Source organism: Castor canadensis, chromosome 1 (genome assembly GCF_047511655.1).
Source record: "Castor canadensis chromosome 1, mCasCan1.hap1v2, whole genome shotgun sequence".
Taxonomy (NCBI): Eukaryota; Metazoa; Chordata; class Mammalia; order Rodentia; family Castoridae; genus Castor; species Castor canadensis.
This window is the reverse complement of record NC_133386.1, coordinates 205,000,920-205,142,898: the sequence shown is the minus strand read 5'-3', so window position 1 is coordinate 205,142,898 and position 141,979 is coordinate 205,000,920. Positions and strand designations below refer to the sequence as shown.

The following is a 141,979-nucleotide window of genomic DNA, read 5'->3' as shown; positions in this document are numbered from 1 at the left end:
ACAGCCTTAGTGCTAAGGTAGACCTCACACCAGTGAGCTCTGGACTTTGCAGAATCCTTCCCACACACTAAATCTCAGTCTCCATCAGGGTTTCCCACAAGTGCAAGGCCTCCTGGTGACCGCAGGTGTCACAAGTCGCAGGCTGAAGCAAAAAGACTATGGCAGAGCACAAAGAACCCCGGGGTCTCTCAGGCCTGGACTCTAGTCCCAGGCCTAGGTTAGCGACCTTAGCGAGTGCCCTGGACAGCATTTACTCATCCTCCTTCGGGGCACCAAGACCCAAACGTCCTCTGAGCAGGAAACCCCACAGTCAGGATCCCTCTTGGGTGTCACTTCACTCTCCTGGCCAGAGGTGGAGCCGGTGACCTGGAAGGAGCCAATCATTCTCAGGTTCTCTGTGATTGGTCGGTGCTGGTCACATGGCTCGCTCCCTACCAATGAGGTTGTTGCTAGGGAATGCTGGGAAAGGACTCTTTCACTTCCTGGTGGACTCGAGGCTTCCACTGCTGCCGCCATCTTGTGATCCCAGAGCCGGAGCTGCGGAGGGGGACAGGAGCGCGAGAGTGAGGGGGAGCGCGGGCCCAAGGACGAGGTTCGTGAGCCGATAAGCTGTGGCTGAACCCCATTTGAGTTGGGTGTTTGGCCTCTGACGAGGGACCCGGAGACACCCCAGGTCGGGTCGTGGTTGGGGGGGGAAGGGAGGCGCTGCATCCGCCGAGGTGGTGGCGCGGGTCCCAGTGGCCCCGGTCCCCCTGCACCCGCTTGCCGCAGCCCGGTGCCCGATCGCGGCCCGGGGCGATGGCTTTAATTTATTGTAGGAAGCCCTTAAAGGCCTAGGAGCTTTTGGAGAGCGAGTGACAATAGGCATAAAGCCGGCTTTTAACCCGTCTGAATGGGGGCTAGATTTACTGTCTGGGCCAGACGGGATTTTTGTCCCCAAGTCATCTCGGAGTACATTGGCCACTAAAGACCTTAACAGAAGACGAAGGCGGAACAAAGGAAGTAAATTTTAAAAGGAACTCTGTCAAGCAGTTTTAGATGTCCACCAGATAGAAACTCCCAAGGCCCTCGCCCAGGCGACGGTGGGATCGCCGTGGTCGTGGATCAGAGGACGATGCTAATGAAGTGGTTGAAATGCACGTTTGATGGACCCCGCAGAATGGGGCCGATTTCATTCATGCCGGCAGCAAGGTTAAGGAATCAAAGAAGGTGGCCGTCGGCTTGGCTGCTGGGGACAAGGCCCCCATTGTCAGCATGCTTTCCACTACAGAATTTACCAACATGTGCATCGCAGCCTGGCCCGCGGGGCCTGCAGAATTTATGACCAGGAACAAACGTCTTGGAGGGGAAAGAAAACAGCCCCTACCAGCTGGGAAAGATCTGTTGACCAGGGCCGGTGGGGTTGTACTGAGCCATCGGCCCAGCCAGGCTCCACGGCGGGGGGGGGCAGGCGCACCACTGGTGAAGCCAGGGCCCCAGCATGGCAGCTGGAAAGGGGTCTTGCCTTTGGAGAACAGTTAGAGGGGAAGGAGGCTCTAGCTCTGGCATGAGTTCCCCTCACCCCACCGCTTTCAGGGTCTTATTCCTGTCACCCTAAAACAATCCGAGTCTGAGCCACTCTCAGCTGAGTTTGACAGGGAGCGAAGTGGGTGCCTCCATTTGCAGGCAGGAGAGTCTGAGAAACATGAAGACACCCAGCATGATGGGAGGGTCACTGTTGGAGGCTGACGTTTGTGAACTGACTCCTCCAGCCTGAAGATTGGATGGTCTTCCATGGTGGCAGCCGCCAGCCTTGGCACTCACTCCAGGCCCTTAACCCTAGGTCCCACCTGCCAGGCTGGCTACTGGGGCTCCCTATTCTGCCTCACCCATGCATAGCACCCCTTACTGCAGGGAGACCCTCGAGCCTCGTCCTGTCCTTGGCTGAGACCTGACTGTCCTCAGCATGAGGTATCCCACTGTGACACCATGGGCTCTCACAGTTCAGCCTCCGTGCCCCATGATTGTGCCAAGCCTGTGACTTGTCCAGTGCTCTCGTTTCCAGCATCAGCCCAATCCCTCTGCCGAAACTGGTGCTATTCAAAGTGTGGTCCCCAGAGTGGCAGCATCAAGGTGGCAGGAGCTGGTGGGACAGGCACATCCCTGGGCTTACCTCAAGGTGGGGGCTGGGGGAGCAGAGATTGTCCCTATAGGAGCTCAGGTCACACCATAAAGGGAAGGCAGTTTCCTGGAAGAGTAGGTGGGAGGGGACGACTCAGCAGGACTTGGGGTTCAGGGTCTTCCCAGCCTTGTAGTTGGGTGGCTGGAAATGGGGCACCTGGCAGCCCTGGAGACCAGATTCTCCCCAAGGGGAACATTGGGGCTATATCACATCCTAGGACTGCTGGAACAAGTGACACAAGCCAGGCAGCTTAACAACAAGAACAGAGCCTTTCACAGAGCTGGAAGGCAGAAGTCTGAAGTCAAAGTGTGGCACGCAGTCCCCTGTGGAGGCTCTGGAGGGAGAAGTCACCCCAGGCCTCTCTCCAGCTGTCCTGGAACTAGGCAGAAGCAGCCATTTTCAAGGAGAGTGCTATAAGCTAGGACAAGCCCAAGGCAAATGGCAAGACAGATGAGAGCCACACTCGGAGTGTCACCTGTAGCTGAGGCTTCCAGAGCTCTCTCTAGCCAGGGTGGCCTCAGACTCGTGATCCTACCTCAGCCTCCCAAGTGCTGGGATCGTAGGCACGTGCAAATGTGCCCAGTGAGAGCCACACTTAATTGCTGGCATCAGTACTTGTGGTTTTTGGTTGTCCACTGATTTGATAAAAGAATAAAGATACAGACAATAAAATAATTGTTTTAAAACTTTGACTAGTAGAAGTCTTTAATAAAACCTCCCTGAAAAGCCTTGTATGAAAAACAAGCAAAAGAATTGCTGGCTGGCTGTCAGTGATGGAGAGGAGCCACCCCAACTGAGTCTAGAAAAGGAGTGACACCAGGTGACACCATGGCCTCACAAAAATGTCCATGCAGTGACAGATTTCCCTAATCCTTTCCCAGACCAGAGTCCCCATGAGGGCATAGAAATGACTTTTCCATTCGTGAACCCCGCTGCAGCCAAGTGTGAGATGCGCTGAAGGAGTTTCGTAAATACTGAGCAGAAGCAAAGCTGAGCGGTTCAGCTGTGGGCTCTGCAGCCAGACTGTCTGGATTTGAACCCACTCGCCAACGAAGCCCCCTCTCTGGGCTATGGTTTGCTTATCCAGAAAGTGGGTATAAGAATAACATCTGGTTGTGAAGAGATCTAATTCTTTACTACACCTAGAGTGCTAATAACATTAAATAATTTTCTTGACCATCACCACGATTGGCATCACCACGATTGACAGCACCACTGTCAGTACTCCATCATGAAAAAAATAACCCATCATGCACCTTCTCCCTGACCCCACTCACAACCCGAAGTCTTCCCATGGTGAGATCATCACGTGCTGCTCTTTGGTTCCATGAGTCTGGTGGAGCCATTCTTCCATTCATCGAGCAAATGTTCATTGAGCACCTACTTTTCAAAAGATGCCACAGACCGAGGACAGAGCAGTGAACAAAGCCAGCAGCATGTCTGCCTTCAGGGAGCCGATGTGTTAGCTGGGGAAGACAGCACCCAAGTAAACAGACACACATGTCAGCTCTGAGAGCCTGCGGTTCCTGGTGTGCCTCTGCTCCCTCATGGAAACTTACAGATGCAGAAAGGGGAACATGAAAGGTAAAAACTGAGTAAACAGAAGAAATCCACGTCAAGACACAGGCTCACTGAACCTCAGTGAAGTTGAAGAGCTGACTCTGAAAGAGTATTGAAATTGGCAATCCTACAACTTGATAACAGAAAAAGCTCAGACTGCAATGTGAAGAGCTAGATGTGGCATCACAGCAGACCTGCAGATCTGGAAAGGCTGGAAGAAAAGACACGGACCACTCCACACAGTACGCTTGACAACTTGGGTGACGTCCGCTAACTTCTCACAGAACTAGTAAGGATAAGTAATTTGACTAGCCGCGTAACTATTAGGGACAGTGATTCACAGTTTAAAAACTCCCCTCCAAAAATGTCCAGGCCGATATTTTACTGGAGAATTCTGCCAAAGGTTTGTAGAAAAATTAACACAAAATTCTACACAATCTTTCGGAAAATAGAAGAGGATAGAACTGCTACCAACCCATTTTATGACACTATAAAATAAAATTCGTTCTGATAGCAAAACCATACAAATGTGGTGCAAAAAGCAGGGAGGGGAGGAAGAAAATGACAGATCAATGTCCCTCATGATTATGAGACAAAATTCACCAGCAATTCAGGAAATACAAAGCAAACTTTGTGTCATAAGCAAATGAAGTTTATTCCTGGAATACAAGTCTTGTTCAGTATTCAAAAATCATTTGATGAGCTCTAGTACAGTAATAAGCTAAAGAAAAAAATCCCACGATTCTATAATACAGAAAAGGTGTTTGGCGGTATTCTGCATGACTAAAAAGCACAGAGGATCAGAGGGGAACTTAACTTGATAAAGAACATCTATCAAGAACCCACAGCTGCCAGGCATGGTGGTCCATGCCTGTAATCCCAGCACTTGGGAGGCAGAGGCAAGGCTAAAAAGAGCTACATGATCCAGCAATTCAATACTTAGGCCTTGACCCCCGGAGAAACACATGAAGACGTGGGGACACAAAAGCCAGACACAAGTGCTCACAGCTTGAGTAGCTGGGAGCTGGAAGACATGTTCTCCAAAGTTACACAAACCCTGGTGGTCCTACGCTGTGGGATATTGCACAGCAGTAAGCTGGAGAGAGCCCTTGTTACTGCAACTTCCATTTGTATAACATTCTTGAGCCAGGTGTGGCGGCACATGCCTGTAATCCCTGCTACACAGGAGGTAGAGACAGAAGGATGGAGCGTTCAAGGTCAGCAGGCACAAAAGATAGCCCAAGAATAAACAAAAAGAAAAAGAAAGGGTTTGGGGGCAGGGCTCAAGTGATAGATTTGTCAAGCACGTGCAAGAATCTGGTTCAATTCCTGGCACCAAAGGAAGGAAGGAAGAGAGGAAGGGATGCGGAACAGATTAGAAGGGGTTCTGAGGGGTTAGGAGGAGGAAGGGGTTTCAGTGGGAGGGGACAGGTGGAGAGCAGGTGTATCCATGGAAACGCAACACAAGGACCCGTGGCGTGCTCTAAGCTGACTGTGTCCCTGCCGATGTCTGGTTGCGACAATGCCTCACAGCCTTGAAAGCCATGCTCACCAGGGAAACTGAGGAAGGAGTGCCTCAGACCGTCACGTTATTTCTTACAAGTGCCTGCACTCTGCAATCTCAGAATAGTTTTAAGTTTTAAAAGAGCCAAAAACTCATCGGGCGCCAGTGGCTCACGCCTATAATCCTAGCCACTCAGGAGGCAGAGATCAGAAAGATTGCTGTTCAAAGCCAGCCCAGGCAAATAGTTTACAAGACCCTATCTCAAAAAAACCCCTATCACTAAAAAGGGCTGGTGGAGTGACTCAAGGTGAAGGCCTTGAGTTCAAATCCCAGTACCGCAAAAAAAAAAAAAAAAAAAAACTAAGCTGGAGAAATTTTAAAGAGAGAGAGATTAAAAGAGTGAGTCGACCACCCACACCACAGGGAAGATAGGAATCACAGAACCATCGGAAGACATGAATCGGAGTCCACGAACAACCAACAATGGCCTGGGGGGTGAGGGGGCTCAAACAGGCACTTGACGGCAGGGACAGGGTGCTCGAGTGGCTGTTAGGAGCATGGCGGTGTAGGGAGCGATGGGCACCAGCACTGGTCAGGGGACATGACGGAAACCATGTTTGCAGCTTGTCCCACTGAGTGAGCAGGTGGGCGCAGCCAGCACTGGCAAATGGGGCAGCCACATCTCTAAGGCCTGCTCATTGGAGGTGAAAATGTAGTTAAGGCCGGGCATGGTGGTTCACACCTGTAATCCCAACTCTGCAGGAGGTAGAGATCAGAAGGATCAAGGTTTGAGGCCAGCCCAAGCGAAATGTCCAAAGACCCCATCTCAACCAATAAAAAGCTGGGTGCAGCAGTGGATGCCTGTCATCCCAGCTACACAGGAAGTGTAACTCCAGCCTGGCCTGGAGACCCTATCCCAAAAATAACCAAATCAGAAAGAGCTGGAGGCATGGCTCAGGTGGTAGATCACCTGCCTAGCCAGCCCGAGGCCATGAGTTCAAACCCCAGCACCACAAACAGAAATGAAGACGGGGCTGAAAAGTCTCCCCCCATCCCCTCCCCACCTTCCCCGTCCTAGAAATAATACACATGTCCACCAAAGACGGGCCGGGGCGTCACAGAGAACCAGTCGTTCAGACACCCAGGCACAGAGGTGAGGCTCAAAAGACAGACTGCTGTTGAAAGAAGACGACAGCAAAGGTGCACGTCCGCCAAGCTCAAGGACAGGCAGGACCATCTGCTGTAGACCGTGGCTCCACTGAAAGGTCCAATGCCTTGATCCAGGTGGTGGTTGCTTGGGTGTAGACATAAGTGAAAATATCCACTCAGCTGTCTACCTCAGATGTCAGCACATCTTATAAATACATCAAAGTGCAACTCTTATTTACTAACTTATTTTTGGTGGCACTAGGGTTTGAACTCAGGGCCTCACGCTTGCTAGGCAGACACTCTACCACTTGAGCCACTCCACCAGCCCTTTTTGTTTTAGTTATTTTTCAGACAGTGTCTTGCATATTTGCCCAGAGCCAGCCTCAATCAGCAGTCCTCCTCCTACCCATGCCTCCCACAGAGCTGGGATTAAAGCTATGCACCATCATACCCAGCTTGTTTGTTAAGATGAACTTTTGCTAATTTTTTTTGCACAGGCTGGCCTCGAACCACAATCCTCCCAATCTCAGTTTCCTGAGCACCTGAGATTACAGGTGTGAATCATCACACCTGGCCAAAATTCAACTTTTGAAAATAATTTTCAACAGCTTTTCAGCAAATGAATAAGACAGGGAGAGACGGGAAGGGCTGAGCTCTGTGGATAAGGAGAGCACCCCAGGGCAGCACAGGCTGGCCACTAAAGCCGGCACCTGTTTCAGAGCCCAGAGAAAGAAGCTTTCTGCAGGATCCTGCAGGGCGGACATGACAGCCACACTGGCCATCCGTGCAGCCCAGTGCTCAGTTGTAGGGATGCCTGGGCCAGTGTGGGCTTGGCCTGAACTTGTGAGCTCTCTGGCGAGGCAAAGGCAGGGCACAGACGGTGTGGGGGGCCTGGTCCACTAAGGCCTTGGATGGACACTGACAGCGGGAGGAGGTGCAGGGGAAATGCCGGTTCCTGGTGGGAAAATCCAGGTTGGCCCCAGGCTGCACTATTGCTGGCATGGAACAGGCAGCTAATAAATGCCTCCTGTATTCCCAGGCCACAGAGATGCTGGACGGCTCAGCACCATCCCCAGGAGTTGCTTTGTGAATTGACTCACTGACAGATGAGTAGTCAGACTTTGCTGAAGAGCTGACCAAGCACTTTAACAAGTAAGACTCAGTTCAGATCTTCATAGCTGTGTGACCTTGGGCAACCTCTCTGAGCCTCTGTTTCTTCAACTAAAAAATAGGGGTGTTACGAGTACCCAATTCATAAGGTAGGGCAAGTGAGCAAGCCTAAAGCATTCAGAACAGCAGCTGGTCCACCATAGTGTAAGTCACACGGCCTGTGAGTGGTCCAGGCAGGACTCAGCCCTGTCTGTGCCTGACTTCCCAAAGCCAATCCATGGTGCAGTCCACTACAGAGGCCACTGGGCACTGTGGTGACTTGAACTGTAGAGAGTTTGACTTGAGATGTTATCAGGTGTCAGATACTTTCTGGAAAAAAAAGGTATAAAATATCACATTAAGAATGGTTTATTTGGCCTGGTGGAGTGGCTTAAGTGGTAGAGCACCTTCCTAGCAAGTAGGAGCCCCTGAGTTCAAACCCCAGTACTGCCTCCCCAAAAAACAATGTTTATTTTAGGTCAGGTGTGGTGGTGCACACCTATAATCCCAGCACTTGGGAGGCTGTGGCAGGAGGATCCCAAATTTGTGACTATACATAGCAAGATGCTGTTTCAAAACCAGAATGATTTATTTTATATGGCTTGTGCATTAAAATAATAGCATTTTGGATACATTGGGTTAAATATATTATTAAAATGTCACTAATTTAGTGTTCCTTTCTTTTTAATGCAACAATAAGAAAATTTGCCCCATCCAAGCCGCTCTCATCTGTGGTTTGCCGTCCATGTTGGCAGACGCTGGGTCCACAGAGCTCCTTCCCCGACTTTTAGCTCCTGGACCTGTCCCCACCAGCGCCTCTCTCTCCTCCATGAGGACCTGGGTTGGGGATGGCTCCCGTCTCCTCCAAACTCACCCCCTCACCAGCAGCCCCGCTTCTGCTGGTACCGGAGTGTCATCCTGGGAAGGAGGGATGGTGGTGGCAGAAGAACCAGGAATCGGAGACCTCTGGCAGGCAGCGGGGGGACTAAGGACCTCCTTCTGTCCCTTGAGCTGTAGCACACAGCCCTACCGTCAGAGGACGCCTGGCTGGACACCTGGTCCAAGCTGCTCATAGCCAACACTTGGAACTAAGACTCGGCAGGAGAAGCTTGGCGACATCCCAGGGAGGACTGGCGCCAGAACCCAGAGTGCCAGCTGTAACCCAGTGCCAGGCCCATCGGGGGCTGGGGACTAGGATGTGGACCTCCGCTCCCCACGCCTGTCTGTGCTCAGAGCAGCCTGGAACAATTGAGGCAGCTGGAGAGGCCTTAGGGGTGAGGGCTACTAAAGGGCTGGTGACGCAGCTACCTTGCAGAAGGTCGGGACCCCAGCCACATCCCACTTGTGTCCCTGAGAGTCCTTTCTCTTGCAGCCAGACCATGTGGGAGAAAAGGGACACTCCGAGCCAAGCCACTGGCCAAGAACGCAGAGTTGAGGCACCATGCTCCCCAAAGCCAGCTGCAGGCCAAGCTCAGCCGCACCCACCCACCACCCACCACCCCTTCCGGCCTCCCGCCCTTCTCCCTACTGCCTTGTCATCTCCCTCTTGATCCACAGTTCCTGGGTTGTACTCAAGATCGATGTCCTGGGTTCAGATCCCACCTCTAGCCCTAAATAGCTGTGTGAGCTTAGGTAAGTTACTTAACCTCTCTGTGACTGTTTCCCCACTTACAAAATGGTGAAAGTGATGGTGCCTCCCCACCTGTGAGCCTGCTGTGTCAGATGAATTAGCACCTGTTGAAATGAGACAACTCACAGACATCTCCTGATCCTTTTTTTTTTTTTGCAGTATTAGGGCTTGAACTCGGAGTGAGTCTTGAGCCGCTCCACCAGCCCTTTTTTGTGATGGGTTTTGTTTTGAGATAAGGTCTCTATTTGCCTGGGCTGACTTTGAACCATGATCCTCTTGATTTCTGCCTCCTGAGTAGCTAGGATTACAGGCATTCCTGCCTTTATTATTCTTTGGCTCACGCAGGACAGTGTTCACCAGGCCGTGTCGCAGGCACATAAACCCCCATCGCCCCTTGCACACTGGTCATCTCTGCTGTGTAACAAATTGCCCAAAGTCGGCAGCAGAAGACAGCGTGTATGCTCTTGCACGGTGTGGGGCCGGAGCCCAGGACAGGCCCGCTGGGTCTCTGCTCAGGATCTCAGCTGGCCTTGTCAGGGCGTCTGCTGACCACGTTCCCCACCTGACGTCCGGTGAGGGGAAGAATCTGCTTTCGTACCACCCCTGGTGTTGGCAGAGTTCACTCCCTCATGGTTGTGGGACTGATAGTGGTCATCAGCTCGTGCCACCTGCAGTCCCTAAAGGTCACCATGGTTCTCTGCCATGTGGCCTCCCCAGTAAACCCCCAGGGAGATCCTCTGGCACAACCGTCCTGTAGAGTGAAACAGCCCACCACCATGGGCTGCGTCTGACCACACTCCGCTGGTCAGAAGCAAGTCACACGTGCCCCAACCACTCTCAAGGAAAAATGGTTCACAAGGGTGTGGACGCCAGGTGGCGGGTTCTTGGGGGCCACCCTAGAGTCTGCCAACCACACCTCCCTTCATCCTCCTCCTCCTCCCCAGGCCTCACCCAAGTGGGAGTCTCTCTCCAGCACCCCCAGCCCACGAGGAATGCCAAGAGTTCCTCAGTCCCTGCTGTGTGATCTGAGCAGACTCGCTGCCCTCTCTGAGCCTCCCCCTCTGCTTCTGCAAATGGAGGCCTAGCATGGTTAGGAAGGTCTGTTCCTGTCATTGTACCCACCCGGGTTGGGCACCAGCTATGTGCCAGATTTGGAAATCAAGTGGAGAGCTTCAGTGTGAATGGCTATGTCCCCTCCCAGACCCGATCCTCACCCCAAGGTCACGGGTGAGAGGGTGTAGCACTGGGAGGTGAGCAGACTACGCGGGCAGGGCCCTTGTGAATGGGACACTTGCGCTTGTGGGTCCACAGTGAGAAGATCCAGTGTATGAGCTGGGAAGGAGCCCTCGGCAGACACAGACGCCAAGTCTTCTGGCACCTTGACCTTGAACTTGCAGCCTCCAGACTGAAATGGCTGACTGTGGATTATAAACCCTGGGCTCCTGGGCTGGGACAGTCGTGTCAGCCATCCACACTGACTACAGGACTCAGAGTTCCTCGGGCCAACACAGAAGCCAGCAAAGGGCCTTGCAGGGGAGGTAGGAGCGGTCCTGTCCCCACGTTCTCACTTCCCCTGGCTCCTGGCCCCACTGCTCCCAGGGCAGTCCAAATGGCTCGTGTGATGCCAAAGGGCTCCCAGCCCCAGCATGGTGGCTAAGGCTGTGGGGAGAAGGGTTTCTTGGGGACAGTGGTTTTAGCCATCAGGGTCTTGAGAGAACACAGGACTCAGCCCCATTCTGCTACCAACTTGCCCTCCCCATCTGTGCAGAACAGAAGGGCTGGACCCAATGCTGGCGACATCCTCACTGACAGAACTCTTGTTGGCCAGATGTGGACCTGGACCAAGCACCGTGCAGGAGCTCAGTGCTTCCCAGGCCCCTGCTGGGCCCTGGGCCAGAAGACACTGCAGGACTCCATGGGCAAACAGATGGGGACACTCAAGTGGGCTGTTTGGCACAGGCGGCCCAGACAAGGCAGGCTGGCTGGCACCAGGCAGGCCAGCCCTATGGTCAGCCTGGGCAGCAGGGAGCCATCTGCAGGGCTTGGGGCCCAGGCCCCCAACCTGAAGACACCCCTCTACCCTCCCCTTCTGGGGCTCTCTTTCCAGGAATGAGGCCCACGTCCCCGAGCAACCCCACCTAGCCCTGTGGGACCAGGCTGCCAGGCACTGGCAACCCATGAAAGTAGGCAGTGCGGTGCAGGTCTGTGGAGGTGGAGGCCACCCACACACTGGAGCTTCCCAGGGTTGCCCCTGAGAGCAGACAGACCAGGATAGGAGTCAGAGGCACAGACACACAGGCCAACCAGGTCACAGGACCTGGGGTCTAGTCCCAGCCCTCAACTCATCGCTGCATTATTTTGAGTAAGCCTTTCCTCTCCCGGGCCTCCCTTTCTCCATCTGTTAAATGGGTCTGATGCCCGTATTTGCCCTGACAGATGATGTGAGCTCAGCATAAGGAAATGAGATACAGGAGGTCCACGGCTCACAGGAACTGATAAGGGAAATAGAAAAGTCGTAGCTCACACTGGATGTTCAGGAGGCCATGACCCTCCGTTGGGTCTGTCGAGAGTAACCCGCATTCACCTCACCAGGTGCTCCACCCCAAAGGGCAGGCGACCCCACCCCGCCCCATCATGGCTTAGCACATTGTCGGAATGCCAGCATTTTTCCTATTGGAAAGTTTTCATTATCTTTAAATCCATTTCCAGAGTATGAAATCCCAAGTCGTGGTTCTGTGACTCACGAGCCGTCGGCAAGAGAGGCTGTTCGGACTTGAATGAAGGCAGCAGAGCTGTCCAAAGCCCGGGTGGGTTTCTTTAAGCCCTCACAAGGCCTCATTTCATAACCGGTTGACACGCACATAAAGGAGCGACATTTTTCCCAAGGAAATGCCTCACGCAGCCAGGGCAAGGCTAATCTCCCCACAAACGCTTTTGATCCTGCATTGAGCCTGCTGTCAGGCGCCATCCCCTCCTGGCGACCAAGGTGTTTGTTTCTTTGGGTTCCTACCAACAAGCCATGGGTTGCTGACTTTCTTGGCCATTTCCAAGGGCACACCATGTGCCCAGCAGCCCTGGGGACTGAGGCAGGACAGCAGAATCAGGGCGCCTGGCTTCAGAAATGCAGCCTGACTGCTGGAGGCCACTTGCACTCAATCAGGTTAGGAATAGTCACCACCTTGCCCTGCACCGTGAGCTTTCCATGGGCCCAGGTCTGCGTCAAGGACTTGACCTATGAGACCTCATTGCTACTGTGAAAGAACCTCTCAAGCATCCATTCTTCTGTCCGTATTGCAGATGGAAAAACTGAGGCTCCATGAGGAGAACTGACATGCCCCAGGACTAAAAGCCATATCTAAATGGTCTTACTCAGTGAAGAGAGTGAATGACTGAGTGAGTGAGCGAGTAAATGAGCGAGTGAACACAGGGCCTCTGATTGGAATGTGTTGGATTGTATTTTTCTGGTTTGCAATCCGAGTTGCTCTAAACTGGCACAATCTTGAAACCATTTCCATGCACTTTGGGGTCTTCCTGAGCCTCAGAAAAGAGCTTGTGCAGGTGGCACATTTGGGAATTGGGCCGAGTCGGGGACCAGGGGGATGAGACCCACCAGGAGGATGAGGTGGCACTGCTATGGACACTTGGGACGGTGGTGTGCCTCCCAAGTGTCCTCCTGAGATAGCAAGGAGTCTCTACCCACCCACTCCCATTCCCCATAGGCAAAGGCGGCCCTGGAGGGGTCAGCCCTTTCAGACCTCTAGGTCTGTGAGTGAGTCAGAACAACTGTGCCGCTCAAGGCACCACAGCCAAGAATCCCAGAGCTGAGAGGACAGACTGGGGTAGTCGAGAGGAGTCACCGGCAGACACCACATGCAGCCAGATGTCACAAGAGTCGGCTCATGGAAAAGGACTACAGTGAAGGCAGTTGAGATGGTGTGGGACAGAACGCAGTATCCAACACGGGACCCACTGGTACATGAGTTCACTTAGTCATTGTGCACACTAAACCAACTTTCAGAAACAAATGTTCGAAGGGATGGATGGATGGATAGGCAAATTAGTGTGTGGGTGGATGGATGGATGGACTATGGATGGACAGATGGATAGGTGAGTGAATGGGTAGGTGAGTGGGTGGATGGAGTTTAGATGGATGGATGGATGGATGGATGGATGGATGTGTGTGTGGATGCCAAAGGGATGAGTACATGAATGAGTGGGTGGGTGGATGGATGGATGGATTGTAGATCCATGTGGGTGGATGGATGGGCGTGTGGACAGACAGACGGGTGGGTAAGTGAATGAGTGGGTGGGTGGATGGATGGATTGTAGATCCATGTGGGTGGATGGATGGGCGTGTGGATGGACAGACGGGTGGGTACGTGAATGAGTGGGTGGATGGGTGGATTGTAGATCCATGTGGGTGGGTGGATGGGCGTGTGGATGGACAGACGGGTGGGTAAGTGAATGAGTGGGTGGGTGGATGGATGGATTGTAGATCCATGTGGGTGGATGGATGGGCGTGTGGACGGACAGACGGGTGGGTACGTGAATGAGTGGGTGGATGGGTGGATTGTAGATCCATGTGGGTGGGTGGATGGGCGTGTGGATGGACAGACGGGTGGGTAAGTGAATGAGTGGGTGGATGGATGGATTGTAGATCCATGTGGGTGGGTGGATGGGCGTGTGGATGGACAGACGGGTGGGTAAGTGAACGAGTGGGTGGATGGGTGGATGGATGGATTGTAGATCCATGTGGGTGGATGGATGGGCGTGTGGACGGACAGACGGGTGGGTACGTGAATGAGTGGGTGGATGGGTGGATGGATGAATGGGAGGGTGGGAGCCTAGATTCCTTGTGCTGCCAGTAACTCAGCCACCTCTGCACTGGGAATGGTTCCAACAAACAAGATGAGAGCCTGGGCCAGGTTGGAGCTGGAAAACCAGCCAGACACCCTGAGACAAGTCTTTGCGTCAGCTGCAATGGGGAGGCCAGGAGGTGGGAGGTGGCTCCTGGCCAGGACACATATGCTGTCTTCCAGTGGCTCTGTAGGAAAGCCTCCCAGTCCCGCAGCAAGTGAGTCTGCGTGGGAATCCTGGCCACTTCCTTTCAGGCCGACTGAACAGCTCCGGGAGAGCCTTCTGACTTCTCTGAGTCTTGGTTTCATGTAGGCAAGGGTAGTAGGAGTTCCCACCCCGGGTCAACTCTGCTGCACGTGTCCTCCTGGGGAAAGGTGTCACTCTGTGGCAAACCTGGGTGAAGAAACTGGTCCTCAGAATACAGAAAAGTCTCCAGGGTCCCGAGGTCTCACCTCAGGCTAGAATGTCTGGTCACAGTGGCAGAGCTCATACACAAGATATAAGAATCCGGAGCCCCCAGCTGTGGTTCCTGATGTGACACGGGTTGCTCCAAGAGCAGCATGGAATGGAGTCCAGGAAGAGCCAAGGCCTGTGCTAAGACTGATATCTGAGAACACCTTCAGGTGCCAATCTTCTGTGGGTGCAAGTCAGCCATACCACCAACAGCCACGATCCAGGGATGCGCTCAGAGAGTGAGGTGTACTGTCCATCCATTCATGAATGGAATAGGTCAAAGGCATTTGTGGATTCAAGATGTTTTAAGGGAAACAAGATTCAGCCTCCATTAAGGTAGGAAGGCAAGATGCAGGGAAGAAAAGGAGGAAAGAGTGAGTTGGTTGGGTAGGTGGATGACTGGTTAGTTGATTGATTGTCTGTGTGGTTGATCAATGTATAGATGGTTGGTTGGATGGATGGAGGGATGGAGGCAAGGAGACCAGGCAGAAGGCCACCCTGTGTGAGTCCAGTCAATTTCCTATGGCACTCTGCCATATCCAAGAGGGAGAACCCCCTTGGGGCACCAGAGCCCTCTCTGCAGTTGGAGCCAGGGGTCCTCAGACCCCTGGGCCAAGGAGATTGGCACATGGATCATCTCCTGGAGACAGGCCCTGGCTGGGAGACAGGGGTCCCAGTCACACACAGAGCACAGCCACGTCAAATATTTCACTGGAGGCTTCCTCCAGGAGGGGGACAAATGCCCAAAGGCCCCTTTGTCTTAAAACATTAATGTCCAATTTTAAATTGGGTTGGGGGACAGAAGAGGGGAAGTGGGAGAGCCATCACTGAGCAGTATTCATAAGCCACACACTGGGCCCTTCATTGGCCCAAAACTCACCCTTGTGGCTACGTAAAGATGCATTGAAGGCACAGCGTGAACTCACTGATTTTCCTCCAAACCGATTTGAAAAGACTGCTTGCATCTGCCCTGGGGAAAGAATATTTGGCAAACTTTGTTTGAAAAATCTGCTTGTCCCCCAAAAGGTGGCCGTGTGTTTGGTCGGGAGCAGAGGTTGTATGCCGGGGAGGGGCTGGGGTTCTCCTTCCCTACAGTGTGCTGGCCAGAGGACATGGGCTCAGACATCCTTCCTTGTCCCCTGGGTCCTACAGAGAATGTTACACCAGGACCCTTTGCTCTTGGGATGCCTGTATCCAGATAGCTGCAAAATAAAATTAAATTTAAAAAAAAAAACTTGGTGAGGAAAGGATAGTAAGAATTATAGACATTACCTTACTTTGGCAAAGAGGTGAAAATTCTGATTTTCCCCTCCAGAAAAGAGAAATGTCACCCATGAATAAATTGACCCATCTTCATATCTTTAATATACAAAGAGCTCTTATGAATCAATAAGAAAAAAAACAGATGATAATAGAAAAACAAGTGAGAGAACTGGGTACTTCATTAAAAGAGTTAATAAATTGCAGGTAACAAGTGTTTATTTTCACCAATCATCAAAGAAATGCAACTTAAAGCACAGACAACTGAAATAACATTTTGCACTGACCAAATTGACAAAGAGGAGGAAGAATGGTGGTGAGATTTGGAGAGCAGAGGTACCGATGGTGGGACCTGCAGCCAGTGCCCACAGCTCAGCCCTGGCCATGCCCTGGGACCCAGGAATTCGAAGGGGAGCACAGAGGTTTGGCTCTGAGGGCCCCCTCACAGGAGGATGAAACTAGCCTCCTCCTGGGGTTCCCTGCACACGTGTGCCCCTTGGCAGCCCTGGCCCTGCGCGGCCATGAGGACTGGTGAGTGGGAGCCACCGCGGGGAGCAGGCTGGATGAGGTCTGGAAGGAAGTGCAGACCTCGGGGCTGCTGCCCGCCTTGGGAAGCAGTGAGACCTGCGCTGGGAGGTCATGGGCACGCTGCCTCGCCCAAAGCAAACTCACCCTGGAGAGGGCAACAGCTCCACCCTCCAACCCCAGGTCACCCCACCCTAGAACAATGACGCCAGAACCAAACCCCTGAGTGGGGAAACTGAGGCCACATGTTATCTGGCTGTTAACAGAGGGTCCTGCTCCTTCCTCAGGGTGGCCCTGCCTGTCGGTGAGAGTGCTCCACTCACCACGCCAGGAGCTGGGGACACGGCTGGCCCATACATGGGAAATGGCACTGGGTTGGGCCCAGGGACTGGATGAGGACCTGCCCTGTTTAGGGTAGTCAGGGGCCAGCTTCCCCAGGAGGGGAGGGGAGCCCAGGAGGGACAATGTGGGGAGTGAGGCACCAAAGCCCAGGCGTCCAGCTGTCTGAGCAGGACGCTGCTGGGCTGCTGGCCAGTGCTGCGCTCACACTGGGAGCCAGGCGCTCCCTGCACCCTCGTTCCGCAGAACTCATCAGACCATTTTAAAGAGCAAGGGACTGAGGCACAGGCAGCCTTTGCAAGAAGGGGGAGGTGAGGAGGATTGGTGTGACCTCAGAAGGTCTTTTCTCTACCAGACACCCTGCCTTGCTGTCCCTGCCGCCTCCTGGAGTGACCGCCTAGTCTAGCCCGTAGGTCCACAGGCTCGGACAGGCCCTACGTGAGACTGCACCTGGGCCCTTCTCTTCCCCATCACCTTCCAGGGCCAGAGATGGGGCCCCCAGGAGCCCACCCAGACACCAGGCTGACACTGGGGTTCATGTCCAAGCCCCCAAGGTGGGGAGGGCCAAGGGTCACTTGCAAGTAACTCAGAACCTTGCCAGTTCTGTTTGGGCTCTTGACTTTTCCTCCCCCTGAAGTTGAGGAAACTGAGGAAGATGGTGACCCAGGAGGGGTGGGAAGCCCAGCAGGATGGGGTAGAAAAAAAGGACCATGGTGGAAGCAACTGCCCAGTGCCCCATGGGGTCATTGGGCTCCTGGGAACACCGTGGGCATTTAATAATTGCCTGATGACTGAAAGCGCTCCATGCCATGGAAAGAGGGTGCCCCAGACATGTGTGATCACGGATGTCCCCAGCAGGTGACTGGGGAAGGTGTCCATCCTTTGCCCCCACCCCCACGAGGCGAGAGGAGGATCTAGGCCCACATCACAGGTATAAGTCCAATCCACAGGCTGGGACCCAACACCAGCTTCATCCCTGCTTGCACAAAGCACTCAGTACTTGCTTGTTGAATGAGCACGTAATCTGGGGTGCCTGCCCCGCTTCCACACCAGAGAATGGTGGTGTATTCATCTCTGAGTCACCCACCTGAGGTCTGTGACACCATTAGCCTCGGCATGAATCTGTGGAAGAGCATGGTTATTTAAAAAAAAAAAGCCACAGGTGAGTGGTGAACAGAGTGGGACCAGTGGAATATTAGTCGGCCTTGAAAAGGAGGAAATTCTGTTCTACACTACCATATGGGTAGATCTTGATGGCCTCTGCTAAGCGTAATAAGCAAGTACAAAAAAGAACAAATATGGGGTGACCTCTCCTACATGAGTCCCAGTGGTCAGAGTCATAGAGACAAGGAGACAGGGACCACCACTGTTTCATAGGTACAGAGTTTCTTTTGGGACAACGAAGAGGTTTAAGGTTTGATGATAACTGTGGTTACACTGTCTGATGTATTTAATGTCATCAAGCTTACAAATGGTTCAAATGACAAGTATTAGATTATATTTTACCACGATTTAAAACAAAGAATAAAACATCTCTGGGCTCAGGCAGCTCTCCCTCAGGTGGGAGCTATGGGAAAGGCACTGGATCTGTTTCCTGTGTGGGATGCACATCACAGCTGTGCCTCTCTCACAGGATTCTGGGTGGGGAGCTGCCTGTGCCATGTGTCCACACAGGCCATCTTGTCTGATGACCATGGCAGAGCCAGGAAGGGTGGTGGTTAGGACTGTAATCTGGATCTAGGTTCCAGGGCCAAAGGTTGGTCTTGAGCACACCTCTTGGGTTTGTCCCTCCCCTACTGCTGGGCCTCAGTTTCCTAATGGGTTAGATGGAAGGCTTGGCATCTGTCCTGCCACATTCACAGGGAAGGCAGGAGGCACCAGGTGTGGTAAGAAGTTAGGATCAGGGACTGTGCTCACTCTGGGGCTGGTGGCAGGGACCCCCCTGAAGCACATCCACCCTCATCTGCCTGTCCCTCCCTTGGGAGACAGTTATCTGCCCACCCTCTGCTTCCAGGCTCCAGCATCAGATCCAGAAATGCTGTGAGGTTGCAATGGAAGCCCAGAGTTCCAGAAAAGCAGCTTCCCTCCCCCAGGAAGGTGGGCCGGGAAGAGGGGTAAAAGGATGGGCATTTTGAGGATCAAATCCATGGTGGCCAAAAGAAATGGTTTGCTCCTTCATTTGTGCTTTCTGGGTGCTGAAGTGGGGTCAGTTTTTCAGAGACAGTGACCCCCAAAAGGGGGGGAAAGGGAAGGAAGGAAAGAAGGAAGGGAGGGAGGGAGGGAGGGAGGGAGGGAAGGAAGGAAGGGGAAGGGAGGAGGCAAGAAAGGAAGGAAGAGAGAAAGAGAGATGGGGGGGGAGCCTGAGGGAGGGAAGCAGAGAGGCAGGGACAGAGCTGGAGAGACGGGGTGACCAGCCCCAGCCCCAGCGTGCTCGCCTGTTATGAAAACTGTCTTTGCAGCCCTGACAATCAGGCCGGCCCGCGCATCAGTATTCATGACATCTGTCTCCCTGCAAAGCGCCAATGGGGCTCCCCTGCCCAAGCCCGCTGTCCTCTGGGCTGCTCTTTCTTCCCTTCAAAACAGATTGCGGGACAGACGACAGCATTGTTGTGCCCCATTTCCATCTGAAAACTCCCTCCGCGATGGCCACTGGGCGCCCCTATTAAGGCCCGGGCACCGCGGGGCCACGTGGGGTGGCCAAGCCTCTGTGTCCCGCTCCCTGGGGCCTTCCCGTCGGAGGAGGAAAAAGGGCCCGGCAGACAAAGGTGCAGGACATAAATTGAGCCCCGGCTTTTTAAGTTCAAACTGAATTTTCTTTATTTTTCTACAGCTGTCAGGCAGAGGAAGCGGGTAGAAATCCAGTAATGCGTGTTTAATGTATTAAAAAGGGAAGGAAAAAACAAGCACAGCGTCCACTCCGAATGTTCTGTCGGCCGACTTGCATTGTGGACATTATTTCGGGCCAGTGAACTCTGAGCAAGTCAAGTGTGGAGATGGGGACAGGGGCCAGGGACCCCCACCAGCGGCTGTCATATCTCTTGAAAGCTCACTTGTCATAACCGGATAGGGCAGGAGGGGGACAAACGTCTCGCAGAGCCGAGGCCACCGCCAAGTGGGTCCCACTCCTCAGGAGCTGCTGGCCAGGCTGCAGGCCGTATGTCCCTCTGTCCCACCCTGGCCCTAGCCAAGCTTTGCTCTGCTGTCCCCTTCCTGTTCCTTCCTCCTCGGGCCAAGGGGATGCCCATCCTTGAGTCCTCTTGGGCACAGCAAAGCAGGAGCAAGGCCCACGTTGCAGGCCAGGCCAAAGCAGGATGGGGAAACTGAGCCTGGAGGCCCAGTCCTGCTCACCGAGCATGGCCTGGAAGGAGCAGGAGAGGAGACAACCCTGGCTGAGCCCAAGTGTGACCTGAGCTCAGAGTCTCTGGGCCTCCCGTCTTTAGTGAGTGGAGAGGACATGGCTAGCCGTCACTGTTGTCATTACCATTATGGCTGTCACTGTATCATGAGGCACCAGCATGGAGGATTGAGGGAAAAGGGACAGAATAGCCTCGTGCCTTGATGGTGGACACCTCCAGCCTCTGTAGTGTTTTTCTTCCACACCAGATCCAGCACCCACCAGGCCCCCCCAGAGCCACCCCAGAAGGTGGGGGGCTCCCCCACCAAGGTCAAATCTACAGACTGGCCCAGTGCCCCCAGCCACATGGTCAAATGAGTCTCCAGGGCAGAGAGGACATTCGTAAGGGGCAGATCCAGCGCTGGCTCCCTGCGGGGAGCTCTGTCAGCCCACATCCCGCAGATAAGGAGGCCCAGGGGGACCGAACCCGGCCCACCGTCCCTCACTGCTTCCTCTGCAGGTGTCCCTGGAGACTTGGATAAAGCACTTGGTCCTCAGAGGCCAATGCTTCTGCCTGTCACCCATGGAGGCCCCAAGGTCCACTGACCCTCAGGCAGCTAGGGTCAGATGAAGCAGTTCAGCCGCCACTGATGCTGGAAGGGAGAAAAGACCCCAGTGACACCAAGGCCACCCGGAAACCAGGCCACCTTCCTTCCTCCTCACGATCAACCTTAACAGTAACCTCCAGGGCCACAACCAAGTGAACTGTTTCCCCTGTCCCAGACGCCCCCCAACAGCCAGGCTATCAACCTGTGAGACCTTCCCCCAAACCCGTGACAGTCAGCATCCCCCTGCAGCGCCCACGACAGTGCAGATGGTATCGGGCCCTGGAGGACACAGCTTTTCCTCCCTTTCTGGGCTCTGCTGACCTCATACCCCTGCCTGGCACAGACTCGGAGGAACAGAGCTTCTGTGAACCCCAGGGCATTGGATCTTGGGCCTTCCTGCCTTCTTCCCTAGCTCCATTCTCTGGTCTAAGACCCCCAGAGGCCCAGATGCCAGGGCTCAGGCTGGAACAATGGGTCTACAATACCCCAGACCCAGCTCTGCCCAGGACAAATGTATAACCTGGAGAAGTCCTGCCTTCTTCTGGGCCTCAGTTTCACTGTCTGGAAAATGGGCTGCATACCCCCCCCTCCCATGCTGTCTGTGAGGTCACAGTGACTCTAAGTGAGCAACGTGCAAGTCCCTAGAAAATCACTGGATATGACCCAGGTGCAACAGAGAAAGCCCAGAAAGCAGAGACTGGCTGTCCAGGCTCTATGTCTGAGGCATGGCTCGACCCCACTCCATGGCAGCAGCACCTGAATACTGAAGGGTCATTTCTATTTTGTTTTGGGGGGCTCTGAAGGGTTTGACAGTGCTGGGGTCAGAACTCCGGATCTTCCACTTATTAGGCAGATGCTGTACCATTTGACCCCTGCCCTGAGTCTGTTTTTTTTTTTTTTAAGCTTTTGTTTGTTTTTCATATAAGGTCTCAATTTTGCCCATGCCAGCCTTAGACAGCGATCCGCCTACCTTCCCTCTCCAGTAGCTGGGATGACAGGTGTACACCACTATGCCCAGTTTGTTAGTAGAAATGGGGTCTCTATAACATTTTGCCTGGGCTGGCCTGGAACCTCTATCTTCCCCCTGCCTCCCTAGAGCTGAGATTACAAGTGTGAACCACTATACCCAGCCCTAATTACCATTTCGCGGAGGAGGAAAGTGCAGATGGGGGCAGGGGTGAGTGCAGACACCACAAATGGCTTCTCACTTTTCTCTCCCACAGTTTAGGACGTGCCCAAGCACTTAGCTCACTCTGGCAAACGTTCACTAAGATTGTTTGTGAACGAGCAAGGGGCTGACATAGAGGAGAGAGCGCCAGTCACTGGCCCATCCCTCCACCAGGGTGGGAGGCGGGCTCCAGGCCCTTCCACTAATCCGCCTATGCTCTTACAGAATGAATCTCTGAAAATACAATAATTGGGATCACAGCCAAAGAAACATCCACCCAACATGAGGCAACCGTATCAGCCTGCGTGGCTGAGTCACATCCCCAGAGGCGCTGGGCAGAGGGAGGCCAGGGTCTTTGGTGAGCACAGGTGGGAGAGACGCCAGGGCTCCCAAACCAGCAGCTCTGACCTGGGCTTGGGAACTGGTGGAGTCTGTCAGGTAACACGCCTTTGGAGGCTCATGTCCCCATCAAAAGTCAAGGAAACAGTGCCTACTCCAAGCAGGTTATAAAGACCAGGGAATGAACGCTTACAAAAACCCACAGCAGTGTGCAGGACAGAGTACACAGGTGCACACCCCACCCCTAGGCCACCTCAAGAAGGTCCGTCCACTCGAAACTGGGCAGGTCTGGCTGTAGAACCTGCTGGAGGCCGGTCAGCATGCGTTGCTTTTCTGAAAGCCACTGCAGGGGCAAGAGCAGGCCAGGCTGGGGCCTTCAGGACTGAATGGAGCCTCTCCTGTCACATGCTGACCAGTGCCCTGCCTCCAAATCAGACCCCCAGGGAAGCCCCTGGGATCCTGAGACAATAGTGGCACCTGCCAGGCCACACTGTCCCTGGGGAGACCCAGCCAGTGCCAGAGGCCAGGCGCCTGGCATGAGGCCCCTTTTGTTTATCCCCTTCCCTCTCTGGGGTTCTCCATGAAGTGACAGGGCAGCCCCGGGTCACCTCCGGGGCGCTCACAGCTCCTGGGCATCTGTCTCGGGCGGTGGGCAGCAGGAGGAGGATTGGCTGAACCTATTGTTTGGACCTGGAGCTGCCCCCGCCCAATAGGAGAGGGGCCCATTGTTGTGAAGCAATCTGCTGTGCTCCTGCCTCCCATAGTTTCTGAGAAAAAGTGGACATGTCACAGCGCACAGTCAGCTCACCTCAGTCAGATGTGAGGACCATCACTGGCTGCCAGGCTCGGTGGATGGCCTGTTGTCCTTCATCCCTGGCTGGCTGCATCCTTAAAATTCAAAACCCGAATCCCCATCCCTAAACCCTCAGGTCTTCTGTTGGTGGTCTTCCAGCTTGGAGTAGGCAGTTAATAACTTAAATATGTTGTAACCGGGACACCACAAAGACACACCTTCCTTTTCCCACATGACGTAATGCAACATGGTGCTCACCCTCCCTCTCCACCTCGCTCCATCACCCGTGGGAAAGCTGTTGCTGCTGTGCAGCCTTCTGCCAGGTGGAGGGCAAAGGGAGTTTCCTTGTAAGCCTTCAAAATTCCCTGGCAGCAAATGTTGCTAACGATGAGATTAGCCAATCAGGTATGCAAGTTAGCCTTGGGAATCCCCAAACGATGGCAGTCCGGAGATCCCAGCCAAGGCTGGAGGCTTTTGGACACAGACCTAGTCACATTTCACAGCCAGGCCAAAAGTCTGGCAGAGAGAAAAAGCCAAGGTGAGTTCATTCTATTCTCACCTCCAGTGGGCCCCACACCCAAATCATCACAGACCAGAGCCTGGAACCAAAGACCTCCAGAGCTACACATTTATGATGCTGCAAACGTTGATGGCTGGAATCTTAATTAAACACAGAAAGCAAGTTGACTGAGTGCAGAATCTCGTTAGGGGCTTAGAGGAGAACACCTGTACAGCTTGGTTCTTAAGACAGGACTGAGGGCAGCTGTCTACCTGCTGACTGTGGGGCTCCTTTAGAGGCCACATATCCATGCCTTAAGCATGATGGGCCCCTGCCAAGGTCCCCAAGGCTAGAGCCTACTTCCTACCCCACTTAGGAGCAAGTGCAGGAACCACACAGAGCCAATGCTCAGTTGTTACCTTGAAGAAAGGATAGAGAATTGGAGGGGTGGAGGGAGCGGGGGTGAATGGCGGGAGGGGGGATGAAGGATGGAGAGATGCAGGGAGGAGGGGTGGAGGGATGATGGGGAAAGATGGAGGTGGAGGAATGGAGATGGGACAGAGGGATGGAGGGGTGGTCCACGAGCACACACAGGTCATGAATTACTCCCTTGCGCCCTCTTTCAGGATATTCAGAAACACCCATCAATAACTCTCGCCCCCACCTAATCCTCAGCGCCAGGAGGAGCCGGCCACAGTTAGTCCACCATGGCGTTGACCCATTTCTGACTCCTGCCCAGCTTCTCTGTGCACAGAGCAACCCTCGCCGTCAGCCTCACACGTTACCCAACAGACTCTGCAGCCTCCTGTCCCACGGGCGCCTCCTCCCTCGCTGGCCACAGCCCCAGCCTGTCCCTGTCCCGGCTGTTCTGGCCTCCACGAGCCCCTCTGCAGCGGGGCAAGGGTGATGAGTCTTAGCTTTCTGGCGGCAACTCTGTCCTGCTGGCCAGTGACGGTGTGGCACACACCCCTGACCAGGGAGACCCCAGAGGACTGCGAGCTGGGCCTGCCCCCAGGAAAGGCTTTCTCACTGAGAAAAGGTGACACCACAGTGAGCTGTTCCTTCACCCCTCGGACCTTGTGCTGTTGGGAGGAAACAGAAGATGGCTGCTGCCATCTTGCCCCGGGTGGCTGGCCAGATCCCCAAGGCTGTGGAGCATTTGGGCGTCCAGCCTGGAGCTGTCTTCCTCCAGGACTTGCTGTGTTCTCTCTGGTCAGTCTCTGTTTCATGCAGTCATAAGCACACTGAGGGGCCATCGTCTCCATCAACCTTGTCACCCCGGAGGCAATGGGGAAACTGGCTGGCAGAAGCTACTGGCCTTCCCTTGCACTATCTGTGAATGAGATGGGCTGCTCCAGGTCCCCAAGGACAGCCTAGGACTATCTTCCCTGGGAAGACAAGGTGCCAAGGACATCCTTGTAAATACAGCTGGATCTTAATGATATCACAAAACTTGAAAGAAGCCAGCCTCAGAGACAGCCTAGACATTTGGTTTTAGTGACAGAATATTCTGGAAAAGCAGCTGTAGGGCTCATGGTTACAGCGGCTCAGGTGGGAGAGGCAAGAGAACCCTTTGGGGATTACAGATACATCCTGTCCTTCCTGAGGACGGTGACTCTGTGACTACAGGTGTTTGTCAAAATGCATCCAACTGTGCACCTAGCAAGAGTAGATGTTACCACACGTAAATGACACAGTTCACCAGACGTGGTGAGGTGTCCCCTTGGCTCAGCAGGGGGTCTTGGGCCATGGCCAAGAATTCCAGGAACAGCCCTCATCAAGCAATGACACTGAGGCCAGCACACTGTTTGATCAACGGAGCTTTTCAAATAAAATATCGGCAAAGACCCGAAGTATACATGGGACCAAAACAAAGGAGCCCCAAAGCACCCCGAAAAGTTCCGGGGGCCGAGGAAGTTGTGCCTGCTGCTGTGCTAATTGAAAACGCCTCTGCCTGGTTCACGAAGCAGGTCACAGAAGCACTACTGTTGGAAGAGGAGCCCCTGTTCCCAAACCCAGGCATCCCAGGGGTTCAGGTCCCCTGGACACAGGGAGATGGCTGTGCCATGGAAACACCACACAGGGAGGAACAAGGGACCACATCCTTGGGTGCCATCAGCAGGCGCCCAACGCAGAGAGGTGACCACGCACGCAGGCTTCAAGGGTGCAAATGCCGCCCCTCTGGTCCTCACTGGCTGTTCCTAGGCAGGCCACTCCGCTACTCTGGGCGAGGTCCCCTCAAAGGCAGAATGGCAGTGAACGGCACCTACCATACTTGGTTTTGTGACTGTTGATGGAGCAGGAGGAACCAGACATGGTTAAAAGCTCACAGGATGTCCAGACGGCGGCAGCTAGCCTTGTTACTATCCCGTAGCTAGCACTGGGCTGTGGCTTGGAGTGAGCTGGGGGCCACAAGCACACCCCCACCCACACCGTCCCCTCTGGCCCGAGCAGTCCCATCTGGTTTGTATCAGGGGTCCACGTGTGACTGGGATGAAAGACATGCACTGATGCTCAGTGGAGCTGAAACCCTGGTCTCCAAGGCCTCCCGCCGGCCGCCTGGGACTCTGACCACCGCAGCCTCGGGCCTGGAAACAACCCTGATGCTGTCCAGGCGTCAGAATCAAAGCACCTCTGTTGGGCGCACATTTTCCAAGTGCTCGGAGGGTCTGTGAGGTCCTGGGAGGTGGGAGGACGGGAGGTTGTAATTGGCCTCCCCTGGGCCAACACCACCTCTCGTGAAGGGGCAGCTGAGCGAGGGTCCAGTTTCCCAGTCGGGGAAAACCATGTGTTTAATTAAGATCCATAAAAACGTAGCCAGCCAAGCCCAAGAACTATTTCATCTTTCACAGTCAATACGGGCATGTGTCTTACCTGGAAAAAGTGGTTTATACAGAAAGAATTTCCCAAATGGGTTCCATATGCCTGCTGTCACCGCACAGGGCCTTCTGCGGAGGCCAGGCAGGGGCCAGGGCGCGAGCCCCCCTCTCCCCCAACACGCACACACACAGCCTCAGTCCTCACCCTCCGCCAGCTGCGGCTGTTTAGACAGAAGACGTCACGGCAAACGATCGACCGTGAATTCCAAAGATTGTTTCAGCCAGGGGAAATTGCTCCTGGAGCCAGCTCTGTCCCAGGTGAGCCACAGGGACCCACTGAGGTCTCTGAGGCCCTGACCTGAGAGGGCCCCTCATGCCCACTGGTTACCGTGCAGCCAGTCAAAGCCACAAGCACACGTGGGAGCCCAGAGATGGGAGGGGCCCAGGGGATGTCTGGCTGCACCCTCCACGGACCTTACAGACATAACCACCGAGTTCCAGAAATAGGACATGACCCTTCCAAGTTTGCAAATCTAGTAAGCCATAGGAGAGGCAGGGATTCAGGACCTTAGATGAGGGTCATATTGTGGGCAGTAAAGACAGGGAGGGGACAGGGAAAGGGGCTGTCTGAACAGCGCACACAATTGTCACGGGACTGCCAGGGCGCTTCACCCATCACATGACTTGAGCTCCTCCCTCTGCAATATTTTTGCTTATTTACTAACTAATGTCCTCATTAGGGCTCATTTCCAGGGGAGCAGGGACATGTGTCTTGCTCACTGTGGTCTCTACAAGCCTGAGACAGATCTTAGCCTATAATAAATGCCTAGTCCATCATCACCACCACCATCACCACCACCACCACCACCACCACCACCTCCATCTCCATCACCTCATCACCACCACCACCTCCATCATCACCACCACCATCACCACCACCTCCATCATCACCACCACCATCACCACCACCACCACCACCACCACCTCTACCTCCATCACCACCACCATCACCATCATCTCCATCACCACCACCATCATCACCACCACCTCCATCATCACCACCACCATCACCACCACCTCCATCATCACCACCACCATCACCACCACCTCCACCTCCATCACCTCATCATCACCACCACCTCCATCATCACCACCTCCATCACCACCACCACCATCACCACCACCACCATCACCACCACCTCCATCACCACCACCACCATCACCACCACCACCACCACCACCACCTCCATCATCACCACCACCATCACCACCACCTCCATCATCACCACCACCATCACCACCACCACCACCACCACCACCTCTACCTCCATCACCACCACCATCACCATCATCTCCATCACCACCACCATCATCACCACCACCTCCATCATCACCACCACCATCACCACCACCTCCATCATCACCACCACCATCACCACCACCTCCACCTCCATCACCTCATCATCACCACCACCTCCATCATCACCACCTCCATCACCACCACCACCATCACCACCACCACCATCACCACCACCTCCATCACCACCACCACCATCACCACCACCACCACCACCACCACCTCCATCATCACCACCACCATCACCACCACCTCCATCATCACCACCACCATCACCACTACCACCACCACCACCACCTCCATCATCACCACCACCATCACCACCACCTCCATCATCACCACCACCATCACCACCACCTCCATCATCACCACCACCATCACCACCACCTCCATCATCACCACCACCTCCATCATCACCACCTCCATCATCACCACCTCCATCATCACCACCACCTCCATCATCACCACCACCTCCATCATCACCACCACCACCATCACCACCACCTTCTGCCTAGTCCATCATCACCACCACCGTCACCACCACCACCACCACCACCTCCATCACCTCATCATCACCACCACCACCACCTCCACCTCCATCACCACCACCATCATCACCACCACCTCCATCATCACCACCACCATCACCACCACCTCCATCATCACCACCACCATCACCACCACCTCCATCATCACCACCACCATCACCACCACTTCCATCATCACCACCACCACCTCCATCACCACTACCACCATCACCACCACCTTCTGCCTAGTCCATCATCACCACCACCATCACCACCACCACCACCACCACCACCTCCACCTCCATCACCACCACCATCATCACCACCACCCTCACCACCACCATCACCACCACTTCCATCACCACCTCCATCACCACCACCACCTCCATCACCACTACCACCATCACCATCACCACCACCACCACCTCCTCCACCTCCATCACCTCATCATCACCACCACCTCCATCATCACCACCACCATCACCACCACCACAACCACCACCGCCACCACCTCCATCACCTCCATCATAACCATCACCATTACCATCACCACCATTACCACTATCATCACCACTATTACCATCACCACCACCATCACCACCATAACCACCACCTCCATCACTTCAATCATTATCATCACCATCACCACCACCATCATCACTACTGCCATCCCCACCATCACCATCATCATGATCACCGTCACCACCACCATCACCACCATAACCACCACCTCCATCATTATCACCATTATCATCACCACTATCATTGCCACCGCCATCACCATTATCACCACCACCACCATCACCACATCCATCACCTCCATCACCATCACACCACTATCACTGCCACCACCATTACCACCATCACCGTGATACTCTCCACCACTATCATTACCACCATTGCCACCACCATCACCATCACCATCTTCACCATCATCATGATCATAATGATGACAGTAGTTACAGTTATCCCACAGTCAGTACCAACCAGATCCCGTTCAAGGTGCTGGATGTGGATTGAACCCATTCCACCCTCACCCCAGGCCTCACTCTAGAAATGTTACTGCCTCCTCTCCCTAGTGAGAACATTAAAGGGCTTCAGCACCTGCCTGAGTGACGGGGCTCACAGAGCAGAGCTGGAATGTGGCTCTGGGAACAGCCCCCAAGTGACAGAGCAGCACCTCTGAGCACATGGTGGCTCTGCCCTGATGCCTCGTTCACCTCCAGGCACCTGGTAAAGCAACTCTGTCCATTCCTGTGATGCAGAGGAAGAAGCTGGGGCTCAAGAAGTTCCAGCCATTTGCCCAAGGTCACCAAGTTATGTGTCTTCATCGGCCACTTGAGCCCTGATGACATTCCAGCCACTGTGTCAGTGTCATTGGAGTCAGCTGCTCAGAAGGGGCTGAGGAGCTGGGCCTCCTTCTGCCCCTCTGCACCCCACTCCTTCTCTCTGAGCCTCCATTGTGTGGTTTAACTCCAGCCCTGGTGGACCCCTACTTTAGCTGTGAAGCCAGAGGCTCCACCTGCTTGGCAGATAGACCTGTGGGGCTGGGATGAGTCTCCCTATCAGCCATCCACTCCTTCATCCACTCATCATCCCGTTTGCTGGCCACCCTGCCTTCCTGCAGGCTCAGGGGTCACCCAGTGGGACCAGAGTAATGAGGGAATTCCAGCTGAGGTCCCCAGGAAAGCAAAGACTTCAGAATCAGGAGTAAGTACTTGGTGTGTTATCTCCCAGAGATGAACCCCCATCAACACCTAGAAACCCAAACCAAACTGACAGCATTTTCTCCACCTCTGAGCTGCCTCAGTTTCCTCAGCTATATAAAGTGATCAATCCCACCACCGTACAGTGCTTACAGGGCTTGGGGGTCTGTCACTGTGTGGCTTTGGGTGGTGCCTTTAATCTGCCGGTGGCCTCAAGGCCTCCTTCGAGCCTTCGACACAGATCTACAGTGAAGGTGTGTGGCATGGTTTTAAAAGGGGAGCCACTCGGCTGTGTTTCTTCAGGATTTCCGGGCAGCCCGCCAGTTTCTTCCAATTAAACGCCCATTTGGCGGGCTGGTGGCCCCTGGGCTCAAAGAGAGAGATGCCTGCTCCTGCCACTGTCTGGACGTCACTTGGTGGGCAGGAGATTTGTGCGTGGGGGGAGGGGCGCAACTGAAATGTGGGTGAGGCCTCTCACCAGGCCTCAGGAGAGTCCACGTGTCTGCCTGCTCAGGGTTTCATGGAAAGGACGTGCTCTTTGAACAGCTGGGGGTTGAGGGGGTAGGAGGGGACAGGACGGATGATGACCACTAGAGGGCCCAAAGACAGAGTGACCCCTCCAGCTCTGAGGCACTTTGCCCAACACCAGAGGGTACCTTGGCACCATGCTGGCCTTGGGCCATGCCGTGAACCTGACTCAGGAGAGCTCAGAATAGCACACGAGCCAAGAAACCACGCTCTGCCGAACACCCTGCACACAAAGCTCTAGAAGTGCTTTCCAGGGTACACAGCAACCTCTGTCACAAGAGGGGAAACTGAGGCTTGAGGCACATCTGACAGAGAGGAGAAGTGAACCCCAAGGCTCACTTCCCAAGGGGAAGGAACTTCCAGGGCCCCCAGCCTCCACCCAAGCTGCAAGCTATCAGGGAAGCCCCGGAGAGCCACCGGCCAAGCTGTGGAGCAGGCGTGCATGATGCACACACACGTGCACGTCTGCAGACACTTGCACCCACACGCTCAAGGTAGCAAAAACACCCAAGAGCAAAGCCAGGTGCCCAGAAGGGAAATAGAGGAAGATGAAAGGCAGGCGCCTCCCCCTCCGCCTCCAAGAAACTGCCACAGGGCTGGCGGTCTCCTGATGGCTCCCATTTGTGATCACCTGGCCGCCAGAGCCACTGACACCAGAGCCGCGTGGCTGAGAGGACACATCAAGTGGGGGGCCCGTGACCCGGAGGCAGCTATCTTGGCCTACGATCTGATTACCAGATGGACCCTTTCCCACCCCTTAAAAAACAGGAAATCCACGTGAAAGGCCAGACAAATGGCCGTCCCTCCTGCCGACCGCCCATGTGCTGTGATCCGTGAAGGCGCAGCCGGCAATGTGGCCGGCCTCTGCGTATTTATAGCCCAGGATCTCTTATCAGCTCCGCTATCAGAGGCTGAGCCTGCTGGGCTGACCACGCTGGCTATTTCGAGATGCACTCCTCTGAGACATGTCTAACTCTCTAATTCAAGGTGACAGCAATACTATTTCATATCAGGCCCAAAGAGACAGCTTCCTGTTTTGCAAAAGACTTGTGCCTGATTTCAAGGCAAATTACCAAGCATTCAGAAAAGTCGCCCCCACTCAAGGCCAACGGCCCTGCAGGTCCATGCTCAGTCTGGGATTTCACCTCCAAGGCCGTGTCTGTGGGTCAGAAGCTGGTGGAAGGGGGTCTGGCAGACCCGGAGGGACAAGCACAAGGTTGACAAACAGTATGCCACTAAAGCACTGTGTGCCATTGGCTAAATCACTTGCCCTCTCTGTTCCTCAGTTCCTTCACCACCGACTGTTGCCTTCTCCAGGCAGAAGTTTAAGCTTTTTAAGCCTGGCCTCCAGCAACACACCAGTCTCTCCTGAGTCACCCCACACTCCACAGATGCCGGACCATCTTCCTGGTCTCAAAACTAGGTCCCCATGTCGCCTCCAACTGGTCTCTCCCAAAGCTGTTCTGCAGCTCTCCCCCTTGTGGAAGGATGGGAGGCTGTCAGGTCCTCCCCATGCACCCTGTGGCCTCGTTTTTATAAGAGCCTCCAGCATACCATGGGTACTACTCACAGCCCTATTTCACAGATGGGGAGACTAAGGCTCAGAGGAGTTAGGTAAGAAAGTGGGGTGCAACAGCCAGGTGTGGGCTCTGCAGAGATGCTTCTGAGGGTGCCAGAGAGCCCCAGGAGGCAGAGGTGTGGCCAAGAAGTCATCTGAGCCCAAATGAAGCGTGCCCTGCACTAGCAGGAGGTGACTTCCAGCCCAGCAAGCACAACCAGCTCCATGCTGACCATCTGCACCCATCAAACAGGAGTGTCCAGCCTAGGGGCAGATACAGGACCACTTCCCAACAGCAACGGGAGGTGCATTCACCAGTCACGGTGAAGTCAGTCCAGCATGCCAGTCACTCAGGAGCTATCTCCTCCTCCCCAACAAGCCCTAATATCCAGATGGTCACCAAGTCCCCTACCCTTTACTCCTCCCCACCCACAGTGTGCTACGTGACCAATTATTATGGTTTGGGTCTGGACTGTCCCCCAAAGCCATATGTTGAGGGTTGGCCCCGGCATGGGACAATATTGGGAGCTGGAGGAACCTTTGGGAGGTGGGGCCTAATAGGAGAAAGTGAGGTCATTGGGGGCGTGCCCTTGGAGGGGATACTGGAGCCCCGCCCCTTCCTCTCTCTTTTTGCTTCCCAGTTGCCATAAGGAGAGCAGCTTCCTTCCTTGATGCACTGGGCCGCCACAGGCCCAAAGCAACAGCGCCAAGCAGCTACAGACGGAAACCTCTGAAACCCTGAGCCAAAATCAGCCTTTCCCTTATGAAGCTGACCATCTCAGTGCTCTCTCCAGGGAGGGACCCAGACTCACACACCAGTGTCACCATATCTCCTTTCTTCACAGATGAAACAGGCTTAGGAAGATGCCACCTTCCCAATGTCACCTACTGGTCAGGGGAAATTCAACCCAGAGCCCAGCCCCAGGCAGGGCTGTCCTCAGGGAGCAACTCCGTAACACCCCTAACTCCAGTGAGAGTGTCCCTCCCCCCACTTCTATCTGGTTTTCTTCTCAATTAGATTTTCTATGGAAGAAAATGCATGGGTTTTAATTATTCTCTCTTCCAAGTGCCGATTACTGCCATAAACTGCACAGATTCTCGCATCATGGGGTTTTGTTGGGCCTCCTAACAGAGGCCAGGAAGATGGTCACCCTCCCAACACACTGGCCCCACCTCTCTGCCCACAGTGGGCTCTTGGCAGGAAGAAGCCACCTCCCAAGCAGCCTCACCCAGCCAGGGGCAGGTTCCACCTGCAGCTGGCTTGAGTCTAGCCTTTGGGCCCTGGGAGGGCTGCTCCCCAGATAAGGGCTGGGGTAGCCTCCAGCCAAGAAGTGTCCAGTCTCCATCACTGCCACCTGTGCTTCCGTCACGGGCCCTGCCTTCTTTCTACCTGCCCAGGCATCTGGAACTTGGGGTCAGGGAAAGGAAGTCTATGGAGTTTGGGGTCAAGTAGCCCTGGCTCCAAAGTGCCCTAAACCCAAGCTTGGGCACCTACCTCCTTTCCAGCCCCCCACCCCTAACTTGGTCTAGCCAGCACTGATGAGGGAGGTTGCAGACACAGAGGCAAGGGGGCCCCATAGCAGTGATGCCGGCCAGCACTTCTGGGGTTCCTTGTGCACCTTCTTGTTAGTTCACATCCTGCTAGGCAGGTGCCATGGTCTCCTTTTACAGATGGGAACACAGGGGTAAGCAGCCAAGGTTACCCAATAATGGGTGCCAGATCCAGGATTCAACCTAGGCAGTTGGCTTCAGGGCTGGCAGGTTCCTATGACCTGCCACCTGACAACAGTCTTGCCACAGGTGAGGGAGACACCAGCTGTGTCCAGGGAGACAAGTGAAGCCAGATAGGAAACACACACAGATGGGATACGACCCACCTTCTGCTGAGATGGAGTCCTCCATCTCCCATAAACACAAGACCCCCATCTCCAGTCCTTCATGTCACAGGGAAGAGCTGAAGTAGGCACCAGAGGTCCCCTTCCCTCTGGGGAATGTTCCTTCCTAGTGGCACCATCTCTAAGGCCCTGCTGGACACTGTCTTGATCATGGTGACAGTGATGGTGGTGACCATGGCAATGACTATGATGATGAAGGTGATGTTGATGGTAGTGATAGTGAAGGTGATGACAGTTATTACTGGCAACAATAGCAAGGGTTATGATGGTGACAATGGTGGTGGTGATGATGACATCATGAGATAGTGATGGTGACGGTCATGATGGTGCTAATGGTGATAATGATTATGGCAGTGGTGATGTTGGTGATGGTGATGATGGTGGTGCTGGTAGTGGTGATGGTGGTGATGGTAATTGTGGTGATGGGGGTGGTGTTGTTAATGGTATTAGTGATGGTGGTGTTGGTGTTGGTGATGGTAATGTCAGTGATGGTGTTGGTGATGGTGATGGTGGTGGTGGTGGTAGATAGTGGTGATGATAATTGTGGTTATGGTGGTGGGGTTGGTAATGTTGGTGATGGTGGTGTTGGTGTTGGTGATGGTGATGGCAGTGATGGTGTTGGTGTTGGTGTTGGTGATGGTGGTGCTGGTAGTGGTGATGGTGATGATTGTAATTTGGTGATGGTGGTGGTGATGGTGGTGATGGTAGTGGTGATGGTGATAATTGTAATTTGGTGATGGTGGTGGTGATGGTGGTGATGGTAGTGGTGATGGTGATAATGGTAATTGTGGTGATGGTGGTGGTGTTGGTAATGTTGGTGTTGGTGATGGTGTTGGTGTTGGTGATGGTGATGACAGTGATGGTGTTGGTGATGGTGATGGTAGTGTTGATGATGGTGGTAGATGGTGGTGATGGTTATTGTAGTTATGGTGATAGTGTTGGTGTTGGTGATGGTGATGGCAGTGATGGTGATGGTGATGGAGGTGGTGGTGATGGTGGTGGTGGTGGTGGTGGTGATGGTGATGATGGTAATTTGGTGATGGTGGTGGTGATGGTGGTGATGGTGATGGTGATGATTGTAATTTGGTGATGGTGGTGATGGTGGTGGTGGTGGTGGTGCTGGTAGTGGTGATGGCGATGATGGTAATTTGGTGATGGTGGTGGGGTTGTTGATGGTGGTGGTGGTGGTAGATAGTGGTGATGGTAATTGTGGTTATGGTGGTGGGGTTGGTAATGTTGGTGATGGTGATGGCAGTGATGATGTTGGTGATGGTGGTGATGGTGGTGGTGATGTGATGGTGGTGATGGTGGTGCTGGTGATGACATTATTATTATGGCTCCCACTTGGGGCCTGGATCTTGGGCTCTCCCACCTTACAAGACATTTGTCCTATACCAGCCACTCTTTTTCTTGTCATTGTCAACAGCACACAGAGCCTGGGTTTGTTTCCTACTGCTGACATAACAAATTACCACAAACTTGGTGGCTTACATTAACACTCGTGTCACTTTTCAGCCTTGGGGTCAGAAGCGGCCTCTGCTGGCTGAAGTCAAGGTGCTGGCAAGGCTGCCTTGTCCACAGGAACTGGGGCTGGGACCTGGGCAGATTCAACAAAAGCCCAAACTGTTCCCCTCTACAGCCAAACCCTCAAGGAGAAAGACAAGTGGCCTATCTGGACAATGAGCTAAACACTGTCTTCATCGCTGAGGAAGCCGACTTTGGATCATTTGACTCTTACATTAGGAAAGAGACTTTTTCATTCTAAACCACAGACTCAAGCAGAACTACACACTTAGTCAAGGTCGCATGGGGAAAGGAAACTCTGTAACACCCCCTGAACCCTGCCACCACACAGCAGAGGGAGAGTGTGGGGGAGAAGAGCAGGTGGGAAGGGAGGCCTACGGTGCCACCATGTCTGGGAGCTGCCACCTGCCCCTATCTCAGCCTGAACCTGGCCCAGGCAGGACTCTGGAATTTTCCCTGAACATGGCTTTCCCTTCTCAAGGAGAGATGTCCCCATCCCCACTACATTTCAGGGCAAGAGCCTCAGTCCTATCCAGCTGGTGGGAGGTCAGAAGCTGAAGACCCCTCCACTGGCTTTCTCTGTGGGCAGCCGCCAGACGCCAGGGCCCTGTCCGCCACATGTCCCAGCAGGCTGGCAGGAAGCAGCACTCCGCAGGCCCCAAGGAGGAGATGACGGGTGGGGAGGGGGTGCTGCTTTGCCCATCGCCTCCTCCCCCAGGGTTGTGATAAATGGAGAGATAGGCTTCTAATTCCTGGGTGTTGTGGGGGAGGGGGACCCCACCTCCACTAAAGTGTGCCCAGACTCCTTATCAGGCTGTCCCTCCACAAATCATGGCAGACTTACGTCACCCCTTCTGAGGGGCCACTAATCCTAATGGATTTGCCCAAGTGGAGATAAAAGACCTTCTGGGTCCTCCCATAATACAGTAATTCATTTTACAAAGAGATGCAAGGAAAGTGCTGAGGGGGTGGGACGGGTCGGCCGCTCACAGCAGCCTATTTTCCAGGATACAACATCCTAGAATATTCTGCCCAGAAAGGCTGGAATGGCTGGTCTGAGGCTGAAAGGGGGCCCATAGATCTGAGTTCAAAGCCCAGACCTCCCAACCTAGATGCTGTGCTGCTCTGAGTGAATTGTTTGACTACTCTGAGCCTCAATTTGCTCATCTATAAAATGGGGTAGTTATTGGAACCATCTTCCAACACTGCTGTAAGACAAAAGTTGGCCCAATACAAGCCTCAGAGAAAGGGAAATGGTGTCTATTCTTTGGTTACCAGCAAAGGAGATCTGATAGCACCTGGCTGCCAATGGGGGATCCAGAATCAGAGCCCTGTGTTCAAATCCCAGTGCAGCCACTTCCTGGTTGGGAATTGCGGGCAAGTTGCTTCACCTGTTCCTGACTGGTGTTCACTTACTGTGCAGGTGTGGGGAGGCATGGGAACGGCTGATGCTCGCATGTGAAGGATGGGGGGAGGAGAGGCCTTGTTTTTTTTTTTGTTTTTTTTTTTTCATTTTTCTTTTATTATTCATATGTGCATACAAGGATTGGTTCATTTCTCCCCACTGCCCCCACCCCCTCCCTTACCACCCACTCCGCCCCCTCCCGCTCCCCCACCCAATACCCAGCAGAAACTATTTTGCCCTTATCTCTAATTTTGTTGTAGAGAGAGTATAAGCAATAATAGGAAGGAACAAGGGTTTTTGCTGGTTCAGATAAGGATAGCTATACAGGGAGTTGACTCACATTGATTTCCTGTGCGTGGGTGTTACCTTCTAGGTTAATTCTTTTTGATCTAACCTTTTCTCTAGTTCCTGGTCCCCTTTTCCTATTGGCCTCAGTTGCTTTAAGGTATCTGCTTTAGTTTCTCTATGTTAAGGGCAACAAATGCTAGCTAATTTTTTAGGTGTCTTACCTATCCTCACCCCTCCCTTGTGTGCTCTCGCTTTTATCATGTGCTCATAGTCCAATCCCCTTGTTGTGTTTGCCCTTGATCTAATGTCCACATATGAGGGAGAACATACGATTTTTGGTTTTTTGAGCCAGGCTAACCTCACTCAGAATGATGTTCTCCAATTCCATCCATTTACCAGCGAATGATAACATTTCGTTCTTCTTCATGGCTGCATAAAATTCCATTGTGTATAGATACCACATTTTCTTAATCCATTCGTCAATGGTGGGGCATCTTGGCTGTTTCCATAACTTGGCTATTGTGAATAGTGCCGCAATAAACATGGGTGTGCAGGTGCCTCTGGAGTAACAGTCTTTTGGGTATATCCCCAAGAGTGGTATTGCTGGATCAAATGGTAGATCAATGTCTAGCTTTTTAAGTAGCCTCCAAATTTTTTTCCAGAGTGGTTGTACTAGTTTACATTCCCACCAACAGTGTAAGAGGGTTCCTTTTTCCCCACATCCTCGCCAACACCTGTTGTAGGTGGTGTTGCTGATGATGGCTATTCTAACAGGGGTGAGGTGGAATCTTAGCGTGGTTTTAATTTGCATTTCAAGAGAGGCCTTGTTTTGGGTGGACACAGAGGAGAGGGGGATAGGGTCCAGTCCCCAAGAAGACACCAGCATCGCATAGGAGAGCAGAGGCCTTGGGGTGGAGGCTGCTGAGGAGGAGGAATGGGGCCAGGGGCTGAGGGACCTGGCGCTTAGACAGACCAAGGGCTCCGAGGAAATTCACGCGTGGCCAGCAGCACAGCTCAATTCACACAAAATTTCATCTACTTGAATGAGGGAAACAGCTCTATGCCTTGGGAAACCGAGCTTACAAATATGGAAAACACCCCAAAAGGGTAAGGTCCTAGTGTTTGCTTTCTTAGCTCCCTTCTTAGTACCATGTTCTGTGACATGCGCTACTCTGTCACCTCTTAACATGACAGAACTTTTATGATTCTGTTTTCTGCACAGAGCATAGACGGTCCCGTCTCACTCCAGCGTGGGCACTGAAATTGGAGATGATGGATGAGTTACAACGGCTTCTCTCCTGGTTCTGCAGCTTTCATGCCCATCGTGACACAGGAGAGGGATTTCTATATTCTGAAGCACCTGTAAGCATTCCTCCTTTTGGCTTATTTTGGCTTCTTCAGGGATTCTCCCTGCTACCACATGCAATCTTGGAATGATCGATGATTCTGAAAAATGCCCCAAAGCGACGAGAAGTCAAGGCACACACAGGAGGACATACATCGCCACACTGAACTAAACTGCGGTCACTTAGTCAGCTCAGGGCACTGCCTTCCTGGTGCCGTGTTCCTAAGGCTGTTTCACTGCACTGGAGGCCTTCCGTGTCCCCGTTGTCCAGAGCCACTGACGGTGTGACCAGACACATCGCACGCACTGAGGAGCAGGCTGGTACCTCGGGGTGTGAGCGCGGGTCTGCTGTGCACCTGTGCACCGCAAACTCGGGGACTCTCCCAGCTTTCACTCCACTTTGATTCCCATAAAAAAAAAGTGGGGGAGGGAGTGCACGCGAGGTGGTGTGGTGCGTTTAGAACCCCGAACCCTGCATTGCAGAGTCCACATGGTCCTGACTCAAGACTTTTTGACTTTGCAACAATCAAAAGTGATACACATCCAGCAGAAACTGCACTCTGAGTTTTGAATTTTCTCTTTTCCCAGGTTAGGGACATGTAGCCTGGTCCTCTCTCGTGACATAGGGCAGCAGCAGCCACTCCAGCTTTCAGCAGACCCTGCATGAGGGACAAGTGGCCTTCGGTGGAGCACTGTGCAGCTAATCTGGGACATGTAGGAGGTCAGGGTATTCAGTGAGTCTGACTTTTGGTATTTCAGCTTGCAGTGGGGTCTTCTGGGGTGCAGCCTCATCACAGGTCCAGGTACGTCTGTGCCTGAGACTTCCACACTGGCCAGACTTCCTAAGAACCGAGTGTCCCATGCACGGTGTGACACAGCTCGGGGCAGCATGGATTCCATACTAGGTAACTTCTGGCTCCGTATATTCAGCTTCATTTCTCCTGCTTACCCACAACCTCAGGGGCCTGGGGGCCATAAGAGGTGTTCTCATCACAGCCCCTTCATTCTGTGTGACCACACCAGGGGACTTGTCTCAATGGACATAGGAGTATCCCCAGAAGCTACCTGTGCCTGAGGTCAGCAGCAGCCCAACTCTCCATGGAAGTTACCAGAACCCCAAGGATCTCTCCAGACCAATTCCTCCACATCTGGACCCTGTCAAGACCCACACCCCCCACGCAGCCCCAGCTAAGGGGAAAGAGAGAGGGGACAGTGGCTTTCCCTGTCGCCATTCATAGAGCAGACTTCTGCACACCCCTGGGGGACGACCTCCCTAGCCAACTGGGAGGACAGCCTGGCTCCCTGGCTGGCTTAGAGTAGTTGGGGGACCAAGATAAACACCAGTGCTCCCTCCCCCCCACACACACACACACTAAGCCCTTCCCAGTGGAAACCTCTCTCCCCTCACCAAATGGTGGGAAACAGGATAAAAGCTGTTTTTATTACTTTTTAATCATTTTACATCAGAACCATAAATTGCAAAACTCAGGTCAAGGTCTTCTCTGTCCTATCACAGTGTAAAAATCACAGATTCTTCCTCAAGCAAGAAATTGAAGCAAAAACAAAAGTCAAGTCACACATTGGGTAAAACTGAACCAGCCACGGCCTCAGAGTGTCTCCCGGGGGCCTCCTCCCTTCCTGGCTCTTCCCTGGCCAACCTCACCCCTTCCTTCTCCCTCTCCCTCTCCCTCTCCCTGCTGTGGTTGCTTCTCCATGACAATGATTCTTCAAAACGAAGACCAAAATAAAAATGTGTCATAACTGACCTTTCCTCTGCCTCCCAAAAATGCTACAGGTCTGCCTGAAGAGTCTAGCCTGTCCAGCCTGGCTCTGAGCTCTGTGTTGAATGACCGAGTGATGGCTTCATTTAATCAATAATTAATCTGGATGCATCTGAGGTCAACACAGAGAATGACACTGTTTGGGTTAGGATCCAGCACATGGTACGACATCTGAGAAACTGAGCTATGGACCAGAGTCGGCAGCGTCTACCCTCAAAGTGCAAAGAGTTCAAGCCCTTTGACGTTGTGAAGATTGGGCTTTTGAGTTTCCAATGACTGGACTAAAACTTGGTTCAGAAAGGACACCCATCCCTGTCAATGCTACTCTCCATCCTGGGAACAAAAGACGAGTGTAGAGAAGAGCCAGGAGCAACTCAGGCCAAAGCAGCTCTGGAAACAATCAGCAAACATTAAAGAAGCAAATGCATTTGGCGTCATTGCAATTTGGGAGCGAGCGTCCCCTGCGTCCGGGGCCGCTGCAGATAACGCGTCTGCTCACCCAATTAGGTGGATGGAGATGGAAAATCGCTGAAATTCATGGGTGAAAATATTCCATTTCGGAGCCAGCACTGCTTACCGCTGAAAGGGGAAATGGCCTGGCTTATCCACGAATAAAGTCAATTTGGGGAGATTTTGGATATGGTGAAGTGAAAGATAAGAGTGCATGCATTTAGACACGGGGGGTTGCCAGCTGATTCCCACCACAAATGTAGACATTTGAAATAAATCAATGAATGAAAGGTTACAGGACACAGCGGGTGACATCATGCATCCTAGCCTCGCTGGTGATATGTGGTGAGCCCCCGATAATGCAGTCCCAGCCCAGCTGTCGGTCCCTACCCCCACATCAGCCCCGCGCACAGGACAGGGTCAGTGGCCGAGGGTTTGAAGGGAAGTTACCTGCTCTGCCTTAGGAGCCACACATGGCTTGAAACTTGAGATCTCACTTGGAAAAATGGAAGGCCAGAGTAACCACCACTGTGCTGCTGGCCGGCTGACAAGCTGGGTGGCATTTCCGTCACGTTGAAGCAGGAGAGATGGTTGGATGAGTCCATAATGGAGTCATCTCGGGAAGAAATGAGATGGACCCCAAATTGTGTCTCTGTAGGTCGGGCAGCATTCCCCACACAGGGAGCACAGCAAAGGCTGGCCGTGCACCTGCTTCGGTGCTTGTGGGAAACCCTCTGGGCCACGCGTCACAGGGCAGAGAAAGCCAAGATCCCTGAGTGGAGGAGCAGGGACAGAAGTGGAGCTTGGCAGGGGTGGCCACAGGACAGGAGGAAGGTTGTGTCAGCAGAGTAGCAGGAAGGACCCCTGTATGTGGGGGGAGCCAGGGAGCTCTTGCTTGGCAGACAAGACATGGCTGTGGCCTCAGAGCCCAATGTCACCTGTCCATAAAAACTGAGTCACTTACTACACATTACCCATCTGGAAGGTGGACCCTGATTGCCTCCCCAGAACCCCAACTTCAGATACCATCGACGTGAATTTGGAGGACTGCGACATGTGAGTGTGGGGGTAGGGCTTCAACCCATGAATTCACCTGGGACGGAGAGACACTATTCGGTCCTTAGTGGTCCCTAAAATAGTCAGTGTTGTCTTCCTAAAAGCAAGGACATTTTCTTACATAACCGTAGAACACTTACTGCATTCAGGAAATTTACTACTAAAACAATGTTTGTATCTAATGGATAAGCCCCACTCAACATTTTCTGACTATCCCAATAATGTGACATTTTGTTTCAAAACAAGATCAACCAGACACCAACGGCTCACACCTGGAATCCTAGCTACTTGTGATGCTGAGATCAGAAAGATCAAGGTTCAGGGCCAGCCTGGGCCAAAAAGTTTGCAAGACCCCATCTCCATAGAAAAGGCTGGGTGTGGTGCCCATCTGTCATTCCAGCTGTGGCAGTGTGTGGGGGAGGGGAACCTAAAATAGGAGCGTCATGGTCCATCCTAGCCTGGGCAAAAAGCAAGACTATCTCCAAAATAAGCAGAGTTAAAAGGGCTAAAGTCTTGGCTCAAGTGTACAGCACCTGACTAGCAAGCATGAAGCCCCAAGTTCAAACCCCAGTACTGCCAAAAAAACAACAATAGTAAGATGAACCACTGTCCTGAGGAATGCGACAATTGGCGGTTGTTCCTTGATGTGTGTCTGTCCAATGTCTCTTTGCAATCAGGTTTGGCGGGGACAAACACACAGGACTGATGCTGGGCCCCTCTGCTGTACCCTGTCAGGAGAGCAGGACCTCAGTTGTCCCAGTTGCTGACAGAAGTTTTGATCACTTGGAGGGAGAGTATTTCCCCGTGAGTCACTGTTCTTCCCTTTGGAAGTTCTGTGGGGAAATGCTGTGGGCCAGCCATTGGCCATTCTTGCCCCAGTCGTTCTGACCCTGCTTTCCTGACTCTGTGGTCCCTTCGCCCCTGCCAGCTGGCCACCCACTGCCCAGAACCTTCTCCTCCCTCTGCCTATTTAGCTACCCACAAATGCGTCTCAGGGTGGGCTCCAGGGCTGGTGTTGGGCACTGGGTCACAGTCACTCACTGGCTGTTCATCTGGACCAGGGGTGGGGGCCTTCCAGATGGCCCCGTGTCCTCTGATCGCCCACCCCCCAAGACAAGGAGTCTTCACCCCTCACACACCAATGGGCTCAGGGAGTCTGACAGCGCCTTCCAGTGACACCAACGGTTACACATCTGCGGGTTTCGTTAGAGGCTGAAAACTCAACGGCTCCCGTCAGGTTCTCAAGGGGACTGTGACCTCCCCACAACACAAGGAAACTGTGGGCCAGGGACATGGGTGGACCAGCTGTGCTATCTCAGCCACCTCCAGGGCACACTGAGGGCCAAGCTTGCATACAGTGGCGATGTGGGCATCACGTTAGCCCCTGAACACCAGCCTGTGTGGTGGTGAGTGCAGGCTTGACTTGGCTGGATGTCAGTGCCCCTAGGGAAGCAGGACACATGACCTCTGGTGTCCAGTGGGTGTTTTTGGAGGAGACAGCGTGAGTAGGTGGCCTGTCTTCAGTGCAGGCAGCACCGTCCAGTCAGTAAGGGTCCAGATGGAGTAATAAGGACAGGAACAGATTTCTGCTTTCCGTCCTGGAGAGGGTACATTGGGACTTCAGGACACAGCGACCCCCTTGGCTCTAAGGCTCTCAGACTAAGTCATCCCACCAGCATCCTTGGTTCCCAGCCTTCCGACGTGGACCGTGCCTTGGTGCCAGCAGCCCAGGGTCTCCAGCTGCAGATGGCCTGTCATGGGCTGTCCTGTGAGCCCCTTTCCACTAAATCCTCTTCATCCATCAATCTATCTGCCTATCCTTGCCCTGTGTAAATGTCACCCAGCCGTCTGTGTCTATAAATTCGTATCAGTAGAGGCTTAGTTCTGTCCGTTACTGATCTGTCAGTGGGAATATCAACGTACATATACGGTCATGTATTGACTTTGTCTCTCTGGCGAGCCCCTGCTGATACCGTTGACAAGATGGTAGCAGAATGTGGCCTTGCCAGCCTGGGTGGAGCCTCCTCAGTGGGGTCACTGACAGTCACCATCACCCCTGGCACAGCCTGGCTTCTAGCCTGGACTTTTTCACTCCATCCTGGCTGGTTAAAGCCACTGAACGTGTGGCCTCCCCCTCCCCTGGCCAGTGTGTGCACATGACGCTGGTTGATGGTGAAACCTGGTGGGTCTTCTGGTGTGGCAGGGTGAGGCTGGGGCCAACGTGCCTGGTGAAAGCCACGTGGGAAGAAGAAAGGCCGCTCTTCTTTTTGGGGTCCTGCAAGAACTGCTTCTGAGCCTGGGGTGGGCTTGGCTAGCACTAAGAGAGGAAGGATCAAAGGAGGACAGTCAGGGAGGGCGTGGGGAAGAAGCAGCCACCAACACGAGGCCCAGTGACCGACTGCAGCCCAGGAGCTCACAGAGCTGCCTCATTGGTCTGATTCTCCAATCCAAGACCTGGCAGGGGACATGCAGGGCGCTTCCCGAGGGCAGTGGAGAAGAGAGCAGGACAGAAGCCTCTGGAACTGGCTCTCCTGTTTCCCGGGATAAGAAGCTTCCAGGTGTCGGCACCCTCCATGTTCTTACACCCCTGCAGCCCTGGCAATGAGACACCTTGGGAAGGGTAGAGGCCACCAGTGTGCCTTGGGGAAAACCTTGGTCTCTGGGGGCTCTGCAGAGCAGTGGGCTTGAGTAGGAGGGCACTACTGCCCCTTCCCTGCCCAGAGTGCCCAGGGAAGGTGGCAGCCCCTCTGGAAGAGGTGGTGCCCAGAGGCAGGGGAGCCAGCAGACGCTGGGTCCAGAGGCCTTCTGTCCTGCCAGCAGGAATTGCCACCGAGACCCATTGTCTAAGAGTTCTCATGGGCAAAAGCAGACGGCCCTTTTCACAGACATCTGCCAGCCCTTGTCCCAGGCTGGTCTTGGGTTTCCATGGGGAGGTGAAGGCCAGTGTTGGAGGAAGGGGCCACGCAGAGGGGCAGCTCTGCTTACACACGGCACGCTGGGCACTGCTCCCACGGGTTCGGGTGTCTGGTGCGCAGGTGGCCAGGAGGGCTGCACCTCTGCTCACCGGGGGCTAGGGACCACACCTCCCCCTCTGCTCTTCTCCCCTCTGCAGTCTTCCCACCTTCCCCCTCCTCCTTAGTTTTCTCTTCATCCTCCCCTCCACTCCCCTTCCCTTCTTCTCTCCCTCCTTTCTTTCTCCCTTTGCTTCTCCTTTCCCTCCCTCCTCTTCTGTCCCAGCAGATGTCTGGGTACCTTTTCTCTCCCAAACTATGCTTTAACCAGAATTCTGTTAGTAAGACTACATTCACCTCAGTCATAGCTCACAGATCAGAGCAAAGTCAGGCGGATGGTGCTATCAAAAAAGAGAAGGCAATGGATTTTACAAAGCTCTAAATTTGAAAATAAAAATCACAGCCAAAGGGAAAAACTCAATAGGAGACTTGTAAAACAAAGTTGAGAAAAAAAAATTAAAAGAGAAAGAGAGGAAGGCAAGTGAGAAAGAGAGAAGGAAGAAAAGGAGGAGGAGGACAATATCGAGAGGAGAAAGAGAACAAGAAACCACAAATCTGGGAGCCAGTGAGAAGCTCCAATGTCCAAGAAGTGGGGGTGGCAGATTATTCAGGAGAAAAAGTGCAGGAGTGAAATCACTGATGAGCTACTTCACAGAGCTTCCAGTTGGAAGTGTCTTTAAGATGTTGGGGTGTCACTAGAGACACGACACAACTCAGAAGTCAAAGACAAGGCAACATTTACTTCTGCAGAAGGGTGTGCACCTGACGAAGAGCCTGGGAAGCAAGCACACAGGGCGGGAAGTTTGCTCAGGTTTTATCTCTAAGGCAATGCTGCCCCTCCCCTGGATTGGGCAGGTTTCGGGTTCACAGTCTATGCTGTTGCCTAATTGGAAAGGGGAAAGGTCGGGAGGGGGACTTCGAAGACAAAGATGTTTAAATGTTCACGAAAGCATTATCTGTTTTAGGTTATCAGCTCCAGAACCAGGGCATCTGGCAGAAATCTTGCCAGCTGAGGATGACAACTCTTTGTTCTTAATAGAAACTTTTATCAGGTTAAGCAGAGCCCATGAAGCCAGCGTACGGGAAGTGAGTTAGTGAGGTGGTTATTACTGAGTAAATCCTTTGACAGAAAAGACCTGACCAAAGCTGATTCTTACCTTCCCCAGCACTGAAGGGTCCATAAAACCTCCAACATACAGATGCACATAGACTGAGCCCACGCCACCTCACTGGAAAACTTTAGGACACCTGGGACAAGGAGAAGAGTCTGTAAGCCTCCAGAGAGAAGAGCCAGAAGGCACACTGAGGAGGCACCACCAGAACCACACACCGAGAGGCACTATCAGAATGGCTCCTGGTTTTCAGCAGGAGCATCAGAAACAAGAACACTGTGGCAGACTCCCACAGGAAACCCACGGCCAACTGGTCACATTACCACGCAAGCACAAGGGCACAAGTTCTCAAAAACCAGTTGCCACACTGGCTCAGGCAAGCAGGAACAAGAAAGTCCTGAAGTGAGAAAATACCCCAAGGGAGAGAAGTTGAGGTACAGGGGGAAGCTCCCCCAACACAGTGAGGGGGGAAGGAAGTCCCCAGGGCAATAGTGATGTGCTCTACAGAGCACTGCTGGTCCAGGTAACAGCTGTGTGACTCCACTGTCCTTTTCAACTTAGGACAGAGTATGGGGTGAGAGTCTTCCCTTCCCATTGCTTTTCTGACCAAGCTCCAGGTGTCCCCACCATTCGGGAGCACCCATTTCACTCCATGCTCTCCTTCCCATTCCCGGGAGCAGGAAGCTGGCCACCAGGACTGCAGAGCAGGTGATCAAAGGTTCCCAGTGCTCTGGGGCCAAGTTGGCTCCACAGAGAGCCCGGCAGTCAGGAGACCTCTGTTTCCCAGAACTCACTCAAGTCCTTGGCCACCAGCAAGATCCAGAGGATTTTGGCAAACCCAGGATAGCAAACCAGACACTCTCTTCCACTTACCTATATGTTCTACATTTTTCTGGGAGCCTCTGGGTGACTTTTGCCTTGTCCTTACACGACGTGGGTTGTGATTCCCAGTCTAAATAATCTTGTCTGAGCGGTGTGCTAGACATTGGCCAGACGGTCACCAGAACTGTTTGCTTGTATTCCTGGGAGCTCAGGTGACCACATTTCCAGCCTCTCTTGCAGGTGGGCGCAGGTCCATGACTGAGGTCCAGACCCAAGCAAAACGACCTTCTGCACAACCCAGCATGCCCCTCCTCGATAGGCCCCACACAGGGCACCAAGTGAACACTGGGTCAGCCAGATTTTGTGTCAAATAGCCAACACAAGCAGTGTAAGGGGGGAAGGAGTCATCTTAGTTCAGGTTCCAGAGGTTTCGGTCCATCCTGGGAGAGCAGAGATGTTCAACTCATGTCAGCAACAAGCCAAGAAAAGCAGGAGAGGGCCAGGACTCCCAGAAGTGGGTGCCCAGTGACCCACTTCCTCCATCAGGGCCACCTTCCACAGCTCCAGCGCTTCCTACAAGTGTATTCAATCTGTGAACCCACCAACAGCGATTGGTGAACCCAACAAACACTGATTAGGTCAGACCCCTCATGACCTGATCGTCTCTGGAAAGCCCTCACGGACACGCCCAGAGGTGAGCTTTACTAATCTCCTAGGCATCTCTCAATCTGGCCAAGATTAACCATCACACCTATGGTGAGGTTATTTTGCAATCAATAGGTAAGAAATGCTGGATCAGTTTCCCCTACACTACCGATGGCCTGTGTAAAAATAGACCTCCCTGCCACTCTCCAAATTGCCTTCCCCTGGCTTGCCCTGCACGAGGACCTGAGCCCTGTCCCCTGGAGAGTCCCCAAATCATGAGCAGCCTCAGCCCAAATGTAATACCTCACGTCTGCATGTTTCACAGCCCTGACCCCTTGGCCTCGCGGTGCACTGCGACAGCTGGCCTGGGGTAAAGGGATGAGTTCCTCTGTCCTCAGACCACCTGTGCCCACTGGGCAGCTGAAGATGTGGACCAGCCATTGGCCTTCCAGAAGCCTGGGGAGTGTTTGTGAAGAGCCAACAAGAGGCTGTCTGGACCATTTTTGGAAAGATGTCGGCCCCTGTGGGCTGCTCCTTCAGCCTTGGCTCTGGGACCATCCTCAGGGAGGTTGTGTCTGTCTGGCTCTTGTGGTGACCCCTCAAGGGCAATGCCTATGCCTGCACTCACCAGTAATTGCCTAGTGCCCAGTGCTGGCTGGACAGTGGAGGGACAGAATTGAAAATGACCAGTGCAGAGCAGCAAGTCAAGGCCATATCTGTGTAGCAACTGAATTAAAAGCAAGAAGTCCTGACACCTTGAGACTGTCCCACCCTCAGTCCAGTCCCACCCAGAGTGCTGGGCTAGGAGAAGACAGACAGTGTAGGAACCAGTCAGAAACCAGGTCCTGGGGAGTGTGGCTGAAGGAGCAAGGGACATTTAGCCAGGTAAGAGGAGACTTAGTCCACCCGGAAATGATGGCTGAGCACTTACCCTGTGCCCAGCATTGCTCTCCAGCAAGCAAGGAGTGGAAAAGGTAACCCACTGTCCTCAAGCATCTGTGTTCTAGACAGTCCAATAAAGAGAAGGGGGTACTAGACAGCCCAGGGGACAAATCACAAAGAACCTCAGCACGAGCTGTCGGACTGGGGGATCTCAGCTCTCCCTGGGATGCACAGCCGCCCTGATGATCAGTTGTGGCAGTGCAGGACAATGGAGTCATCTCTCCTCTATCAGAACCATGGGACACTCCAGAAGTGCATCTGGGATCCTACCTGGTCAGTCCATGACGTCATGTGCTGTAGAGAGGAGCACGGCACAGCCCATCACTGTGATGGTTACTTTCCTGTGTCAACTTGACTGGGCCACAGGGTACCCAGACGTTTGATCACGTTACTCGGGATGTTGCTGTGAGGGTGTTTTGATTGAGATTAACATTTACACAGGTGGACTTTGAGTAGAGTGCCCTACCTCCTGTGGGTGGGCCTCATCCAATCAGTCAAAGGCCTGAATAGAGCCAAAAGACCTGAAGGAGTGGATTCTCCAGCAGGCAGCCTTCGGACAGAAACTAGCACAGGACTCTCAGCCCCCAGCCACGGGCCCACCCTGCTGGCTGGGAACTTCCCAGCCTGCACAGACTCCCGTCAATTCTCTTTGTTCCTTTTCAGTGGGGGGTGGCATTGGGGTTTGATCTCAGAGCCTCATGCTTGCAAGGCAGGCGCTCTTACCGCTTGAGCCACTCACCAGCCTCATCAATTCCTTATAACAAATCCATCTCTGTAACTATTTGCACTTCCTGTCGGTTCCATTTCTCTGGAAAACCCTGAGCAATCTAATCCCCACAGCCTCCAATGATATCCAGGTGACACCTTTGTGACAAACTTCTTTCACCAGTGAGTGAAGGGAAACTTTGACCACCACTAGGAGCTGATATATTTTCCCTGATGACCACAAGAACACTGAATCACTCCTTCATCCCTGTTCCCAGGGACCAGCAGGAATTTAGGATTTGGCCACAGCAATCCCAGAGAATGCTTGGGAACACGTCTGTCCCTGGACTCACCTTGCTCACTTCTTTTTCCCTTGACTCTGACTTCTCACCTTTAGCTGGATGTCACCCTCCTGTTGCATGCTTTTCCTGTCGAGCACTGGAGCTGGGGAAAGGCAGCCAGTCAGTGCCCTATCAGAGCGTCCTCTCTCTCTCCAGAACTGGCCGACTGGTACATGCTCAGGGGCAGGGAGACACCTTGACAGCTGTCCACGCGCACGGTGAGCACTCGCGGACTCCCCAAGGTCCTGGGGATATGGGGCAGAGGCAGCAGGAAGGATGGCTTCCACAGAATCCAGAGGAACCCTGAGACATCACAGGATTGATGATGGCACCAGTTCAGGGACGGAAGAGCAGTCCACCTCCACAGAAGTCTCCACGGCCACTGGATTCTGACACGCGCTCTGCCTCCCACAGGGGCACCCCATGTCCCCTCCCGCAGATTCTCCTGCCCTGCTATGGTTTGGAGAAGCTGATTCCTCTGCTAATTTCCGTCCCTCTGAGGACAACCAAGAAGAGCTAAAGGTCAAGTTTGTTCCTTGACAGGCAGTACACGCCTTCCAGGAAGCTGATGGAGGGGCAGCAGCTGGGCCAAGGGCAGGGGCCCTGGCCTCAGAAGTCTCGGGGGATGGGGGGGCAGGCATTTGGGGAAAGGAGTCCTGTAGACATCACAGAGTGGGCTGCCTGCCCTCGGCACTTCCAGAGTCCCTGCGTGGGAGGCAGGGCAGCGAGCATCTATTTCTTGAGTGAGCAGCCACAAGTAAAGGCCTGTTGGAAGGGTGTAGCAGTTAGCACGCAGACAGAGCTGTGTAACGAAGAGCCCAGGACAGACGATGGCTTCATCCAGGGTCTGTGAATCTCCCTCACCATCCCGTGCTAGACTTCTCATTTTCCATTCTGGTGATTAAGATCTGCGGGAATCCGAGAACCCAGCATGACCATTTCAAAACTGCATCCTGACGTCTAACTCAATGCTCCCCATCTCCCCACCCATGACCAGCCCTGCCCCATGGCTCAGGTGGCAGCATGGGACCTCTGTCTGTCCTTTGTCCCACCTCTCCCCACTCACTGCTCTGCCTCTGGGGTCTCCCCCTCCACTCTAGGTGTTGAGACCTGCAAGGAGGTATAGACGATGGGTACCTGGATGGGGTGCTGTAGCAAAGACATTAATCCTATGCAGGTCACCTTTGTGGGTTTTTGGGGACCCATCTGCTCATCTTCCTGCATCGCCTGGCTCCTAGCCCTAAGTCAACACCTCATACCTCTCCCCAGCAGCTGCCTGCCGGACAGGTGTCCCCCAAGGTGGCTTAGCTCCACTCCCTCCTGGGTCCCTGCGAACCACATGGAAGTCCCTCTTCCCTGGTGTATTACTCAGGCAAAGCAGCGGCAACAGGACCCCACAGTACAGGGCACACAGAAAGCAGGTCACACCTCTCTTTCATGACGGTCCAGGGCATGAGGGTGGCCTGTGGAGGGTTGGGGCACAGGACCTCGAGGTGGTCTTAGTAGCTCTGTTCCCTCTATGGGCTGTTCCTCCACACTCAGCTCCTCGGCCAGCCTCATCAGCCCTCATCTGCAATGCTGGCTTGTGTCCAGCCCAAGAGAGGGGAGGCGAAGCGGGGGACAGTCCCCCTTTTCAAGGGTGTGGCCTGGAGGTTACACCCTCCCTTCCACTCTGCTGGGAAGGGAGCTGAGTGGACCCTCCAGCTGGGTGGCCTTGTGTTCAGCTAAACCTTGGAGCTCCGTTACTAAAAGGAGGACAGGCAAGGCCCAACCCTCCGGGAAGACTGGAAGTGTCTACCACACTTTGCCGCACTGAAGGGAGTGACACAGGGGCTCCCAGCTCCCCCTTCTTTCTGCCCTGAGGGTGGCTCCAGCCAGCCTCCTGCCTCCTAGATTCCCAAGGGAAGACGGCAGGTACTGGGTGCCACACCCAACAGCCATGTCCTGGAGATTACCAGAGAACCCCCTCCCCAATGTGTGTGACATCCCCACAGAGCTGGGAACCTCAGAAAGATGCCCTAGTGCAGGCTGCCCGGGGGGAGGGCCTGAGGCACCACTGGGCCTCAGTTTTGCCATCATGGCCTCACTTCCCCTTTCCGACACACAGGTGGGGACGGAGGACTAGGGCTGGAGCCCAGGTTGATGGGGACGGCCCCCCGCCATGGGGAAACCCTGCAGATTCCCTGCCCCGCTCTGCCCCTCCTGCTCCTCCAGCACCTCGCCCTGGCTGCTTCCTCCAAGGACTAAGGACCAAGGTTGTCCCCCAGTGCCCCTCAACACTATGGGCCCAGGGCTTCACCCTGACCTCTCAGCACCTCCAGAATCCCTCTGCCCTGCAGCCCTATGGCCTGATCCTGGCCCCTCTCCTCCCTGCTTCTCCTCCCTCTCCTTTCTCTCCCTCCTCCTCCCCTTCCTCCTCTTCCCCCTCTTTCTCCTCTTCCTCCTCCTCCCTGCTTCTCCCTCTCCCCCTCCTCTCCCCAGGGGACAGCAGGCTCTGCGCCTGCTCCCTAGTGCCATCCCAGGGTTCTCCCCTGAACCAGAGCAGGGGAGTCAAATCCTCTCCCTGCAGCTCTCTCAGACCCCCAGCCCTGCCTCTCTCTTCACTGCTATGGTCCAGGCCCCCAACATCTGGCCAGGCTTCTGTCCAGCCCCCTTCAGGGTCCCCACCTCCCAGACACAATTCCTGACACAGATCCAGAAGCACCACTTGCTCAAAATCCCCCTGATAGCTTCCTCTTGCCAGTATTCTAAAGCCCAAACTCCTAGACAAGCCTCAAAGCCCTCACAATTTGAACCCAACCTACCTTAGCCCCTCCTCTATGCACCCGGCTCTGGGACCAGAGGCTCTCAAGCTTTAGGGAGGATAAGCACACATCACAGAGCTGAGCCCGGCCTTGGAAATTCAAAGCCAGAGGTCAGGGCGGCCCAGGACCCTGCCCAAGGGGATCCGAGTCACCCTGCTGACTGCGGCTTAAGTCCTAGACCTGCTGTGAGCCCTGCAGCCTCCAGGCCTCACTCACTCTGCTCCTGCCTTCCCCACCTGCCTGTCAGAGCCCCAGGTCCTCCCACAAGGGACACTGGGTGCCCTTCCCTGGGTGTCCCTAGGCCCCGTCTACAACCTCCAGACGTCTCGGCCTGCACATCTATCATTAACCCACATTGATTCCCACGGTCAGCCTAGTGACAGGCCCAGCCTGGCTGAGCCACCACCACGGGTGCCTGTGAATGGGAAAGAGCCACCACCAGTCCTCACAACAGCTCCCGCCTTCCCTGCCACCAGCACCCTGCTGCTGGGGTCCCCCAGCAGGCGCTGCTGGCTTAAAAAGGAAAGGCACTCGCGCCTCGCCTGCCCCTTTTATTTTTAGAAGGTGACTCATCTCCACCCCAGGCCTGGGGCCCCCGCACGACTGCGATGCGAGGAACCGACTTCCCACTCACACCCCAATAAATCACGTCGTGGGGCCCACACGGCAACCCTCTCACAAGTCACTGCCCCTGCTGACGTTCTGTTTGCCCCACAAGGTTCTCTTCCATCACATTTGCTCCTGGGTGTCTTTTCCTGTGTCACTCTCATAAATGGGGACTTTCTTGCTCTGGTTTTTGTTTGGTTGGTTGGGGTTCTTTTGGAGCAGCACTGGGGTTTGAACTCAGGACCTCAGGCTTGCTAGGCAGGTGCTCTTACCTCTTGAGCCATTTCACCAGCCCCTTTTTTCAAGATACGGTCTCTCAATTTGCCCAGGCTGGCTTTGAACTGCAATCCTCCTGATCTCTGCCTCCTGAGTAGCTAGGATTACAGGTGTGAGTCACTGTACCTGGCTTCTTGCTCTGGTTTGAGTCCCCCAAGGGTTCTTGGGCTGGAAGCTTGGTCCCCCCCTTGTGGCGATGTTGGGGTGGTTGAATCTTTGAGCAGTAGGGCCCATGGGGAGGAAATAAGGTCATGGGTATCCTCCAAAAGTTACCCTCATTCTCAGAGGACTGGCTTAGTCCCGAGAAAGGGTTGTTATCAACGAACAAGCAGCTGTTTCCCCTCTCTCTGGCTCCCCGTCTCACCCCGTGGTCTCTCCCTCGGCACACAACCCCACCACAGTGATGACGGCCTCCTACCATGAGACTCACCAGAGCCAAGCAGGTGACCATCCGTGCTCTTGAACCTCCAGAAATGTGCACTTAATAAACCTCTTTCCTTTATAAAGTCCCCAGCCTGTGGTATTTCATTACAGTGACAGAAAATGGACTGACAGTCCTCCCTGATAGACTGTCATTCCTGGTTCCTGTGTACCAACTTGGAGCTGCCCACTTCACTGACTCCTGTTACTCCTGTTGGCAATTGCTCTCAGCTGATTCTTCGCCATTTCCCAAGAAGATCATCCAGCCAGCTGTAAATAATGACCCTCCTCCATGTTCCTCCTCTTCTCTAACGGTGATTCTGACTTTCGAGCAGTTCAATCCTCCTTGCCTTTCTGGAATCTTCTCCATGCGAGTCTGATGAGTTACTCCTCTAAGGAGCATCTTAATTCAGGAATCTGATATTTTTGCACCAATATTTCTTCCTGTCTTCTCTTTCCACACGGCCGCAGATGGAGGTGGCATCAAGGGCTTTGGAGACGTTCCTTCTTTTAAGTTCTAGAACGTCAAGCGGTGAGAGTGACCCATCGGGCTGGTGGGCTTGGATCCTCCCTTTGTCTCTTTAAAAACAAAGTGGATCACAGCGTCCTGCTGCTGCTGGGACGACAGAGGTGTTTCGACATCTTTTTCAGTCTTTTCTTGTAAATTAGATTTTCTATGTGTAGAAACTGTCAAAATCACTCGTGTACACTGGAGTCGGTTTCCTTTGGTCATTTGCCTTTGCATGTCTTTAGATTTTTTTCCCCATTGACCATTCCACCTTCCCCCACCCAACTCCTCAAAAATCCAGCTCTTAATTTCATTTTTCCTTCTGTTCTTAGCTTTTCTCGTTGCTCTGGTTTTTAAATTATTGAATCATGGGCTTAATTCCTCTGTCTCCAGTCTTTGTTGTTTGTGAACTGAGTGTCTGAGGCTATGACTTTGCCTTCGAGAACTGCATCAGCTGCACCCCGTGGGTCCTGGTCTGCAGTCAGAACACTGTCACTTAAGAACCTCCTCTGGAGCCAGGGGTGGTAGAGCACGTCCATAATCCCAGCACTTAGGAGGCGGAGGCAGGAGGATGGAGAGTTCAAGGCCAGCCTGGGCTACAGAAAGAGAGAGACCCTGCCTAAAAAAAATAAAAATAAACCTTCTGAGCTGGAGATGTAACTCAGTGATAGAGCCCTTGCCTAGCATGCACAAGGCCCTGAGTTCGATCCTCAGTGAAAGATCACTGAGAGAGAGAAGAGTATCATTTGTGATTTAAATTTTCTGGTAGCCACATTAGAAGACTCAGGAGGGCTGGCCGTGGTGGCTCACGCCTGAGTGAGACCCTGAAAAGCAGCTAAAGCAAAAAGGGCTGGGGTCGTGGATCAAGCACCCTGGGCAAGGCCCTGAGTTCAAACCCCAACAACACCAAAAAAAAGTATGTGAAGTTAACTTTACTATTCTATTTAAATCACCATTTTGGGCAGAATCAGAAGGAAACCATCTGAACGTGACTGTGTCTTTCTGTGCCGTCTTCCATCACTGGTGTGCAGTTTACACTCACAGCAGATCTCAGTCTTGACAGCCTCATTTTGAGTGCCCAGTGGCCTCTGTGCCCCCCCCGTTCCTGCCTCCCGACCGCAGGCCCCCCCAGAGTCGGTGCTCACCCTAGTCCATGTCCCTCCGGGCTGGGCGCTCCATGAGCACAGGGTGGGCCACCGCCAAGCCTGTCCATCCATGTTAGTCAGCTCGGCCGCCATGGCTGAGCCCTGCGTCACCCTGGCTGACCTTGATTCTCCCAACAGCTGACCTTGATTCCCTCCTGTCCTGGAGGCTGAGGTCCCCAGTGGAGGTGTCAAAGGCCGGCTCCTCCTGGTGCCATGCATCTTGGCTTCTCAGCCAAGTTGTGTGAACTGTCAGCTTTCCCTCCACCTGGGGCGACCTGGGTTTCTGAGGACATGGGACTTTCTGTTAAAACAAAGGGGGCCGTGCAAACCAGAAGTCACCACCCTGACACCATTGATTCACACTCACGACAACAACGTGGGTTTTCGTCCTTAAAGAGACCAACAGACATCTCCCTGAAGGAGAAGTGAGACCATCCTGACCCAGGTAGAGTGTATGGCGGGGCCAGGAGGCAAAGCCCTCGCCTTGGTCACCCCACAGCCAAGTGTCTAACACGGGCAATGTGACCCTGGTTAATCCAACCAACCCCAAGGACAAAAAAGCAGCATGAAGGGACCCCACCCTCCACAACACCCTCCTGTCAGTCATCTGCGCAGTGTCCCCTGGGTCCCACCCACCATCAAACCCCTCCAGCTGCTCCATCCCAGCCCAGAAGGTCACTGCTCCCGACTCTGTGGTCCTTCTGAGTGTGGCAGGTCCCACAGGAGCAAACCAAGTCCAGGATGCAGCGAGGTGGTGGCTCCAGGCTTAATGGTTCCCTCCACACCCACCACCGGGCACCCTGCTCCCCAGACCAAGCCAGGCGACCCCAAGCCCCTTAATGGTCACCTAAGACTCTGCTCTTGATCAATGCCCCCTGGTCTTTTTGCAATGCACAGTCACCGTCAACTCTGCAAGCTTCGTGTCCCCACAATTTGGCTGCCCTGTCCTCCACGGTGCTCCAGGGAGCCAGAGGCTACCTTTGTCTCTGCCTTCCCTGACAATGTCTGGGCCGGGCTTCTTCTTGGCGTTTTAGCAAGTGGTTCTTTCCCTCTCCGGGTTCCTCCTGAGGTGATCAACCCTCATTGTGACACAGAATCGCTGCAGGATCCCAGCCGGACTCCCGGGTACCCTGCAGGGAGGAGGACTCTGGGTGGAGTGCAGACCCAGCCCTTGCTACAGCCCTCCAGGGTGCTGTGAGTCTGCACCAGGTGGGAACCGCACAGTACAGTGTGCCACTCAGTAAGTCAGTGGCATCCCAGCTCCTGTGAGGGGAAAGGACAGGCAACGGATTTCTGGTCTGCTGTTCTTTTCCAGCACGTCTCAGCCAATGCCTAATCCACAGGCCATCCCCAGACCTTCCCAGGGCTCCGCTTCTGGAAAGCAAGGTGACAATTTCACCACTCTGTCCTTCAGGAGATAGGAGGTAGCTGGTCAGGACCTGGGTGGGTCCCAACAGGGTGTGGTCAGTGTCCTCCCCACCCTCACCCTGGCTCATCCCAGCCTCTCCCTGCAAATGTAATTAAGAAGAGTTGAAGGCAGAATAAGTCTTAGGGCACCCGTCCCCCTCCAGGAGTGCTCATGTGACAGGGAGGAGGCAAAGTCCCTGTGACACCCTACACGGGCCGCCCAGGTGAGTGTGGCTCTGGTCCTCCCTGAGCCCCTCCAAGTCTGTACAGGGCTCATGTGCCTGCCAGCGGATTAAGGGGCTGGCGTGGTGGATCCCAGCAAGAGGACGCTCGGGGACAGGTGAAAGTCCAGGCTGAACGGGCAGCCCCCCACAGAAGAACAGCGCCCTGTCCCCAAGCCCCCTGGGAGAGTTGGGTAGGGGGGATTCTCCATGGGTCCTGGAGACCTAGTCCTTCTTGGGTTTGCAGCGCTGCAGCCGGGCCAGCTTGTGATCGATGTAAGTCCCCAGGCAGGACCACAGCACAAAGCGCACCAGCAGAACGAGGACCAGCAGCACCACGAGTGGGTCAGGGCCCGCGCCAACCCCCAGCCAGGAGGCCATGCCGGGGAGGCTGCCCCAGAGCAAGTGGCCTCCACCGAGCCTCGATCCTCACGGTCACAGCCTCCCAAGCCGGCCAGGCCAGGCCAGCCAGCCTGGAGGACAGATCACAGATCGGGCCTGCGACTGTAGCCCGGCCACCCCACCTATGAAGACAGATCGGCCGGCGAGAGGCCACGCTCGCTCACCCAGAGCTAAGCTCGGCTCTCTCCACCCAACAATGCCAGCATTGTCCAGAGGCCCGGGGGACGGGAGCCCGCCTCGCGCTGTCCCCGCTGACGTAATCCCCAAACATCTCCGGCGGTGGTGGCAGCTGCTGGGCGGAGGGCCGCCTCCTCCCGGCCCTTTCAGCGGCCCGCGCCACTCTTCCGGCCCCGCAGACAATCGGACCCTTTCTGTCCCCAATTAGCTATCACTTCTGGAGGCCGCGCTGTCCGGCTTGGGTGGCTCTGCAGCAGCAGCCGCAGCAGGCCTGGGTGGGGGCCGGGCAGCTTGGCGGGGTGGCCGGGCCCAGCAGGGAAGGAGGAGGAGGCTGTGCAGATGAAAAGGGAAGGAGAGGGGGACAGAAAAGGAGAACAGTCAGTGAGCCAGAGGCGACCCCAGACACGGCTCAATTAGCCATGCAGCACGTCCCCAACACCACCTCAGCCGGGGAAAGCACGGGGGGCAGTGCAGGCCGCCCAGGATGGTGGCAGACTGGCCAGCACTTCCTTCTCCTCACCCCACCACCCCAATCTAGAGGCTTAAACAGGACACAGTCCTCAGTAAGATGGGACACTGCTTCTGTCCCCTCCTGTCCCACAAAGGTCCAGCCTGAAGCTGGCCAAGCCCCCTACTTACTGAGTGACCACAGGCAGCTCGCTCAGCCTCTCCAGCCTCCTTGGAACACGAGGTAAAAGTCACGCACTGTGAAGGGTTAAGAGAGTGCTACAGGGCCCGCTCGGCACCTGGACATCATCCCCAGAGCAGAGCAGACACCCCAAGAAAGGCCTCCCAACCTATTCTGAGAAAACAGCATCTGCCCTGCCATCTGTCTGCCACACACGTGTACACATAGGGTCACCTGTACAGACCTCCCCCCTAGCAGCTCTGGCCCCTCACGGCCGAGGCCTCCAACTCCAGCTCTGCGTCCCACAGAGCAGAGGGGTCCAGCAGGAGGAACCGGAGAAAAGGTTCCAACCAATTTCTCACCAGAAAATGGTCCAAACAGCCACAGAGATGGAAAGAGGAAGTTCCAAGGCTGTGACCTCTGAGGCCGGCCACCGGTCACCTCTCACCAGTCTGTGAACTTCTTCAGCTACAGCCTTTCCAGAAGGTTCCAAGTGGGGGCAAGCGCAAAGGATTGGCAGGGACCATGCTTCACAGGAAGCAGAGGGTGACAGTGGCACTGGCTTGAGGTTTTTACCAGGCCAGACACTGCCTGGGTCATCTCCACTGCTCCTCCCAACCCAGGTTCAGGCCTCTCCTGGACCGACCAAGACCATCTCCCACTGTGCTCTGTGGGGTGCACCTGTCCACAGAGTGCACTGGCCACCAGAGCACCTGGCCTGCAAAGCCAGACCTAGGGAACAATTAGCTCTGGGCTTAATTTACATCACCACGAAGCATAGTGAAAATGTAGACTCTAGGATCGCGCCCCAGTCAGAAGCCAGACAGAGCCATTTGCTCGATAAGGGCTTCCAGAGGCTGAAGAAGGATCTGCCGACTTCCAAGAGAAACCCACGTGAATGTGGGTGAGGGTCCCCAGCGGCGTGCTGCCATGCACTCACCTGAGAGACCACGTTCCCAGGTAGGGCATCCTGGGGGAGCCGGAGCTGCCGGCCCTGTACCAAGCCAACCGCTCAAGCCCACCGGGCAGGTGGGGACAAGGTGGCCTTGGACAAAACTCACTGTGTTTGCCAAGCACACAATCAGATACACAAAGTCAACAACACCCCCAGTCACATGGCGTCCAGGCACAGGAGACTCTCCGGGGTCAAGGAGGCCAGGCCCTTCCCACTCAGACATCCCTGGGCCTCTGGCAGTCCAGAAGGACAAGGTCTGTGTGCCGTTTGCAAGAGGAAGCAGTGGTCCTCCTCCCCTGGACAGCATCTCAGCTCTTCCTAGGAGGCAGCTGGATGCAGGCCTGCACACCAGAAGATGAATAAGGCAGGACTGTCCACCTCAGCTCTGAACTTCAGAAAAAACAAGAAAGCAGTAACAAAAGTGCAAAGGGCAGGCCAGACCTTGCACGTGCCAGCTCACTCTGTTCCCACAGTTGCTCTGTTGGAGGTGGGGGAGACCCCCTTCTCAGGGAGCAAACTCCTCAAGTCACCCACAACCAGCAACGAGGGGCATGTCTGATGTCCCATCATTTAGACCCCACCAGTTTTGATGTCCTTTGCTTCTAACTCAGCTCTTCTCCAGGGGACGTCCTGGGGCTGCAGGAACATGGGGTGACTGTGCTAGAGGGAGGAGTACCCCAGATCCCCTGCCTTGGGTCAGACAAACTTGCAGGGTACACTCAGCCTCCAGAGCTCCCCCTACAATGGCAGAGAACACAGAGCTGTGTCCAAAGGCACTCTCTTTCATGACATTCCCTCTGCCGACGTCTTGCCTCCTGGGCCCCCTTATCTTCCTCCTGGACCCCCAGCTCCTAAGTCACCCAACATGGATACAGCCTGGGTTTGATACCCAAACCCAGCCACAGAAAGTGAGCTTTCTATAGTCCACGGAGCTGAGCCGCACAGGCTCAGCTCTGGTCACAGAGGACGGGTGGGGACTCTGCTTACCTTCAGGGCTTCAAAGGGCCAAAGTCCTTCCCCAGACCCAAATACCCAACGCTGAGCGGTGACAAGGCAGGAATCCTCTCTCTCTGATGGTTGACAAGAGGCTGGGCACAGCTCTTGCCTGGGATGGCCCAGTCCCCACCCTCTCACCCCATCCAAGTGACCACTCTGTCCAGCAAGTTGATCTGTGTCAAGAGTCCCTGCAGTACTTTGGGCCTCGAGTTTCTCATCATGGAGGGGACAGCCATCACGCTCAGCAACTCAGGCAAGACCAGGCTAAAAAGGCTTTGCAAGGGGATGTCTTCCTCAGATGTCTTCCTCAGATGTCACAAGGCCCTGTGACTTTCCCGATTCTAGTGCCTGCGCTAGGAGCACAGTGGAGTGCCACACCAGGGCCGTGATCCTATCACCTGATTTGGGTTGGTCGCTGGGGTGACCCAAATTGTATTCGAATCCTCTGAATTTCTAGAATGTGAGCTCTCTCCGGGTTCCCAGGGCTTAGCACTGTCCCAGGTACCTAGAAGTCCCTCTTAGGAATGTGTCACACAGGCCAAGATCCCAAGATCAAATTAAAGCCAGTCTGCCACTCATTAGACTAGCTTCTGGAAAAAATTGCAACTCACCAGCCACCGAGGTGCTACATGAGACATTCTCAGAAAAGCCAGTCTTATTTTCAATCATTTTTTTCTTCCTTCTTGCAAAGCAAGACATTATCACCCTCCAAAGGAAAAAAAAATAGAAATGTGTGAGTTACGAGAAATTTCAGTGATTTCTGCCAAAATGTAGCATGAAAATGAAGAACCCAAGACCCCAGGGGCAGCACCAGGAAGGTTTGGGGCCAGCCTGCTTCTTCCCTAAGGACACTCAAAACCCAGCCATCACCAGGTGGGGTGGCACCAGAGGATGGAGAGTTGGACGCCAGCCTGGGCTGCATAGTGAGACCCCCATCTCAAAAAACCCAGCCACTGAAATCAACAAAACGTTCGTTTCAACCCAGGTTTCCACCAAAATGCCCCCGACTCTCAGATGGACAAAATTTCTTTTTTTTTTTTCCTGTACCACAAAGTATATTAAAATAACTGACAAGTGGGACAAGTGGGGAGAAGTGGGTGCTTCCTTATTGACGGGGACCCCGTGCAGGTGGGTTCGCTCCCCAGCAAGGAATGGCCCCCCTGAGCCACCCCGCTCCAGGCATAAAGCCTGGGCTCCAGGCACTTGGGAGAAGTGACCACCGCCCTCCAGCAGCTGGAAGCTGGAATGTAACTTTGCCCTGTGATCAAACAGCGAGTCAGGGACGCTGTCAGGAGCAGAACGAAATCCCAAATAAATTAGCCATGTCCAGGGAGCCAATACAACACCGGATTAAGGCTCACAAAGAAAACACAATTTATTCAGCCTACCTTGTCAGAATTCTTAATAACCTCCTTCGTGTTTCTCACCTCGGCTGAGAGTCCCTGGGCAGGGGACGGTCGGGGGGGCGGGAGCGGGGGACAGAGTGAACCCCACTTGGAATTGGAATTGTGGTACACTTATGTACATGGGGGGGGTGCTTACGGTCCAGTTGCACTAAGTGTTTTTAGGGACATTCAGCAGAGACCAGACGCCGTCCCGCAGGGGAGGCAAGCTGTCGCGAAGGCGGGGGAGGGGAGGGTTGGGGGGTGACGTGGACGACAGGACATGCTCCGGTTCTGAATGAGCGTTCGGGGGGCGCCTGTCCCCTCTGTGGCTACCTGCACCCCACGGGATCCCCAACGCAGCAAGTAGGTGAGAGGTGACGGTGACCCTCTGCAAACACTAGCTGCCCTCTGTTACATCTCGTTAATAGATTCAGTCCTAAAAACGATATCTTTTTTTTGTTGTTTTTTAATCAATGAACCCAGACGGCTTTCACAGGCGACAAGCACTCTTTGAAAGAGTTAACGGGCAGAGGTTTGTGTGGCTTTGGAGGAGGTGCCTTTGAAGGCCCTGGCCTCCCCCATCCTTCCCCTCCTCCTCCTCCTCCTCCTCCCTCCTGCCATGATGTATCTGCTTTGCCCAAAGGCCTCTCTGAGAGTGTGGGGCCCTTTCTTTGTCCCCAGAGAGGCAGTGGAGAGGCGGGAGGGGGAGTCCGCTTTGCAGCACACTGAGGCTTTTACAAGAGATAAAACCGAGGAGCCGGAAGAAGTAGCTGGAGGCCCTCAAGACGCCCATCGGGATGCTAGAGCCCAGGATGTAAGGATCTCCCCTGAAATGTCTAAAGGAGGGATGACCTAACGGTACTAAATTGAAAAAAAAAGGAGGGAGGGAGGAAGGAAGGAAGGAAGGAAGTCAGCTGTGTGGCACCTCAGACATTCCCAGCCTTGATTGGTTCATGGGCCAGGGCAGAAGATGCTTGGGAGCCGTCACACACACGCAGTCATTTTATGATGCCAAAGTACCCCAGGCATGAGGACGTCATGGTGACCCTGGGCTCTCAGGGCTGGACTGACTGAGATACAAAGAAGTACCCTGTTGTCACCAGAAGTGTGCTGTAGAAAGAAGCACCTGTCACCTCGGAAGAATTGTAGTTACACAGCCACCTGAGGGGCCTCAGGAGCCTCCATTATCACAATAGAAATAGGAGGCCCCTGACTCAGACACGACCCCTAGCTAGGAGCGAGCTCATGGAAGAGAAGCTGGAGCACAGCAGACCAGGCCTCACCTCTTCCGTGGGGAACCGCATGGCCTCTGCAGCTGGAATCTCTCTTCTGACATCTACCCTCCAAACCTCCTCCACTTTGTTCGGGCCTGCCCCCCAGGCACCTCAGCCACCGTCTCACCCATAACCGAGTCCAGCACTTCAGCCTGCTTCCCCTGCCTCCAACCCAGACTCCCAGGGAGGGCTGCCAGGACAGCAGCCAGGGCACAGTCCCCACTCAGGCACTCCAGCCTGAGCAGTCAGCTGAGAGCTAAGCTCTTGCATGGCTGCAGGGACTCAGAGGAAGAGGACGAAAGCTAGGCACAGCTGGTTCATCCCAGCCCCTGCCGGTGCACACTCACGTGCACACACACATGCATACTTGTGGACACACACAAACACCACGCTCATGCACGCACACAGACCCATACTCACGCTCAGCCACACACTTACAGTCCCTCCCATTGCTCACATTTCTCTAGCCACAATGAGTTTATCCTGCTGCTGCTTGTCATGACCACAGCAGCAATAACCACCAGTGTCCACAGAGCACTCAGTCCAGCCAGCACCGCATGTCCCCTCCTTGATGTCCCTGGGAACCTGTGAGGAGGGAAAGCTTAAAACTGCAGTCTCCATCTTCACCACCAGCAAGCGGGGCCCCAGAGCTGGGCCACAAACACGTGGTGCTGACCAGCTTTCTCTGTGCACTGGCAGAACACCTGCCCTAGACAACTTAGAAGAGGAAGGATGGCAACTTGGAGGCGTGACGATTTGGAGGTTCGGTGACTCTGGTCATAGCAGGTGTCTCTGTTGATTGTGGCCAAGGGTGAGAACAAGAATCACGGCACAGGTGGGGGCCCGTAGTGAAGGAGTATCTTTGCCTCATGGTGACAGGAAGCAGATAGAGACAGGAAGGGACCAGGGACCAGGTATGACCCTCAAAGTCTCCACGCACTTATTTCCCTAGCCAGGCCCTGCCACTTGCCAAAATAGCGCCACCAGCCGGAACCAAATGTTCAACACTGAGCCTGGAGGTGGGGAGGCATTTCATATCCATACCTAACACACGTCCAGTCCGGGTGTCACACCAAGCTCCTCTCAATTGCACATGGCAAAGTAGGGAACTGAGGCCCAGGCAGTCACATTACCCCTCACAGACATCCTAGTCTCCCCACCCATTAAAGGGCCCTCTATCCCCATCCTGTTGAACTCAGGAGTGGCCATGTGACTCACTTTGGCCAGGAGTGTTAGGAGCTCTTTCCCTATCCAGGGCACTGTCCAACACAGAGGGAGCCCTGCCAGCCTCAGCCCTAGAATGAAGACAGCAGGACTGTGTCTCAGCCAGCCAAGCACACGGAACGGGACAGGAGAAACACACTGTGAGAGCCACCGAGATGTGGAGTCACTTGTCACCTGGCCGGAGCTTAGCTTGGCCTGACTGACACACACAGAAGACAACACTGAGAACCGGAGGTCTTTCAGAATGGATACTGCCATTCAAAATAAGGCCATTACCCCCACTTGGTGACCTGTATAGGGTCAAAAGTCATTGGTACCCAGCAAACGCCAAGACAGAGATTGCACACTTAAAATGCCACTTGTCCTCAGTTCTAAGGCATGTATTTTTGTACTTCAATGATTCTGAAATCAAGTTATATGTTTGAATAGATATTAAAACTAATTGCTGCATTCTGGGGACAGAAGGAGAGAGAAATCAAGTCATTATTGCCTGTTTTTGTGTGCTCTCAACTAACCATAGAACATACTCTGTCCACCTGCAGAGAGACCTCACCTGGCTTCCCATACATCACAGGCCTGCAACATACTATGAATCCCTTACTGTCACTTAAAATAACCAAAATATGGCAAGTGGTGTTTGTTGTATGCACAAGATTGCCTCATGCACATCGGGCAATGTCACTGAAGGCGGTAGAAATCAGTGCATTGCTCAGAATAAGCCAGAAACCTCCACAGCTCTATGGAAGAGGTTAGCATGGGTTTTCACCATGCAAAATTTCTCACCAAGGCTAGGCATGGTGGCATATGTCTGTAATCCCAGCTACTGGGACACAGAGATCGGGAAGATCATGGTTCCAAGCCAGGCAAAAAGTTAGCAAGACCCCGTCTCAATCAATAGAGGCGCATTGTGGCGTGTAGCTGTCATCCCAGCTTGAGAGAGGTAGAGGTAGGAGGATCACAGTCTGAGGCCAGCCCCAGGCAAAAAGCTGGAGACTCTATCTGAAAAATAACTAAAGCTAAAAAAGGGTTAGGGATTTGGCTCAAGGGGTACTAGCAAGTCCCAGTCCTGCCTCCCAAAAAGAGCTCTCACCTAAGAGAGGAACAGTCATCTTTCAAGAGATTTAAGGTGCCAGAATAAATGACAACAAACAAAATCAGACGCAGAAAGATCCATCAGAATTATCAGAATCAAACATAAAACAAATATGATTAAGGACTAAAAGACAACATTTCAAATACAAGTAAAGAGCAAGAGATTGTAAAAATGACCAGGTCAATTGGTAAAGAGCTAAATATGACTTCCCGAAGTGAAAGACCCACAGACAGCTGGCTGAAAAGAGCATTGATAAACAGGAAGACAGATCCAAGCCATGGCCCAGAACCAGCAGAGAGATGAAAAGAAACAAAAGCTGCCACACTCCATGAGGGACGGACGGACGAGAGGGACAACCCAGGACCACCAAGTCCCAGAAGGAGGGGGCACAGGAGGCTAGGGCTACCTCTGAAGGAGGAATGGATGGACATTTTCAGAAGTGATGAAAGACATCATCAATCCACAGATCCAAAGATGCTCACACCAGATGAGTGACAAGCAATTCACTCCTGGTGACATCAGAGGAACACGACATAATCCCAGAGATGTTTTGAAATGTCCTCAGTACCTTGTTTTTGTCGGATCTGTTAAGAGGACAGACGCAGAGACCCCTGTCTTGAAAGAGGACTCCATGACTCACAGTTCCCAGGATGGGGGGCAGCCTGGGTCAGGCAGGGCCACAGGGAACCATCAGCATGGGTCAGTTAAAAGCAAGGAACAGAGCCTTCGTTACAAAGGAGAGAGGAACACCCCTGTTAGAATAGCCATCATCAGCAACTCCACCAACAAGAGGTGTTGGTGAGGATGCGGGGAAAAAGGAACCCTCTTACACTGTTGGTGGGAATGTAGACTAGTACAACCACTCTGGAAAAAAATTTGGAGGCTACTTAAAAAGCTAGACATTGATCTACCATTTGATCCAGCAATACCACTCTTGGGGATATACCCAAAAGACTGTTACTCCAGAGGCACCTGCACACCCATGTTTATTGCGGCACTATTCACAATAGCCAAGTTATGGAAACAGCCAAGATGCCCCACCATTGACGAATGGATTAAGAAAATGTGGTATCTATACACAATGGAATTTTATGCAGCCATGAAGAAGAACGAAATGTTATCATTCGCTGGTAAATGGATGGAATTGGAGAACATCATTCTGAGTGAGGTTAGCCTGGCCCAAAAGACCAAAAATCGTATGTTCTCCCTCATATGTTGACATTAGATCAAGGGCAAACATAACAATGGGATTGGACTTGAGCACATGATAAAAGCGAGAGCACACAAGGAAGGGGTGAGGATAGGTAAGACACCTAAAAAACTAGCTAGCATTTGTTGCCCTTAACGCAGAGAAACTAAAGCAGATACCTTAAAAGCAACTGAGGCCAATAGGAAAAGGGGACCAGGAACTAGAAAAAAGGTTAGAACAAAAATAATTAACCTAGAGGGTAACACACACACACAGGAAATTAATGCGGGTCAACTCCCTGTATAGCTATCCTTATCTCAACCAGCAAAAACCCTTGTTCCTTCCTATTATTGCTTATACTCTCTCTTCAACAAAATTAGAAATAAGGGCAAAATAGTTTCTGCTGGGTATTGAGGGGGTGGGGAGGAGAGGGAGGGGGCGGAGTGGGTGGTAAGGGAGGGGGTGGGGGCAGGGGGGAGAAATGACCCAAGCCTTGTATGCACATATGAATAATAAAAGAAAAAAAGAAAAAAAAAAAACAAAGGATAGAGGAAGTCGCTAAGTGGGAACATCCGACCTTTGGGGCAGGGCGTAAGACAGAGATAGTGGGGGCTTGTGGTAGATCTGTCACACCTCTGAAAACCTGGGATGGAGTGAGTATAAATGACTTGGGCTGTTCCAGGACACCAAGGATGCTAAGTCCAGATGAAAACATCTTAGAAGTGGCCAGGGAGGCCACATGGGGCAGCAGAGGTGGCAGCGATACCGAGAGGCAGAATATGGCGTGATGACATCTGTGAGGTGCCGGAGTAACAGGGCTCCCTAGAACTGCACAACCAAAGATATCTGGAGAAACACGTGTGCTAGAGTTTTGTCCTGGGTGCCTCCGGGTGAGCTCAAGTGACTGCTTGAAGGGAATGCAGCTCTTCAACTTGAGAAAAACTCTCATGGCTTTCCAAATGGGGCACCGAGACACACCTCCAGTGACAGTGGGGACCGTTCTTGTCTCACCAGGGCTGCTTCTGAACCTTTGCCGTGCAGGTTCTTTTTTTGGGGAGCTGAGATCTCAGGCTTCCTTTGCACGGCTTGTGGGGCCTCTGCATTTCCCGTCCCTACATGGGCTGTTTCAGTGTCCTGGATTGCAGGCGTTCTTCACTGTATTAACCAAGACTTTCTCCCTGTAGTCTGGTGCTTTGACATCCAGATCCAGGACTGACCTTGGAAGGACCCTCACCCCAGGGGCAGCCAAATCCTGAAGACCCACTCACCTGCCACCCACAGCCCCTGACGCACACCTCACACCCCCAGCACCGCCCCCCTTTTGACCTCATGCTTGCCAGGCAGGTGCTCGACCACTTGAGACACACCCTCAACCCTTTTGGTTTTTTATTTGTTTTTCAGATAATGTCTCGGGCTTTTGTCCAGACCAACCTCAGACCATGATCCTCCTACCTCCATCTCCTGAGTAGCTGGGATTACAGGCACATACCACCATACCTGGTGCCACAACTTCCTTTATTGGGCTCTCAAATCATATCCACTGTCCACAAGACTCATCACTCCAGCCTAGTTGGTGTCACTTTTTTTACTTTTTTGTTGATAATTTTGCCTCTTAAAATGGTCCTTGGCATAGTGTCAATAGGTTCAGGAGTGAATTACAGTGCCATTGGAGGAGTTCAATGTCAATGAATCAATGATACATAGTAACGAGGTGTCTTCAAACAGAAGCACACATAAAACAAAGTCATGGATTGATCAGCTGATAAGAATGTTACGGCCAGAGGCTCACAGAATCCTAACCCTGACCTTCTGCTAGGGCTGATGGATTGGTGCTCCCTCCCACCCCAGCATTTGCCGGTTAACCAGAACCACCTAGATTTCCTTTGTGTGGTCCCTGTCCAAGTGTCCACCACAGACGGCAAGGTCCCTGAGCCACCTAGTGTGGAGCCTGGCACACAGGGACTAATGACCAGGGTACTGATTGGAGGGCTCCTGAGCCCACATTCAGGCAGGCCCTCCTGGCCCCAAACCCCAGACACAGCCCGGGCCCTGTTTCAGGCCAGGAAGCCCTGGAAAGAGCACTGGCCCAGGCACCCAGGGTACTGTGTTTGAGAGCCAGTTGCCCCTTTACTGGACCTGGCACTGCAAGCAATGTCCTTTCTCTGGCTCTCAGAAGGGTGAGTGTTTTTAGTCCTGAGTGGGTTCCTAGGATGGAGGGAGGGAGACCAGACAGCAGGTCAGCAGCTGGCAATGTGGCCTCACCCTGCTCAGAGATGGGTCCACAATTATTCCAGACAGACAGGCTTTTTGAAGCAAGGGAAGGGAAGAACGTGAGTCCATTTCCCAGAGCTAACAACTGAGCCCTCGCAGGGGACCTGCCAGCCGTTTCTCCCAATGACTGGCTTCTGCCTTGCCAACTTTCCCAGAGGGATTTGAGTGTTGTTTTAAAGAAAGTTTCTCCCAAATTTCTTCAAAAGTGCCGGTCCAGCTGGGGTGGCTCCACCGAGCCTGACCCAGACTCTGCTCCACACCTGCATCACAGGCTGGGAGCAGCCAGCTCGGGCTGGGCCATGCCTGGGCTTTGCCCTCTGTGAGCTCAGCACCAGCTGACCACCACGCTGAGTGAGGAGACCTCCAGACCTCGGGCCAGGCCAGAGGTCACCTGTTGTACCCTTTCTCAGAACGCACCTGCACGTGACTGTGCAGGTATGCAGGAGGAAGACTGTGCACAAGAACAAAGTGGTAACACATGGGACAAGGGCTCCCGGTGTCCTGTGGGAACCTGGCTGCCACCAGAAACAAGGTGGCTGAGAGGTCTCTGCTATCCCTCCCTCCTCGCTGCTTCCCACCCATGTCCTGCGCAAGCCTGCCACGGTCACCCAGGTAACCTGTGCACATGGTTAGACTAAGCCTGGAGGACGCCTGTAAGGTTTCCAAGTAAATCAGCACAACAAAGTCCTTCTCTGTGCCAGGAACCCAGGAAATGGGGCGCCCCAGCCAGGCTAGTTGAATAAGACTGTGAATAAGGACAGCTACCATCTCTCAGGAACTGAGCCCCTGCTCACAGTGAGCCCCAGGGTGTTTCCGGCTCCTGAGGTGTTTGGTGTTTTGGAAACCTGGAGTTTATTTCAGGAGCAGGAGGAAGTAGGGAAGGGAAGAGAAGGAAGCCAGGGTTAAGATAATTCGAGGCACAGTCCATCATGCCATGATGTGTCCTGCTGAACATGCCTGGGTTCTGACAGCCTGGGTGGCTCTTGCAGACCCTGGTCCACCTAGGCAGTAGGCTGAGGACCTGCTGGGGTCAGGGTGCCACTGCTCCTACAGAGGCAGCAGGAGGAACTGGAGGTGTTGCAGCCCAGGGAGTGGGTGGCCCCCAGTCCCCAGCTGCCTCCTCACCAGGTGGACTTAAGAGAGGCTGAGACCTGGGAGTCTGGGGAACAGGGTGGCAGGACCAGGGGAGGCACTTCCACTCTGCTGAGATCCAGTCCCTAACATGAGCACCACTGCCCAGGCCCTGCATCTGTCCCTCACCCTGAATGAGCTTGCAAGAGATGCAATGCCCAGAGCCACCCAGAGGCCAAGGACTCCTAGCTCTTGTCCTCTTCCCCTCCTCAGGATAGAAGTCTGCACCCAGACCAACTCCTACAGAGGTGGCTCAAGCCTGTAATCCTACCTACTTGGGAATCTGAGATAGGGAGTATCAAGGTTCAAGACCAGCCTAGGCAAATAGTTTGAGAGATCCCCCCTATCTCCAAAATCACCAGCCCAAAATGGACTGGAGGTGTGGCTCAAGTAGTAGAGCGCCTGCTTTGCAAGTGCAAAGCCCTAAATTCAAACCCCAGTCCTACCCAAAAAAAAGAAAAAAAATCTGAAATTGTCTGCACATAAAGTCCCGGCCATCCCAGGTCCTGTTCCCAGGTGGACGTTACCTTTTTAGCCACACCGCTCAGTGGCAGGGAGCCTGGGCAAGAAGAACAGCCACCAGCACAGCCCTGGCTCCACGCCACTCTGGGGTAAATTCACCTGGGGCACAGGCTGATTTGGACTCCCAGTTATTTATGTTAGCAGGTCCCCAAGTCTACAGGCCTAGCTCCAAGTGCCTCTCACCCTCTCCCTCTCTACATCTCGACCCAAGAGCCCAGGCGGCACAGAAAACACGAGCGTCAGATCCTGCGTGGTCCGAGACAGTCTTGGCCTAATGACCCACTGGTTTTTGTTATCATTTATGACATCCACCAGGTGGAGAACTCTGAGTTCATTCATTTGTGCACAAATATTTATTGAGCACTTTCTGAATATCAGAGCCCATGCATGGGGCTGCATGTTCTTCCCAAGTCCCCTGGTGGCGTGGCAAATGTACCCTTCATCATGAGGAGGTGACACTGTTTAGAAGGCTCAGATTCTCCAAGGCCCGGCTCCCATGCATTCTCACTGGAAGCTGTCCTTGCATGAGGCCTCCTGGGAGTATGAGGAAGGAGACAGAAGACATGAGCAAGGCAGGCAGCACCCTCTCCTTGAAAGAACCCCGTGCCCACAACTGGTGGGCAGACCTCCCCCAGGTCCCTGTGCACGAAGATCTAGACAGCAGAGCTGGCCTAGAATGAAACATGGCATCAGGGAATTGCTAGAACCTCAAAGTCCTTAGTTGGGTTCTTGGCTCAGGCATCTGGGAGCTGTTCAACCACAATCGCTTTGTCCCTGCAAACTCAGTTTCTGAACCCAAGAAATGGAACCAGTAGCCCACTGGGGGTGAGGAGAGCTGGCATACTCTGATGAAAGGTTTGTGACAGGGCCAGATGGCTGAGCCCACAACAATGACAGGACAGATGCCCAGGTTGGACATAGAAAGGAAGACAGAAACACTCTGCAACCCTCGGAGGCAGCACCAGCCAGGGCTGGAGAGGAAGACAGAGAGGCCTTCTCTAGCAATTGTGTCTTCTTTGGCATGACTGGAGTTTGAACTCAGGGCCTTGTGCTACCATTTGAGCCATGCTCCCAGCCCTAGCAATTGCATCTTCTAAGCAGTTGACTTGACCCAGCTGTGGGACCCCCAGGGGACAAAGTTACACTCCAGTGCTGAGGGCAGAGAGGTCAGGCAAAGACTGACCTCAGCAGCATATGTGTCAGAGCAGCCCACGTGTCATGGTCACAGGTGGCAGAACAGCCTCAGCCCCCAGTTGCCAGGTGAACAAAGTGGCCGTGATAAGAAAGGTCTGAGCAACTGCAGGGTGGATGTTGGGGGGCGGGCACCATGGACAAAGTCAACTCAGCGTGGGTAGCAGCCCTCAAGATAAGAACAGCAACTATGAAGCAGAAAGAAAACGGAGGATAAACGCCGTGAGTTTGGTTGAAGTAGAGTTTTTAGCTAGGATTCAAAAAACACAAGCCACCAAAGAGCGTCATCAAGCTCAAACCTTTCTCCTTAGAAGACAGTGTTTAAAAATAAAAAGGTAAGCCACAGACCAGGAGACAATATTTGCAAATCACAGATCTGATAAATAGCTTGTGTCTAGGATACAGAAAGAGCTCTTACAACCTGATAGTAAGAAAACAACCCAAGGTTTTTATGTGAGCAAAACTGTAACAGATACTTCACTAAAGAAGAAAGTGAGGAGCTGGCGGAGTGGCTCACATGGTAGAGAGGCTGCCTAGCAAGCACGAGGCCCTGAGTTCAAACCCCAGTGCTACAATAGTAAACTAAAATAATGGTTCAAAAGAAGAAGAAGAAGAAGAAAGTGAGCAGCTGATAGCAAGTGAGCAGCTAGCTGGTAAATGGAAACTCACTCAATGTCACCAGAGGGCAGGAAATGCAAATTAAACTATTATACATGCAGGAGAGAGGCTAAAATTGTTGAACTGATCATAGCAAGTGTGAGAGGTGACTATCACACACACGGCTATGGGGAGGCAAAATGGTGCACACAACAGAAAAGGCTTGCGTGTCCCCAAGAGACACGAAAACCCATGTCCACGCACTCAAGTGGAAACAGCACAGAAGTATATTACCCGGTGAGCAGAAAAGCAAATTCCAGTCAATTCAGACAGCCCAGCGTCCACGGATGCTCAGAGATAGAAAGGAAGTAGCCACAGACACAGGACACAGGGACCCTCCTTTATGGCTAATTACAGCTCAGTAACCTCTCCCACAGGGCCAGACACAGCCCATGCTAAACAGCTGGTGACCAGCACCCCCTGTGGCCAGGTTCACCAGCAAGCCTTTCTTTCTCCATTGCTCAGATGAGCAGACTGAGGCCAGGAGGAGCTATGTCACCCAGCATCACCCAGGACCACCTAAGTCACTAGCAAGGCTATGGTGCAGTCAGGACTCACACCCACTCCTGACTCTAGGGTCCATCCCCCAAACCACTAAGGCTGTCCTGGGGACACCAAACCAGCGGCCCCTCCCCTTTCCCAGGGGGAAAGCACGGCCTCAGGGAACTGACCTGCCCAAATTCACAGGAAAGAGGCAGGTTCCAGAGAGGACCAGAGTTCATTTGTCAGCAAACACTTACTCACCTGCCCTCAGGAAGTTCCCAGCCCCTTCCCGCCCAAGGTTACCAAGAAACACCTCTTCAGGGAGCACTCCTGGGACAGGGTGCTCATTGTGAAGTGATGGAGGCTGGGGCTCCCCACCCAGGTGGGGCTAAAGGAAGTGCCAGTGTGCAGAGAAGGGGTGAAGTTGGGGCTCTTTCTGGGCTGACTGAAGGACCATGGCCCCACTCCAACTCTGAGCTACAGATCTGGGAATCAGAAAACAAATCTGCCCTCTGGACAGCAAAGCACGCAGTCCAGGCCCCACCTAGAGGCAGGAATCCAGCATCCCAGGCCTCTGCTGTGGTCCAGTGCATCTGACCACCTGCAGGAGGAAAGCAGTCCCCCACTCCCCCTCACTGGCATGGGTGCCCTTCCTCCCCACTTCCCACCCAGCTGTGCCACTTACCCCAAGTCTCCCAGCTTCTCTGTGCCTCAGTTTCCTCAGCTGGGAGGGGAGGATTACAATCCTGTCTGCACCCCAGCATCTCCTAGTGGTTTGATGGAGAAGACAGGACGTTTGCAAAATACTCACATGGGGCCCGGCTGCCTCGGCGCCATGTGGCACACACTTTCCACATGTGATTGGTGATTGGTCGGATTCTGGGATTGGTCGATGTCTCCTGTGACAGCCTGCTCTGAGACTCCTCGAGGTATCCCAGTCTGGGGACATCCCTCCCCCAGCCAGGACAGTGCTGGCCCTTTGTCCTGCTGCCTGCCCAACTGGGGACTTTTGGCAAGGCCTACCCCAGATGTCCAGCTACCCGCAGGGAAGGAGTTTCTGGGTGGCAGAGGCTGGGGTCAGGGCCTCTGTTAAGATGAGCACAGTGCTCAGCTGACCACAAGGACAAGAACTGAGAGGGACTCTGAACAGGTCTTCCACTCAGGCCTGCACTGCCCTGATGAAAGGATGACTCGGTGACTCTGAAGCTTGGATAGAAGCACCAGCAGTGGCATAGGCCTATGATCCCAGTACTTGGGAAGCTGAGGCGGGAGGATGGTAAGTTCGAGGCCAGCCTGAGCTACATAGTGAGACTTTGTCTCACCTGGATGGGGAATTCAAGAAGTCAGGAATGTCTTCATTTGCCATGTCCCTGATCCCCTCTGGTGGACGTGGTGCCCACCACCTTTGGCCCACAGAGGACAGTTGGCCAGGCCTGACTCTGCAGAAGCATCCTAGCCAGCCCTGGTCCCGGCTGAGCTCTGCAGAGCCCACACTTCTGGGGGCACACAGTCCTTTCTTCCTGATTCTCACGGGTACCCCTCAAAGACGGAGCACCTCAAGTTCACAGACAGGCAGAAAGCTTCTGGATGTCATGCCCCTTCTCAATGTCACATAGCCAGGAAACAGCAGGGCCAGAAGGGGAACACAGATCCCACCTCCAAGGCTTCTCACCCCTCAGCCTCACCTGGTGCACAATGCAGAGCTCCCTGTGCCCTCTCGGTGCCCTCTCGCTGCCCCTCGCCCACCAGAGCCCAGCCGAGGACAGCCTCCACCTTCCTCCCAAGAGGATATCCATGAGCACCGGGCATTTTTGCTCTTAATGGTTCTTTCTTCAAAAAAATGCTGTTAATAATAAAACATGTAACTGTGTTGGGACAGAGGCAACTCACTGGTACATCTTATCTTCCTGTCTTGGGGCTGTCCAAACTCATCTCCACAAACCAGGTGGCTAGAAGCCATGGAAATTCATTCTTTCACTGTTTTGAGGGCCAGAAGTCCAAAATCAAGATGTCACCAGGGCTGGATTCCTCCAAAGACTCTGGGAGAGGGTCTGGCCTGCCTCTTCCAGCCACTGGTGGCCACTCGTGCTCTTTGGCTCGTGGATGCCTCACTGTGTCAGGTGACTGTCACATCTGTGTATCTGTCCCACTGGATCAGGACACCACCTACTGCAGCGTGACCTCGCTTTGACTAGTTACCTATACAAAGACCCATTTCCAAGTAAGACAGGTTCTGAGGTTCTGGGCAGGCATGGATTTTGCAGGGGCATTATTTAATTCTATATAAACGTATAAACACTTCTTTGATCTAACAGCTACTTTTATTGACTCATTTTATAAGAAATTAAAATATCATTGTGAGCCCCTAAAATATCTTTTCCAGATGCCTTGCAACCTGTAAGTGCCACCCTGATCTCCACACACTGCACCTGGCACCGTCACCTGGCACCGGGCAGGTACTGGACAAGCCCTCTGTGCCTAGGTCACTTTCTGCACGGGCTCAGCATCTGGGGACAGGTCAGCTGGCTGTGCTTTCTGTTCTCCGCGGTTATTTGCCTCTCCCTCCTCCCAGAGCCCGGCGGATAATAACCTTGGCTGTAATCTGTTCCGTCCCCGGGCACCTTCCCACTGGCCGCCCTGCACAAACAGCCCCACTCTGGCCGCCACCCACCCGGCTCCAGAGTCCTGATATGAAGGCGGAGGTTACACTTTCTTGACACCGCTGTGACTTTTCAAATAGCAATCCAGTTACCAGGCACCTTGGCACCTGGGCCCGGTTCCACCACGACTTGGCAGGGCCTGAGTGCCACTGGCAGTGATGAATGTGCCCCTCGGCACACCCCACCCACCGGCCACCCGCCACCACCGCGCCAGCCCAGAGACCACAGGCGGCCAGCCCCCAGCAGCTGCCAGGCCTGAGTGCCAAGACCCAGAGCGAGCTCTTCCCAGAGACCTGCTGGCCCCCGCGGGCTTCCTGCCTTGCCTCTGAAAAGCAATACAGGCTTTTCCTCCCCTCCCTTCCCCTCCCATCTCCAGGGATGGACCCCTAGGAGCCCGGGGACTAGGCGATTTCACGTGGTTCTCCCACTCACTGGTTTCGCTCTCCTTCGGCACCATCCCCAAAATAAAGTCAGAGAGTAGAAGCAAAGACTCTCAGAGCTAGGTGTAGCTTGGCCCCCAGAGGATACTAGCACTCATGGTATATTTGGGGAAACTGAGGCTGGAAGCAGGAAGACGAATAACCAGGGTTTGATGTGTGACCCTAGTATCTCCCAGGAGCCTGGGGCCAGCCACTTGTTAGCTCTGCAACCAGGCTAATGGTTTCACCTCTGGGTGTCGCCTTCCCGTCCACACAGTAGGCAGAGCAGCAGTGCTGCCCAGGGCTGTTGTCAGGACTCAGGAGTCTATCGGGATGTGATGACAGCGGGCTTCCAAGGCTGGTCAGTCATCCAGGCATAGGGCCCTGAGGCAGGGAAAAGAAGAGTCAGTGCTGGGCAGCTCTCCCAGAAGAGGCTAGCACCTGCTTTGTTTACACATCAAGCCATTATGAAGCACCATCTATATGCCTGGCACTATCTGTGTGGCTGGGCCTTCAGAGGAATGTCATTTGTTGTTTGTAGGTAGCAGCATGACACCAGATAGCCAAGCAGGGGATTCCAGAGCCCTCAGGACAGGCCCAGAGAGGTGTCCAAGGACCCAGCCCTGCAGTGTGTGCTCTGCCCAGCACGCCCCAGCAGGCCTGCAGGGTGCAGAAGGGCTCTTCCTCTGCCTCCTAGAAAGCCTAAGTTCTCACCGTCTTGCCTCCGAGCACCCCTACACTCCTGTGAACAGAAGGCAGAACTCAGTCCCTAGCAGACGCTGTGTGAGGACAGCTCGGGTGAGCAGGGGCCACCCAGCAGTGCAGGGGCCAGAGGGAGGGGGCCCATGTCCCTGGACCAGTCCCATCCACAGGGCACCCTACCAGCCGTGGCCACCGACGAAGCACTTGGAATGTGGCCTGTGAGGCTGATAAATCGAGTTATAAAAGCTTCTTTCATTTTAACTAACAAATTTTAAACTAAAGCCATACAAAAGGGTTCTCTCTGAAGTATAACTTCCCTGGCTTAGCAGGATGTCCACTGGACGCACAGCGTCTGGTGACGTGCTCCAAGCGTAAAGTCACAGGCTAGATTTTTGAGGACTTAGTGATTTTGTATTAGAAGAATGCAAAATATTCCATTAATCATTTTGACTTTGGTGCCAGGCTAACATATCTTGGCTAGAATGAGTCAAATGAAATACTATCAAAATTCATTTCCCCTCCTTCTTACATTTTTAATGTGGTTCCTCAAAAATTCTAAATTCCCTAAGCGATTTCCTTTATATTTCTATGGGATGGGACCTCTCAGAAGGCTCCTGAGGGGGGGCAGGGCAGCAGGAGAGACTCCAGCTACTGCAGCCCGGCCCAGGCCTCGGAGCCTGGGCTGTTTTGTTCCGTCCCAATGTACCTGTGAAGGTCACAGTGCTGGATGACAAAGCGATACTACTGACAGTAGCAGGAACCTCATCTAGAGCCATGTGGCTCTCAGCTGATCATTTGTAGGTGGTCCTAATCACCCCCACCCTGCAAAATGGGCTTCCGGGAGCTCTCTCTCTGGGCCCAGAGAGATGCAGGAACCTGCCCAGCTCACACCGCAACACAGTGGCCACCTGTCTCTCAGCCTCTGGGGACCTGTGGAGGGCGCTTGCCTCCCCCTCATTCCAACACCTCAACACTCTGCTCTGATGTTTCCAACTGGGCCTTGGTTCTTAAAAACAATGGCAAATACAAACACAGCAGAGCCTCCTGGGGCCTCCCCTCCCCAGGAAGCAGGGGCCCAGGGGTCCCTGAGCAGAGGAGAAGGTGAAGGAGTGCGGGCAGCTGGAGGAGCAGCCAGGAAGGCAGAAGGAGCTGGCCCTGACAGAAGGAGGTACAGAAGCAGCACAGAGTCCCAGCACTCACTCACCCAGAAAAGGATTTGGGGTGCCTCACATGCACCAAGCAGTCCTCAACTTTGGGGTACAGCAGTGGCCCCACAGGCAGGACAGGTGCCAACCACCCTCACGGCTAAGTGGAACATTCTGTGGGGTCACAGAAGTCGTGGTCCCATCCCCAAGTGGGCCCAGTGTCAGACCCGGGCTGCAGAGGCATACAGAAGGTCAGCATGGGGTGTGACTCTGAAGACTGCAGGGCCTAGAGCCCCCTAGCATGGAGAAGATTCAGGGTTCATGGTTGTAGGGGCAGACAGGCAACTCAGCCCCACAATAGCAGAACCGACTTCAGCCAGAGCAGCCCCTGCTTGTCTAGTGAGCAGGCCCTCAGGCCACCATTTCTCTAATCACTGATGTCCACTTACAGAGAGCGACTCGATGACCCAAAGCCCCTGAGCTGGAGGACGCCCCAAGTATTCAGACTCCCAGATTCCAGAGACACTGCAGCCTTGCTGAGGTCCTGGACACAGGGACAGGGTGATGGATGCTGCTAGGTGACCCAAACACCTCCTGCTCTGGGGACACTGCTGCCCATCCGCCCACGCCGAGGGCCCTGCTGCAGGGCGAGGGCTGGGAATGTTCGCAGGAGCATAGCAGAGGCGTGAGTCAGCGTGCAGAGGCCTGCAGCAGGGCCGGCCGCCAGCGCACGAGTGGCGGAAGGTCAAACTCTCCAAGCAGAACCCAGAACCCGGGAAAACAGCACAGGTCCTGCCCAGCCTAGGCCATGTCTGAACCATGCCCAGTGAGGAGCAGGCGTGCCAGGAGGGGAAGGCGCATGCCTAGGTCAGCTGGGGACTCAGCTGGGGCTCTGGACTCCCCACACAGTGCTCTCGGCCAAGTGCCACCCGGGCACGGCCATCCCCAATGTAAACTGAACTTTGCCCATTTAAACATGCTGACTGCCCAGGAGGGCTGGCTGCTCGGAGACGCTGTCCTGGAAAACAAGACAGTGATTCCCACCTCCTGGAGCACATGAGGAAAGAAGCAGCGCTGGACGCCAGCGCCGTGCAGGGGGCTCACTGTGCTATCTGACTTGGGGGAGGGAGTCACCATCCTCTCCTCCTGTGGACGTGGACCCCGGCACATGGAGAGGCCACTTGGCATGGCCACACCTGCAGGTGCCACCCCGTGTATGTTGACCCCTCCGTGTCTTGGCCAGCAGTCTCAGGTGGGTATGGGGACCTGATGACACCAGTCCCACCTGTGAGCTCCCCAGAACCTGGGAGACAACTATAAGAGAGATCTCAGGGGGTTCAGCTGGACCTTGAACCCTCTTCCCATAGGGGAGGCTGGACAGGGGCTTGAGGCTATGATTTCAGCCTCAGCAGACCCTCACTGGGCCAGCTCCCCACCTCTCCAAGCCTCAGTGACCTCACCTGTAAAGTACAGGCTGGTAGCACATCATAGGGCTGAAGGAAAGCCAACTTGTGCCTGCCACTTATGGCTATGGCAACATTAAATGTGGCAACCCCAATGGCTGTTAGAATTTAAAGAACTCAGTGAGCAGCACACACGTTCCTGAGCACCGGCGCACACGTGAGCACGCACAAGCACGCGCCTGTCATACACACATGCACATCTGTGTGCCTTTGATCTAAATTCTGACTCTCAACATGGGGCCACCTATAGGATGTGGAGACAGGTGAGGTGAAGGTGTTGTGAGTCACACAAAAGCAGGTGTCTGAATACCACTCCAGGACAGTCTAGGTCTGTCCTGCCTCACATTCCTGCCTGGGCTGACGTCCACTGTCCCTCATAGGGAACGACTAGATTGCCCAAGTGAGAGCCACGCCAGTTAGCGCTCGGTGATGTCCGCATCTGAGTCGTCAGAGCGCGTGCATGAAGGTCCCGCTGCTGTGCTGGTGGGGAAACCACAGCCTGGACTGGTGACGCCACTGCTCCCAGGCTACGGGGCCAGATCTCTGGGAGGCCAGGCACTGTCTCTAGGCCCCATCTTCGGCTCTGTGCTGAGTCCTGAGTGAACAGCAGCCCCTGCTATCTCCTTGTCCTGCCCATCTTGGGCCCAGTTGGCCCCTCAGGGGTGGCATCTTCCCCAAGGCATGGTTACCAGTCCTCCTCATTCACAGTCAGCAGTGGTCTCCCTCTCCCTCAGGAGAGACCAAAACAGAAAGGTGGGTGATGGGGCCCTTGTCTGTCTCCCTAAGTAGCCCTGGAGTGTGGCCAGGTCCTCCGAGCCTCAGCCCACCCCTCCCCACCCCCCAACACCTATTCCCTTCCAGATGGTCTCCCGCAGATCACCGATCCTCACCTACTCTGCAAGGTGGCCATGTGTTTCGTGTTTGGCCTGTTGACTACTGAGTGGACCTCTGCGTCTGAGGTCCCTGGCTCCTGGCCTTTTTCAGCATCTCCTCCACACAGCTTCTCTCCATTCACCCCTTCTCCTCCTCCCCGTCCCGTCATTTACTCTGCCATCCATACCCTCAGACACTCCAGTGGGGAGGCTGAGAGCAGGGCTGGGGGCGGAGCTGGAGGAGGCCTGCTACACGTGCCCGCTACACCTGCCTGCACCTGTGCTTGAGAGTGACGGAGACACGACACCCTGACACTTTCTGAGGTGTGTTATACATGTGCCAGGCCCTGCCTGGTGCCCTCTGTGGATTCTTCCTGGGGGAGAAGGCTTTATCATCTCCACCATAGCTCTAAGGAGGGGTGACCTGCTCCCAACTAGGTCCCTGTGTTCCTCAGAGTCAAGAGCAACGTAGACCCCAAAGGATGCAGCCTGATTCTTCCAGGCTTGCGGCTCCTTGGAGGAGGTGGTTTTGAGGCTTTGAAAAGTGAGTAGGTGTTCACCAGAGAGACAGAGGTAGAGGGCTGGCTGATCCTGTCACATGCTGGCCACCTGCCTGTCCTGTTCTGCGAGATGAAGAAGCCAGGCAGCAGCAGAGGACCAAACACCTCTGCTGCTTCACTGGCTGCCAGCTCCCCGAAGTCAGGTCCCATTCTCAGGTCTCTGATCACTGCCTCCTGAACCCTACAAACCTCACTGTGACTCTCATTTGACAGTCGGGAAACTGAGGCAAAGGGGAGTGAAGTAATTTGACAGAGCCAATAGGTTGACCCAGGAAACTAACACGGGGTGTTGGGGGTGACAGAAAGACCCCTCCCCATCATAGTGCTCACTGTGACACAGCAGCCCCCAGGACCACCAGCACGATGTCAACTGGGCACCCTGGCCAGAGCAGTAAGAACCCCAAGATGACCTGCCATATCCCGGGCTCCTTGCCCATCCCCCCCATCCAGCTTTAACATGCCGGGTACCTTGAGGGCAGAAGCAAGTGGCCATCTGACCCCAGGCCTCCACAGCAGAGGGGCCTGGGCACATCACCTGGACTCTGAGCTGCCCTCATGGCCACCACACAATGTGACCTGTGCACCCAGCCTGTTTTGACTCAGCCCTGCCAGGATTGGAGGACCCTGGGCCAGGCCACTTCCTCGCCTCCCACTCCAGAAGGATGCACAGAAAAATAAAAAAAGACTGGTGCCCCTAGAGGGGACAACATTGCTAAGTGCCCACAGAGAGGCCCCCACACAGTGCTCCAAAGGTGCCCCACGTCTCGCAGCAGCCAGAGGTCAACGTCCCCATACTTTTTTTTTTCATTTTTATTATTCATATGTGCATACAAGGCTTGGTTCATTTCTCCCCCCTGCCCCCACCCCCTCCCTTACCACCCACTCCGCCCCCTCCCTCTCCCCCACCCCCTCAATACCCAGCAGAAACTATTTTGCCCTTATCTCTAATTTTGTTGTAGAGAGAGTATAAGCAATAATAGGAAGGAACAAGGGTTTTTGCTGGTTGAGATAAGGATAGCTATACAGGGAGTTGACTCACATTGATTTCCTGTGCGTGGGTGTTAGTCCCCATACTTTAGATGAGGGAACAGAGGCTCAGGGTCTAGGGCCCCTTGACCAAGGTGCATAGTTAACAGGTTGAGTTGAGGTACAGCCTGCCCAGGTCTTCCCTCGGGAAACACTGGCCCCCAAGGAGACCCCAGACCCTCCCAATGGGGCTGCCACCTCTTACTGGCTGAGGGCTCTTGGGGGGGTGGTGTCTTGACTGGCATCTCTGGCAGAAGCATGGGAGGCCCAGGCTAAAACCTGGTGTCTTCTGGCCACACTGTCCTTGCACTGTGGCCAGAGCCCAGAGGGAAGGTGTTCAAGAGGCAGTGGGCTGGCCACCACAGTGCCCTGCAGCCTGCATCCAGGTCTTGGGGGGCTCCGGCCCACCCCTGTGGACTCAAATCTTCACTGCTGAGTCACACGTTCAGTGGCTAAGGCCAGCACTGGGCACAGGGCACTGGCTGCCACTCACCCCCAACACCTGGATCTCAGGCCTCCAGGTCTAAGCTCTAGCACCCTAGCCCCAAGGGAACCCCCAGATTTTCTTCCCCAAGAAGGGCTCTCTTCAATTCCTTCAAGTGCCCCTCCATCCCTAGGGGCACTGAAAGACCACCCAAGTCTTCCTGTCCTGGGACACAGAAGCCTTTGCCAAACACATCAGTGAGGATGAAATGTGCCATATGTAATTTTCCCATCACATAAAAGAAACCCAGGCACAGGCGGCTCAAGGTTCCAGTTACCTGGAAAGTTTCGGTAAATTTCTAACTTACTGATTCATCATCCCAGGAGGTCACCCTCATCCTCATAGTCAAGAGATGCCCTCACAAGCTCCAGCCATCACATTCACATTCCAAGCAGCAGGATGGAGGAATGGAGTGTGTCCAGTCCCTTTAAAGAAATATCCTACTCTGTTTGGATCTCGTTGGCCAGAATGAAGATTCTTACGTAGGTTGTGGCCATAATGACCCCCAATTTGCTATTCTTCTCCGTATGTGTGACAGTTTGATTGTCATCCTCTACTCACCAGGAGGTGCTCCACCCTTGTGTGGGACTTCATCTTGAAGACAAGAGCAGGCAGGACAACAGCAGAGGTTTGACAAGTTTTTGTGCACTTGGGCTGCCAGGTTGGAGCTGGGACCCCCACCACATGTGAACAAGCCCACCTGGTCACCTAGGATAGACCATCTGCCACCCTAGCCAGGCAGCCTGGCCCCAAAGAGCCACTCAGCCAACTCGCAAACCAGGAGAAATGATGAATCTTGGCTGTTTTAAGCCACAAAGCTTTGGAATAACTTGTTACACAGCAAAAGCTGGCTGATACACTTCTCAAGCTACAGGAAGAATGAGAACCATGACTTATTAACTGGCCACAATGGGCTCCCCCCAGATTCGGTGTCCAGTAGTAAGGACCTTCACTCCACCAGGCGGCCAGTTCTTGCCCCAACCTAGTCCCCAGAGTCCAGAGGGAAGATGGCAGTCCTCCCTCCTTGCTGCAAGATGCCTGTCCTGTGCTACTGTGACTGGTGCCATGTGAGAAAGGAGGTTCTGGGGACCTCACCACCGCCCCCTCCAGGTGATAGGTGCAACAGCACCTCACCCGTCCTCTGGCCCAGAGGGTTCTCATGGCGGGCCAGACACACTGGACATCCAGGGACTGGCAGTAATTCACTTTGACTAGCCTCGATCTTCCTGACTGTGAAATGGGCTGGTCAGGGCAGCTCTCCTCACAACGCACTCAGTGCTGGGCTCAGTTCCTGCCCACAGCTAGCCCTGAAGGCCAGGCCCTGCACCTTGTGTGCTGCCCCCATAGAGTTTCCCCCACTTGGACAACACTGGCCAGCCCTACCTTGCCACAGAGAGACAGAGACAGAGCCTTTCTCGCCTCAGCCTCGGCACCTAGCTCAGGGTCTCCACATACTGGGGGGCACAGAAAATGGGGAAGCCAAAGGGATGAGTTCTGGAAGTGTCCGCCAGGCTTCCTGCACAACTCAGGAGGCAGGCGCTGGACTGTGAGCGTGAACTCAGCCTCTCCAGGTTCCACAGCAGCTCCCCACTCATCCACTCGACGTCTCAGGAATCCACTCAGCAAGCAGATTCAACTGTCAAGAGAAAAACACTGACCCCAGAACCAGTGTAACAGCCTCCTGTCCTGAAAGACATGAACCCTCTTGGGCCCATTCGAAGTTACTGCCTGCCTTGCACCAGCCATCCTGCAGGACAGGGGAGCAGAGAGAATACCCCTGAAGTCCCCAGGTGGCTTCCATGTGACAAGAAGTCCACTACAGGCCCCCCAGCTCATGAATCCAGGGCTAGGCAGGGTTCCATGTTGGGCAGGACATAGTAGATGGGGCACACAGGCGTCCAGGGCCCAGCAATAACTCACTCTGAGCCACCTCAGTTTGCCTGTCCATACAGTGGACTGGTCAGACCATCTGAGCACTGGCAAGCACCTGTGCCACTCACAGGACACGTAATCCTGTCCTGCTTCCTCTAATCACTGCTGGAGAGACCCCAGTTGGCCACCGACCTCAAAAGAAAATGGAAATGGAAACAGATTTGGGGCTCTCCTGTAGGGAGCCCCACCAAGATACGTCCATGTCCTCAGCCCCCGAACCTGTGAATGTGACACTGTTTGGAAACAGGGTCTCTGTAGATGTGACTAAGGATCTCGAGATCATCCTGGAAGGCCCCAAATCCAACATGAGTGTCCTCCTAGGGATAAAGAGAGATACAGGGAGAGGAGGTGGCCAGGGGAAGGTGAGGCAGAGGCTACAGAGACACAGCCACACGCCAGGGGATGCCTGGGGCCCCCAGAAGCTGGAAGAGGTGGGAAAGACCCTTCCCTGGGGCCCTAGGAGGGAGGACAGCCCTGCCAGCAACTTTGTCTTGCACCTCTGGAATCCAGAAAGTGAGAGAATCAATTTCTGGTGTGACCGAGCTAGTGATCACTTGTTTCAGCAGTGCCAAGCAACTCCTACAGCTCCAGCCTTAATTATTACTAAAGGAACAAAACTCATATCACAGCCTCAGGCCCCAGAAGCCCAGGTCAGCAGAACCTGGGTTCCAGCTCCAGGAACTGGGATAGAGCCTGGGGGCAGGAAGGGGAGGGGAGGCCCAACCCACCTCCCAAAGCCCCAGTCTGCTCTGCAAAGTCGGGGCAACTGTAAGGATGCCAGGTGCCTGTCAGGATTAAATTGTAGGAGCACTGGGGCATTTGAGGCCAGGTGAGATAGATCACAGCTGCTCAGAAGGCGGAGATCAGGAGGGTCCCAAGACCCCATCTCAACCAATCAAAGCTGGATGTGGTAGCACTGGCCTGTGATCCCAGTGGAAACCTTAAAAAAAATCACAATCCAGGCCAGCCCCAGCATAAATTCGAGACCCTATTAGGAAAATACCTAAAGCAAAAAAGGGCTGGGGGTGTGGCTCAAGTGGTAGAGCGCCTGCCAAGCAAGCGTGAGTTCAAACCCAGTGCCATCTCCTGACTGGTGCAGCTCCTGAACTCCTCACCCATCCCTGCCCCGCCCCCCAAGCCAGGAATGGCAGGCCCACAGTTAGAGGCGGGGGTGAGGGTGGGGGAAGAGTGGGGAGGCAGGCCCAGAAAGTTCTGCAGACGTGGGTGCCCCTCAGGCTGCCGGCTGTCCAGGGGAGGTGCAGTCACGTGGCAGAGGTGCCAAGCTGGTGAAAGGCCACCCTCCCCCTCCTGGCACTACTGTCCCCTGCAAATGCCTGGCTGGAGTTGGTGCCAGCAGCTGCCAGGGTCTGTCATGTGCCCAGGTTGCTGACGGCCAGCAGCCAAGGGGCCCGTGTCCTCCCCGCCTGCCTTTGACACACCTTTGATTCAGAGGAATGTGTGCACGCTTTTTATTCCTTGAAGGGGAAAAAACTCTCTCTTGGCAGAATTCTTCCCAGGACCCTAGCCACTGTCCTGGGAAGGTCAGGCCTCCGAGCGACATCCACCTCTCCTTCCCACGGTGTTCCCTGAACCCATAAGTGCCCTCCAAGGCACCCCCTGGCCTGGGAAGGGTGTGAGGGCCTGGCTTTCGATCTCACCTCTGAGATTTTAAGTTCTGCAAGCCAAGTTGCCCTCTCACTGGTCACCTTGGGTAAGTCCCTCATCCTCCCTGAGTCTTGGTTTGCTCATCTCTGAAATGGGCTCATTCTCCAAGTCTCTTCAGAGAACAGGAGAACCACGGGCCCATCATCCAAATGGGCTTCTAGGAGTTTTTGCTTTTTAAGGGGGTAGATGATAATGACGCAGAGTGACAGGTGCTAACCGGGACATCGAGGCAGGCTGGGATGTTCAGCAAGCCCTGGTTACATAAGTGAAATCAGGAGCTTCAAGACGGACCATGCTCAGCGGGCTCCTAGCAAGGAGGCGCAATGAACACAAGGGCGGGCGGGCACTCCTTTCTCCCAGCGGGCACTCCTTTCTCCCACATGCTGAGGACGGGTCACCAGCTGCTCCCAACTGCAGACTCTGAACAGGGGCTGCCCCAGCTCCCCCAGCGTCACTCGAGGTGAGCATCTGGCCAAGAGGGTCTCTGCATCTTCACCCCAAATCACTCGTCTGAGGGCCACGGAGGACCTGCTGGGGATGTGTGCCAATTTGTCTGTGGCATGTTCTCTGCTAATTAGTCCAGTACAGACAATGGAAGTTATAGTTGGGTCCCTAGGGCCACATCTGCACCCAGAACCCGGCATGGAGACCTGTTTCTGGCAAAAGGGGCTTCTGTAAGAAGAGGATCGAAGTTCCCCAGAGCTGCAGGTTGTGAGTCACAGATGCACACTTCCCTAGGGTCACAAAGTGGCAGCCAGACCTGGGTCCCCTGAGGTAGGAGGCTCAATGTGGAGGCTCAACTTTGCCCCAGTGCAAAGTGGGGCAGAGGCACAAACCTGGCCCCAAGTCCTTCACTAAGAGAGTGGCTGTCCCCACTGACAGGGCCATCCTAAAGCACCCCATGACACCCCCCCAATCAGATCCTGTGCCTCAGCACTTTCTAGGTACAGGGTAGGCCCCATCCCTGGTCCTTTTGGAAATGCTCTTGCACTTCCTCAGTTCAAAAAAGTGGGCTCAGAGAGGTTAAGCCACTTGCTCAAGGCCACACAGCTAGAATGTCTGCCTGGCCCCCCCATACGAAGAACAGACAAGATGCCACAAGGAAGGAGAAAACAGTGTGGTTAGCACAGGGCTGGAATGTGAAGCTCTGTGGGCAGGGGAAGGGTGTGTCATCAGAGCAGGCTTTCCAAACTGGCAAGGGGACAATGGAGCAATAACAGGGGACAGTGAGGCCGTGTCCAGGCAGCTGCTCTCAGGAACCCTGGGCACAGGCATAGGGAGGAGGGCTGACTGGGCAGAGTCAAACCAGGGTCTTCGGTTTTCATCCAAAGAAAGTTCTCTGGGTATCTGGATATTTCTAAGAATCCTTATAAAGTTCCAAGCCCAGGGGTGAGTGATAAAATTTGCCATGTAATAGTGTCCACCAGAAGTCATCATGTGCCCCAGAAGAGGAGGTAGGAGGTAGGATAAGGCCTGGAGGGAGGCAGATGGGGTGGGGGCTGGAGAGGAGCCAGTCTTCAGGAGTTCTATGGACAGCACTGTGGGAAGAGGGAACCGAATCCTGCATATTGTAGTTGTATTTTTTTTTTTTAGTGCTTCACAGTTGCCTTTTGAATCTGCAAAAAAAAAAAAAAGTTTCCAGAGCTTGGTAGACAATTCCAGAAGCTTGGTACAGCCCTGCCTGGCTCTGCTGTCCAAGCAGCCAACTGGAAAGCTTCAACCCAACCAAATGCTGCACTGTACCTGGAATCTCTTGCAGCTAGAAAGATTGCAGCCATTGGTGTACGGTAAAGATAGAGCCAGGTCCAAGGCCAGGCCTGGAGGCTCAGCAACAGACAGCAGATATCCAGTCCCAGTACTTCTCAGAACACAGACAGCTCCTGTTTTACTGCTGGGGAACCATGCAGAAGCAGGATGGCAAGAATGAAGTCATTTGAGCCCTCTCAGGGGCTGACACCACAGGCTCAATAAGACAGTGGGTGAGGGTTCATGGGCAGGCTGGACTTCCAGAAGGAATAAGAAGCCAAGCACTTAGGTCTGAGCCAGGGCTGCTGAACCCCTGGCATCAGGAGAATTTGCACCGCCCCAGTGAAGGCAGGCCTGCCCGGCCATGGCCTGATGGATAGGTGGAATCAGCACACTGGACTGAGCTCTCTTGGGCCAGAATTTGGAATGCCACACGTACCAAACAGTTAATAATCAACTGGTCACCCCGTCCAAAAGACCTGGAACTAATAGGGCTATAAAATGTGTAAAATATCTGCCCCTGACCAGACCAGACATGACAACAAGGGCTGCAGCCTCTCTCGGCTTCCCCTTTGAATAACCTTGCGGGAGCAGGTGAGCCTGTGGGATCACCTGTGGGAAGCTCTTCCTGCCACAAGCCACTGGGCTGGAGAAGTTTCCCATGCACCTTGGCCAAGACCCTTCTCCCCTTGTAACCATCGCTGCAGGGTCACATATCCTTTCCCAAGCTGCATATTTGGAGAAGGAGCTGGAGTTGTTTAAGCAGAGCAAATCCCTGTCCCACGGAGGGAAAGGCAGGCACACAGGAATTGGAGCTGGATTCATCTTTGCAGCAAAGTGCCTTCTGTAAGAGCTGCTGACTCCTGCCAATTTATATGCTAATTCCAGAAATGGTTCTTCCTACATTCAATCAAAGCTCAGGAATGTTCCAAAGGTCCGCAGATTAACAGACAGGGGAGAGCCATGCAAAGGTGCCCACACACGCCCCGCTCTCACACCCGCCTAATTTCAGGTCCACGTGCTCCTTCAGCTGACTTGCCAGGGTAAAAGTGCCTGGACATCGAAAGCCTGCAAATGCCCATCTTGACCTTGAGGTCCCCTTCCCCCTGTAACCTTCGAGAAAGCAGACTGCAGAACAGAATTGGGGTCTACACCCAAGTGATCCACTGGCCAACTCACATCAGCACCATGAGAACATCACCCCCCATCATGCTTGGCCTCCTCCACAGCACCTCGTGTCCCCCACCCAGCCCCCACGTGCACTCTGGCTCTCTGTTCCTTCTACCTCACCAAGACCTGCCTTTTTCAGCTTTGCTCATTTCATTCCACCCACTGAGACTGCTCTCCCCACTCCCTTGTTGCTCTGACTCGCCTGGTTGGTCTCAGCTTAGAGGTCCCTTCCTCAGGGAAGCCCACCCACCCTGACCTCCAGCTGACATGAGGTCCCATTATGATACACACAGCAAGTGCTGCACCCTCCTTCCCAGAGCTCCTCACAATACTAGGGGAATTACCACCTGTGGACTAATTTGTTCAGTGTGTCACTTCCATAGGATGGGTGCACTTCCTGAGAGCAGACACCAGGTCTATCCTGTATTCCCAGTACCTCGATACTTGTCATAGACTGCAGGGAGGGAGTTTGGATGGATGAGTGGGTGGATGGATGGATGGATTGATGGATGAGAGGATTGGTGGATGGATGGATGGATGGACGGATGGATGAGAGGATGGGTGGATGGGTGGATGAGAGGATGGATGGATGGGAGGATGGATAGATGGATGGATGAATGGATGGATGGATGGAGAGTGGGTGGGTGGGTGGATAGGTGGGTGGGTGAATATTGACCACACCCCCCAGAAAGCTGTCTTGGTAGAATAATTTGCATTTCTTGCTCTCTCTCCTTAGAACTGAGCAAGGATCTCAGTCAAGGGAACACCAGTGGGCTGTGTCTCCCCATCAGCCTTGGAGAAAAGACCTCCTGGTCTCACTTTGTCCCTCTCGCACACTGTCCACAGTTCCCTCTTAGAACAATTCCCGCCTGCCCATCATGTCCACACCTAAACTCTACCTCTAGCTCATGTCCCCTGGCCCAGGGGCTCTGATCTCTCTGCCATCCAGAGGTTGGAGAGCTGCATGGCCAGGACATGCTGAGTGTAAGGGACATGTGCACAGAAACAGGTGACAGAGACTCACATGGTCTGAGCCCAGACTCAGTCTCTTCTGCAGTGATGAAAAAGTGACCACCTTCATCAATACACTTGTGATGGGGCTCCCAAAGGGAAAGGAGTGGGCACCGGATGGGCATCAAGGGGTTTCTCTCTCAGGAAGTGGGCCTCAGTTGACATGAAACGACAATGAGGAAATATCAGTTCCCCGTGACTGCTGTAACAAATGAACCCACACTGAGAGGCCAATACGACAGACGTGAACTCCCCCGCTATTGTGCCGGTCAGAAGTCTGAAATCAAGGTATGGCATGGCATGGTGTGGTTTCTCTAAAGGCTCCAGGACAGGGTCCAGCTGCCTTTTCCAGCTTTTGGGGGTTGTTGGTAGTCCTTGGCTTGTGGCCGCACCACCCCAGTCTCTGCCTGTCTTCTGGCAGCCTCCTCCTCCATGTCTCCTCTGTCTCTTACAGGACACTTGTCATTGAATGCTAGACCCATAAGGTGAGACAAGGATGACCTCCTCTTAAAATCGCTTTGGATGAGTCAGTTATTAAACTGATAAGAACAGATACTACACTTGATCTTAGCCAAAAGGCTGAGAAACGATGATGAGTCAGTTATAAAGAAAAGAGGCTCGTGTTGGCTCAAGATTCTGGCGAAAAGTTCAAGGGGTCACATCTGGCGATGGCCTACTTACTGGCAGGGTCCCAGGGTGGGTGCAGAGCATCACATGGTGAGAGACAAAGAGCAAAGCCAACGAGATTCAACCCTGAGCCTGACAACCACATCTAAACCTAACTGCTTCTCAGAGGCTACCTCTAAATACCGTAGAGCACGTCCACCCTCTAACACCCCACAATAGGGCCAAGATTTCAATGTGATCTGGGTTTGGGCAAACCATACTCAGACCAGAGCACCCTACCGTCATTAGACCAGCAAAGAGGGCCACGCTCACAGTCCTAGGATCTTTTGGGGACCGAATTTAGAGCATGACAAACATCTTGACCAAAGGCCCTGCGGTCAGGCACTGTGGCGTGAGGCAGTGATGAAGCAGGACTGAAGGCTTGAAAGCATGTGGACAGTGGACAGGGCTCGTTCCCATGGGTCCAGGGATGCAGGGGGTAGAAGCCACAGTGGACCCACACTGGGGAAGGACATGATCCATCAAGAGCAGAGAGGGCCGGGATGGGGGGGATCTGTGTTTCCCCAGGACTGCTGCAGTCCCATGGGTATCTCAGGCTGAGGGGCTCAGGCAGAGAAAATGAGGGAAGGGCTACAAAGAGTGCCTGGAGGCTTGGATGGGTCCTTTGTGCTGATGAAATGCGAGCTGGGGGGTGGGGGGGCCGGCACCGACTAACCAGGAGCCTGGCCCAGTAAGTGGGTAGGTGGAAGGCCTTCTCCCAAGACGGGAGTGAGCATGACCAGGTATGATCCTTCCAATATCCCTGCATGGGGGCCACGGTGCTCCATCTCACAGAGGCAGAGCCGAGGTGGAGGCTGGGTGGCCCCAGGTGGCATTTAAGTGTCTTCCAGGGCTGGCACAGGGTTCAGCAAATGCTCACAGCACAAGAGAGGGGACTCCTTTCTATTTCCAGCACAAACACGACACACCAGGACCTGGCATACACATTATTGGGACTGCACCAGGTGAGCTCTCTGTGTGAGAACTGCTAGGTCCCCCCCCCTCCCACAGCAGGGCCTGAGCTGCTCCCACCATGCTGGGGCTTGGCCTCCCCATACAAGGTGTCCGAGGCCACTGTCTCCACAGGCCCTTTCTGCTGCAGAGCTCTCCAGAGCTTAAGAAACCATCTAGGGAACACACTTGCCCGATGGCCTTGCCCATGGGTCACAGCTCTCTAAGCAGTGTCCCCAGGCACCTCACCCTTCCCTATCAGCCCCCCCACCACCTCTCAGGTAGGAACAGGGCCCCACAGCCACCCCTCAACAGGCATGAACACCAGGACCTCCGTCTCATGTGGGAAGCTGTCTCTTTTCCCATCCCCTGGTCCCCTTCATGGCTGGGAAACCTCCCACGCTGACATTTGCTGCTACTGTCTGGCTTTCTGTGGCCAGCCCCCATGTGGCTGCTGTCCCATCCTGGGAGGGTACTTTATAGAGGACTGGAGGCTGAGATGACTTCCCTCCAGCCCCTGGCTCAGAGATTCACCCAGAGGCACCTCTCTGCTGAGGCCCTGGAGGCACGAGCAGTGGGGTTCAGAACCTGGACAGTGTGGTTTTGCTTTGTGGATCTGGATAAACTGGAAATGCAAAGCTGGGCACGATGGGTTGAACTTCAAAGAGCTGAGAGCAGGCCCGGGCAGCCGGTTCACACAGCCCTGGCCAAGCACAGCACTGTCACTCGGGCCACCTGCCTGAGACCCATGCGCCAGCCCTGCTGCCGCCAGCTACCACTCCCCAGACCCTGCACACAGAGCCCTCAGCAGCAGGAAGCGCATCCACGTCAGATATTAATCAAATGCACTCTGATAGTGACGGATGGAGGGTGCTTGGCAGCGCCTGCCTGGCCAGGCTCCAGCCTCACCTTCCAGCATTAGGAAGGCCAAGGATGGCAACTGTGATCTTTGGCAAGGGATGGCACATTGTCTCCCAGCTGTGGGAAAATGCTTAATGCACAAACATTTCCTTAAGACGAACTTACAAGGAAATGTTCACCATGGCCTTATGAAAGATAATCAGCCTGGCTGAACAGGACAAAAATGAATCAGGTCCCCATCTAGACTCTGAGAGCTACTTAAGTGGCCCCATGGAGCATGGCTGAACTGGAGGGTGGCAGTGGCGGGCAGGGTGAGACTCAGTGGCCTTGTGTTTGGTCTGACCACTTGTAGAAGGGTCCAGCTGACAAATTCATCCCCCTCACCCAAGCCCAACCATAGGGCGAGGTCACGAGCATGGGGGGCTGGCAGAGACAAGACTGTGTGTGGAAGCCACTAGGGGCCTCCAGGGCCACCACACAGGAATGTCAGGTCCCAGCTTCATTTCTGAACCTACCATGTGGCCCTGTACCCTGGGACCCAGGCTGGCAGCCAACGGGAAGCAGGGCTGGGTCTCCCACTGCACAAAGCTATTTTTCAAAGGTGCTTCCCAACGGCTCTCGGAGGCACTGGGCTTTGAGAAGCGGGCTTGGGCTGGAGCCAGGCAGAGATGTCTGGGGGCTCTTGGCAGAGGCACCGGCCTCCTGAGATCAAAAGTCTCTTTCTCGGTTACTCACTGGCTCTCTGTGCCAGGTGAATGAGCCGTGGGGGCACCAGGACCAGGCAAGGCCAGGATTGTCTTACCAGAATGAAAGATGAAGATGGGGAGCTGACCACAGGTGCACCCCACCAGCCCATGGAAACCCCAGCCTCCCATTACAAAAGATCCACGGCAGGACCCCTGCACACAGGAGCTCCACAAGGACACTGGCTGTTTGTTCGGGGATCATTAACTGTGTGACAGAGGCCCAGACTGAGGAGATGGGAAGCCAGAGGGTTCGCAGGCCCTGACAGCTGACATGGAGTGGTCTGTGTGGGCACAGGGAGTCCAAGAAACGTGACAGACACCCCAATCACCCCACAGGGCAGCTTCCCGTGACGAAGGAGGGCTGGGTGCAAGGAGACGCATACTTTCCAGGTGTGGCCTGGGCACTGGCATCCTGGTGTCACACTCTGTCAGGGCTGTCTTCCTACCACTGACAAACTGGTGCCAACTCCTTGAGCACAGACACTGCCTGGCCCACAGACACGGGAAGAAAGGCTCCAGATGTCACAGACATGGGAAGGCCTGTGTCTGCCACTGCTGGCTCCATGTGAGCTGCCAGGCCAGAACTAGGTCCACCTCTGCGAGGTGGCTGGAAACCGTGACAGTGACCATGTTCATCTTGCAGCTCTGATCATTAATGCCAACAGGATCAGGGTGCAGACCAGGTGTATGGGCAAAGCAATAAGAACTACAAGAGCCCTGTCTGGCTGGCTCCTGAGCTGAGACTGAGAGGCCACGCTTGTAAAGGCTGTGCACACAGCAGCCCCACACCAGACCCCAGGAAGGACTTTGTGCCCATCTCTCCTCAGTCCTCGGCACAAGCCAACAAGGCAGGGACTGTCACTATTCCTGGTCTACAGATGAGGCCACAAAGGCTAAAAAAGTGTTCAAGCCAAATGGGTAGCAGGTGGAACTAAGACCAACCCTTGGCCATTTCTGAGCAGGCTGGTCCTGGTCTTCCACAAGCCACCTCTCGTCTCCAGGTACCCAGCAACTGATGTCAGATGGCAGAGGGAGATACAGGCCCATTTTACAGACAGGGAAACTGAGACCTAGATGGGTGTGATACCTTGCCCAAACAATTACAAAGCAGCAGGGCCAAGACTGGAACTCAGACTGGATGGCGAAGTCTCCTTGTCCCTGGTTCTGAACCCCGCTGCGTCTCCTCCCTCCCAATGGCTAGCAAGTAGCCCTCCAAAACTATGTGGGGCCAGGTGCTCCCCACATGAAGCAAGGAGAAAAGCTGCCAGTAGGCAGAATCACATCCCCCAAATTCATGTCCACCCAAACCTCAGAACACAATTTTATTTGAGAATTTCTTCTGTTTGTTTTGTTTTGCAGGCTTCTTCTTGGCAGTACTGGAGTTTGAACCCAGGGCTTCCTGCTTCCTAGGCAGGCCCTCCAAGACTTGAGCCACATCTCCAACTCAGAAATGGGGGATTTAAAGATGTAATGAAGCTGATGTCACAGTGGAGTAGGGTGGCCCTAAATCCAACATAACCATCCTTGTGAGAAGAGGGAATTTGTGTGTGCACAAAGAACGGTGGCCAGGTAATGACAGGTACACTGGACTGATGCGGCCACATGGCAAGGAACACCAAGGAATGCTGGGAGCCACCAGAAACTGGGAGAGGCCAAGAAGGAGCCTCCACTGTAAGTAACCTCAGGGGGCAGAGCTCTGCACACACCTCAGCCTCGACCTTCTGACCTCCAGAATGAGAGGGGATGGGTTCCTGTTTGTGTGAAGCCACCCAGCCTGAGGAGCTTTGTCACAGCCACCCTGGAGCCCTAGACAGCAGCCGAAACCCTGCATCTGTGGAGGGCTGTGCGGTCAGCTTCCTCACTCTGAACTCTCGCTCTCTGCCACATTACTGCCCACTCAAGGATGGGGGTGAATTTTGCTCTAGGGGAAGAAAAAATAGAAGCCAGGTGTATCTATCCTTACAGCCTCAAAGAAGAGTGTTCTGCAGGCACTGGCGGGTGTGGCCCCCCACCCTTAGCCAGCTTCACCTCCCCCACTTCTCATGCCCAGCCCGGAGTTCCCCTCTGCTGGCCGCGGCCACTGCTACCAGCTGGAGCAGAGATCACCAGCCTGCATGCCGTGGTCACGCGGAGTCACTGCCTTTTAGTTATGCAGCAAAATGGCTTGCCAGGTGGAAAGCAAGACCATCCAGTCCCAAGTACCCAAACACATTCCTGGCATCCAGGAGGGACTGGAAGTCCCAGGCCCTCATGTACACCAGCCAGTCTCCGAGCCCTGTCATCTGCACACCACAGTTGAAGCCCTCACCAGTATGTGGGATACCCACACTCATTTTTCCTTCCTCACTTTTCCTTGACTCCAGCCAGAGTCCCCAGCATATTCCCTCCACCTCTGAGTGTGCCGTCACCTCCGGACACCCCAGCTATGAAAACACCTCCTGATTCCTTATCCACACTGGGGTGACCCCAGCCACAAACAGTCCCTGACATCAGTGCAATCCTTTTGTCCCTAGAATGGCCAACGAGAGTTCAGATCCTGGAGGCAGCAGCCTAGGTACGCATGGGGGTGCGGTGTTGATGCTGGGGGAGCATAGCACACACTCTAAGCTCGCTTCCCTCCTCTGTAAGACGGAAACATGGCTGCATGGATGTGCACGACATGGTACACACAGAGCCCCACAGCAGCCAGTCACCCCAGGGCCCGCTCCAGTGCTGGCCCAGCCTCGGTGGCTCAGGTGCCTTTCAGCTTTCCCTGTCCTCAGTGTCCCAGAGCCACAACCAGCCTCAGTGCCTACCTGGCAGCTCAGAGGCACAGCAGATCATCTTGGGGCAGGCCCAGTGGCAGGTGACCATGCATTCCTGTCTGTCTGTCCATCCATCCCATTTTTTCAATATAAACTGGTACTTAGCACATGTGCCCCACACTGTCCTGGGCACAGGGGACCCAGTCATAATAAAATAAAGCCCTCGTCCTCATGGGCTTTATGCTCCATGAGGAGGAAGCAAATGAGAGGACTCCCCCCCACTCCACCATCACCACCAAATATCTTCTACACCAGACGATGGGAGGACATCCAGGAAGAAAGGAGTCAGGAGGGGGACAGAAGTGGCTACACAAGCCGAGGTCTCACTGAAGAGGCCAGGGCGGTGTCACCCTTGGCCACTGTCCTGTGTGTCTGGACTTCACTTTCCATCTCAGTGACCCACCTGACCACTTCTGGGTTTGAGGAGAGCTGTGCAGCTTGATTCTTCTGCCCCCCTCAACCTTTCCCTGCTGCTCCCCACTGTGTCTTGGGTTATGGACCTCTCACCTTTGCCCTGACAAAGCCTGAAACAGATTTCCCAAGCACACACCTAACACTGGTCTTGAGGGCACTTTGGGTCCCCGAGCCCCAGGTTTCTGGGGAAACCAGGTGCAATGAATGGAATGCCCATGGGCGTATGAGCTCTTCCAGGCCAGGACTGATCACCCAGGGAGCATCTGTATGCCCACCACACAGCACCAGATTCCCACCGTAGGCGTCAGACATGCAGCCCCTACCTGGGCATTTGGGGGATGTGAGTAGCCTCCACCATGGTCACTCCAGGCCACCCAGAGTGCACCTGAGCCAGGGAGGCCCCTGCAGTGCCTTGAGCCTGGGTGGCAGCTGGTTCAGTAAGGGTAGCCAGCAGCCTACTTCATCACACTCTCCCCACAAAGAGGCCAGCAACTTAGAACTCAGCAAGTGCTGACTATGGAGCCCTTGCCAGCCCTAGGGACGTGTCCTTGCCACCACACAGAGCGTCCTCTGCTCCTGCACAGGCCTCACACACAGGAAGGCTTCCCAGAGGAGACAGACTTCAAAAAAAAGGGAGGGAAGAAAATTCCAGATGGGGTAATTGCCCCTGCCCTCTCCACCTGGCACTGGAGTGGAGGGCAGGGAGGGCACCAAAGCCACCCTTCCACTGGAGCTCTGCTGCCCTCCGCTGGCCTGCAAAGGAACTGCCTGCACACTGGGCAAGCGACTCCTCCAGGTGTCTGCCCTACCTGGCCATGCCTCTGGAGGCCCTGGGCCTGTCAGAGGCCTTCACCTGTATGCAAATCACCTCTGGTTGACCAGCCCATTGTCAGCAGCGCGAGGACTCGCACTTCCTGTCACCCAAGCTGGCTTTGTGAGGAACTTGTGGGTTTACAAGGTGCCATTGATGCCAGCCTGCCCCAGGCCACACGGGGACCAGCTGGGTCTGCATGCAGATTCTGTAGCCCTGGTGCACACGTATCTGGGGTAGAGGGCTGCTCCAAAGGTGACACCTTACCTGAGACAGGTGAGCACAGAACCACAGCTCCAAAGAGAGAAGCAGGGCACGGGGGCGGGGGGGGAGGGGAGAGGCTCTCCAGTCCTGCCAGGAGCCTCAGAGCACTGCTGGGGGGTGCAGATAAATGGAGACTCTCCCAGCAGGGATTAGCAGCCATTGAGAGCCTGTGAGGAACGCAGGTCCCTTTCTCCCTCCCTTCTACCATCAGCCATCACTAGGTGGCCTCCTTCATGTACCAACAGTCCCAGGAGTGGCTTCTGTCCCAACTCATAAAGGGAAGTGAAGGTGGCAGAGAGAAGGCTCAGTGTGGAGCTGTGACTGCTGGTGTGATCACCAAGCTCATCACCCTACATTCTCCCAGCCATGAACAAACCTAAAAGTCAGTCAGTGGGCATCCTCGAGGGCCCCCAGACCGCTGCAGCTTACAGAGCCTTGCCCAAAGTGGCTGAGAGCCCCACAGGTGGCTGGAACACTCACCTGGCTGGGCAGCTGTGCAGGCACATGCAGCCACACACCTGGTCCAGGGCCCCTTTGGTCTAGGGGAGGTTATTTTCCTGACAACACAGCCCCATGACCGGTCAGCTCAGAGCACCCCTCTGCTCAGGCCCAGGCTCACGCAGCCTTCGAGGCCATCGCCTCCAGACCAGAATGGCACCACTCAGACAGCACTGACAAACCTCCCCAGCCCAAGCCTGCTCAGGCCTGTGTGTGTGGAGGTGCCATGTCACCACATGGAGACACAGCGGGAAGTAGACTCATAGCTGTTTCTCTTTGCAGTAGCCCCTCCCGTGAGCCATGGCCACCTGGGTTTGCCACCCCAGCAGGGAGTGAGCAGCCAGTAAGGCGCAGTGCAGGATGGCCATGCCTGCCTCTCAGGACAGCAGTGACAGGTCACCACGAACCGGTGGCTCAGGACAAACGCTATTCTCTCACAGCCCAGGAGATGTGTGCAAAAACACACATCTGCAGAGCCATGTCCCTTCTGAGGCTCCTGGCCTTCCTTGGCTTGCAGCCCCATCACTCCAACCTCCACAGACTCCCTGATAGTCATTCTACGCAGGGCCCAACCTAAATCCAGTATGACACCACCTCAAGGTCCCTAATTACCTCTGCAAAGGCACTATTTCCAAATATGACCAGTCACAGTACGGGGGGTAAGTCAGCCCACCACTGGGGGTGGGAGGAGGAACACAGTGGCTCCCAGCGTATGGGAGCTTCCATGAAAGAAGCCCCTGGCCACGGTGTAGGGCAACAGGGGGGCATTCCACTGGGGGTCACTCACCCACCTCCTTCTCCAAAAGAGGAAACAGATGTGGAACAAGCTCACGTGTGTCCAAGACCGCGATGAAAGGAAGAAGGTGGGGCAGATGAATAGGGCGCCTCATGCTACTTTGGAAAGTGGTGAGACAGAGGACCCCATCCACCTTCTTCACGCCCAGGCTCTTGCTGGTGTCCTTGCCTCTGGGCGCGCCAGGATCCAGCCTGAGCTCTCCGCACCCAGTTGTGCTGTGCACAGGTCCTAAGCCAAGGTGATAAAGCAAGGGAAGGAGAGTAACAGCAGCACATCCTGCCTGGACCCGCTGGCCAAGCCATGCATCCTGCCAAGGTGGGAAGGTGACCACAGTAGCACCAAGAAGCCAGTGCTCTTCCTGGAGTCCTCTGCCCAGAGGGGACCTTTGGGCCATCTGACCACCAGAAAGGGGCCTTCCTTTGTGGTAACTGGCCTCCTCAAGGACAGTGATCTGTCCTGCAGGCAGGGCGCCCACCCTGTGAATTAGAAAATGTATGAACAGTAGCTGTGGTGCATCTTAACATTTTGCTGAAAGAAAATGAGAAGAGGAAAGAAGGGATGTTACGTTCCTGGCCAGCCCTGCTCCAAGAGTGGCCTCCTGACAGGTAGCACCTGGGCGCTTACTAGAAATGCCGATCCCCAGGCCCCTCCATGACCACCTCAACAGGGACCCTGGGACAGGGTCCAGGACTGTGTCCTGAAAGTCCTCCTCCTGAGGCCTTTTAGCAGGCACCAGCTCAGACTCTTGTCCAGCACTAGGGAAGCTCCAGGCCTCGAGGAGCTGGGTTCAGCTAGGGAGTAGTATTTGCCATGGACCCAGTTGTTTAGCTGGCTCCTGTCTAGCTCAAAGTCAATGCACCCGTTCACTATGATTAAAAAGTAAAGGCCACAACCTGCAATTCCAAAGAGGGAGGCAGGCAGGTCAGGCTCACCTGGCGACAGGTGTTGCTGGGGCCTGGGGCCCAGGCGTGGATTAACCAACTGCTGCAGGCCCAGAGAGACAGCCAAGCCCGCCCAGGCCCCTAGCAGGTGTGGCCCACCATGCCTGGGGAGCTTCCCAATGAATGACCCAGAAGAATAGATCAGGCCCCCAAGTGTGATTGGGGGGGCGGCCCTGGCCGTATGCTAGCCTCTTTGATGTGAGGGGCACTGTTTTAAAGTTTTAAGAGCAGTGCGGTATGACCAAGTTCCACTTTTTTTCCTTTTTAAAGCAAGGAATTATTCTAACCCCTGAATTAGAACCACCAATTATCTCCAAGGCAGGAAACCCAATCCAGGCTGTTCCGTGGAGAGGAGAGTCCCCCCACTGGGAGGGGGCAGAGACCACATGAAAGGCTCTACCCCAGCCAGCTAAGACCTGCTCCCCAGTCCCAGTGACAGATTGGGCACAGGTCTGGACCCCATCCAGCCACCACACATGGGATGGCCAGCAGGAGGGAGCCAAGGAGAGGAACTGCTGACCCCTGCCTCCTCCATAGGTGACACTGGGCCTCAGGGCTGACGAAGATTACTGGTCTGCCCAAAGTTGCACTTGACCCCTGGGCACACACCCTGCTTCTCCATGCTGCCCTGCCCTCACCCACTGGCCAGCACTTCACCCCCACCTCGCCCCCATCAGTCCATACAAGTTCCCCATGTGAAAACCCACAGGGAATCCTCTCAACTGTTCTCCTTTGAAGCCAAGTCATCAGAGCGCTGACCACACACTGTCCTCCTCTCAGCTCCTTTATTTCACTGTGACCACCCGGTCAACTTATCTCACTTCCTGGGTTCTGACCATGGGGTGGCAGTGGTGTGTCTGTCACGCGGTCCTCCTGGGGCTGTTCCCCATTACCAGGGAGGCTGAGCCCCTATTCCCCAACTGGAGAGTTCTTCTGCAGAAGGGACGGAATTGTTGCTTCTTAACTGTCATGTAAATGTCTTCCTCAGCCTGTCAAATTTCCCGGGAAAAGTCATCCTGTCTAAAGTGACAATCTACAGATTCATTTAGGAAGTCTAACATTTCTACACTATCAAGTCCTGCCCAAGGAGACAGGATGGCAGGCAAATTCTAAGATGAGCCCCAGTGACCTTCCTTTCTCCTGGCATAAGCTCCTCCTGCTGGGTGTGACATCACTCCCAGCTTGGGTTATGGTAAGGGGCACAGCTGACTTTAAGAAGGGGCAATCATCCTGGTGGGCCAGACCTCACCAGGTGACACTTTAAAGTCCCGCAGCTCTTTTTAAAGAGATTCAAGGGTGAGGGGCATTGGAGGTGAGGCAGGATCTGTCACTGTCAAGACGAAGCCTGTGCAAGCTTGGTTCCTAAGAGCAGCCCTGGCTGACAGCCAGCAAAGACATGGGGACATTGGGCCCATACTGCAAGCAACTGAATTTGCACAACTGAACGGCCTTGGAAGCATACTGGTTCCCAGAGCCTCCAGGAGGGCAGCCCCACCTGACCTTGGCTGCGTGAGACCCCGAACAGGAAAGCCTGAGCCATGCTGGGCGTCTAACACGCACAGCTGTGAGTTCTTGAAAGTTGGTCCCATGGAGCACTAAGCAGTTGGCAACCTGATACTCGGCACCAGAAACTAATACATCTTCCAGTGACTCCAGGCCACCGCGGTGACTTTCACCTTTTATAGGCCTTGAAAATCTTTAGTTCAGTTCATTTTTAGGGACCTTAAGGGTTTCACTTATTTAAATGGTGTCGTTGAAAGTATAGCTTATATGCCAGCCTGTAATCCTAGCTACTGGGAAGGTGGAGATTGGGAGGATCACAGTTCAAGGCCTGCTCAAGCAAAAAGTTTTTGAGACCCCCCCACCCCCATCTCAACCACTGGCTGGGTGCGGTGGAGCACACCTGTCATCCCAGCTATGCAGGGAAGCACAAATAGGAGGATGTGGTCCAGGCCAGGCAAAGCATAAAGCGAGACCCGATCTCAAAATAACCAATGCAAAAAGGGCTGGAGGAGCAGCTCAAGAGGGAGAGCGCAGGCCCCAAGTTCAAACTCAGTTTGTGGCTAATATTTAGAAAAGCATTCATTTGATTTCATGTCATATAATAGCAAGCTGTTTCGCTGAATTTAGTATTTTAATAACTGGCCTTTCTAGCTGGACAATCACACTATGAGTAAAGGATTCTTTCTTCTGGTGATCTTTTTAGAGGCTCACCTTGCCCCGGTGTGGAGGGAGTGGTGGAGGTGGGGACTTAGAGGCGGGTTGAGGTAAAATGGCTGAGCAAGCATTAGACTGTAAATCTAAAGACAGGGGTTGAGTCCTCTTTTTACCAGGCTTCGAGGTGATGGATCACGTTGAATTGCAAGTTCAGAAGAGCAGCTTCAATTCTGCCGGGGCCTCTCCCGCCTTTTTTTCTTGGACGGCGGGAGAGGTAGATTGAAGCCAGTTTTTTAGGGTATTTAGCTGTTAACTAAAATTTCGTGGGTCTGAATCCCATCAATCTAGTGAGGACTTAGCTTAGTAAAAGCGCTTGATTTGCGTTCGTGAGATGTAGAGTGATATCCCGCAGTCCTTATTACAGGAATTAAGTTTATTTAACTTGCTTAGGGCTTTGAAGGCTCCTGGTCTATTTAACCTAAATTCCTAGTTTAGGGTAAATATGATAGGTGTTAGGGTAGGGTTACAGTTGTAACAATGAAAAGTGGGGGCAAAAGAATTGAGAGCTGTTGGGGTGGTGTCATTTTATTTTTGTAGTATTTGTGGTTGGAAATAGGGTTAGGGTTGTTGAGTAGATGAATCGTATATAGAAGTAGAGGTTTAGTAGGGCTAGTACGGCTATAATTGTGGGTGTTAGAATTAGGTCATTTTTTGTTAGTTCATTAATGAAGATTCATTTTGGTAGAAATCCTGTTAGTGGTGGGAGTCCTCCAAGTGATAAGAGTGAGATGAGTAGTGTTAGGGTAACTACTGGGGCTATGTTTCAGGAGTGGGCTAGGGTTAGTGTACTGGTGTGTTATGGTTGATTACTGTGAACATGGTAACAGTTAGTAGGATATAGATGATCAGGTTTAGCATGAAGGCTATGGAATTGTACGAGATGATGGCTATTATTCATCGTATATGGGCGATAGATGAGTAGGCTATGACTTTGCGTAGTTGTGTTTGGTCCAGTCCTCCTCAGCCCCCTACTACGATTGGTAGTAGAGCTACTGATAGAATGAGTTGGTGGTTGATTGATGGTGTCAGTTGATATAGGATGGAGATTGGGGCTAGTTTTTGTCATGTTAGAAGTAGTATTCCAGATACGAGGGTAGCCCCTTGGGTGACTTCTGGCACTCATAGACGAAACGGGGCTAGTCCGAGTTTTATCGTTAGCGCTGTTAGGGCTATGAATGATGTGATGGGGTTTTGTATACAGGTGACTGATCACTGGCCTGAGTCTAGCATGTTGATTACAATTGCTATTAGTAGCAGTACAGACGCTGTGGCTTGTGTCAAGTATTCGGTTGCTGCTTCTGGGGATCGTGGGTTTCCTTTGTTGATTAGTAGGGGGACAAATGCTAACATTAATTTCTAGGCCTGCTCATATTATTAGCCAGTGGGAACTTATTATTGTAATTATTGTTCCCATAATTATAGTGAATAGGATAATTAATTTGGCAGTGGGGTTGATTAGTACGGGAAGGATATAAACCAACATTTTCGGGGTATGGGCCCGATAGCTTAATTTAGCTGACCTTACTTTAGAGTTGGGTGTGATATGGTAGCATGAAGAATTTTGAGTTCTTAGGATTAGGTTCAATTCCTGTAGCTCTAGAAATAAGAGGGCTTAAACCTCTATATTTTACTCTATCAAAGTAACTCGCTCTGCAGCGAGGGGAGGTGACTATTAACTGACCAGTGACGGTACTTATGTGAAACTGACCAAGGAGACATATTTAGTGAGACCCACTGGAGAAGGAGCCTCACAACTACAGAAAGAGAAGAATCCAGAGGTGCCTGTGCCGGGCTGGACTCGGAGTTACCGCTGTCCCTCAGCACTATTAGTGGGTGAGAGGAAGGGTGGGGGCACATCCCCCAGCTCTGTCCTCTAGGCGGGAGCCCCATGTGCTGGGTCCCAGTTGCTCTTCTCCATTTAAAGGAACAGGACCTCAGTGGGTGCCGGTGGCTCACACCTATAACCCTAGTTAGGCTGCGATCAGAAGGATCGTGGTTCAAGGCCACCCCAGGCAACTCATTCTCCATACCCTGTCTCCAAAATAACCAGAGCAAAACGGACTGAAGGTGTGGCTCAAGCAGCAGAGCACCTGCTGTCCAAGTGTGAAGCCCTGAGTTCAAACCTCAGTCCCACAAAAAAAGGAACAGAGCACCTTGAAGAACGGCTCCTTCCCTTCCAGAGACCAAAAGGAACAGGGCATGGGCCATAAAGTGAGGCACGGCCATCTTCTCATGCCAGGAAGTCAAGGAGAACCACAGGATGCAGATCCGTGGTGAAAGGTCACCAAAGCCAGGTGGAGAGGCTCCTGTTACCAGATGAGGACAATCCTGGCATTGAGTTAACTTAGTAAGAGATAGCAACCCACTGAGTACAATGACAAATCATGATGGACACAGATGAAAGCAAGAAAGGACAGGGGGAGAGGCAGAGAAGGGAAGAGCAAGTGACCAAGTCTGAGGAGGGGCGGGGCATCTCCGTGGCTTCTAATAGCCTTCCACACGGTCCTCACAGAGGATGGGACAGATGGAGGGCAGGGGCTGCCATCACCACCTTAACAAGGGGACAGCGGACATCAGCATCGGTAAACAAAAGTCACGCAACATGTGCAAAACACAGTTGTCACCTCTGTGATGTTCCTGCGAAAAACAAGGACTGGGATTTGTGAGGAGACCACAGCAACATGGGCACCATGCTCTGAATACTGTGTCTTGACAGGGTATGGTCACAGCCCAGCAGGTGGAGACCCCGTCAGGGAGGTTAGAACAACATAACCATGCTACCACCCCAGCTCAGAACAACACTCCCGATGGAACACAAAGTATTGGTGGCAGTGGGCACTACTTCCAAGGTCCTTGGTGGGGCTCTGCAGGGGCCACCCTACTTGCTGGAAACCCACCTGTGCTGACAGCGTGGACCAGAGCCCCGGCCTGCTCTCCAGGGACTTGGGAAAGTTACTCAGCTCTGTGCCAAGTCTGCCATTATCTCTACATGGTCACTGCTATTATAGGCAGGAGCCTGAACCCAAGACCTCTGCCTGGGGCCTGTTCTACTCCCCAGCCTCAGTCACAGCAACAGTATCCTCAGGGTCATCCCCTCCCTAGCAGGAGCCAGTGAGGCCTGAGTGCCTTCCTGTAATAAGCAGATGGCAGAAGGTGCACATCCAGAAGGCAAGATGCACAGAATGGAAGGAAGTGGCCAGGGCCCCGCCTTCCTAGTCACAGAGGTGGGACCTGAGGGCCCAGGGTGTGCTAGGGGCTCCCAGGGAGATTGGGGGCACTGTGGGAAGTGAGAACCTTCCCATATCCAGGCTGCAAGAGCTGGCTGAGCAGCTGAGACCTCTGGGCGGGTGGAGGCTTCAGCGCCTGCCCAGGTCCCTTCACTGACCACACAGGCTCCGACCTGCACTCCCATCCACCAATAGCACTGGCTCACAGTTCTGCTTCTTTTCGGAATGTACAGCCCAAGCTCAGGTGGCCCAGGTACAGGCCAGGGCAGCTACCCCACATGCCATGCCCCTCTGCTGCCCCAACAGGCCACCTCCCACATCCACCAAGGCTGGCTGCCTCCATATATGCTTCCCACTAACCCCAGGCCAGGGCTCCCCAGCCATAAGGACACAAGATCCCTCCCAGGCCCCAGGCTCCTCAGCCACAGCTACGTCCTGCACCCACCTCCTTCTCTGGCCTGCATTGGAGCTGTGACACCTCCTCACTGTGCTGGGCAACTCCAGGGTCCAGCAGGGCTCAGCCCCTCCACCCATGTCCAGCCAGAGCCACCAAAATAAGGCCACAGAAAAGAGCCACTGCAAGGGCCTGAGATGCCAGCACAGGTTGTCCTCCTGCAGCTGTGTGGCCACCATGCTCTGTGGAGGCACTGCCTAGGCAGGTCAGGAGTACGAGGAGACTACAGCTGGTGACCTGCAGTGGCCCTGCCCCCGGCACTAGCACAGCCTGGTTGAATTCAGCCTGTGGGAAACAGGCGGAAGGACCATTAGCTCTGGGGGCCAGGAGTCCCCAAAATATCCACAAGGCCCAACTCACAGTCAGAAGACCCCAGCACAACTGGCCACCCTCCTCTAGCCCACTACATGCTCCCCAGAGACAGCAGCACCAGGTGCCCCTCTCTCCAGCAGAGCCTCCCAGACCAGTGCTGCCTCCCCATGCCCAGTAGGGCGATCCAAAGTTCCCTGCTATCTGGAGGGAGAAAGAGGGGATTGTCTCTGCACAGAGACTATGACACTAGAACACAGGGTGGACCTGGGATCAGTGCTGGATGGCATCTGATAAGTGCCCAAGAGGACCAGGTCAGTCCAAAATGTGGACAGGAGCTTCGCATCTCAGGGACCTTGGGACACTGGACAGGGGACGCAGGCCACCAGCCGCTTCTGGGGATCACAGGGCCACCAGATACTACAAAGGTCAGTCAAATCCTATCTACCACTAGGTGGCACCCAACCTTTAGCAGAGAGAGAGGGTCCCTAGAGGTACCAGTGCCAGCCTAGCAAGGTCAGCTGAGTTATGGATGCCAACCACGCTCCAGAAGGCCCTCCCCACTCAAATCAGCCTCCAGGGAGGCAGCCTGCAGAAGGAGGAGATAGGACTGTCCTCACAGCCCCCAAAGGCTCCAAACCAGACGGTGTTGGGAGTGCCCAGGATTTCGGTGAAGCTGCAGGATGGATCAGAAGCGACAAGGAGCTAAGAACATGGCACCTCTACCAGCATTCACAGAACTCACGTACCGGGGTTTCATGACATTTTAGAGTCCCTTTCCCAGTGACACTTGCCTCAAATCCCATTTCCAGGTGAGTGGGGACGTCTGCAGGGCTTGCGGCCTATGGTGGAGTCACACCTGAGCCCCAGGCAGACATCACTCACAGGTCCACGGAGAAACTATGCCACCAACCGCTGGAGCTGGCACTTGAAATGAGACAACCATAGAGCAATCTGGACCTAGGTGACCGAAGTGATGAGTGGCCTGCCACACCTTGCTCGCTTCCCCTACCTTCCCACCCAGCTCTCCACCACACACTGAGGGCATGCAAAGTAGGGCTACCACTGATACACAAATGACCCTGATACACAGCACTCAAAGGTGCCCCTCACCACAGGCTGAAAGCCGCACGCCAGGACAGTCCTCACAGCCAACGGCCCTTGTGCAGCCCACAACCTTGCCATCAGCCCCGTTCCAGAGAAGCAGACCCAGATCTGCGTGAAGTCAAAATAACAACGCCACTCCATGCAAGACTTATGGGTGAAAATGACTAGCATTCTGACAAGAGAACCACAACCAATCACTCATACACTGCAAAAAAACAATAAAACATGGCCAAAATTCTCTTCACAGACAACCCCAAGCACCCACAACACCCTAGGAATCTGCCAGTTAGCCTGTGCAGGCCCCGTGCAGGGCCTGGTCCCTGAAGGCCGCCAGCAGCAAAGGCACATGGAAGCTGGGGGCACGAGGGGAAGTGGCTGCTCCTTGCTCCCCAGGTCGTCTTCCAGGTCCCTGAGAAGTCCCTATCTCTGTAGTGAGTCTCACCGAAGCAGTTCACAGAATGCAGCCCGGCACAAGACACCACCCTGCAGTGCCAGCGGCCATCCTGCTAAGGACCTGGTGTGGCAGCTCCTGGAGAGCAGCAACAGGGAGGAGGCTCCTCGTTGCAACCTCCTGTGCCCATGGAGTGGTCTATGACAAGTGCAATCTCTTCCCGCTTGGCCACAGTGCTGCCTCCTCTGCTGCCTCCTCCACAGCCAGTGTAGGTCCTGGGCCAGAATCTCCTTCCACTGCCCAGCTGGAAGCCCCTGGCCGTCACCTGCACAGCTGCAAGTGTGGGTGCCGGCGCAGTCTCTCCACCAGCTCCTCCTCCCTGGGCTCTTCCAGGATGTCCCTGCATAATTAGGGAAGCACACGGAGACTCAGGAAAGATGGACCCCCAGTGAGCGAGCCTATGAGGACAGGAGTCCCCGAAACCACCAGAGATAGGTACAAAGGCAGGCAGGACCCAGATCTGTCACAACTATGCAGGTGGCCACAGCACACAGCCAACACTCAAGGGGAAATGAGGCCATAGCAGGTGGCCTGAGGAGTGACAGCCACTTTACTGAACTAACAGACAACAATTTCCATAAGGCCATGAGAAGAAAAGAGATGGTAGGTTCCCTCAGGTGACAGAACTACCCAGAGGCTAAGGAAGTTGAAGGAGGTCCCTTAACTGTGCTAGCTCTGAGAACAGGGGAAGCCCACAGCTCTGCCCCACCCCAGCTCTGAGCTCTCACCAGCTCAGCTACAGCACAGGAGGCGACAGGAGACAAGGTGGCCAGGACACTACCAAAGGCTACCTCTGCCCAGCCCTCCCTCCTTCAGCTGCCATCCTCACACCCATCCCCGCACCTGAACATGAGTCCCACGGACATCTGGTAGGTGGCCTCCCGGGTCCCAGCCAGGGGCTGCTCATGACAGCGGGGATCCCACTTGTGAAGGAAGTTCTGGAGCAGAAAGGGAGGAAGACCAGTGAATGCCACCCCCTCTGCGGCCCTGCAGTGGTGGCCAAAGTCACTGTGGGCTGAACAGCTCACCCAGTTCCAGGTGAGGGCTCAATAAGGTCTACACTCCTGCCACAGCACAGTGTTCAAGTCCCTCCTCAGTCTCGGCCCAGGGGCCTGAGTCCCATGGGTCAGATGTCAGGGCCTCCCATGGGGCCCTGGCAGCCAGGACAAGTGGTGCTGAACACAGGAATGGCTGGCTCAGCCTGCACTCTCTGCCAGCCGTGAACCCAGCATGGCTTCACAGCTTCATCCATCAAAGCTCCAAGCCTAACACTGATAAATGAGAGCTGTGAGGTGGATCTGGGAAGGGACTTCCAGTACCTCCAGAAGCAGCGCCAGAAACAGGTTGACCCAGATAACAGAGGACACCAGCCACCACAGCACAAAGTAGATCTCTGACCACCTACAGAGGATAAGGACACACCCCATCCCCCCAGGCCCACCATGAGTAGAGCAGATCATTCCAGAAATAAGAACGCTATTGATACACATCTGTGATAGGGCTTGTCAGATCCTGCCCACTAACTCCACAATGTAGGGTCCCCATAAACACAGCCCAACCAAGGCTCAGAAACGGTCACTGAGCACCCCAGGAAGCTCATCCAACAAGGAGGAATTTGGATTCAAACCTTGGCCCCTCCACTGGGCTGCTCTGAACTCTCCAAGCTCCAGGCTGAACCCCTCTCCTGACTCAGCCTCCCCAGGGCTCCACCCCCATGGAATTCCCCAGAAGCCCCGAGCCACTTGTTCCTCCCACACCAGCACCCCAAGAGACAGAAGCCCAGAGACTTGGGCTTATCTGCAAAGAAGTGACTCACGGGCCCGAGTAACGCCGATATGCATCCAGGAACACCTGCCAATTATTCACCACCATCACGTTCCACAGCGTGATCAGGGCAGCCTGCAGGGAAGCAGACCAAGAGTCCAGGAGGGTCCAGGAGGCAGGGAGTGGGGGCAGACCCCGGGAAACGGGGGCCACAGGCAGGGCACAGCACTCACTGCAAAGTCATCAAAATTGTTGGCCCAGTACTCCAGCTGCTCGAAGCTTCCACAGGGTGCTGAGCTGTTGGCAGGGACAAGGCTAAGGACACAACACTCGAGGTCAGTGTCAGGGGCCACACACCCAGGTAAGCAGAGCCCAGCACTGCCTCAGCCCCTGGCCCAACATGGACCCCTCAGGTCCCTGGGAAATGAAGCAGGAAAGAAGACATACCTGTCCACTCAAAGGGGGCTTCTGGAGCTCCAGGCCACTATGGACTCCAGGGGGTGGACAGTAGTCAGGACAGAGAGGGAGGAAGAGGGAGGGAGAGGAAGGAGCCCAGAGGTCATCCTGGGATGGATTCTTACAGTCCTGAGAATGTGAGTCTATATTGGCTCTGCCCACCAGTGCCCCCAGAGCCCTTCCTCTAGCACTGTTAACACCTCACCTGCTGTTTCCAGGAGGCACGATAACACCTCGAAACAGGTTGATTCCGATGATGGCAAACACATAGTACACTACCTGGGAGGCAGGGAGGCCAGTCAGCTGGCTGCAGCTGGCAGAGCCAGGCTGAGCCGAAGCCAGGCCTCTCTGCCCCAAGGCTGGGCTTCCCAACCTGTCTGCTGTCCCCAGTAGTAGGCACTGCTGTATCAAAGCACACAGCTGCTCCCCCAGAGCTGGGAGGCCACAGAGGCTAGGATGTATTGCCAAAGCCCCCAGGAGGTCTGGGAGCACCGCTCCTGCTACCCTCAAACCCACTGCCAGCTGGTGCCAGCCAAGGAGGGTTCAGAGCCCCATCTGGTCACAGGAACCCTCTCCAGGGGGTAGGGCAGCCCCTGAGGAGAGCTGGGGTATCACAGCTTTGCCTGACACACAGGGCCATTAGCCCTGAAGTTCTCTAAGAAAGAAACAGTGACCAAAGCCTGACCCCAGGTCCACCTGGCCATGGGGCCCCAGAGCCAAAGTCTTGTGCCTCTTACATTTTCCTCTTTAGTTTCTCAGTATGGCTCCTGACCCAGAAATCATGAGAGACTGGGCAGTTCCCAGAAGGACCCCTGGCACAGAGGGGAGGTATAGGAGACCAGCACAGCAGCCCCCAGGTCCTTCTCTGGAAGGAAGGGGAGCAATTCAGGCTTCTTGTTCCCAGCCTCAGTCTCCTTTGCCCTCAAGGGCTGCTACTGCTCCACAGGGCCCCTCCTCTCCAGAGCAGTGAGCGGCCCAGCACTGCCTCCTCTTGGCCTCCACAGAGCACCAGTCTACCTGAGCTGTCTGGTCCCCACACCTACCACCAGTGCCCAAGAACTCACCACCAGGATCCCACCAAATGCCCGCAAGTTCTGTATCAGGCCCAGGATGGTACTGGCCACTACGGCCATTGGCTGTGGGCAGAAGAAGGCACAGTTCCTTATTCCTCCTGACCCACTGAGTGACAGAAGTACCCACTGATGGGCAGCAGGACAGACTACCACCTAGCCCCACACCTGGGCACACCTTGCAGCCATCCACACATACCTGGACACACCCCGCAGTCACACACACACACACTGGACACAACTAGACATGTGCCCTGTGGTCATCCACACACACCTAGACACACAAGGATATACACCCACACAGCCAGCAGCCATCCATGCATACCTGGACACCCACACCTGACATGTACCCTGTGTACGTTCATATACACCTGGACACAGCCTGCAGCCATCCATGCATACCTGGACACATAACCCACACCCACCCGTACACATCCGCACAGCCCAGACACCGTATCCACCCACAAGGTCACAGGTGCTCACACTCCCCGCCATGCCCAGTATCCTGTTGGTGCTGAGTTCCAAGTCCCTCTGGCAGAGACCATGTCCATGGTCTCAGTCCTCACTTGACCTGAAAATCTGCTGAGGCTAAAGGCTCCAAAGAAATGCAGACCTGGCAGTGACAAGGGTACCCCAGGGATCAAGTGTGAGAGAGGGGGCCCCAAAGGACCAGCCAGGGATCGGCCACACAGGGCTCTTCCCACACCAGTCAGCAGGTCATCAGCCCATGCAACAAGCAGTCTCAAGGCAAGCGCTATCGGGTGGAGACCATGAGTAATTACACGCATATACCCATGCACACACACATTTACGTACCTGTGTGCATAATATATGTGTGGTGTCTCGTATGAATGTACGTGTGCATAATACGTGCATAAACTCCTCTCCGCCCTCATCTGTGTATGTATATATAAATGCACGTGTATTGTAGAAACGATGCATGTGATTTTGTGCGTGTTTGTGATTTTGTGTGAGACTGGAGAGACCATGTGTGCGTGTGCATGCTCACCTGTGCCTGTGTATGTGTGTTAAACGCGTGTGATCACAGGTGTGTATGATTGTCTGTGTATGTGATCACGTGTCTGTGCATATACACAGTCCCATGTGGCCCTGTGTGCACATGTGTGTGCGAAAGTCCCAGCATAGCAGGCCCCATCTGCACTCAGGAACCCCAGCCACCAACTCATGGGAAACACCAGCAGGCAAAGGTAACCCCAGAGGCAAGGTGCCACTCACGAGCAGGGGGAGGCCCTGGACCCTCGGGAGAGAAGCGGATGTGACATGCTTGGGTTTCATCTCTTAAGGTTCATAAGAAGTCAGAGGTGGGACCAGAAAGCTGCCTCCATGGAGGACTGGGCCTGAACATACTGACTGCCCACCTTGCCCCACTCCCCTCAAGGTGAGTGCTACTCCTGACAGGTACGTTAGGTACATTAGAGAAAGACTCGGAGCTGTCGTGAGGCAACCCCTGGACCTGTGTTAGTGGGTTCTGAAAATGAGCCCCTGGCTGATAGTAGCCTTGTCTCATTACCAGCAGCCTCTGGGAGCCCACACCAAAAGCCATTCCAGCAATGTCTGGCAGCATAGACATGCCTGGATGTCAAGGGCACCAGACCCACCACCCTCCTGTCCTTGCCCTCCTCACCCAGAACGCAGGCCTGGTCTCCCACTTCTAACAGTCCCACCCCAGTGTCTCAGGGACGGAGTACAGGGCTGAGGGAGTGCCCAGAGGGGTCCAAGGTGATGGGCTGGTCCTCGGTCCCCACCCCAGCCCCACCCGCCCTAGAGCAATGTACTGTTCTGAAGCACAGCAGAGGGGCAGAGCACAGGGCGGGGTGGGGACTGAGGCTCAGTGCCAGCTCACCTTCACACTGGGGATAATTCGGAGGAACCGGAACACGATGAGCATGCTCACTAGCCGCGTCATGTCCCACAGTGACAGCAGGCCCAGCTTGCCTGGCTTCCTGGGGAGACCGGAGGCCAGCGGGAGTGAATGAGAAGATGGGGTTGCCAGAGAGAGGCACAGAGACATAACAGGGTGCCCCTGGAGGTCACTGCATGGACACACCAGGCAGAAGCTCACACATGGCAGAGGACAGCGCTCTCAACTCACACCCACTGCCCAGGGCAAGCCCCCATCACAGCCACATACCCCCAGCACAGTCCCAGAGTTAGGGCTGGAAGACCCCACTTACCAAGGACGCCATGCAGATCCTGGGCTTGCTGAGCTCAGGTCCCAGCAGAACTGAGAGGCCTATCCCCTGACCCTGTATCTCAGACCTGACCTCTGCCTCTGTTCCCATCTCTGGCCCCCATACCCCCGTCCTGACTGTGTCACTGCCATCCCCATGGTTTCTTGTTCCTGTTTAGATGTAAACCATTCTCACTCAGACCATTACCTCCAAGACTCCCAAGGTAATGAGACAAAAAAGCACAGGAGGAGCCAGCACACATTAGACATGCGGGCACAAGCCCTGTGGTGCAAAGCAACATGGTGTCACCACCAAGGGCCTTTCACACAGCCCGTCAGCCCCATCTAAGTCCAGGCAAGCTCCCTACAGGAGACTCTAAAGGTAAGGCTTGGGTCCTCCACCCTCTCCTCTCCAGCATCCCCCAGCTACTCCACTCTGAGACAAAAGCAGCACAGGTGTCGAAGAGACAGCCCAAGGTTAGTGTGTGTGTGCCTGCCCTGCCCTGTACCTGGGCTCTGGGCCCTGGCTGTGGTGCACAGAAGTCTAGTGGTGCCAACCCAATAGCTGCGGATGCTGGAATGAGGCAGCCTCAACAGCCAGGCCAGGGGACCTGGGGGTCCCCAGGCATCCCTCTGCATGGCCAGAGTAAGGGTCGGTGGGACTCAAAAAGCACCCAATATCTCAACATGTATAAGCCTGAGCCGGGTATGCCATTCTACGGGAAGTAAAGGGATTCCAGAGTGGGAGGCAACAACCCAAGGTCACACGCCAGGCCCTTCCCACCAGCAGAGGGGGCCTGCCAACACCAGTGACTACAGGTCCCTCAAACCTGAATTGGGTCCCCAGAACATCTGTCAGAAGGGAGCCTGCTGTTGCTGGAGGGCACCTCAGAGGGGAACACAGCCACTGCTCACCATGGCCACTGGGGGCAGCAGCGCTTCAGAGGGGACTTGCCTGAGCCAACAGGGGCTCTGCTACTGCACCCTCTATGCTGAGTAGGCCTGGCCCACAGTTCAACAGCCTGAGCGACGCCCACCCAGCCCCAGCACTCCATCACCCCCAGGTCTCCTCAGGCACATACCAGCCAGGGTGTGGGAATCCATACATGGCCAGAGTGGAAATCTCCAAAACCTTTAGTACAAAAGGAAAGAAGGCGCTGCATAACAATGCTAACTCCAGTGGCTTCCAGGACATTTCAAAGCTCCTGTCAACCCTCAAGGGGCTTCTGGAGACATCACAGCTCATTCCTGTCCTCATAGGCTGAATCCACGTGGGATCTCCCTCAACTGGCACACTCTGGCCTCAGCAATCAGGGATGGGAGAAGCCATGCAGTTAGGATCAAAGGGCCCAGCTCAAGGTCTCTCCACTCATGCTCCCAGAGGGACCAGGGTGATTGCTCAGTGCCAGTAACTGTCAGTCCAGGGCCTCTGCAGGGACACAACGAGTGTGAGCCCTGATCCTAGCAACTGTGGAAAGGAAGCACACTATTTCCCTGGCCCTCATTCGCCCACTACAAAGCCACACTGAACTGGTGGCACCAGAGGCTGTGCCCAGGACTGGGTTGGCTGGTGACAGCTGTAGTTCCCTCAGGGTCAGAAGTGGCAACCCAAGCCCATGGCCAAGTAACTCAGCCAAGTAACTCAGCTGGGGTGAAACCAGCCCTTGTCCCTCAAGTCAGGAGCCCACTTCCTCCAGCTACCCAGCCCTCTATGACACCTGAAAGGGAGCTCGTGCAGAGCCACAGGCCAAGTCCACAGAACCACCCAGCCAGTCCTGGCCTGCGGGAACTCTACCAGCAGGACGATGGTGAGGAGGCCGTCAAACACGTTGCTGAGATAGGACAGATATCCACGCAGGCCCAGGGCAAACACCTTGAGGAGCAGCTCCAGCAGGTAGTACAGGATGAAGACACAGTTGAGAATCTGAAGGGGCAGAAAAGGCAGAAGAGGTGTCGGTGTTAGACCTGACCTCAACCATGGCCAACCCAGCTCCTGGGCCCTAGAGCATTGAGTCTCAGCAGTCACATTGCCCCTCTCTCTCCTTTGCTCTCCCAGAGCCCTGTCCCTCATGGTCAGGGCATCCCCAGTCCCCTGCTTTCTGCTCTGCCCTCTCCTCGGGAACCTACCCAGATGCCCCACATCTGCATTGGCAACCAGCCCTCTCTGGACAACAGGGCAACCTAACACTACACACTGGATGGATCCCACCCAGCCCCTCTGGGGCAACAACTCAGCAGGGCCCCCTCACGGAGCCCTCAACCAGTTGGTAAAATATCCAATAGCTCCTCCTTGAAAGGGATGGCATGGGACCTCCCCGACCTTCATAGGACAGACCCGTGGGGAGGAGGGAGAGTCACCCTCTAGGGGTGCAGCCTACATCCTACTCATTCTGCACCAGCACTGTGAGCGTCACTGCACATAGAAGTGGCTGCTGAAGGCAGGAAGAAAGAACCCTCCTGACCCAGAAGAGGGACAACTGTGAAAGGGCATAAAGGGGCAATTCCTGCAAAGTCACCCCAAGACAGGCTCAAACACAGGTCCCAAGGGGGTCCATCTGACAAAGTCTGGCCCCAACAATCAGCCACCACTAAGAAAGACGACTCCCAGGCCGGCTGTATCTGACCTGACATTCATCAGGACTGAAAACAGCCCTGCAACACGTGATTCACTGAGAGGAGCCAGAGCCCTTTAGACCTCATTCTTGTGTTCTCAACACAAGAAAATAAAATGTAGCCGGGCACCAATGGTTCACACCTGTAATCTTAGCTACCTGGGAGGCTGAGATTGGAAGGAACAAGGTTCAAGGCCAGCCCAGACAAATAAGTTTATTGAGATTCCATCTCCAAAATAACCAGAGCAAAATGGACTGGAGTTGTGGTTCAAGAGATAGAGCGCCTGCATTGTAAGCATGCATCCCTGAGTTCAAACCCCAGTCCCACCAAAAAAAAGAAAAGAAAAAATGTCATTCTCTTTAAACAGGAAGGTCCAGTGCTATGAAACGTCTTTCCCTACATTTAATATATGTGACATGAGGTATCATTTTTTAATTTGACAAGCCGAGCCTTTTCTTACATAACTAGGGAAATCTTATAGCTTTCTCAACTTAGTATCTTTCATAGTATTTTCAGTAAATTTTAAAGACAACCTTTAAGGTGGGAGCAGATCTTTTGGGAGTGGCAGCATGGCGTTGCTTAAAATTCAAAATGAAAGCATTTCATCTCTAATCTGACAAGATCTCTTTAAATTAGATAAAGAGTTCAAATTTTTTTTTATTTTTCATTTATTCACATGTGCATACATTGTTTGGGTCATTTCTCCCCCTTGCCCCCCCGCCACCATCTCCCTTTTTTTTTTTTTTCTTAAAGGCCATGAAACAGTCAAGACAAAACTCAAGTCCTGATACCAGCCAGAAGACCCCAATGGTCACACCGCTGCCCCGAGGCCTCCTCAGCGGCCTGCCCCACTCAGCCTGGGCCTGTAGAAGTCACCTTGTCCTCAGCCTCTCCCACCCCTTGAACACCATCCCACGGGAGATGCTGAGCTCTTCACTGGGCCATCCTGCCTCTACCCTCCTGCTCCTCCTCACTTCTTATCCCCAGGCCGAGCTGCCAACCTGACAGGCTGGGGCCCCAGAACTCACCCCCAGGACAAAGTCATCACGAGCCTCAGGTGGCAGGTCTGAGTCTAGCACCAGGAACACCTACAAAGCCAGAGCAGGTCGGGGGAGGCTAACCAGGCAGGCAGGCCACGGCTCTGGGGTGGGAAGGCCACAGCTGTGGGACACGCCGTCACCAGGAGCGGGGAACGGGAAAGGTGGGACCTCCCACGGCAACACAGGCAAGCCCACACTCACACAAATGGACACGAGGTTTCCCAGGGCGATGAGGTTCCCCAGGTAGTCAAAGTAACAGTGGCCGAAGAGGAACTGGGCACTCTGCAGAAACGGAGACTGGTACTGGGGCCTCGGTGGGTGCTGGGAAGGGAACTCACACTCAGAACCTGCTGCAGCCGGCAGCGCTGCCTGAAATTCTGAGTCAGCTCTTTCCTGCCTCACTGCCTATCTGTCTAGCCCAAGGAAACAATCCCAAACAAAAAGTTTCGCACAGAGGCTCACCACAGCAGCCTCCACACCCGGAGAGGAGAAAGTCCACTGATAGCGTAAGCCGGGCTGCCATGTCACACGGTATGTGCATCCAAAACCGCAGCCTGCCCCTTGAAGATCCACACCTTGAAAGTGAAATACACCCTCCCCCCGCCCCCCCGTGCTCAGCACTTGAGAGAAAGATGCACAACTCCCAAAACCTCTGAACCCCAAACTTCCACCTCAATCCTGGTTCCAGACTTTGTCAGGGCACCACGGGGAGAGAGCTTCTCCCACAAGCTGCAAAGCACAGACAGCAGGGAAAAGTGAGGCCTGAGCATGGATGTGGCTCTCAGGTGCTGGGCCTTCCCCAGCCCTGTCCTAGGCCTGAACCCACTCCCCTGGGTCCTGACGCAACCCATATATCCTCTATCCTCCCCTGCAGCATTGTGGGAGGTAGCACCTCTGTGCAGCCAGCATCAGATCCTGACACAGGAAGAGTAGACTCTGACAGCCACCACTCCAGGCTTCCCACAGGTCAGCAGGGAGTGGCCTAGGGAGTCTGGGAAGCCCAGCAGGAACCCTGGAAGAGACCCTGGGGCATCAAAACCCTTGATGGGACCTAGCTCTCCTATCTGGGTCTGTCTGCACCTGGAAGACAAGCATAAGCCACCACACAGCAGTGCTTTTGCCTCCTGTCATGTGAGGCTACCTCCAGTCTCTGCAAAGCCCGCACTTAGTGTTCCCCCAATTCCGAATGTACTTCAGTGCCACCTGGCCCCCAGCAGAGTCTAATACCAGCACTACCTCCCTGTGCCTCAGGGCTGTGGGGAGCCATATGCTAAGGAGTGCTGCTCTAGAAGGGACTTAACAGGACAGACAGAGGCCTCTCAGGGCCTGGTTCCACATGGCCTGGACAGACCTGAGGGAAACCTCCATTAAAGACCTGCTTTAAAGAAAACCTCCTTGAGCAGGATGTGGAGGGCGATAATGAAGGCCAGAGTAGCTCACAGACAAAATTCCTATGTTAACGCCTTGCCTCCAGCACTTCAGACTGTGAGTGTACTTATAGATAGGGCCTTTCAAGAAGTGATCGAGTGAAAATGAGGCCTTTGGGGTAGGTTCTTAATCCACAGCACTGTGTCCTGATGAGAGATCAGGGCACAGACAGCCAGAGGACAACCATGTGAGGACACAGAGAAGACCCTGAATGCAAGTATGGAAAGCGCCTTCAGGAGCCAGCCCTGCGACACCTCAATCTGGGACCTGCGGCCTCCAGAATATGACAGTAAATGCCTGCTGCCAAAATCACCCATGTGTGGTGCATGGTTCGGCAGCCTGAGCCAACGCGTCACACAGCAGTGACATGGGATTAGCAGGAGTCTGACCAGCAGAACACATCTGACTCCATCTCTGTGCCCCCATCCCTGTTCAGGATTCTGCTTGGGCCTCTCAAGGCTGAGTGGCTGGACTGGCAGCCCCTCTTCTGCCCCCACAGACTGCCAAGGACACCCCAGTGCTTGTGGGTATCTCCACCCCCTCCAGAAACCCACGCAGGAAAACACAGACAGCTGCAGCCTGAACAGTACCAAGCGGGTGGCTGAGGCCCTGCAGGGACTAGGCACATCACTGCCAAGGACCAAAGGCAAAGGCCATGGCCGTGGAGAGGGCCGGCATCTAGATCTCCCAGAGGGGCCTCCAGGAAGATAAGATGGTCATGGAGATGGAGAAACCCACGTGGAAGGTTCCTCTGTGCCAGGCGTGGCCCAGGCCACTTCCCAGGGCTGGTGAATATCTCCAGGTCAATAAAATCACCCCACTTTCAAAAAGCCAAAGGATCTCCAGTCCCACCATCCATCCAAGGGGCCAGGATCCCTGGGTAGGTGAATCCTGGCACTGGTCATTAGAAGAGTCCCCAGTTGATCAATGACAATGGAAAGTAGATGGTCCCAGCAGCCCAGGCTGGCAGGTGGTACAGGCCAGTCCCAATTACCTCTTTAATCACAGTTTTATCAATCTCATCGAAGAGTTTCTGGAACTCGTCAGCCAACAGCAGCGTGCTGCCATGGGAGTACACCTTCTGCAGAAAGGAGGGTGGGTCAGCCAGGGACAGTACATGGCCTGACCCTGCCCATCCCCACAGTCTGGAAGCGCCATGCTGACCGACCCACACCCCATCCTGAAAGGAGTTGCTGCCCATGACTCCCAGAAGCCCAAAAGCTGGGGTGGAATCAGGGGACCAGCTACCTCCACGATGGCCTGTTTGTGGGAGCTGCCCAGCTCGGCTCTCTGAAGCACCTGCAGGAGTTTCTGGGGATTCACTCCAACTCTGCGGAAAAGAAACCCCACCCCATGAGTAGGCCAGCACTGCCCATCCTCCAGCCCGTGCTTAGCCACACATCCATCCTTCTGGCTGTGCAAAGCACCTCAATCCATGGGTGTTTACCACCAGTTGGTGCCACAGAACTTTTACAGTCCTCATCTTCCAAGATTCTCCAGGAGACACTGCTGTCTCCTTGAAAAGAGGCAAGCAGACCCCGCTGCCACCGAGCAGCGGAGATCAGAACCTCTCCAGCCACACCCTCAGGCTCTCTGCCCTCATCTCTCCGCTCACGTGCAAAGTGAATGCCTGACCCAGCCACAAGTCAACTCGGAAGCAAGAATCACGGGAACCAGTTTTCACAATTCCCAATGGAATACTAAGCCCGGCACCAGGTCCACCTCTTGGGCAGCCACAACCCCCACCTCCCCAGGGAAAGAGGCCCAGCCCAGCACTCACGCCTCAGAGGTAGCTCTGTCCTTCTCTGCCATAGAGGAGAGGACTTCGAAGGCAGCGCGGGTCCCCAGCCGCCGCCGTGACAGTGAGGTCTGCAGAGACTTCTGCAAGGAGGAGGCTCTCAGGGCTACGTGCTGCTCCCGTCAGGAGTCCCATCCCGGCCTCCCTGCCCCAGGAAATGGGCATGGTCCACGGCCTGGGGAGCAGTCCCTCAACCTTAGAGCATCGGCAGATGGCCAGACTGCAGGGGACAGTCCTCAAAGGAGGGTGCCTAAGGCCCAGCAGGGACTGGAGTTGACCACAGCTCACTGCACAACCCACCAAGACCTGCATTTTCCCCTAACTCCCCACAAGAGGGTGCCGATCAGTCACCCTGGAAGCTGCAATCTGGCAGCCTCCCCTAGGGGTCTGGGGCAGCGGGTGGGGCAGGAGAGGACCCTGTGCAGCCGTGTCAATAAACCCTGGAACCTCAAATAACACAAAGCAGTGACACAGGGTCTATCTCGGCTCATTCACAAAGGCAACGACCCCACTCCCTGCCCTCTCCAGAGCCCGGTGGGCAAGGCTGGGGGCCACACTCTGGCAGGCTTGGGTCCTGCCTGCTTGGTCTCCAGGGTCCACTGTGGGCACAGCCCTGCAGGCAAGCAGCACGGCTCACCATCAGATAGCCACGGAACTGATTGTAGACGATGGCCGTCAGCAGATTCATCAGAAACAGGCTTCCTGCAGGGGAAGCCTCAGTCACAGGTGGGCATGGCACAGCCAGGGACAGCAAGTTCTCAAGACCATCCCTGGGGCCAAGGGTCAACTGGCACAGCAAAGCCAGCATGATGTCAAGGAAGGCTGGAAGAGCAACCACAGTCAGCACTCGATTCCCGCCACGCAGCAGGACACAGCGCGGCCTCCAGGCCTCCACATCCGTATCCGTCAACGGGACACCAGCAGGCCACCTGGCCATGGTGGGAGAAGGTACAGGGCGTGTGGCCACAGACAAGCCATCAGGGGAAGGGGTCATGCCAAGGCTGTTTCACAGTGGGGGTCAGGTCAAGGTGAAGTTCTAGGGTAGGGGACAGGCTGAGGTGAAGTTACAGGGTGCTGCAGTTGAGATGAAGTTATAGGGGCAAGGTGAGGAAAGCAAAGGGGTGGGGACCAGTGTACATCTATCTGAGCATTGGGATGCTGTCCCCCCAAGATGACTCCTGGCCCAGTGACTGCACAGACCTAGCCACACTCACCTATCAAGGTGAACACTATAAAGAAGATGGCATAGGCTCGGTTCTTGGAATACGCAGGAATCATCACTGAAACAGAGGAAAGGAGAAAAAGTCAGACTGTTCACAGCCTCGCACCTGTCCCATTTCCTCCATGACCCTACACCACACGTCTCCTGCACACAGGGGCTCTGTGGAGACAGCCTCACGCACCCAGAGTGGGCGCTCACCACCCTCCCACCCCACCCACCATGGAGACGCTGGTCCCTGGGAGAGAGGCCTCCCTGTGGCCATGCCACAACCATCCAGCTCTCCCTGCAGTGTCCTGCTACAAGTCACAGGAAGGTGGGGACAGTACTCAGATCAACACAGCTCTCCCTGGAGCAGGAATCCCAGCTGCCCTCAGGGAAGGTCTCCAAGGCTGTGAGCATCCCTGAGCCCATGAAGAAAGGACACAATCGTGATGGCCAGGCCATGCCAACCCAGGAGAACTACAGCCTCCTGTCCTGGCCACAGCCCACTCCCGAGCACTTGGGGAACCCATCAGCACCCGGTCCCCAGGGTCTCACACACAACGTTCCCGAGCAGCACGCACCTCACAACCAGGTCTGGCCGGCGGCAGGGAAAGGGGTTGGCCCCAAAAAGGCCACCAGAGGGACCACTGACCACCACGTCACCACATAGAACACGGTTCACTTTCAGCTTCTCCGAGTAAGGAGACACGGCAAAAAAAGCCAAGAAAGGAGGGAGGGAGGAAGAAGGCAAAGGAGTGAGATGGAAAGAAAAGGAACAAGGGAAACGAGGGAAAAACAAGAGAAAGAAAAGGGAGGAGAGGGTCCAAAGTCACCCTCCCAGTTGATGAAAAGGCCTCGATGTTCCCAGGGCTCCCAGGCTCATAGCCCAAACCAACCCCCGCAGCAGGCACTGCCCTTCCAGACCCTGCCTATATCACACACCATCAGGGTTGTTGGCAGTGGTCAGCAGCACCAGGAGGGAGGTCAGCGCCTCTGGCAGGTTCCTGAAGTAGGCCAGCCTCTCCTTATCCTGCTCTTCATCCTGAGGGCAGACAAAGCTCTAGGCAAACGTGGGCCTCCACGCCCTAGCTAATGCTTTAAGCCAGCCCAGCCCCAGGTCCCAGACCCAACAGTCAGGACCGTCCATTGAGGGGCCAGCAACCTCGACCTACATCTCCCCATCATTTCCCAGCAAGCTCCAAGCTCACAGCCACACAGGACACAAGCCAGGGCCTTCAGGCACAGGAACAGGCATCCACCCTCAGAGGTGGCCAGTCCAGAACCACAGCAAGAACCCAGGCCAGCCCAGCTAAGCATCACAGCCAGGTGGTCAACAGCCTACTTGGAGCCTGACTCTGCTGTGTGCTGTATGCACAGTAAGGTCAAAACTCTGGGCCAGGAGGGACAGAGGCCCTGGCTGGCAGGCAGGGTCCCTAGTAGGCTGCCGCCAGGGAGAGGGCTGTGGGCACTCTGGATGGAACGCTAGGGAGAACTCCCACTGCTTCAGAGGTTGAGGGGCCCAAGCCCACCATGATACCCAAAGGCCGTATCCACAGCTGTGGCTTATCAGAGCTGTCCGCAGGGGGCATCTCTACCACGACTCCCCATCCTCTATCCTTCCTGGGGGAAGAGAGCAAACCCATGCAGTATGTGTGCCAAGAAGTAGCCCCACTCAATTCTCTGGGCCCAGGATTTTCCCTGGGGTCCCCTGTACCTACCAAGCCTGGCCCCTAGCAGGTAGACAATGAACCCCACAAGCCTGGCTGTGTGACTAGTGTGGCAGTCACACACTCACAAATCAGCTGATCGCCTAGGATCACATCAAGCCAAGTGCTCAGCTGCCAAACAGGGCCAACTCTGCCATCAGCCTCGGTGGTATCCACCTGCTGTGGCCACTCCTCCCTGCACACTGCCCTCCCTGAGGGGCTCCTCCCTGCACAAGGTCTAGGTACATCATTAACATCAGGACCTGCTTGTCCTCATCTACAAAACGGCACTGCCACCTATCTGCCAGGCCATGGGGTCCCAACGACTCCATGATTGTCAATAACAAATGCCACAAGCCTCTGGAGGTGGGGGACATGGTGGTCATGAGAGTTACAGGGTGGGAAACCTGTCAGGTTCAGAGCCACAGCAGAGCAGGATGCTGCTGGGGGAGGCTGAGGCAGCCCCACTGGGCCTCAGCGGGGCCGGCATAGAAAAGGAGAGCAAACGCTTTCAGAGAAATCACTCAGCTGAAGGGTGTGAAGGACAAGCCATCCCCCATGGACACACCCAGGGATGGCAGGGTGGGAGAGCTGAGCCCGGCACTCTTGGACCTGAAACAATCCCCACCCATTGAGCTGAGCTTCCCTTTCCCTGAAGCCAGAGTTCATGCTGACAAAGGAAGGTCCTAGCACCTGCACAAGCTTACAGACAAGGACACTGAGGCCCACGGGGATGAGAGGCCTCCCCAGACAGGTGGGCACCTCGCCTGGCCCATCTCCCAGCCAAGAGCAGAGAACAGGGCTCTCACAGAGACCATGACGGATACCATCTCCCCACAGCTACACGGTAAGTCCAGTTCCCCTCCACGAAGCAGAAACCCAAGCCTGGAGTAGGAGCTAACACTCCTGGCTCCTCAGGACACCATCATGGGAAAGTCACACAGAGGTCCTGAGGGTCTATTACAGAACCCACCTTAGCAGCCAAGCGACTGCCCCACCTTCTGTGGATATATACAGAGAGATAACACACAGGCAAATGCATACATAAATGCACACACAATGTGATATGCATATACAGGCATACACACACACAGAGACACACAAATACAGATGTGAAAATATGCACACAGATACTCTTGACACAGACACACCACCGTACACATTAGGCATGCACACAGATACGCCCAGGACACACAGAAATGCAGACACCCACATAGAAACAAAGACAAAATATACATAGACACACCCAAACAGTGTTACCTATACAGACACACTCAGACACACAGACATGCATGCAGACATGAAGACAGACACACAGATATACACAGAGAGACAGACCCAGGAATATAGCCATACATGGGGGTTCAGCTCCCTCCAGGGCTACTCTCCCTCTTCCCAGGGTTAGAAGGTACTATCCTGTCTTCCTATCTTCCCCTTCCAGGGGACACAGCCCAAACCCTGTCACCTCAAACTCACAAAGACACCCTAGCAGCACAGCGGCCACATCCCAGGACAAAGAAGCAGAAACACAGGATGTCCCAGGCCAGAGGAAGACAGGGACCCTGGCCAGGACATGAGGACAGACAAACAGAACCAGAAGTTGGGGCAGCCCAAGGCTGGCACCCAGGTGAGGTGACAGGTGGAGATGACTCACACAGCAACATGATGCTGGGGTTGTAGCCTTGGCTAGGCTGGGCAAGGCAGAAGGACCCAGAATAGTGGGCTGGAGAGGGGATGCAGCAGGGCTTCCCCACGAGGCCCACAGTCAGGGAGGGTATGGAGAAGGGAGGTGGGGAGTTGTGGATGGAGGAACAGGACAATCCTATGTTGGAACCTGGACAGGGCTGGGGAGGAACCTTCAAGCCACCCTTAGTGAACGCCTAGGGGGGAGAAAGAGGAAGCCAGCACAGAGGGACAGTGGTGAGACTGAGGTGGCTACAGGATATGGCAGGGCCCTGGCAATGCACAGCAGGAGCACCAACCATTTGAAGACAGCCCCTGGCTCCAGGTGAACCACCACCATCCTGGGTCTGTACTCCCTGCCAACCTAATGACTTCCCACCCAACAACTCTGCTGGGGCTGTGCTGGGGCCCGGGAGACAGTGGCATGGCACACCTGGCCACAGTGGTCACCTCACCTTCTCGCCGACGGCAAACAGCAGCATGCCGAGCATGGTGAAGAGGCACAGGTGGATGGTCAGCAGCAGCCCGACGCTGGGGAAAAGGCAGCACTCAGCCTGGCAAAGTGCAGGCCACACACCCAGGGGAGGATAGGCCCAGGGACACAGTCCTGCCCGCAGGCTTGGCTACGGGGGCCGGTGGTTAGAGCCAGGCACAGCTGTTGCTTCCTCTCCCCAGAGAACAAGTAAGTGCTCGGCCCAAGGGCCTTGAGGACAGCCTGCCCAGGCCCTGGCAGAGTGCTCTTCTTGTGATAGGACAAAGGCAACCTTGAACACATAGACCAAGGGCCTAGGTCACTAGAAGGGGAGAGGACACTCCTATTGTCTGGGCTGGACAAGAGGAGGGACAGCCAGGCGGGCCACCAGAGAGGGCACTCAAGGCAGAGGGAGGGCATGGATGACACTTCTACTGGCAGAGGCGGTGGGGGGTGGGGGACCTGGGAGGAATTGAGTCTGGATAGAGGTAGGATCCCCGAGAGTCCCAAATTTTGGTAGTGACAGCAGCCTTGAGGGCTTGAAAGCAGAGTGTCGTCAGGAGCAACCTAGTCTACGAGCAGCTGTAAACAAGCTGCAGTGGACACAGACCTCAAGGAAGGGGGCAGCCACAGTGGAACCACAGGAGACAAAGCCCCATCAGAGGAGCAACCACAGGACTCAGCAACCATGGGGGCGAAGAGGGCAGGTCTACAGTGGGGCCTCTAAGCGGCCACCAGAACCACAGACCCCACAATGCTGCACACTGACCACAGGGCCCTGTACTGGAAGCACCCAATGGCCTCCCAGGTCACACCTAGGCAGGGGCTGGCCAGTCCTCCAGGCCCCTCGGGCTGAGCACTTAAATGGGAGTTCCCGGGGCACCAGACAAAGGGCCCAACCTGGCCATTTCCGGCAGCGACCACCTGATGCACTTCAGGGTCTTCTTCATCATGGAGGAGTTCTGCAGCAGGAAGAAGGGGCGGAGCAACCGGCGGACACGCAGGGGCTGGAAGACACCCAAGAGAGAATGCTAGGCTCAAAACTGTTCTCAGTGCCACGCCACACTCTCCATCGCAGGGGCAAAAGTGCCAGGGACCCCAGCACTCTAGTGGCAGAGAGGACCCTGCCAGTCACAGAACTGGCCTGCCCATCTTAGCAGGCTGTCTTGACCTGAGGCCACCCCTCTAGTACTGCCCAGAGTTCCTCTGCCATGGCACCTATCCTATCACACTTTGGAATTATATTCCATGTCTGGTGCTCCTGTACTCTGGCAGCCTGTCTCTTACTCCAGAAACTATGCCCCCCAGGACAAAGGCCTGAAAGCACCACTCAGAACAGGCCCTCTAGAGTGACCCTTCTAAGAACTCACTAACCCTCCTGGGCTATGCTTATTGTCCCCAGAAGGTCCCAGCACCAGGCACTGAACTAAAAATGGCACTGGACTGAGAAGGCCAAAGGAACCCGAAGTGACCAGGCAACTGCTTGGGCCCTGCAGCTGAGGGGTCAGCGTCCCAGCTCTCCAGAACCCCTCATGCTCTGCCCATGGGTAGAAGCAGGTCTTAAAAGGGTCCTTCCAGCGCTTCCAACTGACGAAGTGGGAGCTAAATGCTTGGCAGTTCCCTCTGCAGTCAGTCAGCACTCCAATGCCCACAGTGAGGGTCTGTCCAGCAGCTCGGGCCCAGCAGTGCCACAGTCACAGGGCCACCAGGCCTTTTTGAGGATAGAAAGGCATATCCAGTTGACCCTCCTTCAAGAACTGGCCACAGTGCCACATTAAGAATCAGAGCCCTAGAGAAAAAGCCACATCCAACCAGCAACAGCAGAGACACAACGAGAGGCCATGGTCCATCAGTGACAAGCAACCCTTGTATTTTCCAACTCCCAACCACAAGGGTAGCAGGACTCCATCAGGGAAAGACGAACATGAGATGGATCAGGTTCAAGCAGGCCAGCGTGCCCAGTCTCCCCACGAGTCACCTCATCTACATGGAGCACGGCATGACCAAGTAGCCGGCCGTGGCAGCAGCTTGGGCTGATTTGCAAATATTCTGAGTGACAGACTGGCCCAACCAAAACAGACCTTGTGTAGTGCCATGGCCTCACTTGAGCAAGACCTCCCCAAGATGGTACGGGGTGAGGGAGGATTGAGAAGACACAATTCAACAGGAACAGAGGGGCAGGATGGACAGACGTGGCAAGAACAGGGCTAGAAGACTGGGAACAAGGAGGCCTAAGAGGACGGCGGTGGAAGGGCCCCTCCAAGCAGGCACGGGGCATCCAGAGCTCAAGCCCTGGGAATGTTTAGTACAGGGTATCACTCTGCAGGTCCTGTGGATGCCTGAGCCTCTTCCCTCACCCACAAACCAAGCGGCCATCGAACCAGGAATGGAGGCTCCACATGAGGCCGACACTACACACCCCCTACCACACCCATGCGGCCCCTGCTGAGACGAATGGCACCGGGCCTGCCCCCCTGCCAGACACTGGTCTGTCCCTGGACAGTCAGGCATGCAGACCACACTCTGCTGCCCTGCCCATGACTTGGGAACACATAGGTGGGCAGTCCCTGCCACCTGAAAGCAGCACGCATGCTGTAGGTGGAGCAGCGTCTCCCACACAAGCAGCCAGACTGATAGGGCAACATGGGGCTGGGGTTACAGGCACAGCACAGGCCACTGGAGGGGCTGGCTCCCCCAGTGGGATTCCTGGAACCCAGGAAGTGGGAGTAACCTTTCCACTCACCACCACACTATTCTGGACCATGGTGCTCTGGAAGCATCTGTTCCCAAGAGTGAGAGTTCCCACCAGGTGGAACCACAACTTGTCCAATGGGAGGGTATGTGGGGGGGTAAGTAACCCAGTTACCGAGGACAGACAGACACTGCCACTCAGAGCTGCAGGGTGGTCCATGTCAGGGTCCTTTGGGGCACCTCAAACTCCAGCCATCAGGTTAGGGGTACAGTTCAGTGGTAGAGCACTTGCCTAGCACAGGCAAGGCTCCAGAGAAGGGGAGGGTAGCTGGGTGTCAGTGGCTCATGCCTATAATCCCAGCTGATCAGGAAGATCACGGTTCGAGGCCAGCCTGGACAATAGTTTACAATACCATCTCCAAAATAACCAGAGCAAAATCGGACTGGAGGTATGGCTCAAGAGGTAGAACACCTGCTTTGCAAGCACAATGTCCTAAGTTCAAACCCAGTCCTACCAAACGAAAAATGGCAGGGTCCCCAAGGACTTGGCCACTCACAAGTGAAGATCTGGGTCACAGCACCAGGTGAGGAACCCAGCACAGCTGGGATGCTGTGGAGGTACGGGGATGGAGCAGGCAGAAGGGAGTTATGGAGGTTGGTGAGCCAGCCTGGCCCCATCTGTGGCTGCATCTATCCAGCCTGTCATGGGTTGGCATGCAATGGTGCATCCCGTGAGCTCCTCTCCTCCGCCTGCCCCCTTCTAGCTTTACACAAGCATTCTTGGTGGAGGTCAGGCTTACTGCACAGCCTGCGAGGTACGGAGTATGTGCTAGCCAGTGAGACAGACACCGCGAATGTCACAGGACCAGCAGCTGTGGGCCACCCTCCCCGCTGTTCTGGAGAAGATCGGAGCCTCTTCCTTAGTAGGGAGGACAGCTGAGTCTTATCACACAGGGCAGGACACTGCTGTGTACGGAGACAGGAGGTGGAACGGATGCCAAATGGCTGGGGAAATGAGTCCAGATATGCTCAGACTCCACTGTGCTGCCCTCAGAGGGTCCTGGGGGTTAAGAGGTGGGCCTCACTCCCTCCCCTCCATGGTGTCCCCACTGGCAGCACCTACAACTTCCAGCCTGTGCTGTCAGCAGCCTCCCTGAGGGCAGAGGTCAGGGCCCATCCCTGCAGCCCTCCCTAGTCTCCCAGGAGTCAGTAACTCTCACCTCTCCTCTTTGCTCCCTTCTCTCTGGGATCCACTGGGTTCCCATTTGGTTTTCTGGTTCCTCAGTGCCTGTGTAAGCCCCTCTGTTCAATTCTCTGCTAAATGTCCCCTGACACTTGCTGACAGGTATGATGACCCCAAACCAAACTGCCCACCACCACCCAGGTATCGAAGTATGGGGGAAGTCAACGCTGAAGTCAGCACCCACATCTTACTGCAGAGCCTCTCACAGCTCTGCTCAGTGACTGCTGGCCACAGTGAGGCTCTGGAGCAGTGCTTTCATGGGGATCCAGCCAGGTGAGTAGTTAAGTATGAAAGGTTGGGAATTAGAAGAGGTCAGAACTTCTCCCAGGTCCTCCTATCACCAACGGGACATCCTAGGGAACTGTGACCTTCTCCAGGCCTCTTTTCTCTTTAACTCTGGCTACTAAAAGCCCAAGGTGCTTTACCATTTAGACAGTGCTAGGCAAGTGGATGGTATGGTAGATAGCTCAAGGCCCTCACCCTACCACTCGCCTGGCAGCTATATCCACACCCCACACTCCACCGAGCTCCTACCATCTCAGAGCCGCCACACCACCCACCTCCTGACAAGCGAAGCTCAGAGACACAGTCCAGTCCACCAGGGACACAATCAGCCCTATGAGGTAGGCCAGCAGCCACCGGTTCTTCTGGAACTGGGCACGCCCAACCAGGTAGCCCTGCAAGAGACAAGGAGAGTTGAGGGGTGAGTGGGAACCAGATGTAGGCCTGCAACCAATAGAGAACACTTGTGTACACACACAGGATGCAGGTAGCACAGCAGAGGGTCCGCCAATAGTGTCAGGAAGCACTAGCGACCCACTGTGCAGTTTCAGGTACTGCACAGGGCCTCTCTGGCTCAGTTTCTTTCTTGGTAAGGGGTTCCCATCTGCTCTGCCAGCGACTGCAGTATAAATGGCCAGAAGACAGACCTGCTTTGTAGGCATGCCACAGCCCTCCAGGGATGGTCCGCCCGCTCTGCCCTCTCCTGCCACTATTCATTATCAGACGGCCCCCAGAGGTCATGGCCTGCAGATTCACACAGGTGCTCACTCTCACCTGAGACTACCCAGTGACAACTTGCCCCAGTTTCAGTTTCTGCTTAAAACCCTCAGACCCACCAGCCACATTGTGGGCTGAAAAAAATGAGAAACTCTCTAGGGCCCAATCTCAACCAATCGATCTCTCTCTCTCTCTCTCTCTCTCTCTCTCTCTCATGTGCCCAGCATCCAGCACACAACCCCACTGAGGACCACAGGGCACATGCCAGCAGGGCTGGCGGACACCACAGCAGGGCCACAGCCACGGGTGCCCAACAATGTGGATGTGGATGCAGGCACCCCTGGGAAGGCAGCGCTAGAATCCCTGACAAAAACAGAACGCGTAGCCTGGCGAGACCCAGCTTCTGAGCCTCACTGGAAAGTCACTAAGGCCCCAGGCTTAATGTGCCTTGGAGGTCCACCTCCAGCTTCCAGAAGACCCAGTCACAGACGTGCAACAGCCTCTGTGTAGACAAGACGCCCCTCCCTGCTCCACATTCACCTCCTCCCTTCTTTGGGGACAGCACGGAAGGCCATGAGGAGAACCCACCCAATCTTCTCTTAAGGATGGGGTCTCCCCTCACAAAGGTCAGCCCCTCAGCTGCCCCAAGAACCCCTCCAGGATGCCTGGCCCCAGAGGCACAGCCCAGACCCAGCTTCCTTTCTGGGGAGGGAGAAGAGCTGACAACCTCTGTCCCAAGGCCCAGACAGGTGCAAAACCCAGGCCTTTGCTCAGACAGCCAAAGTGCAAAGGCAAGAAGAGAGGCAGCCAGCCTGAAACAGCAGAAATAAACTAGGAGAGAAGCAGTCAGGGGCTGAGAGGGCCAGGGTGGCTGGAGCTGTGTGAGGAAGGCACAGGAGCCACCCATCTCACCTTCACAGAGACATCAGCCAGGAAGACTAGCAGGCAGAGCGCCTCCACACCCTCGGTCAGGCCACAGGGTGGCTCCCAGGGCAGGGAGCGGTAGCGTACATCTGCGGTTCTTGTGAATGAAGAAGGGGTCTCAATAAAAGCCAAAGCCAGGATCAAGAAAATGGTGAAGTTCAGAACCCTGGAGGAGACAAACCTGGTTAAAGTGCCACAGACAGCTAACATCCAGGGCCAGGAAGCCTACCAGCAGGCAGATGCCCTAGAGGAGACTCCATGATTCCAGGAGGGTGGAAGCTGGAATTCCTGGCTATGGCCACCCATGCCTGGCCAAGTAAGACCAATCTGCCCAAGACCAATGGCCCTGGGCCAACCCAAGGCTCTGAGGAAGAGAAGGAAGCCCTCACTGCCAAGCAGCCTTCTGCCCACAGGTGGACTCCTCCCTTGACGGGGAAGGATAATGGCCAAACCTGCATCATAGGGAAGGAGAGCCACCTGGACCACGAGACAGGATGGGACAGTGAACAGTGAGGCCAGCCCACCCCCACCAAGTAGGCCTGCAGGAACCCCAAGTTCTGCATTCTCACCGTTGGCAACCCTTTGAGTAATACCATCGGTAAAGCCGCATCGCGCTGGCGTCCATGCGGTGGTAGATGGAGCGGTACTGGAAGCGAGAGGTTCACACAGAGGGGCATGAGAGAGGGTGCCCTCGGGACTGCACACGCGTGTGCCCTGACCTGTGGCCCCATACCACACAGTCACAGTGCACCACTCTCCCCGCTGGGGAGATGAGTTGTGTGGCAGGCCCGTGTCAGCATGGGGACAAGGTGGCCCTTCCCTGGACCTGCAGGCTTAGACCGTCACAAACTCCCCATAGGCCAGACACCTGGCAGGCAGGTACACCGAGGGGACACTTAAGGGTATTTGTGGAAGGTACAACTGTGCTGCCCCCACTCGGATAAACTATCATTCTCCAGATATCTCCCCACCTAGGACCCAGCACAAGTGGTCCAGGACAGGCGGCAGTCTGTGGGAAATTGACGATGCCAGGATTCCAGCATTCAGAAGATCGCCTTCTCTAGCAAGAATGGAGGGATAACAGGCCCAGAGCCCCACTGTCACAGATCTCCTAACCTGCAGGCCAGCAGCCGAGCCCTTGCTCCCAGGACAGCAAGGAATGAGGGGGCAGGGGAAGCTCTAGGCCAGCATGGCAGCCACCACCCACCTGGATAGCATCTTCAATGAAGACCACAGCCTGGTTGATGCAGAGGTCCTGCAAGGCCACGCCATCTGTGAGCAGAGGGGGATACTCCAGATGAGCACGCGGGATAGAGTAGCCTCGCCCCTGCAGGACAACCCAGCTGGAGGAGGTGAGCTGTGGCTTGCACCAGAGGCCCCCACCCTGCAGTGCAGCACAGGACACCTGCTGGGCCCAGGGTGGGGTCCCAGCCAGGTGAGGAGCATAGAAGCAGGCACCCAGGGTACCAGGCCCAGAGAAGAGGCCCACAACAGCACTGCCCAGGGGACACAGTACAGAGGGCACACAGGAGGCAGCAACATTCTGCAGAGCACTGGTACCAGATGTGGGGCTCAGGGTTGGTTCCTCTCCTCTGGAGGCATCTCCACCTCTGTCCAGTGGGTGTCACTGGCCACCTGCTCAGCACCCCAGAAGGTGCTGTGCGGTACAAGGAGCCCCTGCTGGGCCTGGCACACTGTGCTCAGTGTGGGGCTGTTGCCATTGCTGTGCTGCCCCTCCCTCCTCCAGCCTCCTGTGCAGCACCAGCATCTTCCACTGTAAGATGGGCTAACACCACCTGCCCACCTCCATCCAACGAGACCACAGATCTCACCCCGACACAGAAACTGCATCTAGGACCAAAGGCACAGTCCTGCCTGCACCGAACATGAGAACAAGTCAAGTCCCAGTCCATCCCCACCCTGGCCCACAGGATCAGGCAACACCCACACACACCCCAGGATCATCCAGAGCAAATCCCAAGGAGTGCTCGAGTCCCCAGGGGGACTGTTCAGCATGGCCATCCCCTATACAATGGGTTCTCACAGTGCAGGTGGTGTAGCCTCCAGCAGGCCTGGGTGAGGGAGGCAGCTGGCTCCTGGCTGTACAGGACACAACCTGCTCGCCAGCCCATCCCCACCACCAAACAGCAGCCAGCACACTCCGCAGGTGCCAGGGCCTGGGCCTGCCCACCCTCGTGGTGGGCAGAGGCCCATTTGGGAGCTTCACTGCAGAAGCTGCAACTCAACTTGCAACACAAGGGGGAAAAAAAGCACAAGAAAGAGGCCCAGAGCAGCAGGGGAACCTGGAGGCTCAGGTTCACACTTCCATGACCCAAAAGAGACACCGGCAGGGCGGCCTGGGGACCAAAGCCTACACGCAGCTCAGGCAACTCACATCAGGCCCGAGCCAGAAACAAGGTGGCCAGTTCATGGCTCTACTTTTACATCTGTCCCCTTGAGACCCACAGCTTCACCAAAACAATGCAGGGATGTGCCCGCCTCAAAGAGCTGCTAGAGCAAAGGGGCAGGAAGCCATTGCTTGGGGCTCAGGCAAAGCTTCAGCCTCTGCCAACCCACTGTGCCCACGGTCCCTGGAGAAGCACCTGCTCTGGTCCTCAGGGCTCATGCCTGGGTTCATGAAGCAGAGGCAGGATACAGGGAGCAAGTGAAGATGTGGGGGCCCCCATCCTGGCTCTGCCCCAGCCTTGCTCAGCCTGGGCCTCAGTTTTTCCACAGGTGCTACCACAAGGCTTATCCTGAGGTCCCCTAAATGCTTCCCAACGAGGGCCTGAGGTTGGTGCCAGAACACCCCAAGAGTGTCCTGGAATGGCTGTGAGGAGAAGCTACTCCCACACTGCTTGGTTCCTGAACCCAGCAGAACTCAAAAGCCTATTTATCCAGTGAGTGAATGAGGCAGGCTAGGGGAATGGGTCAGGAGGCAGGGAGCCCACGTTAACAAAGAGAACCCCTGAACCTGAGAGGTGAACCACACAAGCTTCTTAGGAAGAGACAAAGCCCATGTCACCCAGGCAAGCCAACAGGGGAATGGTGTCAGCACCCTGAATCCTACAGCGCCAGGCTTCCCGTCTGCCTAGTTTTCTGGCTGGTGGGTTTGTAAGATTCCAGGTCTGGCCACTAAACTCCCCCCACTTTCAGGTGCCATGCCTCAGGAAGGCTTCTCAGCCTCAAGCACCCTAAGGAAGCTCCTCAGAGCCCTAGGAAACTTGCCACAGCTGTCCCTGGGTCACAGCTATCCCTGGGTCCCACTACTCCAAGTCCACACTCCACCCAGCCAGGTACTGCAGGGCCCCGTTCCACACACTCATCCCTTCTCCCGCTGCTCCCTTACCCTGCCACCACCATGTCAGTCATTCTGAACTTGACTCTCCAAGGCCTGGCTCACCAGACCCTCCAACAGCCTGGCCCAGACCATTGCCTCTTCCAGGCCACCATCCCCCAAGGTCCAGGAGCACCCCCAAAGCAATCAACCTGCCCTGAGCTCATCACCCTAATCACCCCACAAGGGCTGAGGACTCTGCCAAGCACATAGGGTCATAATGAAGCTGCCAAGTATAGGGAGACAACAACAGGGGTTCAAACAATGCAGCCCACACTTTAGCCCTGGATGGGTCTTCCTGCCCCAACATCTAGGTGCACACTCACTCTCCAGCTTGCTCCAGCCTCCACCCTGCACAACTGGTATAGGACCCTGCCCAGCATCCTGTGTGACTCTGGGCAAGCCCCTAACCTCTCTGTGCCTCAGCTCCTTGCAGACCCTACCCAACAGGACTTATAGATGGAAGGGTTCCTGAGATACCGTGCTTTGTGGAATCCCCCCCCTTTCAGACAACACAGTAATCCCCAGTCCTCACTCTTTCACAACCAGGGTGACTTTCTGACCCAAAACCAGAGAAAACCATTCTCCCCAACCTTTGGCCAGGGCCCCCAGCTGGGGCTGAGTCAGAAGGACCTGGACACAGGGTTCCCAGGGATCCCCAGGCAACAGCCCCCCCTTACTGGCTAGAGAGTCTGACCACAGGACAGACAAACCAAGAGCCCAGGGGCTATCTTTGTGCCACGGGTGCTGAAGTAGAGGCTGTGAACCATTCTCACAGGCAGACTGGCCAAGGAGACGCAAACACAGAGCGTCCTGTCTGCTTTCTCAGCAGTCTTCGCCAAGGCCACAGCACTGGGACAGAGAGCCCCTCTCTCCAGCCACACTGCCCAACCCTGGCTTTTGTCTCACCATAGCAGATCCTGTCTGCCACACATCCACTCCGCCAGGACTAGCACCTGCAAGCACTGTGGCATTCCTAACCTGACAGCCGTCAGCCCATACACACCAGCTCTGTGAATTCTCTCACTGAATGCTCAGAACACCCACCCCGCCCCCCACACACACTCACTTTCTGCCAGCCCATTACTAGCCCTCCTTTTACAGAAACTCAGAAAGGCCAAGCAACCTGCCAAGGTCACACAGCATACAAGTGGCAGCCCCAGAAAGGCATCCAGCCCCAGACACAAAGCCTGTGCCCCCTGAACCGTACTCCTGCTCCTTGTCAAGGGAGCTGCAGGCACTGGCACGGGCTGGAAAGATATGTGGCCCAGGATTCAACCAAAGAATCTCCAAGGGCGACAGGCAGACAGTGTGGTCACTTCTGCCTCTGCCTTCCTGCTCCCCAGTCAGGACCCCTGTACGCACATCCATGGATGGGCACATGCCATGAATCAATCCAGAGGGGTCCACTTGCCTACCCAGTCCCCTCCCAGACAGAAGAGGACAGCAAGGACCAGAGAGGGAAGTCGCCAGGCATGAAGGGCCAGTGCATTACTAGCAGTGGCTACACCAGAAGGAAGGCGGGACTACGACCTTGGGGAGGAGGGGTGGTTCTCTGGGCCTCAGTTTCCTCATTTGTAAAATCAGACAGAGGTCCTTCCGCCTCTAAGCCAGCGCCTAATTTCCCTGGAATGGACAGGGACATGGACTCCACCCTCCCCGCCTCTGAGGATTCAGCAATCTCTCTGACCACAAACAGGAAGGGCAGGAGGGAGCCGAAGGCCAGCGCAGCAGTGCAAGGAGCAAGGGGAGGAAGCCGCCTGCTCTCAAGACGCCTGTGCCTGCCCCACCTGAAAGGCCACCACAGGGCTCCAAAGTCACTCCTCGCTGGCTGGAACCCCCTCCAGCCCCCCCACCAGCTTAGACTCGGGCAGGGTACCGCCTCTCTCCGGGCCTCAGTTTCCCCATGAGAAGCGGAAAAAATGAAAGTGCTGCCTCCTAAAGAGTCATTGGGGCAACTCTGGAGAGTCCGGGGTCAGGCCCGCCCGGCTCGGAAGGAAGCTGCGGGGGTGGGGACACGACCCTGGCGTCCCCAACCCTGCCACGCGCCGGGCCCCGCAGCGACACGGGCGCGGGGACCGCAGGACCCTTCCCCCAAGCCGGGCCACTCACCAGGGCCGACCTGGACGCTGCGGCAAGTGAGTAGCCCCGGCGGGCAGTCGCCGCTGCTGCCACCACTGCCGCCACGGAACCGGCCCAAAAGAGGTTCGGACTCGGCCCGGGGTTCCGCCATCCCGTAGCCACACGCGGTTCGGGACCCTCCAGAAGCGCAAGACCCGGCGAGCGCCCGACTCCACTGCGCAGGCGCAAAGCCCGCCGGCGTTCGGGAGGAGGAGCGACCGCTGTGACGCAGGGAGAGGCACTTCATTGCCAGCCAATAAGAAGGGAGGATTCACGCGTGGAGGCGGAGCTTCTAGAGCCCCGCCTCCTGGGGTGGGGCTTCGCTTCGTTCCCCAGGCTTGGAATTTTGAGGACCTGGAACTTTGAGTACCACCTGGAAACTTTTATGCAATGCAAATGATTAGGCAGGCACTTTACCACTGAGCTGCACCCCAACCCCAGGAATGTTTTATCAAGCATTCTGAGTGATTCTGATGCAGGTGAGTCGACAAAGGTCATCCCCCAAAAATGGAACTTGAGTTTAGCCTCCGATAATGAATTTAGGAAAACTAAATATAATTAAGGGTAAAGATTTCAAACACAAATGACGCACTTGAAAAATATTTACAATATATTTAAAGTGTTTTCAATATTAATGTATAGAAACTATATTAGACTTTTGTCACAGTGACAAAATACCTGAAACAAACGTCTGGAGGGAGGAAAGATTTATTTTAGCTCATTGTTTCAGAGGTTTCAGTCCATCCTGGCGGAGATGGCGGGCATAGCACAGCAGCTCAACTCAGGCAGAGAGGAAGAATACGAGAAGTCTGGGTACGTGAGACGTTTGTAGAATTGTAATTAGAAAAACAGGAAACAAAGCCCACCCCAGGAAGCCGGAGGCGGGACACGTGAGAAGCGCCAAGTCCTTTGTGTAAGTCAAACATTTATAAAACTGCGGTCTGTCTAGGGGTCTTCAGGTCCTTGTCTCTGTGCAGGCTTCTTCCTTCCAACCATTTGGCATGTTCACATTTGCTGTGACAACCATCCTTAAATTACATCTTAGGTTTTTGAAACTGATCAGCTTGGGACTCCCAGAGACCAGGGCTCCTTAATGGACAAGGTGATACTTGTTTGAGAATCTGCCAGGTGCTTTCTTTTAGAAGACACTTGTTTGGGGCAGAAAAGCCCATCTTGAGGAGATACCTATTCTCCGTCAACCAAGCCTCTTTTAATCGGAGGATGGATTTTACCATGTGTTTTTCTTGAGCTGGGCTATTTATCCAGAGTTCCGGGCAAATCATTAGTGCAAGATTAAGAGCACCATCCGCTGCTATTATAGCCTGATGGGAAGTGAGAGCGTTCAAGTTATCTTTTTTTCTAACTATCATATTATTTTGTGTTGGTCGTACACTGTAACATTTGCAAAAGGGCTTACACTGTATCTTAGTTAAATTCACCACCTTCTTACCCTTTAATACGGTGCTTATTCTTAGCTCTTGGTTCCCATGCCTCAATGTCCCTAATCTAGCCTGCCTCAGAAGGGGCCAAGGCAAAATACAGCCCCAAAGGACACACCCTGCAACCTAGTTCCTCCCAACTAGGCCCCACCCCCTACTTTCACCACCTCCCAATAACATCACCCTATTACAGCTTCATCTAGGGACTGGTCCACTGATTAGATTGGAACCATCAGGATCTAATCACTTCCCAAAAACCCATCAATTAGCAACAAAGCCCCCAGTATGTGAGCCTGTGGGGGACATTTCATAGTCAACCCATAACAGACTATGACAAATTACCACAAGCTCATCATAAAACAACTCCCATTCGTTATCTTTTGTCCTGGAGGTCAGAAGTCCCGTGACTGGACTGGGTTCCTGTCTCAGGGCCTCACAGGGCAGGAGCCCCAGTGTGGCCACCCTGGGCTCTTACTGGAGGCTGGGACAATCCACTTGCAGGTTCATCCAGGATGCTGGCACGATTCACTTCCATGGGACCAGGACCAAGGTCCACGTTGACTTGCTGGGTGTTGTTGGCGAGGGCGGTTCTCGGCTCCTGGGGACCGCCATGTTCTTTCCATTGTGGCCCCACCTTCACTACAGCCACCAAGAGCACATTGAATTCTCAGCTTCAAATGACAACTTCAATATGCAGCAGGTGCTTCAGACCTCTCTGATTTTCCTTTCAGCCACATCTGTGTTTGCCCCATTTTTAAGTGTACAGCTCGGTAGTATTAAATACACTCACGACATTATACAATTATCACCCCGTCCATCTCCAGAACTTTTTCATCTTGAAAAACTGAAATTCTATCCCATTCTTAAATTTACAATTTGGTTTAATTTTTTTTTTTTGAGACACGTCTTGCTATAACACAGGCTGGCCCTGAGCTCACACTCCTCCTACCTCAGCCTTCCGAGTGCTGAGATTACAGTCCCACCACACCTGGCTTCTACCTTCTGTGGTTTTGACTACTCTAGGTACTTCGTACAAGTGGAATCGTACAGTGCTTGTCTTTTTGTGACCCGATTATGTCACTTACCATAATGTCCTCAAGGTTCATCTACATTGTAACTTGTGTCCAAGTTCCTTCCTTTTTTAAGGCCAAATAATATTCTGTTGCATGTGTATGCCATGTTTTGCTTATGCGTTCATTCATTGATGAGCTGTTTCCACCGCTTGTCTACTGTGAATTAATGACACTGTGAACACAGTGCACAAATCTCTCTGAGACCTTGCTTTCAATTGGGGAGGGCGTGTGTCCACCCAGAAGTGGAGTTTCTAGGTCATATGATAGTCCTATTCCGATTTTCTGGGAACCGCCATATTGATTTCCACAGTGACTGTTTCATTTTACATCCCCAGCAGTGTACACGAGTCTCACTTTCTCCTTGTGCTCACCAACTCTTAGGAATTTGGGGGGGGGGATGTTAGTTGTTGCTGTCCTAGTTGGTATGAGGCAGTCTTGTGACAGTTCTGACGTGCATTTCCCTGGTCACTGGTGGTCATATTTCTCCTGCCCGTCAGACATCTTCCGTGAAACGATGTCTACTCAACTCCTCTGCCCATTTTTCACTCAGTTTATGACTTTGTTGTTGAATTTAAGGGGTTCTCTATATACTTGGATATATGATTTGCAAATATTTTCTCTCACCCTGGGTTACCTTTTACTCTATTAATACTGTCTTTTTTTTAAATAACGTAAAGTCCCATTTGCTTACTTACCATTTGTGTTATACCTGCTGTCATCATGGGCAATCAAGACCGCTGAAAGAATTCAAGTTAGTCCAGCTCTGAGCTGGCTGTGCAGTGTCCAGCTGGAGAGTTACACTAAGGCTCCCTTCTCCTTTATAGGCTGCTCTCATTTTCTTAATTTCTGCAGTAGCTTCCCTGGGACAGGTCAGTGTGCCGTTCATGATGGTGTGGCAGCAGTACAGAGGGAAGGAGTCCTGCAGCTTGGCCAGGCATTCGTCTGCACAAGGACCACGGGCCCCAGTACTTGTTCCCATTCTGTCAGTTGCTGGGGCAGCTGGGGCTGCAGCAGGCGCAGAGGATGCACTCGGACAGCCCGTCCAGTTTCTCCTGTTCTTCTGCGGACTGCAGGTACTGCTGCTTGCCTTCCTGGGACTCATCCGTCTTCTTCAGATAGGGCTCGATGGACTTGGACGGTGATTGGAAGTCACTCAGGTCAGGAACGAAGTCCTTCGTCACGTACGTGGGCGCGAGAGGGCAGATCTTCAAGACTTTGTTGAGGTTGGGGTCCATCCTGGGGGGAGCGCTAGTGTCATCCCCATTGATGTTCATCACACAAGAGCCGTGGATCCCTTCTCCACATGATCTTCGGAAGGCCAAGGTCGAATCAATTTCATTTTTAACTTCGATTAAAGCAGTCAACACCATGGGACCACAGTTATTCAGATCAACTTCGCAAGTCTACCTACGAGGTTTATCTCCATGCTTGTCTGGGTCCCACTGGTAGATGGCAAATTCCTGGATGTGAGGAGCTGTGGCTGCAGCTGTCTGAGCCCCTCAGCAGGCCATCAGGCAGGCTCCACCAAGGGTCGTGGCTGGGAACCAGCGCCTCAAGGAGATACCGACCACCGCCACCATCTTGGCTTGTGACTTGGTACTGTCTTTTGATAGGCAGGTTTTTTTATTTGTTTTTTGTGGTTCTGGACCTTGAACTCAGTACTTCACTCTTGCTAGGCAGGTGCTCTACCACTTGAGCCACTCCATCAGCCCTTTTTGCTCTGGTTATTTTAGAGACAGGGTTTCACTTTTTTGCCCAGGCTGGCCTGGACCATGATCCTGCTACATTAGGCTTCCTACCATCACTGGGATGGCAGGCACTTACCACCATGCCAAGAACTTGTTTTTGTTGTTGGGACGGGGGAGGGGGTCTCACTTTTTTGCCCAGGCTGGCGTGGAACCTCAATCCTCCTGATCTCAGGTGAATATTTTCTATTTTCATGAAGTCCAGTGTTCCTGGTTGTATGGCTTGTAGGCATACCCGAAAAAGTCATTGCCAAATCCATTATGGTGACCTGATTCCTAAGAGATCCCAAAGATGCCTTTCAGGCTCATGTGATTACATTGAATCAGATGATTCAGATCCCTTCCTATTTTAAGATCAGCTGATTTGTAACTTGACTGCTGCAAAATATTTTTGCCATCTAACCAACCTAATGTAACCAGGGTTGCCTCACCAGGGAGTGACACTGGTAAGAAAAAGATTCAGTTCTCCACAGAGAGGAAAGGCAAAGGACTTGAACCCAAAACTTATGAAAAAAAAATTATCAACAAGACTAAGGCTGTAGCTCAGTGGTGGAGCACTTGCATAGCATGCACAAGCCCTGGGTTCAGTTCCCCGACTGGAAATTGCCAAAAAAAGAGAAATACTGACAAGGAACATTGGAAAGGAAGCGACACTTCGTGAGAATACCCAGATGCAAATGCAAATCACTGGGACAAGCCCGGTGTGGTGGTGCACACCTGTAATCCCAGGTACTTGGGAGGCACAGGCAAGAGGATCTTGAGTTCAAGGCCAGCCTGAGCAAAGTTAGCAAGACACTGTCTCAAAAACAAAATACAGATGACTAGGAATATGGCTCAAATGGTACTGGAACCCTGGGTTCAAACCCCAGTACTACAAAAAATAAAATAAATTTTAAATTGAAATAAAAATTGCTGAAGCCATCAGTCCACAAATATTTAAAAGATGACCCAGCTCTGGAGGGCAAGAGTGTGGTTATCCCAGAGAGTGAGAGATAAATCACAGGACACACCACAAGTTCAAGTTTGTTTGTTGGTTTGTTTAAACAAGGAGCATGCATTTTAAAACCCCCAAAAGTAAGATGTTTTTGAGAAAAAGGATATGATGGATCCCTGCAGCTCTCTGCAAAAATGAAACCTCCTCCATGAAGTGTCTGTTGCCACCAAAGAATTCCCTGGATGTTGGGTACACACTCCCAGAGGCCTCAGTGCAATGTCGTTGCCTCACTGACTTCCTGGCCAGCTTGGTTGGATGCAGGCAGGGCTTTCAGAAGAGGCCTGAACAAAGGGGAAGATGGGAACAAACTATGAGGGGAAGTGTGATCTCTCAAGAGGGCGCTGAGTCTCAGGCACAAACGTCCAGCTGCTGGTCCATCGAGAATGTCACTGTGCAGACAGACAGAGGACCCATCACAACATCAGCAAGTAGCTCATCATCAAGTGCTTACAGGTGTCAGCAGAGAGAGACAGGGCTGTGTTCCTGATGGCCCTGTCCCCACTATAGCCTGGCCATCCCCGATAGTGGCTCTCCTGGCCCTGACTTAGGGGTGCCACACCAAGGGAGCAGTGCTGACCTAGGACTGAAACCAGAGGTGCCACTGTCCTCTGTGAACCTCAGGTAGATCACAGCGTCAGTTTCCTCCTCTGTGAGGTGGTGGCATAACAAACCCAAGCACTCTATGAGGACCAAAAGGGAGAAGCTGGGCACTTTGGAAGCTGGGGTGCGTGTGGTCCCCCTCACACCAATGGCACTGAGACTGAAGTCCAGGCCGTGACTCCTGCCACCTCCAATTGCTCTGTGAGGTCAGCCCAGCCAGCCCCATCCAGCAAGCACTCGCTGAGCATCTACTGAGTACCAGGAACTCTTCTAGTAGTACAGCTGGGAGCAACAGGACTGCATTCATGTTCCACTGCTTCTACTCTGAAGCTGGCCCTGTGGTGAGACCCTGGGCACAGCATGCCCCTCTCTGAACCTCAGTTTCCTTGTCTGTAGAGTGGGGAGAGAGTCACACCTGCCATTTGTTGGGAAGAGTCAAACAAGATGCTGCAGGGCACATGGGAGGCCTCCCAGCAGGAGCACACTGCTAAGGAGCACAGTCCATCCTCAGAACTTCTCGTCTGCTTGTCTGGTCCAGGGAGGAGGCAGACAGAACTGGGAAACAGGAAGCTCTGACAGCATTTCCCAAGCCGGAGAGGAAAGGGCACAGTCACTGTGGCCACAACCCCTGCAAGGCTGTACACAACCTAAGGACCTTCTGCCCTCCTGCAGGGATGAGAAGACTGGGCCTAGGTGGAACAGGCTTTGCCAAGGTCTCCCCCATCTGCAGCCGAATTTGGATGAGCCCTGGGTGGATAAGCTGCCTGCCCTGACTGTGTCTTTCTGATGCCTCAGACTGGGAGGCAATTCTGCAGCAGGCCTGTGGCACAGCAGTGACATCTTTGGACATGCTCCTACCCCCATCTTCCTCTCTCCTTCTTTCTCCACCCCTGCCCATTGCCCTCT

The 141,979-nt window shown here is 54.4% G+C and overlaps 2 protein-coding genes, 1 long non-coding RNA gene and 2 pseudogenes across 9 annotated transcripts; all 5 read right to left on the bottom strand.

The window, feature by feature from the left end:
- Window positions 1-52,398: 52,398 nt before the first annotated feature.
- On the bottom strand, window positions 52,399-57,362 carry Smim38 (small integral membrane protein 38). Its single transcript, XM_074050769.1, has one exon. The coding sequence runs from the start codon at window positions 56,911-56,913 to the stop codon at window positions 56,758-56,760; it is 156 nt and encodes a 51-aa protein (XP_073906870.1). The 5' UTR covers window positions 56,914-57,362; the 3' UTR covers window positions 52,399-56,757.
- A 12,222-nt stretch (window positions 57,363-69,584) lies between these two features.
- Window positions 69,585-77,785, bottom strand: LOC141414936 (uncharacterized). The gene is made up of 4 exons (XR_012439943.1): window positions 77,486-77,785; window positions 75,438-75,573; window positions 72,796-72,877; window positions 69,585-70,313 (listed from the first exon to the last, which is right to left on the bottom strand). It is a non-coding gene; the product is annotated as an uncharacterized lncRNA (long non-coding RNA).
- An 11,660-nt stretch (window positions 77,786-89,445) lies between these two features.
- LOC141415804 (U2 spliceosomal RNA) lies at window positions 89,446-89,556 on the bottom strand (annotated as a pseudogene).
- An 11,208-nt stretch (window positions 89,557-100,764) lies between these two features.
- On the bottom strand, window positions 100,765-135,431 carry Tpcn2 (two pore segment channel 2). 7 transcript variants are annotated; one of them, XM_074050734.1, is made up of 25 exons: window positions 135,214-135,431; window positions 130,972-131,036; window positions 130,334-130,410; window positions 129,753-129,930; window positions 128,402-128,518; window positions 124,808-124,914; window positions 123,891-123,966; window positions 120,989-121,088; window positions 120,057-120,122; window positions 119,480-119,544; window positions 118,825-118,925; window positions 118,293-118,374; window positions 118,039-118,125; window positions 115,818-115,937; window positions 115,605-115,664; window positions 113,759-113,887; window positions 113,046-113,095; window positions 111,637-111,736; window positions 109,767-109,838; window positions 108,908-108,981; window positions 108,480-108,543; window positions 108,299-108,381; window positions 107,802-107,883; window positions 107,326-107,420; window positions 100,767-106,822 (listed from the first exon to the last, which is right to left on the bottom strand). In XM_074050734.1, the coding sequence occupies exons 1-25, from the start codon at window positions 135,332-135,334 to the stop codon at window positions 106,744-106,746; spliced, it is 2,250 nt and encodes a 749-aa protein (XP_073906835.1). In that variant the 5' UTR covers window positions 135,335-135,431; the 3' UTR covers window positions 100,767-106,743. The 7 variants fall into 7 exon arrangements, with proteins under 7 accessions (XP_073906861.1, XP_073906835.1, XP_073906867.1 ...); XM_074050732.1 differs by having other exon boundaries at window positions 100,770-106,822; window positions 108,480-108,561; XM_074050766.1 differs by lacking the exon at window positions 130,334-130,410 and having other exon boundaries at window positions 108,480-108,561.
- Window positions 135,432-135,923: 492 nt separating this feature from the next.
- Window positions 135,924-140,751, bottom strand: LOC141414924 (succinate dehydrogenase [ubiquinone] iron-sulfur subunit, mitochondrial pseudogene; annotated as a pseudogene).
- Between the last annotated feature and the right edge of the window lie 1,228 nt (window positions 140,752-141,979).

Excerpts from the sequence above, each read along its gene's own strand:
- Smim38 (XM_074050769.1), bottom strand. The coding sequence starts at position 56,913 with ATGGCCTCCTGGCTGGGGGTTGGCGCGGGCCCTGACCCACTCGTGGTG.
- Tpcn2 (XM_074050732.1), bottom strand. The coding sequence starts at position 135,334 with ATGGCGGAACCCCGGGCCGAGTCCGAACCTCTTTTGGGCCGGTTCCGT. Across the intron at positions 118,126-118,292 it reads ACAAACAGGCCATCGTGGAG|AAGGTGTACTCCCATGGCAG; the intron begins GTAGCTGGTCCC and ends TCCTTTCTGCAG. Across the intron at positions 107,421-107,801 it reads TTCTGGCGCTGCTTCTGGAG|AACTTCCTTCACAAGTGGGA; the intron begins GTACTGGAAGTC and ends TTTCTGCTCCAG.